Source organism: Chiroxiphia lanceolata, chromosome 14, assembly GCF_009829145.1.
Source record: "Chiroxiphia lanceolata isolate bChiLan1 chromosome 14, bChiLan1.pri, whole genome shotgun sequence".
Taxonomy (NCBI): domain Eukaryota; kingdom Metazoa; phylum Chordata; class Aves; order Passeriformes; family Pipridae; genus Chiroxiphia; species Chiroxiphia lanceolata.
Window position 1 is genome coordinate 1,928,681 of NC_045650.1, and position 140,942 is coordinate 2,069,622.

The 140,942-nt window shown below is 49.4% G+C and overlaps 4 protein-coding genes and 1 non-coding gene across 9 annotated transcripts; 3 read left to right on the forward strand and 2 right to left on the reverse strand.

Moving 5' to 3' along the window:
• Positions 1-8,194: 8,194 nt before the first annotated feature.
• Positions 8,195-47,194, reverse strand: LOC116793898 (protein fantom-like). The gene is given in 21 exon segments (XM_032702100.1): positions 8,195-9,905; positions 14,378-14,511; positions 16,883-16,967; positions 20,157-20,340; positions 23,181-23,305; positions 24,406-24,574; positions 28,583-28,666; positions 30,193-30,320; positions 31,468-31,920; positions 33,104-33,221; positions 33,865-34,044; positions 34,916-34,966; positions 35,182-35,288; positions 37,430-37,569; positions 39,380-39,453; positions 40,708-40,854; positions 42,662-42,767; positions 44,638-44,684; positions 44,686-44,782; positions 45,829-45,928; positions 46,977-47,194. Coding segments are annotated over 20 exon segments (2,631 nt in total). The 5' UTR covers positions 45,927-45,928; positions 46,977-47,194; the 3' UTR covers positions 8,195-9,801.
• A 20,169-nt stretch (positions 47,195-67,363) lies between these two features.
• Positions 67,364-67,435, reverse strand: TRNAE-UUC. The gene has a single exon. It is a non-coding gene; the product is annotated as a tRNA-Glu (tRNA).
• A 296-nt stretch (positions 67,436-67,731) lies between these two features.
• LOC116793959 (ras-related GTP-binding protein A) lies at positions 67,732-85,633 on the forward strand. The gene is made up of 10 exons (XM_032702216.1): positions 67,732-67,970; positions 68,527-68,560; positions 70,389-70,488; positions 71,579-71,645; positions 72,390-72,612; positions 74,634-74,729; positions 80,016-80,138; positions 82,504-82,595; positions 83,388-83,503; positions 85,146-85,633. The coding sequence occupies exons 2-10, from the start codon at positions 68,534-68,536 to the stop codon at positions 85,241-85,243; spliced, it is 942 nt and encodes a 313-aa protein (XP_032558107.1). The 5' UTR covers positions 67,732-67,970; positions 68,527-68,533; the 3' UTR covers positions 85,244-85,633.
• Positions 85,634-90,950: 5,317 nt separating this feature from the next.
• Positions 90,951-98,007, forward strand: KLF8 (Kruppel like factor 8). Of its 2 annotated transcripts, none has more exons than XM_032702288.1 (5): positions 90,951-90,960; positions 94,887-95,430; positions 95,996-96,122; positions 96,212-96,363; positions 97,068-98,007. In XM_032702288.1, exons 2-5 carry the CDS (start codon positions 94,905-94,907, stop codon positions 97,247-97,249), a joined length of 987 nt encoding a protein of 328 aa, XP_032558179.1. In that variant the 5' UTR covers positions 90,951-90,960; positions 94,887-94,904; the 3' UTR covers positions 97,250-98,007. The 2 variants fall into 2 exon arrangements, with proteins under 2 accessions (XP_032558179.1, XP_032558180.1); XM_032702289.1 differs by lacking the exon at positions 90,951-90,960 and adding an exon at positions 93,957-94,021 and having other exon boundaries at positions 96,230-96,363.
• Positions 98,008-125,119: 27,112 nt separating this feature from the next.
• On the forward strand, positions 125,120-138,760 carry LOC116793997 (Krueppel-like factor 5). 4 transcript variants are annotated; one of them, XM_032702284.1, is made up of 4 exons: positions 125,120-125,160; positions 128,904-129,804; positions 132,826-132,885; positions 137,882-138,760. In XM_032702284.1, the coding sequence occupies exons 1-4, from the start codon at positions 125,122-125,124 to the stop codon at positions 138,058-138,060; spliced, it is 1,179 nt and encodes a 392-aa protein (XP_032558175.1). In that variant the 5' UTR covers positions 125,120-125,121; the 3' UTR covers positions 138,061-138,760. The 4 variants fall into 4 exon arrangements, with proteins under 4 accessions (XP_032558175.1, XP_032558177.1, XP_032558178.1 ...); XM_032702286.1 differs by lacking the exon at positions 125,120-125,160 and adding an exon at positions 126,118-126,290; XM_032702287.1 differs by lacking the exon at positions 125,120-125,160 and adding an exon at positions 126,526-126,621.
• The last annotated feature ends 2,182 nt before the right edge of the window (positions 138,761-140,942 follow it).

Below are 140,942 nucleotides of genomic sequence, written 5' to 3' on the forward strand. Positions count from 1 at the left end.
TACTGCTTGCTGGATGGATACACTTAGATTTCTTGTTTCCTTTGTAGCAGGGTATAATAAAGACAGATGAATTTTAAATACTGCCACAATTTATACCAGCTGAGGCTGATGAATACTTGACTGAATGATTGCTGAATTCCTGAATTGTTGAGTAATATGTAATTTTTGGGACAATCAATGACAAATTTGTGCTACATAAAATGAGAGTGTACAAATTCCCTTGGAGATACTCAGAGATATGAACCCAGTGAATATAATTTTTTTAACCAACCATTAAGAATTTGGGAGCAACAGCCCAGGGAGCTTGTTGGGTTCTTTCCTTTGCATTATTTGACCTGTGTCTCAAGCTTTGTATCAGATCATTTTACACATCTTTCTCATGATGATCCCCCACCAGCCTTAGAGTGAAATTTGGATTTAACAAAAAGCAAACAAGATCTCTGAATGATTGTTTGTGAGTATAATCTGTGTGTCTCTACAGGGATTCTTCTGTTATCCAGATTCATGAATCCTGTGAACATAGTAAATGCATACTTTGGGTCTTAGAAATTGCTTGCATTGCAGCTGCAGTGATGGAAAAATAGCTGTGCTCTCCTCTCCCCCACATCCCTTTCAGAGACACATCCTGGAATGGTTTCCTCAAGCCCTCAGCTCTAAAGCCCTTCCATGATTTTGGGGCTGTTGGTGTGGGGGGGGGGTCAGGGCTAAGCAGAGGCCTTGTTTTGTGATGCAGATGCTCTACACTGAACTCAGGGAAGAGCCCCAGCTTGGGGGCTGTGCACACATCAGAGATGGCAGGAAAACAGACAGCAGATGAGTTTTTGGTATTGGAGGCCACAAGGTCCAAGTGCTGAGGTGCCCAGCTAATATTAGACACATTACATAGGAAAAACCTGCCTTTTCCCTTTCCCCTCTTCCCCAGCCCTGCCCTGGCCACCCACAGAGCTGCTCAGAGGCCCCTTTGCTGCCATGAGGAGGGGTAGATAACTGGACCTGCCTGAGCTGTTTGACTGGGGGAGTTGTGCTTCCAAAGCCCAGGATGGTTCCTAATCTCCACCCAGAACTGTGCAAGTGCTGGGAACAAGATAGATAAGTCACTGTGGAAGAGCTGCTGAAACAAGGGCAGCCCCCAGTGCTGTTTGTCCTGACAGAGACAGTGGTTGTAAATACGTTTTTGTTTTAACATTTTGTCTTTATAGCCACAGCACTGAGTGGCAGATGATCTATACCACAAACAGGTTTGTGAAACACATGAAAAAAGTCATATTTCAGTAGATTTTGAATCAGGAGTCTCTAATGAATGGACTTTGAAATATTTATTGCTCATTCAGATTTGTGTGAAATAGGTCCAGCTGCCACCAACTTTAAGGGAGAAATACCACAGTCAAAGGGATGGCAGCCTTGAAAATTGCCTGGAGCTTGTTCCTTGCTTAGGCCACTGAGAGCCTCAACCAAATGTACTGGCTTCTCCCTATCTCATTTCTTTGTCATGAAAAGGGAAAAAGTTTTAGTACCTCCCCCCTCCTAAACAGTCTGTCAATGCAAAGTGCTACCAAAGGCATGTGGTCATGTGCTCACTGCTGCAGCAGCATCCAGTGCATTTCCCTCTGTGCATTCCCACACAATCTTGTTTTGTCCAGCTCAGTGTGTCTGAAAATGCTCCTGTGTTTGGACTAAAAGAGTTTTGTTGCTTTGAAAAGCTCTTGGCTATTCTGACAATTTGGCTTTGTTTTGAACTTCCTTCATCAAAAACATGCTTCAGTTTATTTATAGAAACTTAGTCTCCCACAGATAACTGAAAAAATTCAGCCTAGTCTGATGTTACTGCTAATTTTTAGGAACATTTCTAATTTGATTTACTGTTGTCAGTGAAGGGCTGTATTGTTCTGCACAGAATTCTGTCTGAAACGGTCCTAAGCTTCATTTTCATGAGTGGGCTTGTGGAGAAGCCATTGCATGTTCCCAAAATGGCATTGACACGACTCACAGAAGGGACTTGCAGTGCTCCAGGTGAGCCCATGAGAGTTAGCTCAGGTGGGGCGAGCTGGCAGTGAGCATGGTGCTGTGGATAACCCTCGGAGCAAGGGGTGTCTAAAAGGCAGATTCCTCTGGGATCCAAATGGCAAATACGTGTCAGCCACGCTCATCAAGGGCCCACACAGGTCCTTGTGGACCTTGGCAGAAATTGGCTGAACAATGAGGCGGGGATTGAATTTAAAACACAGGATTTTAAACACAGGATTGTGTTCTCCAGCCCATGGGGTAGAATACTATTTTTTCTCGTGAAGTAGGGTAGTTCTTGCAGCAGTGCCTATTTTTAGGGAGTTCAGCACAAATTATTAACCAAAGGGTTTCAGGTAATTCTGGAGATGATTTCAGATGGGCTGATCCTCTGGTTTTGGCTGACCAGTTGCTAAGATACAACCTGAGAGATGCTCGCATGACAGTGAGCCACTGTGGTTTAGTCACTTAAAATGAGCTCTTGTTTATAACCCTCCCATCCAGCTTGTCTCACACCCACCTACCCCCTTCACCAGGGGACTGTGATGTGACTGGTGATGGTGCACAATAAATACCAACAGCTGGGCCTTATTGTAGCAACAGGAAAGCAGACTGGCTTCCAGGAGACAAGGTTGTTTCTCTGCCTAGTGGACAAATAATCCATGGAGACAACACAGCATTTGTTGGGAATTGGGTCACCCATGGAACTTTCTTCTTCCTATCTGCATGGCAGGACTGGTGCCCCAGGGGACACTTGGCATGGACCTCAGTATCAAAACCAACACCTGAGGACTGTAAATGTATGAAATGTGCATGTTTTGTGGTTTGGTGCTATCTGCTTCCATAGAATCACAGAATCAGCTGGGTTGGAAGTGACCTCTGAGATCATCAAGTCCAACCCTTGATCCAACCCCGCCGTGGTTCCCAGCCCATGGCACTGATGCCACATCCAGTCTGTCCTTAAACACCTCCAGGGACAGAGAATCCACCATTTCCCTGGGCAGCCCATTCCAAAGGCTGAGCACCCTCTCTGCAAAGAAATTCTTTCTAATCTCCAACCTAAACCTCCCCTGGCACAGCTGAAGACCCAGCCCTCTTGTCTTGCTGATGGTTGCCTGGGAAAAGAGACCAACCCCCCCTGGCTCCCCCCTCCTGTCAGGGAGTTGCAGAGAGTGAGGAGGTCTCCCCTGAGCCTCCTCTTCTCCAGGCTGAACAGCCCCAGCTCCCTCAGCCTCTCCTCACAGCACTTGTGCTCCAGTCCCTTCCCCAGCCTCGTTGCTCTTCTCTGGACCTGCTCCAGCCCCTCAATGTCCTTCCTGAGCTGAGGGCCCAGAGCTGGACACAGCACTCCAGGGGTGGCCTCACCAGCGCTGAGTCCAGGGGAAGAATCACTTCCCTGGACCTGTTGGCCACACTGTTCCTGCTCCAGGCCAGGATGCCATTGGCCCTCTTGGCCACCTGGGCACACTGCTGGCTCCTGTTCAGCTTCTTTTGAAACTCCAGACATCCTTTATGAGGCCGAAAATGTACTTGTTCATTTTTCATTCCCACCCCATTTTCCCGCTGCCTGGCTCCGCGCTCCGGCTGTGGACGGCCTTGCCTTCGGTGTTACTTTGTGTTGCTCCCTGGGTAGGTGCCCGAGGCAGTCTCGAGGCATTGGACACCCTGTCACCACAAAGCCCATCTCAGCCCACCCAGAGCTGGGCCTGCCTGTGTGCAAAGAGCCCTGGACTCCTGTGGGCTCCTCACGGATTTCTGCCTGCAGGAACAGCCTGTAGGGCTAAGGCTTAGAGGGGATTCCTGAAAGGTGCTTTTCACAGCACAGATGATGTGAGGAAGGTCTCAGATACAGTCACACAGTTAAAACATATCTCTTTCCTTCTGTTACAAAGGTACCACCTGAACTTGCCGGGCAGCACTTGTGACTTACAATGTTGATGGGTAATTCTTGAGCAGAACTGTCCTGAAGCTGGAGTTCACTGTTCTGCAGGATGGCATTTTGGTCTGAGCTCAGCATTTACAGGCTCAGGTATTGACTAACTCACTACCAGCAGGGACCCATTAGGCATAACTTCCAGAATCTTGAAAATATGAACAGATGTTCCTTGGATTCTTACCAAATCCTCCCCTCCAGACCGTGAAGCTGAACAAACAGTGGGTAGAGCATGGGGAATGTGAGCTGCAAAGCAGCTGAACTCTTCTTTGAACCTTCTGATGCCACATTATTTGCATGATCCACAGTTAACATATGGGCTTGTGCCTGTATCGAGGGGGATCAGTTCTTTAGTTGCTGTCAGTAAATAATAATTATGACAATTTATACCAAAAGGAAAAAAATTTGGTGATGACCACATTACACCAATTTTTATTTATTTGGATTGTTTGTTTTAATTCCATTCTTAGAGAAGAAAATATCTTTTCTTGTTCTCATTTACAAAATATGAGCTCTGCTCACCCCCACACTGTAACATTTCAGATATCAGCATTTCCATGCAGGATGGGATGAGCTCTTTCTAAACCTGTTTGGAGGAAACATGGTTGAAATCTTCACAGCAGAAGACTTAAAACCAGTACTAGATGCAATTTCGAGGAAACCCTCTGTTTGGATGTATCTGTTCTATCCAGGAGAGCACAGCACAGGAATCCTGAGCTGCTGCCAGTTGTACTAAAAGACTTGTCACAGTTTAAGCTAAAAAAAAAAAATATCTTACAAGTAGTATAAAAGCCCATGTTGTGGTACTAGAATGGCACTAAATTAAATCTTCCAAGGGTTCAGATTATGCTGCACCTGTGAGCATCAGAGCTCCTGCAACCTTCTTCAGTGTGCCCTTGCTCAAGTGATGAGGCTGAAAGAGTGAGGCTGAGTCAGTGTTGCTCAGCCCCCTTGCCTTTGGGTGGCTGGCTGTGGTTACTTGTACAACGCAGGAAAATTCATCTTGTGGTAAAGATGTGCCTATGGCCTCTGTCTGCATGGGAATTGGGTGCAGGGGCACATAATGCTTCCTGGGATGCATGTCAGCATCACAGATGTGTTTGGGAATAAGGCTTCATTTGATTTAACCTGTGGGGGGGGCATGAGAACCCATTGGTGTTTGTCACTGAAATAGTCCAGAACATCAGAGCGGGGAAAACAGCTGCACTTTGTTCTTTTGCACCATGAAACAGCCATTCAGGTATTTCTCTTTAATCCACTTCCCAGGAGTGACCCTTCTCAACAGCAGGGATCCCTCTCTTGCCATGACTTCCTAAGCACTGCTCTGGCTTCTACCCCAAAGCATTTGTGCTTTAATATCTGCCACTTACTGACACAAATCCCATGCTTTGCCCTGGCCCTGTGCAATGGTATCCCAATTTATGCTGCTGTGGTGAGGGAGCGGGAAGAGAGTTATGTCACATAACCCAATTTTGAAATCCTTTGTGATTCACGGGATGTAAAAAATGCTACTCTTGGCACTTGTGTCAGATACAGTAATAGGAAACAACATAATCAGTGAATTCTGAGTAGATGGTTCTTGAGCTTCAGTTCCAAACTTGATCCCCCACTGGCACTTTGAGACTGCTGTGGAGGAGAGTGGCCAGTGTGAAAACACGTGAAGAACAACTGCATAGTGTCTGAGTTCCCATTTCATCTCACCAGAGGCTTCTTTATACAACTTTTAGCATCTGCTGTTTTCATCCAGGAGCAGAACACGAAGTCAGCCCAGGCAGAACTTCAGTCTGAGCTGTGGCAGCAGTTGCAATACATTTATGGTAAAGTCAAGGATATTTCCATTTGATGCCTTTGTTTGTCTAACAGCAGTCACAAGGTCCCTCTCCCCCAGCCTCTGGGGTCAGTAACAGAACAAGCTCACTGGCCAGTTCCACTTAATTATTGTTCTTTTTTGGTGAAATAAAGAATAAATGTCACTGTGTGACTGTGCTTTACTAATGTGTGTGGTTATTAATAGCCAGTTTGGTGCCCCTTCCAGCCTGTGGGCCAAAAAATACATTTGCCTTTGGTCTCGAGAATCAAGTAGTCTGGGAAGCCCCTGTTCTGTGAAGAGACGGGACAAAAAGCTCATTGAACAACCCTTCCTTTTGAACAGCAGACTGATCTCTCTTTTTATTTTTAGGCTGTTAATGACAAAAGTTGCTTTATTGCTTTACTTTTCACAGATGAAGACAAGTTCTCAATTTGGACAAAGACCTCCACAGCCATAAGCTGCCCAGAGTGGTTACATTTTATTTAAGATGTTTTAAATGTCTTTTGGTTCATTATAACCTTGAATTCGCATCTGGAGAAAGAGCCACACACTCTAAGAGAAATTCTTTTAATTTAGTGAGAAAAATAAGAAAAATTATCTTTGCAAAAGGTTTTACAGGACTAAAGTACAACCAAGAGAAGCATTCACTAAAACACCTAGAACAAAGACCCATTCCACAAAACACACCCACTACAAACAATCAATATACCAGCTTTAGTGAAACAATTAATTGGTTTTAAGTTACCCCAAGAGAAGGAAAAGAGTAAAACAAAAAACAGATTGAAGGAGTAAAGAAAGAAGGAAGGAAGAGAGAGAGAGGGAGAGAAAGGAGAGAAAAAATAGTTACCAATAAGAGGAGAGGAAGAGAGAAAGCTCACGGGGAGTCTGGTGTAATTCTAGAGTTCAGTTTTCCCTCCCAGGCAGGACGTGTGCTCAGTGCCTTGCAGGCCAGAGGGGGGGTGCTGGAGCCACTCACAGGCTGCAGGGGTGTGGTGTGGGCAGGTCTGCCCAGGCTGCCAGCAGGGCTGCTCGGCCCTCAGTGAAACCCTGTGCTGTGAGTGCCACCCTGTGCTGTGCATGGGCTGTGAGTGACACAATGGGCTGTGCATGGACTGTGAGTGACACGCTGTGCTGTGAGTGACACAATGGGCTGTGCATGGCCTTCACTGCCAGCCTGTGCTGTGCATGGACTGTGAGTGCCACCCTGTGCTGTGCATGGGCTGTGAGTGCCAGCCTGTGCTGTGAGTGCCACCCTGTGCTGTGCATGGGCCCTCAGTGCCAGCCTGTGCTGTGCAGGGCACAGCTGTGCTGGCTGCAGCCCTGCAGCCCTGCCCTGTGCTCTGGGGGACCCTGTTGGCTGCAGGCTGTATGTGATATGGACCTGCAGGTTCAGACCCAGTCCTTCCACACCCACTGTCACAGTGAGTTGGTTCTGACCCAGATCAATAATCCAGTGAGGTTCAGACCCAGTATCTCACAGGGGGCTGTGAGGGATATGGAGTGTTTGAGAGCTTTGGAGGCTGTGGGGGCTGTGAGGGCTATGGGGCTGTGTCTCAGTTTAATGAGACTGAAGTGTTTTGCTCAGGAGGATGAGTTATGAGGAAGATCAAACCGCTCCCTCTAAGCAATTGTAAACCGAAATTAAGAGGCTCCAGTCGAGGAAGTGTGGAGAAAGAAAAAAATAACAGCCCTTTATTAAAGGCTATATGTGTATTGGCAGAACAACAAAAGAACACAAAACCAACTAAACAATAATCCTGTACCCAAAAACGCCTTTCCAAAAGGAAACAGTTCAGTACTTTCCACCTTTTGGTGCAATTCTACCCACGGCCAGCAGGGGTTGGGCTCCGTTGGGCTCCTGCAGTCACCGCGTGGGGACCCCGAAAATGTTTGTGAAAACAGGCTTGTGGCTTTAGGCAAAGCTGAAGTTGTTCAGTTAGTCCTTGCACACTTAACCAGCACCATAAAGATCCAAGGACCTCAGCAAAAACCTAAATTTGATGCTTAATACCTAAAGCATACATTTTGTAGAGTTTGTGAACGGCACATATTCTGTTTATTCAGGGCACTGTGTAAAGGAAATTCACAAATACCGAAGATGTTAAAATTATTAGCAACATTTCTATAGTTTAGCAGGTCTGTGTGAGATTAATAAGAAAAAAAAGTCATCCTTGTGGTTCACCCTTGACTGCTGCACAAAGGCCCTGTACCCCTGTTTTGGCAAATGAGAAAACAAGGGCAGCAGTTTACATGTCTGATTGTTGGGAAAAATGAGTCCCTATGCATGACCCACATCTGTGCTATAAATAGACCCATTTTTGTGTGTTTCACCTAGGATATAAATTATACCCCTGACATTACCAACCTATTGGCAAGTTTCCAGATGGGGCTGATTTTGGTATACTACAATGCTTATTGCAGAGGAAAGAACATTAAGGATGTTTTCAAAATGTAGGAAGATTTCCTGTAAAGATTTTCTGAAGTTCTTTTATTGAGTTTGCTGATTTTTATTTACTGTTCATGCACTGTGTGTTTGGAGTCAGATGCTGATTGGTGTCTCCTTTAATTTCTCTGGGAAAATTGCCCTATACACAAGGTAAAACATTTTCTGTTGTTCATTATAACTGAAGTCAAAGGCTATCAGCAAGTTTATGAGTCAGTAATCAGAATAACTACTGGTTGATAACAGTCTTTCAAGCAAAAGAAGGTTCACTTTGAGTTTTTTTGTAGTAGAAGGACCACATTTTCCCAACATTTTTTCAAGTTCTTGTGACTTTAATACATAAGGAAATAATTTTGCATTCAACAAGAATGACAGTTTGTCTAAACAGAAAACAGGTTGTTTTCCAAATCCACAAAAATGTTAAACAAATCATTGCTAGATCATGTGCAAGACCTGTCTTGCAGCTATTGATGCTGGACACAGAATGGGTGTGGACAGAGGTTACAGATTTATATCCCTGTTTCTCACAGCTCAGGGAAAATCTTTGAAAATCTAAAATGTGTGAAGAATTCATGAATGAAACTTATGAAGATAATTTCAGTGTAAGACTGATCTGTTTGATTTATTGGTTTGTTTCCTTAGTCTTAAAATAATTTAAGTCTAATATAAAAAAACCCCAAACAACCCAGGAATAAACCATAACAAATTGTTTAACACTGAAATATACAGAAAAATTATCTGAGCAAACCACATTGTTAACAATAACACCTGGTTTTTATCAACTGCTTCATAAAACTGGATGGTAATTTGATGGCATACTGCAAACCATGAAAATCAACACTAAAATGCTTCGTTATTTTTGGTTTTGTGCAAAATGTTAAATGGCTGAAACAAATGACAAACATGGTCATATTTATGCCATCTCCAGAATTTAAAAAAAAAATAAAATTAAATTGTTAGATGGTACATTAAGTGCCAAAGCTGCTCCACGTGCTTAGATCTAGCTCTGGCTTTGATTTGGACTGAAGTAATGTTTAGAAATGCATCTCCTTTTTCTCAGTCTGAGGACAGTCAGGCACTGGAACAGGGTGCACAGAGGAGCTGAGCAGGCTCCAGCTTTGGGGGTTTCCAGCAGCACTGGACACAGCCCTGAGCTGTGGTCTGACACAGCAGCTAATCCTGCAGAGTGCCCAGGTACTGCCAACACCAGTGACCCTGTCCCCAGGGAGTACTGGCATGGAACTACTCTGAGTAAAAATCTACAAGCATTTCTGTTTGTAGCTTCATCACTTACTTCTTTAGACAAAGTACCCTCAGCTGGTATCTGATCCTTTACAAGCAGGTCTGGTTTGAAAACAGACTGCTAGGACTGAGTTAGACCTTGATACTATCAACTGCTGAAAGCTTGATGTATGATTCAGCAAGGTCCTTAAAAATAAGAAAACAGAGTGAAGAGCATACCAAATTGTACACCTGCACATCAAGCATCCTTTTCATATAAATGATATATTAAATATACTGTAAGAATGACAAAGATCTCATCTTTGATGCCCCATCAACGTGTCTTTATACGGGGAGCAGGAACTTCTGCAGGCAAAGGTCCCTCTGCCACTCTCAGTCCCTCCTGCATTCCTCATGGACTGACCACAGGGCCTGCAGGGCCTCCACTGTCACTGTGAGCTTGCCAATCACTGCACTGGCATCCTGGGAATCGAAAACTAGAAAGGGAACATCAGAAAACATCATGAGCGACTTAATTTAAGGTTTCACTTTTGTTCTAAGAATTTTCCTTGGTGTTTGGACAGATTAAAAGGCACCTATCACATGCTAAAGAAAAAAAGAAAAGAGAAGAAAGAAATAAATAATAAAGAAACCTTCCCATTCAGCTCCTCAGCCTACTAGAAACAAAGGAGTCCAAGAACCAGAATGTACAAAAATAAAAGTATTAATGGTGGAATTAACTTTGAAATTAAAAAAAATCGGTATAATAATTGCCCATATAAAATAATGATTTTTCACAATATGTAAATACAGATGTTCCAAACTCTGTTAAAGACATTATATGCATAGTTAGGAATAGTTTTAAGTAAAAATATAACAATTAATGCATTTGCTACACTGTGTGCCTGATGGGTCCAAATCAGTTATTAGTATTTAAATAGTAAATTGGGGGTTTTTTCAGTTGTTGCAATGCAAAATTATTTAAATTCCAAGCTTCTATGTGTTGTAAAAAAGCAAAGTGCAGGCAAAGATGGTGTACTATCTTCATCTTTGTGTACATGCATTTTAAAGTAGTATTTAAAATCTGTATTTTACAGAAATTACCAACATGATTTAAAATTTGATTTTACAATATCTAAGTAAGCCCAGAGGCAGAACCCCTGCTGCTGTGATTAAAACATGATGCTCAGCCAGAGGTGAGGCTCTTCCCCAGTTGTACCCATCGCTCTGGGGCACAAGGTTTGCTGTAAATTCTCATCAGGCTGAACGAAGACAGCAGACGTGTCAGGGAACTCTCATCTTTTATTGTATTGTTGCCGTATCTGTGGCAACCAGCCCACTGTTTAGGCTCAAAAGGTGTTGGCCAACAAGCCCCTAAATTCTTACAATACACTTCCACAAGAGTGGTGGCCAACAAGTCCTTAATTTTGTACAGTGCACTTCACTGAGTTCTCCCCTCCCACAACCAACTGCTCAAAGGTGCTGGCACACAACCCACAGCACACAACCCACAGCACACAACCCACAGCACACAACCCACAGCACACAACACACAGCACACAACACACAGCACACAACACACAGCACACAACACACCCACAGCACACAACCCACAGCACACAACCCACAGCACACAACCCACAGCACACAACACACAGCACACAACACACCCACAGCACACAGCCCACAGCACACAACACACAGCACACAACCCACAGCACACAACACACCCACAGCACACAACCCACAGCACACAGCCCACAGCACACAACACACAGCACACAACACACCCACAGCACACAACACACCCACAGCACACAACACACAGCACACAACACACCCACAGCACACAACACACCCACAGCACACAACCCACAGCACACAACACACAGCACACAACCCAACCCACAGCACACAACCCACAGCACACAACCCACAGCACACAACACACAGCACACAACACACCCACAGCACACAACCCACAGCACACAACACACAGCACACAACACACAGCACACAACCCACAGCACACAACACACAGCACACAACCCACAGCACACAACACACCCACAGCACACAACCCAACCCACAGCACACAACACACCCACAGCACACAACCCAACCCACAGCACACAGCCCACAGCACACAACACACCCACAGCACACAACCCAACCCACAGCACACAACCCAACCCACAGCACACAGCCCACAGCACACAACCCACAGCACACAACACACCCACAGCACACAACCCACAGCACACAACACACCCACAGCACACAACCCAACCCACAGCACACAGCCCACAGCACCCAGCCCACAGCACACAACACACCCACAGCACACAACCCACAGCACACAACCCACAGCACACAACCCACAGCACACAACCCACAGCACACAACACACAGCACACAACACACCCACAGCACACAACCCAACCCACAGCACACAGCCCACAGCACACAACCCACAGCACACAACACACAGCACACAACCCACAGCACACAACCCAAGGTGTGCTGCCTGACAGGCCACAGCACCACTTCAGACAGGGGCTGGCTCACAAGCACACACTTCACAAGCTCCCCACTCCCCCAGCAAATGGAGCATGGGATAGAATAATGACAGCTGTTCTTTGCACAGCAAGGGGGGAGAGAAAACAAGACAGAAAAGAGAGAGGGAGAAAACAAAGAATGTCAGCAATCCTTAGATCCCACACTGGTCCTGCTGTGAGGATGGTACAGAGCAAAAGAGAAGGAGAGGAAAAAGAGAGCAAGGGGGCCCAATCCCCTTCCTTTTATAGTTAATCTGCTGCAGCCCTTTATGTACACTAGATTTTTTGTGCCATTTTGCTGCAGGTGCACAGCCCCTTTGAGCTCTCTGGGCAGTGAGCTGGGGGGACAGACCACGAGTGCCAAGGCAGAGCAGGGAACTGGCTCAGAACACGCTGCCCTGTGTCTGCAGGACCCTCTCCTTCCATCACCTTTCCTGTCTGAACAGTCAGAATGTTTGAGACAAAACGTGCTCAGGCCTCGTCCTCCACACCTAGAAAGCAGTGAGGCAGCCTAACGTGACTCTAGGGGGAACTGGAGTAAAACCAAATCATCCTGACAGCACAGCTGACTAAGGGCAAGGTTGTGTATGAACTCCATCCACTGGGACATGCAGTGATGCTGCATGGGACAGCTTCTAGGCTGCTGGGACAGAAGGAAAAACACAGGATAAACCTTCCATCACTTATGGCACTGGACAGACTGGATGCTGTTCTTGGAGATCCCAACCATTTTGTACATCCTTGGACAAATCACTCAGTGAACTTCAAGAGCAGACTTCAGGGAACAGTATTCTTTTTACTTACAAGAATAGTAGGATAACTGTAATTAATTATGTCAGAAGATATGATTAATTCTGTTTTCTCAGTTTTAGTACTGTCATATTATCTGTGAGACACACTGTTAGATGTTTTGGCTACACTTCTTCACCCATCCTCTTCCTCAGCCATTCACTTAATTGCTTCAAATCTCAGGCAGACCACTTCTACACAATCAGCAATGAAAGGACAAGATATGAAAAAGATATATGCTTGCAGTCCTCAAAAAGAATGCAGGAATGTTATCTAACTTAGGAATGACTATATCTTGTGGTAGTGTCCTATGAATGTCCCTGGGTCTACGTTTATTGTTTTTCCTTAAACCATTATCTCCCTCAGAGAACGTGTACAATATTACTCAGGAATTCTGTTTATTGTGCCCTTAAATTTAACAGAGGTCTGCGTCCAGACTTAAAACCAGATCCTTTCATAATGACTTTGTTCAAGAAAATATACTGATATATTCTTTTGCCATGATCTGACATATATTAATGTAAAATTAATTTCAATTCTCTGAAAGATCTAAATTTTTCAGAAAATATGCAATGTTATATGTTATGGATGCAATAAAACCCCCAAAAAACTGGATGGCATATGCAGGGAAGAGGAGAAGTGTGGATGGAAAACGGAGAAAAAGTATTTCTAGCTCTTATCACTTTCATAGATAAAATTCACATAAAGTAAAAATTTGTTCAAATATCTGGTGATTAGAGGAAGAAATGTTCCTCACAATATTGAAGTAGTTGGTTGTCATTACAGAGTATTGATTAGCTTTTGACAGAACAGTAACTAGTAACAAAAACCAGTCTGTTCTGTCCTAATAACTTTCTCAGATGACGATCAGGAGCTTTAAGAGTTTTGTGAAAGGTGATTTTCAAAAACTGTATTTACGTCACTCTGTAACAAATGTGGATAAAGCCTTCCCAAATCTTCGTTCGCGAAGCCCAGCCATGAAAAAAAAAATGAAAATTTACGTCACTGATCGATCTTATCAAATGGGAATTATGACAATGGGAGTTATGGCCATAAAATCCAGAACAAAAATAATCTTCCAGTGAGAGACTACAGAGCACCTCTCTGGAGGAGATGTGCTTTTGTACTTGGAGAAAAATCCCTGGTGGAGAAAAGCTTACGCTGCTCAGGGACAGCAGGAAGTGCATCAAATCTGGACACTATTTTTCCAGAGTATAGAAATTTGATTCTTCTTAGAATTTTCCTTATCATGTTCCTGGAGCTTTGATGCCTACTTTGAGTTACTTTAGCAGCGGCGTGGATGCAAATCATGCATGATAAATAACCTGCTTTTATTATAAGCAAATGAATTTAGTGGAAAAGCAGAAGGGGGTGGGGTTTTCTTTTTCATTTAGTTCCAAGGGGTTTTTTTAAGGCATATTGTGAAAGCTGTAAGGTGGAGGGTCCTGTCTTTGCAGACTTCTGCAAACAAACGTGGAAGCCATTAGTTCATATCAAAGCATTTCATACTGAAACAATGTTGAACAATTATTTACACAGTAAGTCTTGCAAGGAAAAGTAGAAATTGAGCAGACAATTTTGAGGCTACAAAAGTTAACAAAAAAGAGATCTTTCAAACTTACCATCAATCTCTTGCTCAATGATATCTCTTTGCTTCTGGAATATCTCTTTCAAACTGACATAAGCAAAACCAATATCCTCACATTCAAGGTCCTGCTCGTCTTCTGGGGGATCACTGACCACTGTAAATTTTAGGCTAAACATGAAAAAGCCCCCCCCAAAAAACAAACAAACAAAAAAGATATTTTACCTTCAAAAAAGGTTAAAAATCGAATAAAAAAACCCATAAAAAAGGCAAACCCACACTATTTTACAAGTGAATTTCCCATTGCAAGAATATTCTGAGATCATTTCTTTGAAATCTTCCCTCCTCCTTTAGGATTATTTAGCAGTACTAAAAGGACAGAGAGGTTGTAACCCCAGATCTTCAGGTTTACAGAACTGATTCATTTCCCCATCACTCCATGGTACAATCCTTATTCACATGGCTATACCAACAGCTCTACCAAATATTTGCTTTTCTTCTGTGAACTTAAAAGTACACGCGTTGCATTCAAACAGAGTTTTTCTAGGAAACACATAATTGTGTTGTACTGTGTTAGAGCTGAGGCCAAAACCACTGGGACTGACAGAGTGACAGGAATTTAGAGCTAACATTTGCTGTGTCTTGGCAAAGCTGCTCAAACTGTGAATGCTGGTGTGCTTCAAAGTCTAAAAATGTTACAATAAGCATCATTTCAAATGGGTGACGCTCGAGTTGTGCAAGATCCGAGTCAGTGGGAAAGGATATCTTATACAAAATATAACCAGATTTCCCTAAAAAGATTTTTAACACGTGTCATAAGTTTACTTGTTCCAAAAAAAACCCGCTTGAAATGTTTTTTCCCCTGCACCACTGGGAAAGTAAGTTGTTGAAGGAGGAAGAATTGCACCAAAAGGTGGAAAGTTCTGAACTGGTTCCTTTCTGAAGGGGATTTTTGGGAACAGGATTATTGTTTGGTTGTTTTTGTGTTCTTTTGTTGTCCTGCCAATACACATATAGCCTTTAATAAAGGGCTGTTTTATTTCTCCATATTTCCTGAACTGGAGCCTCTTAATTTCGGATTTACAATTGCTTAGAGGGAGGAGTTTGGTTTTCCTCATAACTCATCCTCCTTTACAAAACAGTTCAGTCTCATTGAACTGAGCCAACGGGACAACTGCACTATGCTTTGATAGCTGTGGCCTTGTTCTGGCCAGGACAGGGTTAATTCTTGCAGCAGCCTGGAGGGGCCTGGCCAGGACCTGGAGATTATTCTGTACCACCTCAGTGGGGATGAGGGAGGGTGTCCCTTCTGGGGGGCTTGTGGGGTGAGCAATAAGTGGGAATCATTGGCCTCTTGTTTTTACTCTCTGTCATCAGTGTTGTTGCTGTTACTGTTTGTGGTCTTACTGCATTTCCCAGTAAATTGTTCTTATCTCAACCTGTGATCTTTGCCTTTTTTGCCCCCAGTTCTCTCCAGCCCCCGCAGGGAAAGGGGAGTGATGGAACAGGGGGTGCTCTGGGGTGTTTCAGAGGGAACACTAAATTGCTGAATGCCATTCCTAAACCATGACAAGTAGTTTATTTTTGTGCTTGGCTCTTACTAACAAGTATTTCTTATGGAAAACATATAAGTAAATATTTGTCACTAAACCCAGAGACCTGCTGAAAATGTGTGTTTAAATAAATGGTCCAGAGGCAAAAAAGGGAAAATATCACAGCTATTTTCAACAGGTGGCTCAATTATAATTGATTTAACTTAGGATTTTGACAAAGAGCTAAGCAGAAGCAAACTTGCCAAAACTCAATAAAAAAGAAATACTTAGATGTGTAAGATAAATATTAAATAACATTTAAAAAATTGAAAATTATAATAACAACAACTGATAAAACTGGGTACTGGGAATAGATTTGTTTTGATTCAGTGTCAATGTGCAATCAAATCAATATGGGGAAATCAGCTTGGCACCTAAGACAGTGATAGAAGAGGAGATTAGTGCTGGAATAATTTTTAACTTACAACTATTACTAAAATTTTCAATAAAGCATAAATTAAAAGCAGGTATAGTAACATTTGGGACAGTAACTCATTGCCAAAGGGGAGAATCATTCATACAGACCCACCCTGTGGTTCAAATCAAACACAGGTTTTTTACATGACAAGAGCAAGCTCAACAAAAGAGATGCAAACAAGAGCACCTCTAACCTCTTATAGTTCCAATATGCCTAAAAGATGATAACACTGGATTAAATCTTTGCTGCTAAGCAGGAAGGAGGAGATTTGAACTCTGGATCCCATGGGAATACTCCAACTAGTGGACTTGTATGAACAGCACCACAACCACTTTGACTTTTGTAATTTTAAAATATATTACAAGCTTGAAGTTTAGAAAAATATTTCAGTATGATATTTGCTATGCCTTAGCTCGTCTGCTTTATTTACCAGAAACCCTGGTTAGCTATGTATTGATTTCTGGGGGTTACCTGCAGTAAGACAAGGCAAACCAGGAGCCCTGTGACAGAGATTTCCAGCACTAATCTGTACCTGTCAGCAGGTAGGTCTGGCTTCAGAAGAATCGACTTGAGATACTCTCTTTCTGCACCATTATGTGCCTTATCCACATTTATCACTGCAAAGGAAATGGAAATGAATATAATCAGTTATCAATTGGTTTTAACCTTTTAGGAGAAAGAGCAGGAAGAAAAGAACAAAGAAAAATAAACGTTTCTTTTGGGCATCTTATACCAAGAAGGTACCTTCTTTCTTGCAAATTAACTCTGTGGAATATTATAAAAATTCAGGATGCAAAAACTGAAGAAGTGCTCAAGGAATTACTTTTTTTTTGTTTAAGAAAAAAAAGCAGCTGAAAAAAATTTGCTAGGACAGAACTTGAATGAATATATATCCCCCTGAGGAACAAACATAGCTCTTTGGAACAGTTTTCATTTGCTTTTGAGGGGAGGAGGAGCTAGAAATGCATCTGTCTTTAAATTCCAACATTTTTACTATTCATTCCCTTCTTTTTACTCTGCCACTGTACTCACAACTGCTCTTTTTCACTCTCCATGTCACATTAAGGTTTCCTTTTCCTGTGCACTCACAGAAATCTTTAACATATTTCGTACTGTCTTCTACTATCCAAACCAGACTTATTTGTATAAACAGAAAGTACCAATTTACCAAGGAGCAGAGAGTATTGGAATACAGCAATATGAAGAAAAATAAGTGCTCCTGAAATCAGCACAAGAATCAAGAGGCAGCAGGGACACAGATGGACAGACAAAGAGGTTCAGAGGAGCTGCCTTATTAACAGACTCTTCCCTTTCCCATGAGCATCCAAAATGGAATTTCCCAAGTTTACTAGTTCTGCATCTAACACAGTTTTAAATGGAAATTATTTACAAACTTAAAGAGTTCAAGTTCATTTCATCTAATGGAAAAATTCAGACTAATGAGTAAAACATCCAGCAAAGAACTCCATTCAAGTCTGGGGAAAAAGATTAACTATGGTGAAAGTATATGTTTAGCTCCTGATGAATTACATGCTTTCACATGTTTAAGCAATGAATCTCGTGAAGCATTCCATATCAGTTTAGATCTTTTTAAAACAGTCAGGCAGTTCCAGATAAAGGTAATATAAAATGTTTTATTTATTAAAGGAATTAGTAATTTTTAGATAATTTATGGATTTACCCTGATTTTCTCCATACAAAGGTCTAAAAGACTATTAGTTTCCTTCTAAGCTCAAAGTAAATTTCTTTCTACCTATGCAAATCTTATTTTTATTTAAGAAAATATTCAATTAACCTCAAATATTCAGCATACTCAAATCTAATCAGACATGACTGGAAGATGCAGTAGAACTGTAGCAAACACACAGGCAGATTTCATTACCATCATCTTACTGGCTTCTCAAAGGGCAGGCTCATTAGGGTTTTTTCCCCCATATATGCCAATCTAATCTTGAGTAGAAATTATATGGCCAATTATCTAAGCAAACCTCTGCAAATAAGAGCTGCCTTAGTGTTATGCTGCAGAACACAGTCCTGGAGCAATTCACACTGAAACCCCCCTTTTTGTACTGATTCATTAGGAACTTTTTGAAGCTTAAACTTTTGAAGTTCTATATTCCATCTCAAGCAGCAAATAGAAAAATCAAAGTTCTGAAGCCAGGATTAACAGAACCAATACAATACAGCACTACTAGGCTGGAAAGCTTTATGAATTACAGTCTCTACAAAGCATGATACTATTTTCAAATATCACAGCTCAAAATGTGTTGAAGTTTCCTAATTGTCCTAAAAGTCTGCAATTTTATTTTCTATTGATCATAATTTTGCTGCATTTCATTAGTTTAATTTTGCAGAGTTGATACTTAAACAACTGATATGCTCAGACTGTAGCTAATATACACAGGAATCAGAATATTGTCTGAGAACTTTTATACCTTCTAAAAGCTTCTTATATTCCAAGCAATGAGAGTTCCTGAAGCAAGAGAAATTAAAAGCATTTAAAAGCTTTTAATGGCTTATGGTATTATTTCAATGAGGCTTTAAAAATATTACTGCAGTTATGTCTGCCTGTCTAGAACATTTGGAAGAGTTTACAGAAGCTCACCAGGTATCTTTCACCTCAGAGAAGGAGCCCTGAACTGAGGTTTTATTTAGTGTATGATGGCAGAAATCCCATTGGTTTGAGTGGCAGCAAAGCCTCAGCCAATGGAAGACTTTGCAGCACCAGTTTGTGTGATTCTGGTTTTCTCTCCTAAAGCCTTACAAAGATTCTTGTCTTTTTCAGAGTCACAGCAGCTCCCAGTTGTGTCCTGTCATCACGTGGGCAGTGCCACCAGAGCAGTGGGTGATGTGACACCTGGGAGGGAGTTCAGTCTTCAGGGTGAGCCAATAGTTTATGAGTTACTTACTAAGTTAATTCCTTGGCAGGTTACATCTGAAATCAGGTTTGTAGATGGTAGTTAAAGATCTGACTGTGACACCACTTCTGCAAAGCCACTTTTACAAAATTATTTAAAAAAAAAAAATGTTTCATTTGAATGTCTGTATTAATGGTTTGTCAAAAATAGCAAACTCATTCACCTGCTCCAGGATATTGTCACCTAAAAGTCCAAGACAACATGAAGTACTCAGACTGAATCTTAATTGAAATAGACTTTAACAGGAAAGAAAAAGTTAATGAATAATTGAAATACTAAGAAATAGCTGGGAAAATAATTAACAAGAGAATTATCAATTATTACAATAGTTCTGTGTATGCCAGTAGTGTAAATATAAAGTATTATGAAATAATTAGCAATGTATTAGTATTAAACATGGGTGAATAGTTTCCCATATTAAAAAGTTGTTATTAGTATTTGCAAGTGATGGTCAAGTCCAATTACATATTCTCTTTTCAATTGTATTTTAGTTGTATGTGGTTAGACAGAATGTTTTTCTTCTGCTGTATCATCATGTAAATAAAAAAATTAGTTCATCATGCTCTTTTAAAAAATATATATAAATTTGTTATGCATACTCTAATTTTAAAGTTTACATGCTACCAGCATATTTAAATATATTGTGATGTTACTATTTCATACACGAGCCTACTTCAATATTTCATTTTGCACTTGAAAACTGCATCTTTACCTCATTTCTTAAAAAGCACCACTAATATCTCCCAAAATATTTGGAAAACAGACAAATGCAACGGGCACATGGATCAACACCACTCTTCAGGATAGGCTGGAGGCTTCACTGCAGGCTCTTCCATGTGCCACAGCTGCAGGGAAGGAACCAGCCTGCTCAGGACACCTCCCACTCACCAGTGCTGTAGTTATAGTGGATCCTCTGCCCACCCGTGGGTTTGGGAAGTGACAGGGGGGTCTCCTCTGCAAGGAAATTGTTTAATCTGCATTCCACAAACAGCTGCTGGATCGTTTCATCCCAGGTAATCCGGGATTCACTCAGACCAAGGGAGGTGATTTTAATCCGGATTTTTTCCGCTTCCTGTTTAAAAACAAAACGCAAACATATCACAAAATTAACACCCAACAGACAGTCATACATGTAAACCATCAGCTAGTTTGTATGATTAATGCTCATTGACTGATTTTTACATATAGACAAGGAGAATCCAAAGCCCCAGGGTTTGTACTGAAGACTGTTGTTGCAAGAGGTGCTGATTTCTATTTGATGTTTAAAATATTTTTGCAATAGTCACAGTCTGCTGGAGATCAGGTTATCTTTACGTACAAACACTGTCTGAAGCAGAAATTTCAGTTGTCATCATTTTTAGCTACACAGCAAACTGACCTTGTAACTGCTTAAAACAGTTGCAGGAATACTGGGTACGAAAGGTTTCCAAATGGAAGAGAACTGTTAGTACCTCCTGCAGACTGGACTGCAGCTTAATAAAAATCCATCAAGTCACAAATTGTTAGGCATGTAAAGTAATAATGTATTTGCAGGGAACTGAATGTCAAATACTGAACTTTCCCAGTTAAATCTAACATACCTTTAAAAGTTAAAATTAACAATATGGTAATAAAAGTAATATCCCAATTGTTCTTCACCAGAGTCTTTTTTTTATTATCTTTAACTGAAGTTACATTTTTCTGTTCCTTATATGAAATTTTCATACTGTTCTGCAAAGTCTGGAGTGTTTGTGTGCAGATAACTTTTAATAAGTCTGATGTATTTAAGTGGGAATGTCAGACTCAAGAGAAAGAATCACAAACAGTGCCCTGGTTAACTCTGTAATTCAAAGAAAGAAAAGCCACTGTGGTATCCAAATTGGAATACCTAGGAGAGCACTCAAAGATGACATTCTTCAAAGAGCAAACAGAACATGCTGGAGTACAGAAATGTCAAAGAATGGTTTTTACTTCTTTCTTTTCAAGTTCATAACTTCATTAGAAATATTTCCCCTATACTGAAATATTTTGACAACTTTTGATTGTAAACTTAAATCACTTGAAGTACTAAACCATATTCAGAAGATTAGCTTTCTAGACTCTGTCAGAACTGCAAATCAATATTTTTATTTATTATGGAGATAGCTTACATTTTTCCAAGCAAATGAAACTGAAAAGCAGGTATATCCTATTGTAAAAATATCCATCATATAGAACACTTTCCATTGCTGTCAAGTTCTTTCAGTATTTGATGAAGAATTTTACCCTCTTCTTTCAAAACATTTCCTTTTATTATGTATCTTAAGCCACTTCAACTAAAACCCCAATCTGATTATTTTAATAAGGTTATTTTACTATTCAGTTGATTAATGGAAGTTTAACAAGGATGACAGAAAAAATTCCACACCCTTCTGTCTCCACTAATCCAGCTGGCAATATTACTGGGGTTAGCAGAGAATGATGAAAGAGTTAAAGGAATTCTTTTCCCAAAATCTAGTAAGTCAAATGACTGCCAAGATCATTAAAGTGATGGTCCTTGACTTGAATTATGGTTTTCATATTCAAATTTGTAAATAAAATGAAACAAACTGAGGTATTCTATGATTAACCCTACATCACAGACAAGAAGAAGCAAATGGTACAGCCAGGCACTGGAAATCTGTTAGATATCCCTTGTGATTAATATAAGAAATAACCATGAACTGTCTAATTTGCAACATGCAAAAAACCCCCACTATGATCTTAAATGGCTTAAACAGTTTGGCAGATTTACAGGATAATTAGCACAATGATTTCTAAAAATCACAAAATGTATTTACAGTATTTGATTACCAGAAGGATAATTATCTTAAAAGATAAAAGACAGTAATTTTTAATCTTTAAAAAAACCCCCAAATTCAATAACAATTTTGACATGCCATATTCTATAAGTAGCTCAAGAATTCAAATAAACCAATGCATGCTTTTAAAATCCAACTTGTATCAAACGTGTTGCCTTAGTAGTTTATAGCTTTTATTATTTTATCTACCCTTCATGAACAGGCACTTTGTTACCAGAGGAACAGACCACTGGAGAAAGGTAGAAACAGATGAACCTGAAATGAATCTACACACAAAATTTTCTCAGAAGTTCTCTTAAATAATTTTGATAACATAAAATACAGGATGACTAGAAAAGTACAAAGCAACTGTATTATAGTTTGAATTAATGCTGAGAAGTCGCAGTCATTTTAGTTCTCAAAATTACAGATGAAAATTTTTTAACGTTTTGCATATAAATAATTCAATCTTCCAAAGTACCTTCTGTATCTTAAGAACACAGAAGTGGCAGCATTTCTACACATCTGTGTAGCTGAAGATGTGTAACAGCTTTTAAGATGTACCTTCTACAGCTTAAAAAAAAGGAGCAATGTTTCTCACACGTGTTTCTTGTTGCCAGTTACTCTGTAAGATGTCACATAACCTTGAAAAGAGCACTTCAAAAAAATCAAATTACCTCTAGGATATCACACTGCAGAGCACTAAAAATGGTTAAAACTGACAGGATAGAAAATTACACCCCTGGTCCTTTAAAAGAAGGTCTACTGGTTCTAAAACTCCCTGAGAAGACCAAGCCCTCTCAAACAGCCCTCTTCTGGTAGTGGAGGGAAAAGTATTAAGAGGCATTAAAAACTGGAGTCACAATTTACTGAAGAAATGGCAATAAACACAACAATAATAGTAAAATATTGCACAAAAGAAGGAGTGGTTTAACCAACAAAGGCAAGATGTCACTATTTTGTATATTATGACTTCATGTCCTGAATTGCTGGTTTTAAGAAGAAGTCAAGAGATTGGATACTCTGCATGTACAACTTCACTGAAAACTGCTGTTAGATATAGCAAAGCTACTCTTACAGGACATTAGGCTTCAACTATTTTTCTTAGTCTTACCAAATTGCCATATATACTCTGATTCAGCTGTTTAATATTTGTGGATACTGGACTTGAAATAATACAGTCATCACTGTCAGTTTTTATTGATTCAACAGCATCATCCTCTTGTCTGTCATCTTGATCTGAAAAAAAAAAATCAATGTAGCTACAACCTTTATTTTAGACAATCTGAGACTTGCTGAGAAATCTGATAGTAATACATTTCCTTTTCTAATAAATAAAGAATAAGTGCCAGGTAAATCTTCTCTTCATTGCAGAAGATTAACACTGCAAATCAATGACCTTTAGAGTCACAGAAACTGTGGTTTTTTCCTGGTTTGCTAAAAAAAATAGTAATATTTCCCAGATGAAAGGTGGCAAAGAGAATGACATAAGTCCTGTGATGAACTGAGGATGAACAACTGTCAGCTTTATATAAGAACATGGCCTGAATTTGTGGATTTCCTCTGACTTCCTTTAAAACCATGCACATGTAAAAGAAGAATGCACCTTTTTTTTTAATAAAAAAGTAATTCTGTATGCAGATGGTTTATTTTCTAGAGCATTCAGGGTTGTTTTTTCTCTGAAGCAAATTACTTATAATAAAAGACAACACCACGTTTTTCCAGTCTTTCTAATGAATTCTTATGCAGAAGCTGAAAACAATTAAACATAAAATTTTAGCATTCTGCTTGTGCTTTTACTTTTAATTTGGTAATGTGGACTTGGTTTATTTCAATACTAAACAGTTTAAGCTCAGAGGTGGAAGAGGATTATATAATCTCTAAATAAATCTTAAATTATATAATCTTAAATAAATCTTTATAGTTTATATAATCTTTAAATAAATCTGCCTCTAACACCTTTAAGTTACAGATGTGATAAGGCAAACCACTCCTCTCACTGTCTGAAAGGATTTCTGAGACCAGCATTGGCTGTTACCTGCACACAAAAGGAGCATATTCATTAAAATAGTCTTTAGAACAGCCTATTTCTAAGGGAGAACATAAATATCCTTTAATATTTTATGAATCTAGGTAAGATACCAGATTTTTGCAATCAACTACAATACAGTTTCCAATTGGGAAGATCATCCACCACCCAGCTCCAGCTTGTAAAGCACCCCAGAATCTCAGCTTCTCATAATGAGGCAGCTCCCACTGCTACTAAGAAATGCTTCTGAAAATGGAAAGAGCCACAGATTTCTCAAATACAGCTACTTATTAACAAACATGAATTCTACCTTCTGGTTCCAGTTCTTCAATTACTTCTGTCTCATCTGCAGGAGCTGATGTTTGCTCAGGTAACTGCTGCTCAGAGAGATGTGAGAGCTCTTCTTTTCCCTGCTGAATTTCTTCAGCCACCTCCTTCCCCTGATCATCTGATGGCTGCTGAACCTCCTGCACCACACGCTGGAGAAAAAAATACACCTACAGTCTGTATAACATTCCTTGAATAGTAAAAGTTACTAAAGTTCAAAACTTGAAGAGTTGTGGCCCACATTCATTATCCACAGCCTTTAAACAACTGTATTGCTTATGCAGTGCAGGACAAAAGAAGGTGTCAGCTGCAGGAACATATAATTGATACAGCAGAAAGACAGTTCTCTAACTCTGTGTATTTGTGAAAACATAACAATTATAATCATTCTGTACCTGTCAGTGTATGTACAGCCTGTTAAGATTTCCAGATTCATTTATATTTCATCTTGTCCTACAAGTTCTACAAGACTCAGTCAAAAAACCACAAAACACACAAAGAACACCACCACCACCTTATTCAGTTAGCAATTTTATAACTTAAATTCTACAGTATTTGCTGTTCCAAAAGCAAACTAATATCACAAAAAAGAAGAATCAGCCTTGCTACACAGTACAAACATGTTATCTAAGGTAAAATAGCTTAAGTGCATAACTTATTCTGAAGCAAACTTATTCCCCTCTTTCTTTTTGAGTTCAGTTACATAAAGTATTACCTCATAAGTGGATCAGCATTACAGACAAGGCATCTTCCATGAAAATTTGCTGGACACCTCTGCATTATTTATTATCCAACCTCCCACCCTCAGAACCCATGAGAAAACTGTCAGCTATCCACAGAACATCTGGATTTTCCAAACCTTGACCTGAAGAGTTATTTCTATTCTAGCACATTTGGAGCCTCACAAAGCACAGTAATACAAACAAACACGTAAGAGCCTTATTCTGTAAATAAAGGTTATCCTTGAAGTTTTCAAGTCAGAGAAAACTGACTTTGTGTTTCTTATGTTCCTTCTAGGCACAGAGGATGTGTCATAACCACTGTGTTTTATACAGTGTTTGGCCATTCTTTTTAATTCCTTCAGTAACAGATTTGTATTTTGTCCATGAAAGCTTCAGAGAGAACACTTTTTGATTATTCTAGTTGACCACCACCCCCCAATGTGGTAAGAGGAAGACTTTTCTCAATCAAAGTCCCAGATGAGCTTTAAAGCAGAAGAGTGACAGGCAGGTAAGAGTCAGTGATTAAATGTGGTAAACTACAGTTTGCCAATCTGCCAAAACTTACTTTCACAACCAACTCGACCAATACAAATTACAATATTTAATACTTTTCTTCTCCTTGAAATGCTACATATTTTGGTGGTGCACCCCCCCCTACATCATCCTGGGGCCTGCTCTGTGATCTCAGACAGTCCTGACAAGCCTTGACTGAGCTGGCTGAGTGAAGTGTGCCTCTGAACAATCCTAAACATCCACTGCTCAGATTATGTGACCAATCCATCTGTTCTAGAACAAGCAGCAGTCACAAGTATTGAGGCCATGTTGCTGAGAACACAGCTGTGCTGGGCAGGGCACGTCTCCAGGGTGAAGGACCAACCACCCCCTCCCTAAGATCCTGCTTTATGGGGAACTTGCTGCAAGAGAGGAGCCCCGAAGAGGAGATACAAGGACTGCCTGAAACAACATCTCAGCCTTGGCCATATTGATCATCATAACTGGTCTACTCTGGCCTCCAACCAGGAGGTCTGGAGACACCCCATCTATAACACTGCTGATGCCTTTGGGAACGCAGCAGGATCACCCTTGAGGGGAAAAGACAACGCAGAAAGAATCGTGCCCTGCAGAATTTACCACCCAAGGAGTCTTTCTGCTGTGCCTTTTGCAATCAGACAGGTCTATCTCGAACTGGCCTCTTTAGCCCCCAGGGTGTTTGTAACAAACGTGGGTAGAGCCCTCCCCAAATGCTGGTTCCCGAAGCCCAAGTGGAACTGTCCCATTGCTATTGCACTTTGGGATAAAAATCCAGTAGTTACCAACTTGGGTTATGGCCAGGATGGAAACTTATTGAGACCAATGTGGATCATCTTGCAGCCCCATGAACAGTGGTCCTGAGTGAGGCCCTCTGAGCTCTCCTGGGCCACAGTGGCTGCTCCAGCACCTCTCTCCAAGTGGGGCCTCTCAGAGCTCACAAACCCTCGTGTCTGCAATACCCCAAAGGCCATTGCTGACACCACACAGCTCCACACTCCTCGAGGTGCATCCCTTGCCAGTTGGGAAACACAAAGGGATTTGATGTATTTCACTGAACCCAAGGGGAACTTTTGACAGGTAACTTTACACATACAGAAACAGGCCTGCACATAATTTTACCTCTGTGTGTGTGAACTGATTTTGGCATAGATGTTACTATCTCAAATCTACAGTTAAGTCATTGTTATAATTGTAGTGAACCCTTTGGAATTGCCTTGTAAATGTTAAAGTACTTCCATGTTATTTTCAACAACAGAGCCCCAAGTTATGAATAAAATAAGAGGAAGCCTTTAATATACAGTAGACAATTAATACACAAAAGTGGGTATAAATTTACTGGAGAAGCATTTGGACAGGAGGTTATGTCCTCCTTGGCCTCCCTGCATTAGCATTACTGGTTCTACCCCCTGCTGTAGCTTCTGTGTATGAGGCTGGACAATTCCTACAAGCAGTTTTGGTGAGTCAAATCATTCATCCCACTTTTTAGCCAGTTTCCTTTTCTGAAAACAATTATTTGCTTTGGCATGTATCACATTAATAAGAACCTTAATCAAGAATTAGATTCTTTGCTATTCAGAAAATGAACTGGAAAATGAAACAGGCTGTTCCTGTTTTAATCTGTTGAACTCCTAATTCTCTTGCATGGACACTCTCTTGCCATTTGACCACAAGATCTGGACACCTGAGAAGGCCCAGTTGTTTCATTATTTAGGTCTAACAGTACTTTTGTCTCTAGCCAGATAGTGAGACTTAGATTTTTAAAACAGCTAGGGGAGGGTGCCCACCCTGATGGAAACCAAGTAGCTGTCTCCCTTAGAAAATCCCAGTTTGTGAAAAATTGAACTTTGAAAATGACTGTTTGGACAGCTGAAGATACATTGTGTGTGTGACTACCCAGCTAACATTTCGTTTTTTCTTAACTCTCAGAAGATTTTATTCACCAACATTTGACTTTTTGGTTTTTTATAAAGTTAATAAGTGCAACAGATTGACTAAATTCTTATTTCCAGTTTATACTGTATAGCTCACAAGAAAGTTCTATTCATAGTAAACTAAACTAAACAACAGCAGAATCTGTTAATTGAAAACTGATGTTAACATTTCAAAAATAAATCAAGGCATTTACGAAAGGAAAACTTATCACAGCTAACTTTTAATTAATGCAACGCAATATTATTATTATTATGTAATATTAATACTCATAACCTTTTAAAATCACCTGTTGAAAAACTTTCCTTTACTTACTGGATTTAATTAAAAGACTAAAGACAGCCTATTCTTAGTTCTCCGCAGACAAATTATTTCAGGTCAAATGAAAATTTACACTCTGCAGCAGAGATGTTTGAGTTAGTTCCACACAGACTCTCCCAGACTCTGGAAGGATGTGCAGATGACAGTGTATCCCAAATTTAGCAGTGTCATTGTTTTCACAGCGTGTGCAATCTCAGCTGGTAAATCTCGTTTAAAGGGTGACTGAAGTGTGTCCTATTGCATCTCACTGGCACAACACTCAGGAGCTGTTTGGATCATGCTTGGTTTCTCCAGAGCCATTTCCATGCTGGTGCAAGGGCTGCACTGTACAAAGACACTTTAACAATGCAGAGAGCTGAGAAACACAGTGCAGAGGGATTTGACTGGTCCTGACAGAATTGCCCTAGGCCTGTGCACGTTGAAGCTTGTGAAGTGTGGAGCATATCAAGCAATGCTGAGGGTGTCACACAAATATCCCTGCACTGTGTCCCCCACCTACATGCAGTACTGTGCTGTCACTCATTGCCTGGGACATGCCAGGATTGTGCTGTTAAAATAATCAAGTGTTCTTGATGGTTAGTTCTACACATTGTCCAGACTGAGCCATAAGTAGCCTTTCATGCTTCAACATGTGTGACAAAAAGAATCAGAACTTACTGCTCCCTGTATTGTGCTGAGATCCAGAAAAGAGACCCTCCTGTCTGCTTGTGCTGCTCGCTGCCTCCGTCTGGGGGTTGGTTTCTGTCATAAAACAAATACATGAAGACCATTTATTGCCATAGTCTAACCATCTTATATTATAGTAAATGAGGAGGGACCCTGGTTTGTCTCAAAGCCAAGCCTAATGGCACTAAATTCAATTCTAAGCGGGCGAGATGATTTATCAGAACTCACACACGCCACACTTCTCAGGTTACATCATGGAACCCACTGAGATTTTCATATAATATAAACTTACACTATGAAATAATATAAAACATTAAAGTTACTCCAGACCTAGAGTAATTTAAAGAGCTTAGATTAAAAAAAGCCCATTAAAAACTCTAGTGTTTAATACGTTTCCACCTGGTAGCTTTTATTTCTTAATCAACTGTTATGTTTTGAAGTCCCTTCTTTTGTTGTGACTCTTATTTTAACTTGATTGTACTGTGCATTATATTACCAAAATTCTCTTCAATATCCAGTAAAAAACCCAATAAAAAACCCAAAGTGAAGTAATATCATAATACTCAAACATTTCTGAGTATTTTCTCAGAGACTTTTCTGAACAACCCAGTCTAGTGATCTGACACCTACTTGGTTTAACATTCATGAATATTGTACTAGAATAACATGTTCACAAAATCTGTCATGGCTTAAAAAAATTAAATATAATAATTTCAAATGTTCTAATGACAATTTCAGTAAAAATAAATAATTGAATTTAAGACTTTGCCTCTTCGGGAAAGGTATAATTCAACTGGTTCTTGATCTCTTTATATGAAAAACCTGTCATTCAACTGCTATTTTCCAGTTCAAGAATCTTTAACTCCATTAACTTTCAACACATCAAGACCTGAATTAAACAATGGGAACTGAAAAAGAAAAACCCTGAAGAGTTAATCTTATCAAAACCATGAGAGAATCACAGACTGGCTTGGGTTGGAAGGAAGCTTAAAGAGCTTTTAGTTCCAAGGCCCTGCCATGGGCAGGGACACCTTCCACAAGACCAAGTTGCTCTGACCCCATCCAGCCTGGCCTGGGACATTTCCAGGGATGGGGCAGCCACAGCTTCCCTGGGCAACCTGTGCCAGTCAAGGGAAGGGCTGGAGCTGTGCCAGGGCAGGCTCAGGGTGGATCTCAGGGAAAGGTCCTTCCCCAGAGGGTGGTTGGCACTGCCCAGGCTCCCCAGGGCAGTGGGCACAGCCCCAAGGCTGCCAGAGCTCCAGGAGGGTTTGGATGATGCTCTGAGGGACAGGGGGGGATTGTTGGGGTGTCTGTGCAGGGCCAGGGGTTGGGCTGGATGATCCTTGTGGGTCCCTTCCAGCTCAGCATATTTTATGGTTCTGTGACTCTCTGAAAAATTTCTTCCTAATATCTAATCTAAACCTACATTCTTTCAGTCTGAATCTATTCCCCCTTGTTCTGTCACTCCAGGCTCTTGTATAAAGTCTCTCTCCATCTTTCCTGTCAGCTCCCTTGGGGACTGGAAGGCCACAATTAGGTCACCCTGAAGCTTCTCTTCTCCATGAAGTAATTCTCTCTATGAAGTAGAGACCCAAACATACCTGGGATGGTTGTTCATGTTCCCTAAAATTGGATGTCTGCTTGTAAGGAATAATAGCTTGATCCATAGGAACTTGTAACCTGACCCAGTATTCTATGGTACCGTAATTTTGAACATGTCCTGTTTTTCCTAAGGAATAAATATGGGATTGCATTAATTTTCATTTCAAAAATAAAGCCCTTTAGTAAAAAGCTAGGAAGCCCCACAAATTAGAGATTAGCTGACTTGTGCCTGTGCATTATGACAGTGTTTGTAACAAGAGATCTGTAGCTCATGTTAGAAACAGAAACAACAACTCCTCTGGCTCCACATGTATGATCCAAAAATCAAAATATGACTTTTGCATACTGTAATCTGCAATATTTATTGTGCAAGCTGTAGAGTAAGTTCAAGTCACGTTCGTTATTTTAATCTCTTCAAAGCAAATAAAGCTTAGGACAGTTTTGTATGTCAACAGTTGGAAGTGTCCCACAAAGTGGTATGTAATTTAAATTACTGGCAAAAGTATCACTTTATAAGGGCTTATTAAACCAGATTCTTTACAAAAGTGGGCAGTTAGAGCTCACTGAATATGCTGATCTGACATTTTTAAAAGTAAAAGCAAGCAGCACAGAACATTCAATACTTCTTAAGAGTGTCTTGTCCAGGATACCTTAAAATTATTTTTAAATTATGCACACTTTTAAAATAATGCACAAAATGTAAACCAACATCCCCACAGATTATTCATATAATATATGAAATATTATTAACCATAATCTCCATATTTTGCACCTTTTTGATGCTTTACAACTATTATATGAGGACCTTTGTCCTCCCAGTTTAAATGACACCGTTTCTTCCTTTATTTACTGATAAGGAGTAAGAGAATATATTGATGACATTTGGGCCAGATGTAAGGCCCTGATATTTAATATGGGTGAAGTGGGGGTCCCTCCCAGTTTGTTTTTTTCCCCCCCTTTTACCCTAAGCCATTATGAGCAAAGTTGCACCTGTCCAAGCTTTCCCACAACAGCTGGTAGAGCCACCAGAACATGCTGCACATCCCACAGAAAGCAGCACTCTGTATAAAGCAGCCTTCTGTATAAAGCAGCCTTACTCTGTATAAAGCAGCCCTCTGTATAAAGCAGCCCTCTGTATAAAGCAGCCCTCTGTATAAACCTTGGGTTTTTTTCCTTTTGAACCAGTAATACGCAAATTCGATTTTTGGCCAAATGCACATGGCTTCCACTTACAACAGGGTATCAAATGGAACACTTTGTGACATTTGAGTTACCAACTAAATTTGCTGTGCTGTAGATCTTGCCATTGCTCTCCAGGATGTCCTGGAAGCTGAGGTGGCAGGTGGCCACTGTGTGGTACTCGACGCCGAAGGCGCGGTGCAGCTCCAGGGTGACGCTGCTCTGCTGGATGTAGTGGAAGAAGGTGTCGTCAGCCTGCACCAGGTACTGAGAAGTGAAGTCATAGGAGGGGGCACCTCCCCGGACCACTGGGCTTATCTGAAGTTCAAAGTCATAGAATGCATAAGTACAGAAAGTTGCAGGCTCCTGGTCACCAAAAGCGTGCATGGCTTCGGGAGAGAAGATCGCTTTGCTGAGATGGATTTCAAAAAGGTTCTCTCCTTTCTCTAAAGGAATAGTTTCAACAAATCCATCCATGGGATCACCTGGTGATATTTCTGGTCTGGACTTGGCTGATTTTGCATCATAGACGATATCTCTTAGCTGGGCTGCAACAGATAAAACAGAGCTATAATATGACTGTCTTTTTAAAAAATCAAATATAATTAATGACTGAGTAGAAAGGGTAAAAGCCTAACTCAATTCTATGAACAATGTTACTTTCTTAAAGGCACTGCCAAAAAGAAGAAATCACACTTTAAATCATACATCTAAATGCTCACTGAGAACACTGACAACAATCAAGAGCATTTCTCAGTGGACCTGCTTCAGTATACATAAAAATAGCTACAGTTAATAATAACTGTTAATAATAACAGTTATTATCAGGTTACAAAGGAGTTAAAAAGCAAGAATTCAGAAGTCTGATGCACTGTTCAAAATAAGTATCACTATGCAAATGTACCAGACATTTAAGATGCATGTTTTTGTAGGGAAAGAAATAATACATCTGACTTTTAACATCTGTTAAACCTTGAGTGGGTAGAACTCTCAGCAAAACCCTTTCCATGTTGCCCAGCTTCAGGTGGTCAGTGGTTAACGTGTGGCTAACAAAGGCCAGAGAGGGCTCTGAGCAGCCTGGGCCAGTGGGAGGTGTTCAAGATCAGTCCCAAACCAAGCTATCCTAAGATTCTATGAAATCAAAATATGTGCTTACAGACCCAGGACATAAACCATGATGCAGGGGGTGCAACTTGGAAGACAAAACGCAAGAATTGTTACAATTACAATTATTGTTTGTAAGATTTTCTATTTCAGGCTTCTTATGCACCTTTTACACAGTGAATTCATTAAAAAACTATTTGAAATTCATCCTGTTGAGATAATATGTCAGTATATTATACCATGACTTCAGGGTTTTTAGCAACACAAAGTGATTCTGTAATGACAGGACTGCAAAACAAAAGGCTGACCATAAACATATGATTTACTTAAAAAAATAAAGTTTGGTAATTTTATTCTTATTCAGCAATAGCTGCAGCATAATCTGCTTTGTTGGATTTTGTTTGATTGGTGACTGTCACTGAAGTCAATAAATAGTACACAGATAATTTTCCATGAAAGAACTAACCTTTCTACCCGTTTTAGGAATGGAAAAGTGTTTCAAGTGAAGAAAGATTTACAACAGTAATTTACAAGAGATAAAATATAAAAAAAAAAAATTAGAGAAGAATCATACAATCTGCTGAGCTGGAAAGGACTCATCAGGATCACTGAGTCCAATAAAGATACCTTCTAGTTTTCTGATCCGTGCAGCTCTGATATCAAGAAGGTGGGCATACTGTTCCAGTTTGAACTCAGAGTCTTTCTGTATCCTTTCCATCTTTTTAGTCATTGTTTCTACTTCAGTCTGAAAACAAAATTCATGTAAAAAGGACTTTTGAGGCTTGTCTGCACTGATATTGCAAATGCTTTTGGCAACAAATCAAAACAGAGTTAGATTTGAGGTAAAAACATGTACAGCACCCAAAAATGCAGCAGTTTTTAATACATCAATGCAGCAATCAGTTCTAATTTCAGCAAAATCTAAACACATTATTCAGAAAAACAGAGTAGCTGTTCTTTCAGGACAATGTTCCTAACAGTTTCTTTAATAATTCTGTTATTTTAAACTTAAAGTAATCGAATGAGAAGTCAAAATATGATCTGCAATAATCCAACAGAAGAGAGTGAAAGCAGAAAGGGAAGCTTATTAGATAAGCACAGTTACTGTCTTACCTGTGAAGAGCTGATAAGAACTCAGAGGTAATGCCAAGAAAGCACAGCTTGAGGGCTCTGATGAGGATGAGTTAAAAGACTACAATTATACTCATTTGGATCTCAGGTTTTTTTTAAACAATACTTTCAACACCACCAAATTTTATGTTCACCCTGTGCACAGGCTGGCTTTGTTGCTTGCTGAATTTGCAAGTCTTAATTCTTGCAGGTGTCAAAGCTACAAATGTTAAAACGCTCTTATCAGGTTATTTTCCACTGTAAGCAGAGTTTAGTACCTGGTAATCTTTGCTAATTTTGTGCTGCATAATTAACATACTCCTTGTCTTTTCGAGTTCTTGCACTGTTTCTGCATGTGTTAACTGCAGCTCCCTTATGGAGTGTTCTGAATCTTTATGGATCTCATCTTCTGGTTTTTCCACAAACAGAGGGTCCCCATTCTTCTGCTGCTTTCGATCCTGGAGCAAGTTAAAAAAAATTACCAGAACAAACTTTTGCCAAAGGTTTGGACCTATATGTGCCTGACTAAATGCAACACTGGGATATACTTGTGGTAAAACAAGAAGACAGTCAGCAGAACTTTATAAATTTTGAGCACATGATAACACAAAACTAGGAGCGAGGTAGACTAGAAGGTGTCAGGGTTGTTTTAAGCAATGTAACCTTTTCATTACCAGGCACCAGTTAAAACACATCAGCTATTCAGAAGCAATCACTCCTGTCTATCCAATGAAAATACAGACTTGTTAATATATTTGCCTTTTATATAATTAATAATCCTGCTTCAGTGAATGTATAAAACCTGAATTATTATTCTCAAGTCTATGTTACTTCTGTTATTAATGCTGGGGTTTTAATTTTCATCGAGGGTTTTTCAGTGGGTTTTTTTTCTTTCTTTTTTTCATTATGGTTATATAATCATCATTTGCATTTCTGTTGCAGAAAAAGATTATATTTACAGTAAACACTTCCTCAAGAAAATAAAATGTAAGTCACTCAGTGGAAACTTGCTGCAAATTTTCTGAGTGTTTTTGGTTTTCTGTTTCAATAAACAGAGAGAAGTTGCTAAGCATTGCTGTGTCACACATTAGAACTTCCCTGCTTATGGTCTGCTCGCAGAAATTACAGCATTAGTGAACAAAATTGTTTTTAACAAACGTTATAGGAAGAACAAAATGGCATGATATGTCATTTAACTGAGAAAAATGGTTGTGAATCTGATTTAAAATAATACAATTAATGCAAAATATATAGACTCCTAGATGGTTTGCACTGGAAGGGATCCCACAGATCATCTAGTTCCTCATATGCTTATGCTTTGTAAATTACCTTTATAAGCAAGAGAGCTTCACTGAGTTCTGCCACATCAACATCACTTTCCTGAAACTTAAGGGAAAGATGTCATCAGATGTGAATCAAAGAAATACATTCAAGTAACAAGATACATTCTCACTAGACATGACACTTAGCTTGACAGCATGAAGAAACAAACACTTCTATCTCTGCATTCTTTTCTTTTCAGGAAGTATTTGTGCTACACATAAAACATAGAGGGGTTTTTTTGTCTCATATTCTAAACGGAAATAGAGCTTCACCTTGGTCAAAAACTTTACTTGATTTTTCAGATCATCTAGTTGTTGCTTTTGTTCCAGGTAGCATGACTGAAGGTCCTTGTTGTCTTGCATCAGCTTTTCCTTTTGGTCTTAATATGGAAGAAGAAAATATGAAGCTTAATTCGACATGGTTAAAAAAATTAAACTGGCTTTTTTCATATTAATATATGCACAAAAAATTAATTTCAAAATGCAGAAACTAACGTACTTTGTATGAGGAAATCCTTGTGTCCTGGTTCTGGCCAGGACAGGGTTATTTTTGCAGAAGGCAGGAGGTGCATGGCCAGGACACTGAGGTTATTCTGTCCCATCCTGTCCCTGCTGGGGACGGAGCAAGGTGGTTTCTCCCAGGACATGGTCGGGATTGTCGGGGTCCTTTGAGGGGAGCACAGGTGGGAATCATTGACCTCTGGCACCCCCTCAGTAATACTGGTGTTGTTACTGTTTGTTTTCTTATCTCCAGTACATTGTTCTTATCTCAACCTGTGATCTTTGCCTTTTGTGCCTCCAGTTCTCCTCTCCAGGGGAGGGGAAGGGGGGAAGGGGAGCCAGCAGCACATGGCTTGGATGGGTTTGGTGGGAACACTAAATTGGGGAATACCATTCCTAAAACACCACACTTTGGTATTAACAATCACACAGACAGGAACAGAAAACTATTCCTCTTTGATACCTCTCATACAGGTAAGGATTAAAAAAAGGGAACCTACAGTGTCAAAAATCTACCCTTTTTCTATTTCTAAATTGAGAGGTGTGCCTGACTAACTACAGCTTTCTGTTTTGGGGGAGGAAGGGAAGAGGGGAACAGAGAGGATATAAAATTCTTTGTCAATCTGAATGAATTTGAATTCATCTGGAAACAGGAGGCTGAGATGCTGGTCTCAAGGGTCTTGAAATGTTTCAAAAATTGACATCAGGTTTGTTTTAATTTTCCAGTGTTCATATATTGACATCTTTCCTAAAAATGAATCACGTGTAATGCCATTGCTCTTACACTCAGCAGCCTGACACCTGTGAGGATTCTTCACAAGAGTCACTTTGAATTCAGACACACAGTCACCATAGTAAGGTTTTAATTCTGTACAGTTACTGAGGAAAATGCAATGCATTTGTGCAGTTGAGAACCAAATGTAATTAGAAACACTGAGGGCTAAACAAACCAAGAGAACAGTTAAAATAAGCCTTGTGAATGGCCAGAGAAGACAGCAACTGAGGCTTCTAGATTGTCCCAAGTAACAAACCTGGAAGATCTGTATCTGTTTGGAGATCTCCCACAGAGAGAAATGGCCCCTTATGTTGATAATGTTTCTTTTCCCTGTAATGTAAACTGAGATCTGAACTGGCACTTTTTCCAAGGATGAGACAAGATATCCCTCCTCAAGCAATTCTGTCTCACCATGGATTTTCTGATAACAGCAACAAGCTCAGTCCACTCTTTTTCTAACGTGAACTCCAGTTTTTGTACACATTTCTAATATTCATTCACACTTGCTGCTCAAAACACTAACTTCAAAATTGTGAGCAGCCTGTTGAGAATCTGGAGAGGCACCTTTTAAAAATAGACATTTGAAGAATCAACTCTAAACTAAATATTTTCAATTCCTGCCTGTGCTCTTCTTTTGTAAACCTTACATTGCTACAGTATATCACAGTGTTGAGATAAAAAAAAGAAAAGATCACAAGGTCTTACAAATATTCACCATAACTTGTCCTACAGCATGGGAAAAACACATATGAAATAATCTGTTCAGTAGGTTATAAGAAAACTGCGTTACTGTAAATGTACAAAGCTGTAAATAAAAATTAGTATATACTGAAAATATTAAAAAATTCTGAATTAATAAAATTAAAAGACAATTAAACATCACCAGGGGCCAATATAGGCTTCATGTAACTTTGTACAGTAAACAGAAGAGTGGTTTATAATTTGAGATAAGCCTCTTTTCTGTAAGAACGTAGAGGAGAGAAGAAATACTGAATAAAGAGTAATTATTAACCAAACAAATGAAGAACGAATACAGCTGAAATTATATGAGCCTCATTCAGCACATAGTATGTATTGGGTCAATTTTTGTATTTAATAAATAGTCATAACATACTCATATTGAGCAAATGTACACTTAAAAGGCAGCTTTGAAAACATCACCAACAGAAACTACACTTTTCTGGGCAGAATACCTCAACTCCAGTCTCATGTCTTGAGAAAATAATATATTTTTCAGAAACATACCTCTTTCTACTTTAATCTTGTCAAGGATTTCGTTTTTGTCTGCTAAATCAGACCTGATAGCTGTCTCTAGTTTAGCAATCTGCAGTTTCAGCTGCTGCTCCTTTGCTTTCCACTGCTGGTCGTAGGGCAGGCTGAAGACACTGATAAAACACAGGAACACGAGTCAACACTGAAATGGGAGGATGTGAAAAGGCAGGTAAAAGAAAAACAATATTGTAGATTACTGTGTTATAACAGAAACATATTTGAATTCATCTAGTTAAACATCTTCTTAAGTTATCTCACCATGATTTACAGAGAACAAAAAGACTGTAAGTTGATTTGTTAGTAAGAGTAATTTTTATCCACAATGATAGAGGAGAATAAAAATGATCATCAGAAATATTTATAACATGATCAAACTTTGGAGAAATCCACAGTTAACTTAAGTGAGAGACAACTCATCAACTACCTCTATAAAAAACCTAAATATTGTGATTATACAACTGTTATAAGTAAAAAAAATGTTTTATTTGTACTCAGTTTTTTACTGCCTAAACTTTTAATTTCATCACAGACAGTACAAGAAGTGTAACAAACATTGTAAGAATACCATAAACAAAATTTGATATCACTCACATTGTGTTTAGTCATTGATATTTTTTCACAGACACCACACTGACAAGCCAAACACTTTTAAAGGACAAATAATTTCCATACGAGAAAAGACTTCAAGCATTTTACCTGCTTTCTGAGGCAATTCTTAGCTCTAGGACATGTGTCTTATTTTCTAAACCTCTTTAAGTGTAAAAAAAAAAAAAATCACATAGTTTTACAATAAAAGAAAAGTTTATTTGAAGGTCATTTTAATATGCTTGTGGCAATGGACTAGAATGACTTCTTTTCTTTACCAATAGCAGTGAAATGGTAGCTATTGTCAAAACAAACTAACCACCTCTCAAAAATAAACATTGGAGAAGCTCTCAAGTATCAGACTTTCTGTAAGTTCACCAAGAAGTGCTGGAAGAACATACAAAAAGTTCAAACACCCCTTTGTTAAAAAAAACCAAACAAACCAAAATTAAAAAGGAACAATCCCAAAAGTCAAAACAACCCTAATGGAATATATGTCTACCTACATGTTTTCTTTCAATAATAACTCTAAAGAAAATGATGAGAAATAATAAAGAACTTCTTGCGTTTATGTTCAAAATAAAGTGAGTCTCAATTATTTTTAATTACATTTTTTCAAAGTAGTAACCTACTACAAGAGTATTAGATAAAGTTGGTCCATTTCAACAGCAGAGATGAAACACAGGCAGAGCCCCACAGAAGGTTCCAGACACACCTCCTGAGATGGGAAACTGGAGCATGAACATATTGTGATAAATAAATAATTGTAATTTGTGAAACAAATGGGTGATTACATCAAAATAGAACAAACGGATTGTAAAACTTAATTACACCCCCATAAAGAAATAAAACAGACCCTCACAAGGACAAGAGGCCTAAAACCTCCTTACTATCCTAAGAATAAAATATAGTAGAACTTTAAATCTTTAGGTGCCTGTTCATCCAAGAATACATGAATTAGGACTGGTTGTAGAGATAACCCTTTAGCTTTAGCTGTAAGAAAACCCATCTATTAAATACTTAGCAAAAACCTGTAGAATGTATTTGTATATGATATAATTAATATGCATGAAGTAGCTGAGATAAATACTAAATGTACCCTGTAGTAGGGGTGTGCAGATTTGGGAAACTGGTCCCATCTCTGTCACCCAGCTGGCTGTTTGCTTTTACCACATAATAAACTATTATTCAAAAACTTAGAGAAACTCGAGACTTTGTTTATCACAATATTTCCACGTGTGCACACTCAACATGCAGATGCACATTCCAGCACAGTGTATGAAGACCTATTCAACAGGACAGGAATCTAGTTTTTTATCTACAAAACCCATAACTTACCTATTATGCAGCTTATCATAGTTTTCCTTCAAGAGTTCATTCTCTTTTTCTAGATAATTTATTCTTTCCTGTAACTATTATGAAGAAGGATCATTTCAGCACAAAAGGGGATTACAATGAACGTGTGAAGACAAACAGTTAATAATTTGTATGCACTGTCAGGCTATTATTTGTTCTTTTTCCACAGAACCAGAATCACAGAATATTCTGAGCTGGAAGGGCCCCCAAGGACCACCAAGTCCAACTCCTGGCACTCTGTTCTAACCAACAGAGCCAACCTCAGGGCCACATCAGTCTCTCAGAAGCTTCAAAGTAACACCACATGGATTTAAATTTGGCCCAAACAGTCTTTTTCCTGTTGTTTCTGTGAAGCTGAGACTGTTGCAGTGGAACAGTATCTAAACACATTCTCTCTTACGTAAAATAATATAAAAATCTATAGCCTTACTTTTTTTAATTTCCATTTTAATAACTGACTGTTTGTATTAGCTACTGTATGACTTTTGTATAATTAATATTTTTTACTGCCATTATAGAAACAACACATCCTTGCTTTCAAAATACTCACTAAAGCAGGATATGATTTTAAAGCTCTGAGACACCTTAACCAGGGAAGACACCTTATATGCATTACAACAGTTTAAAGGTTTGGAGGAAATATCTATAAGAGAATCTTGGTAAACTTGGTTCTCGTAAAATACATTTAAAATATGTGAAATTAAATTTAAGTTGCTACAAAATGTAAGAAAAAACAAGTAAGCTTGTAGACTCTTACTCTTCATATATTGAAGAGAATGAGGAATAAACCACTTGATTTTTAGCCCTAAATCTGGGTGACTGTTAGTGATGACTCTGCTTTCTGAGAGCCTCTAGACAAAGTAATAGAGGTGACTGATTTGAACTGCTAAATCAGATGTAATACTACATTTAATTACTATTGTAATTAAATCAGGTCGAAAGAATACTAATAAAGTAGCAACACATTTTCAAGAAATCAAGTATGATTTTTTTTCAGTTAACAACACACTTGTTCAGTATCAGAATTGACACAAAATCCTATGGTTTAACCTCAAATACTGTCCAGACACTGGTGCAGTGATTATGTGGCACAGGGATCAGCTGTTGTTCACAGTTCTATAAAATGCAAGCAGCAGCCACTTTTTTCTTTTTAATGGGATAAAAGTATATATATAATGAGGTCAATCTTCTAAATGTGCTTGAATGGTCTATTCACATTTCTGAAATTAAAAAGTATCCCATCATTAACTTTTCCCTTATCTATATGTACTACCTAAAGCAGATTCAAGATCTCTTGAACACAATCTCACCTCTTCTGTCCTCCTGTTGGAAATAGTTACTGATTGCAATTCTTTTTGAAGATGGAAGCACTTTAACCTTTCCTCTTTAAGTTGGGCATTCAGTTCATCACCTTTGGCTAATAAAGCATCGTGGTTGGTCCTCAAATTCTTTAGGTTCTATGAGAAGGAAGGAATATACAGGATAAAAATAAATCACACCTAGTAGAATGTTCCCCCAGAGCATATTCCAGTGGGGGTGTCTCCTGGCAGTACTGAACACGTGTTCCAAATGTGCTCAGCAGAGACATTCCTGAAAGGAACCAAAAGCAACTTTCATTAGGCATGGCCAGGACAAGGTGCTGTTCTTGTTGCCCTCATGAACATTAAACTCTCAGTTCAGTCAAGACAAAAACAACCAAGAAATACATCTGTTAAACAATCAGAAGATTTGGCTGCAGTGGTTGCACATGCTGACCAAAGAACACTGCAGCAGCAAACAAAAACCAGTGCTGACCACAGTTCTGTTACTCACAAAGCTTGCCACAGCTCTCTTAACCCTTATATTTATATAAATCCTTGCATATATATAAATACACACACATATTTACACACAATATACACACATTTATATAAATATACACACAATATAGTACATATATAACTGTTTCATAACCCTAATGCACTCAGTTCTGTTTCCCTCCTAGCAGTACTTCAACAAAGGACTTCTAATTTCCTTTACATTTTCATTTACTTCAGTGGATTATAGTAAGGCACATTTAACCAATTTTAATGCTGATAGAGCCTCTATTTGCAGAATATTAGTTAATATTATACTGCCTACATTCCACAATCCTTTAATAAATCCTCATTCATTAAAAATTTCAATGTAAAGCACATTAAAATTATGATTTGAGACAAAACAGTCCAAAGGCTCACCTCCTGATTAATAAAATGATTGAGAACTTAAGCCAAATATATATGTGAGTACAGATTGATGATCACAGACAGAAAGAAGTTAACTTAATTTTTTCCATATATATTCCTACAAAGTAGTTACATGGAGAAGCTGAGTATGAATCCTGTACAAATTATTTATGTTCCTATGCAGCCTGAATAGACTGGAAAAGAAAAAGAAAACCATGAAAAAGCAATCACTAACTTCATCTTCAGCCTTTTATATCTCATTTCTCAGTAAGAAAAATGTCATAGAGAATAAATAATATTAGCAGTCAATCTTATTTCAGAGAGTTAATGAAGTCTATTACTCATAAATTTTTAAGTCTTTCTTCAGGGCTCCTCTTGCTCTGTTCTGTATCTGTGAACTGTATTTAAATAACTTAAAAAATGACACCCTAAAAATCATGGTTTTACACTCTTCTCATATCTCTCCATATTTCTTCCTTTCTCTCTTAAAGATAATGTTTGCCAAGGAAGACGGGAACGTTCCTGGAACAGAAAGAAGATCCCTCCCTCCAAATTATTATAAATTTGAAATTAAGAGGCGTTCAGGCAAAAAATGCAGAAAAAAGGCATAACAGTTCTTTACTAAGAATATAAAGAACAAACCAGAACAAATAACAACAGAATAACAGAACTTTCAGCCAGCCAGCCAAAGCCTGCTTTCCCGTTGGGTGCAGTTCTGGCATTGATAAAGTGAGAGGGGTCTGGTACCTCTTTTTGTAAATTGGTACATTTAAGTCAAAGCTCTCTTTTTAAATGATCAGGAATCTCTAATGGCAACCCAGGTCACTCTTCATAATCTGCTTGGGATGACTTTGCAGATAAAATCACTAAGACCTGCTAGACCCTTCTGAAAAAGAGAAATTAAGACTAAAAATCTCTACTTCATTTGCTTGAGTGCAATGTAATATGTGGTTCACTTTCATGTACTCAGTATTGTCAAGAATTGTGTATAATCTGTTTTTCCATTTAGCATGTTAATGTAACAAGAGTATAGGAATGTCACTGATCAAATTGCATTTACCTCTTGAAGCTGGAGGAATTTTCCTTCCATAGCTGACAGAGCATTGCTTTTCTCAACCAGCTGTTTACGGACCTTGATCATTTCCACATTGTCCTGAATGTTCAGCCTTCAAAATTAAAGGGAAATGCATCATGAGAACACTTATGGAAGAAGATTTCGTGTGTAATACCCAAATTAATTTCTCCTTCTATAAACCACACTACAGAATTTAGGGAAATAAACATTCTACTGCATGATGACACAGCAACTTCAGTCAATACATCTACATCTTTGCTTGTTGTAAAGAACTGTATATGACAGGAAGAGAAAACAATCCTACACATAAAGAGACTATTTGTTTTCCATTCACTTCTTTCCCACCATCCAAAGTATTTGGTGCCAGTAGAATACCATTTGGTATTCACAGTTTCCAACTATCAAACACTGTTAAGAAAATAAGCCTTAGCAATTTATACTGGAACCCTCAAGGCTGGTACTCAACAACCTGTAGGTGTGTCTTACTACATGAAAATCACTTAATATCCATGTTCTTACAATTCAAAGATTAATTTGAGAATGTACTGTTTAACAGAAAGGATGTTTAAAATAATTCAAAGTTTTAAGAAATATTTAAGTGCTTTTCCTTACTTCAAAACAGTGCAACTAAACCCCATTCTTTTCACGAGTATGGGAAGAGAAAATACTTCTCATCCACTGAAATCAAATGAGTAAGGAATGCAGGACTGTGCCACGTTTAATCCTTAATACAATTAAAGAGAACAGTCTGGAAACTGAAACAATGGGGGAAGATATGTGCACAGTTATAGATTTTTTTCAAAAGTGAAGGAGAAGAGAGAGAAGGAGGTTAAACTAAGACAGGCTTTACTGTGAAACCCATTTCACAAGCATGTCTGTTTGTTTCACTCTATGCCTTCAAAAATCTGCTAATCTACCTTTACAGTGTTGGAAATTATAGAACTTTCCTAATTGGTGGTTTTAATTAACTTTTTAATTATTTGTTTTAAATAATCATAAGCGGTTGTATTAATATAAGTGGTGTAATTTTTCACTTTAGCCAGCACGTAGCAAAGGTGGTTTTTTCCCACAGACTGCTGTTGTTAGAACAGCTTCAGAAAAATCACTGAAACTTTTAGTTTTGCTAAACCAACCCTCAGATGCTTCAATGAACAAACCCTGGGGGAGAGAAGCATTGCTGAAAATTGGCACAAAGAATGCACAACTTATAGCCCTCTAAGGACATGCTGAAGAAACAAGAAGAAAAAGAAGAAACTAACAAAGACAGTACCTGGAAAAACGCGAATAAAAGGATGACAATGTGGACTAATTAGCATGAGAAGCAAGAAACCAATAACCATTAGAAGATATAACACTAATTAGTGAAGAGAATAATATCATCTAGAACCAATGAATGTTAAATTCTTTGTTGCTAAAAATGTATAACTACTGAAGAAGTTTTGAATGTGTGTGTGCGTTTAGTTGGAGCCACCCCCTGCACTCAGCACTGTGAATAAAGCAATGCCACTTTCTAATACTAAAAAAGAGTGTTGAGAGCTCAGCAACAGCAGGGCCAATATTTTTCTACTGTTTGTAGATTCCAAATTCTTAATGAGTATTAGTGAACATTAAATTGCCCACATGAGCTTATACCTAAAATTTGATAAGAATTAATAGCGAAGGATTAAATTTATGACTTGAACTTCAACTGAATCTGTATCAGCTGGAAAGAATTCTCTAACATGGTAATTATGAACTTGTTTATTATAAAAAACATATAACTTCTTACTGTAACTATCTCCTTGCTTAGAAGTACCCATGGCTATTTGGCCACTTAGTTTCACTAAAGGGAAAAATGGATAAAGCCCATATTCCTTTGCAGTAATTTAGTAATTAGCAGTTAATTTTCACAGCTGTGTATAAAGATTATGACATAGCTCTTCTAGTGCTTCCACCATGGAACTTCCCAGTTTTCACAGTACCTTTGGCTCGCTGTGCCTTGCTCTTTCAGCCTTAGCAGAGAGTCTTCAGATCTCCTTTTCTTTCCTCCTCAGTTGACTCACGAGAATCTCTCTGGCATGTTCTAGTTCCTCGATGTGTTTCCTTTGTGAGTCAATCACAGTCTCCCTGCAAGTTCAAACATCTTACATTCCAAAGCAGGTTAAGTATTTAAGAAAAGGAAAAAACTTTAAATGAATACTCAGGAGAGCTAAAACTCAAAGTGTTCAGCCAAATTTGTATTTCTTAATCACACGCATCACAACAGAGGCTTGAGAGTTTAATTACTGTGAAAACACAACACAAACTCTCAAATAAATGTTTGTGTGGACTGAACAATGTTTAGCAGAACCCTGGCTGAAAACCTGGTGTCTTACTCTATATTAGAATTATCCTCCTTCTAATCTATCAGTACCAAGTGTTTTCTGAAAAGCAAACCACCAGGACTAGCTATCAAAAGATTAACCAGATCTTCCATGGATGGAGCAGTTAAAGTAATTTTTAAGCTTTTATTCTGAGATAGGTAAATTTACACCCAAAAAAAAATAAAATCAAAAGATGTGGGATTTATGCAGTAAATGCAATTAAAAAAATAATTTATGAAAACATTTCTGAGCAATGATTTCCTATGATCCCAGAAAATCTTTGTGTTTACACAAACTCTGAGCAAAATATATGACTGCATATTAATTCATATATTTCTATACTTAGTTTGCCCATTTATTGAAAATATAGCATTTACAGATGATGTCCTTAATCCAATTTAGCTAAATCATTATGAAAATAAAGAAACATGCTAAAATAGCTTTTGGAAAACCAGATTTCAAAACCTATACTTTAGAGAAGAAAAATGTTCTAATCAGACCCCAGTATCTTTAAATTAGATGTTAACTACCTTTTCTCCAGCCCATATAACACCTCTCTACTCATGTAAACTCCGTATCAGGGATGTTATAAGGGTTTATTTTCAGTTAAAAGGTGCAGTTGGATTACAAACCAGTCCTCCGTGTTCCTCATCAGAAAACATTTCTGCATTGTTCTTATTATCGATCCAAACCACTTCAGTTTATTTTCTGAAGTGAAACTTCTCAAAAGATGTATTTTTTTTCCTCTTCAAGAAAACCGTAAGCTTTAAGAATAATAGTGACCAAAAATAAGTAATATGAAAATCATACAAATTTCTTATTTCAGCCCTTGAATCCTCAAGCAGACTCTGTCCATATTTTGGGAGCACCAGGTCAGATGATCTCACTTCTAAATTCTGAAGTCTCATTCCTGGAAAGCGAAGAAAAGATAAATTTTTGTCCACGTTGCATGAAAAAGCATTTAACAACCAGCCAACCTCTACACAGTACAAACACTTGCAACTTCTATTTTAGATGCCATAGAAAGTATTTTTACATCAAATTCACCATGGAAAGAAACACAGAGTATCTACAACACAGCTGCTGTAAAATTTGAACTATGGGGATACAGCACAGTGGTTAAGTGCTAAAAACATGTCCTGAGAGGTCTTTTTAGAAAGATTTTACTTTCAAATTCAGAAAGCAGAGATAGTGTCTTCCCAGAAGAACAATATCAATATTATTAAACAGGAACATGGAATTGTAATTGTTTTTTGTCAGCATTTTCTTTGCAAAATCACAAGAGTCATTCACCCAGACAGGCAACCAAAGGGCCATTTTTAGTAGCAGTGCAAATAATTTTCTTGTGTTCTTTAGAAGAATCCTAAGCCCCTAGTGAAGAAGAAAGTCAGAAACTAACTAAGGAAGAATTGCAAAAGCAATGGTTTCTCCAAATTTTTCTACTTCTCTTTTTCCAACAAGAGAAATAAAGTTTTGAGGTGGGACCAAAGTATGCATTACATTTCAAACACAGCATTAAGGCCATCCTCAGTCCCCAAAATGGAGTCATTTAGATTCAAGGTACAATGAGACCATCAGTTCCCCAAACACCTGAAAAAAATTACTTATTTTGCATTTGTGTTACTTGATCTAATTTGTCTCTAAGTATTATTTTAAGGTACTGGTAATTGTGATATACAATATATGTATATATTGTATATATGTATATATGTATATATTGTATATATGCCTAGACTACATATATTTTTATTTACTTTGTTCAAATCAAGGTATTTCTTGCACTCAATAAAGAAAGTATATTTTTAGGTACTGGTAATTGTGATATACATATATATGTGGCCTGTATATATGCCTAGACTACATATATTTTTATTTACTTTTGTTCAAATCAAGGTATTTCTTGCACTCAATAAAGAAAGTGATGAGAAACCAGAGAGTATTTACGTGAAAATATATACCTGACTAGGACTTTTGGATGAGCTTTCCATGGTATTTTTAAATCAGCCAAACACAAAGCAGCTACAGCAAGACATATTTATTTCTTTGTGGAGTTTTCCTGTCTCCTCACACCTCACAGAGCTAACTTCCTGAATTTTTCCAGGCGTTTTTTTATTTTTGGATAACTGCTCTGCGGATTTCCTGATCTGCACTGAAGATGCTTTGAGATCCAGACTCACAGAGCAATCTGTGAGCTCCCCTGCTTTTGAGGAAGGTGGCTGGTACCTTTCTTGGTGGTGCTCGGTTGCCCGAAGCCTCGCTGACTTTTCTGAGCCCGGTGTTCACCACGCGACTGAACGTGGCTGTAGGGACAGGGCCTGTGGCCCTGGGCTGCAGCTGCTGTTTGGTCGAATGAGTTTGTTGCGCAGGTTCTCGTTTTGCTTCTCGAGCTCACGAACTCTTTCTTGCAAATGCTCCATCATCTCCTCCAGCTCCAGAGCCTGGCCCAGCCTCCTGGCCACCACCTGCCTGCTCGGCTTTCCTTTTATCGTTAACGAGCCGCATTAACTTGGTGGTCATTCTGGGGGAAAACCATCCAAAAAACAGGAAAAGGAATGTGAAAACTCAGCACAAAAAGTATTCTGTTGAAAGAAACGTGATCACTGTGAAGACTTCACCACAGAACTGGGTAATAAAGCCAGGGTTTTGATAGAACTATTACTGCCTGTGAAGAGCTCTTGGAAGGGAACTGAAAGCACTGTGCAGCAATGTGCTGTGCAGCTGTACTGGGTCTGGCTGAGCTGCAGTTCATTTCCCCAGAGCAGCCTCAGTGCTGTGCTTTGCACTGGGAGCTAGAAAGGTGTTGGTAACACCCCAGTGTTTTGGCTCCTACTGAGCAGGGCTGGCACAGCACCAGCACTGTCACATTCCTCCCCCACCAATCAAGGGCAAGATTCTGGAAGGGGACACGACCAGGACCAGCTGACCCAAACTGACTGTCCTAGTTAGACAGCTGAGACCAGTTCATCACTGGAGGGGTGTAGCCCAAAACTGTGTATTCCATAGTCTTCCATGCCATTTCCCAGAAACTGTTGTCAATAGACTCTTTGCACCCTCTGCCCAGAGCAGCCTGACTCCTCAGGCTACAAAGTAGGTGTTAAGAGGCCTGGGAGATAGGAGGGTGCCTCCCTGTTCCTCACACCCTTTGTGAAACTCCTCACCCTGAGGGAAGTACTGAGCATTCCTGCCTGAACTGGAGGATAGATAATCTTGGAGTCTTGGAACTTTTTTTGACCACTCGTGGGGATCCAGAGGAAGACTACAGACCACCACTCTCAACCAGACTGAGACCACCACTCTCAACCAGACTGCAGATCACCACTCTCAACCAGACTGCAACCACCACTCTTGACCAGACTGCAACAGCACCCTCATCAACAGGTTTTCCCCCTCTCTCTTTACTTTGGATTCAGGGGGCCAAACAAACACCACTCTGTTCATGCCCCAGGGTGCTGGGTTATACATTGGGTTTTGTAGGTTAAAACCAATTGTTCGTCTGTATAATCATATTAATTGTATTATTTTATTAAATTGTTATTCTGACTTGTAACCTCTCTTTTGGGTTGAGTTCATTTTCCCCTGCTGGTTTACCTTTAAACCAGCACACTGACCAAAGGGATATTCCAGACCCTGTAACATCAGCTCAGATACAAAAGCTAGGAAAGGAGGAGAATTGGGCATTTGTTTGTTTTTACAGTGTCTGCCCTCTGGAGCACCCTCTCTGCGTGCTGAATTCCTTCCCGGGAAGTGGCCCGGACATCGCTGCTGGTGGGAAGGGGAGAAGGAACCTTGTGATTTTCCTCTTTGCTTGTGGGTGCACAAACTTTGGCTTTGGCTTTAGTAAAGTGCCTCATCTCAACCCACAAGTAGTTTTCCATCTCTCCCCTGTCTGGCTGGGAAGGGCAGTGACAGAGTGGCTTGGTGGGCACCTGGTGTCAGGCAAAGGTCAACCCACTACAACTGACAAATTACAGTTTCCTAAGGCTTCTGATTTAAGGTAGTGAAGGAAGGAAGCACATTTGCTCCACAGGCTGCTTAATTTTAACACATGATCTTCTATTAGAACCTCTGCATGCTGTTAAGTAAAGTTACAGACTTCGGATGTGATGGGGCAAACTACAAAAGCTACAATTCCACAAACATTCAACTATTGAGAGAATGATAATAATATGCAACATTCCATGATATATAATTTCCAGTATTTTAGGATTTAATTTTATATTTCATTTCTAAAGTGGCTAAAATACATAAGTGGAGATATTTAAGGTACTCTGTAAAAAGAGACTTAATAGTTGCCATTACCATACTCAATTTTATTCTGGGTAAATATGACCAATGTGCTTCAGAGGAAGGACAGTGAGCTGAAGAATATAATTAGATACAGACGGTATGGTTTCCCATCTATCTTTAAAAGGACAAAGAGAAAGGTGGCTTTGATGAGACAGACAAGTTCAAGACTTTACAAACATGGCCACATATCATCCAGACCTGTATCTAGTTTACAGGGAATCTATTTTTTAAAGCCCAGAAAGAAAACTGAAAATAAGGACACAATTTGTCTAAAGGGGCTTGTTAGATTTTTGGATACTTGTGGACAGAAGCTTCTACTTGAAAGAACAAATTAAACCAAACACATCTGTAATAGGATGTCAGAGAATGTTACTTGCCTGTAAGCAGGTTTTTTGTTTATTTGGTTTTTTTTTCAGTGTAATTCTACCAGAAATTCATTCCAAACTTCTAGTTACAAGGGTTTTGGCATGAGGGATGCTAAGGAAGAAATTTAGCTTTAGATTTAGCTTTAGATTTTTCTCTGGGAATCTAGACAAACACTTTATATTTTTATTTTCTGTGCCTTGCTATACCAATTGGACATTATGTGTAATTTTACCTAAGTGGATGATGACTGCATCCACCTAAGTGGATATGGAGTGGTATGTCCCATGCTGCTGTGCACAGAAACAGAGGAACAGCCATTTGTAAGGAAACAATTAATTTGCTCTATCATCTTATATCTGACACAGTCTAACAGAAAAGATGGAAATTATGTCATGCTGGTCTACTGGATCCTGGCTCACTGAACACTGAGCCACAAGGGAAGAGTATTCTGACTTTCACAAAGTATGAACAGTCTCATGTACAGAGGCAGTATTTTCAGCTGCCCTTTGATGAATTTGTTGGCTCCTGGGTGAGAAGCCTGATCACATGCAGCAAGACTTGATTAGCAATTAGCACAATGGGAACACACAGGAAAAGTGGTTTGGGAGTAATCAGCCCTCCTGCAACACAGTAATAACACAAACAGTTCTGCAGAGTCCAGATCAGCTTGATTAACACACAAATCTTAGCACACTAAGTTCAATAATCAGCCTAAAGTTGCTTGTATATGTTTGGGCACACTGGGTACTGTGCTCCCCATGCTACCTGGGACTTTTTGATTGGAGTTATCTATTATGCTGAATAAAAGGAGAGCTGATTATAAAAATATTTTGGTGCTAATTCAATGATAAAAGGCTAGAGTGCTAGTCAGCTTCTTCAAAAAGAGACAGGGACAAAAAAAGGGGCAGAATCTCTCTGTATGGGGTCATTTTGATTCTAGAATAAAACTTCCTGATAAATCATTAGGCTTCTATAGCCTCTTCTTCAATTCCCAGAACACCTGTTATATTTGTACTTTGCCAGCACAGCTGGGAACCCAAAGTGCCAACTCCAAAGCAGTAGGTAGCAGTGTACCTCTGTACATGGAGATCTAACAGGGTCCACTGCAAAAGCATCTCACATACTCAGAGACAACCAGAAACCTACACAGAATGGAGTCCAAGGCCTGATTTTTACCACGGCATCAGAAAGTGCGCTGAGAGAAACCAGCGTGACTTTCAATACGTGGTAATGTTCTGAGGGGCAAAAAAAGCTTAAAATAAAATGCTAAACCCCATACCTTTTAATTTTCTCCTCCTGCTTGTTTGCATGCTGCTTGAGCAGGAGGTGGTCGTCGCTTATCCGAAGAAATCTGTCCTCCAGCTCCTCTCGGCTGATCCGTGACACGGCTGGTCGAGCTTTCACATTCTGTGCAGTTGGTGGCTCTGCCCAAACCAAGGCAACTTTAAATTACCCTCAACACATTCAACAGCACGTAATTCAAAGCCTACATCACTCTGAAATACTGGAAAAAAAATTCATGAAAGTTTTCAAGTCATTTGATATTTTACACTTCCGTCGGTCTGATAATTTTTCAGATTTATTTTCCTTCCTCTTAAAGACTAAAAAAAAAAAAAGGAGTTCAAATGATGCAGCAAGCTAAACAAAAAACCCCCCAAAAACCCAAGCCAAAAAATTATAAAAAATTATCTACTAGACCATGCAAAGGTAACAATTTAGCAAGCAACCAAGTACGATCAAACGTACCACTGAAAAAATAAAATTAGCATTACAAGGAAGATGCTTTCAAATCTGTTTCAAAGTCAACATAGTCTCTTGAAGCTTGAAAGGGTTAACTCATAATTCTGAAAATAAGACCCATAGTTCTATTCTAACAGCAGCTGAGTAACATATAAGAATTGCGTGGTACTTTTGGTTCCAATTATTTTAAATGGATCTGGCCTTGACCTTAATTCAGCAAAGAAGTTCCCTTTCCTTTTGGAAGGATGAATGTTACAGCCCAACGAGTCTTCCAGGTTTTAGCATCTCACAGCAGCTCCTCTCTTATAACAACCAACTTAAACATAGAATAGGTCACGGCACCTTTCAGAGTTTAACTGAGATTTGAATGGTATTTGAACTTAATTTGCAAGTGGGAACATCAAAAAACATCCTTAGAAAGAACTGACGCCGCTGATCCAAGTCTGTAACTGCACAAGCAGCACCTGGTACAAACCTTGGAGTCCTTCAGTTCCAGCTGGAGTTTGACCTGCATCTCTCAGAGCTGGGTCCCCCCCAGTTTCATCAGCTGACACAGCATTGGCTTATCCACCAGGAACAGACCTCAAAGGAAATGATTCCCCAGCTGCAAGTGAAATGTGAGACCACAATGAACTACAGTACATCACGTTAAACAAGGACAAAAGTCATGACAGATTCACTGAAATAACAAACTCATACAGGGCTATAAATGCTCCTGTCTCTATTGGATTGCTCAGAGGACACCTGAACTTTTAAGTTTCATGTTATGCTAACTTTAGTCCATGTACAAAACACAGCTTTTTTGTTACACAATAGCTCCAATTGTAAATGTAGAATTATAATTGTTGTCTTCAGAAATCTTTGGGCTAAGGGCCATATTCCAAACAGATGGGGAGGGGAAACCTGTGGAGATTTCTTTTGTTTTTTTTGTTTGGGGTTTGGAGGGTTTTTTTTAACTATTTATTCATTTTAAGACAGGTCAAAGCTTAAGGCATCAACTAGTAGGTGACTAATGCCATCTTCCACATTTTCAGTGAGACTCTGAAACCAAGGTACTGGGGGTTATGGAGTCATTTCCATGCCTGCCATTCTCTTAATCTTCTCACAATCATTGGCATAAGAGAAATTACTTTTTAAGATAGAGACACTCCTATGAATGATTCTCATGAATACCAAGACATTTCTTTCTTGAGGCAGCAGAAAGTTTAGTTACATGACAAAGTGAGATTAGGAAAGTATTAATGTGAGAAAGTACTGCATTTGTTTCAGAGTAATATATGAAGATACTTGTTAACCACTGCTGTTTCTTTTATTGGTCTTCCAGTGCAGAAAATTAGTGCTGGCCAGAGATTCAAGTAATGCTGAAACAGCAAGAAAAGGAGAAGCATAAAGTCCTTTGCACGGCCTTTTCCTCCCACTATTGTTACACTCTTGAGGTGACACAAATCCTTGGTGAATTGAAAAATATCTAGGAATGTATTGGGAAATGAACAGTGAGTTACTAAAGACCTGCACCAGTGGACAGAAGCTACACAGACATTCCATGAAATACCTGTTAATTTTATCATAATCAAAACTGCTGCTAGGGCAATGCATTCCTTCTACTAGTAAACTTCTTCTATCATAAAACAGGTGTCCTTATGGCTTTGTCCAAAAGGAACAAAAAGGTTATTAAAGGAAGTTTAGTTTCCAACAAGTCAGTCTTGCTTTCATTTCTTTTCACTAAAATTTAGTATTATTTCCAGCTTTGACTGTTTATAAAAACCTGAACCCATTTTTCTTTACTGTGGAACAAATGCTCCCTTATGTTATATGTCACTGTACCAACATCTTTACAGCAACTGACATTAAAGAGAAAGCAAAACCTTTACCTCTAGATAATCAACCCAAATTTGGTTCGTGATGGTAGCAAGGAGAAGATGTTACAATTATGTCTTTCCAGAATGTAGATGCCTTTGTCTTTTGATTCACAAATCAAAAAAGACAAAGGTTTTTGGCAAATTTCAGAGATGTCAGAGCTAAACAAATAGTTTATCAGTAAGACTCCACAATGTTTGGTGGTCTATCAAAACCAAGCTTCAAAAACACCACCACATAACAGGCATAGGCAAACACTATTTCAAACACTATTTCACTATGTCCTACTTGCTTAAGAAACTTTGCTATGGCTGTTCTCTTCAGTATCAAAGAAAATCCATTCATTTAAAACAAAGCCAAACCAACATATGCTTGCACCTCAAATAAGAGAAAGCATAATAGAGCAAGAGAGGTAAATTTGTATTTATATCTTGCCATATCCACGTCATGCTGAACCTTAAAAACTTAAATCAGGTTTTATTTCCAAGAAAGATTACTCTACAGTCACTTCAGCACTTGTTAATCAAGAATTAAGAGAAAAGAACTTCACATGTGAAGAGAGGAAAAAAATCCATATCTCTAGGATTAACCTAGTATAAGTAAGAATTTTACATGTAGTTACTAAAGTTAAAGAAACCTAACTTTCTTATATACTGTACTACTTTAAAAACTGGTTCTATCACCACCAGTATCTGACAAAAAAGTGCACATGACTTTGCAGTGTTAGACAAGGCCAGACATAATGAGAAGGACACTTAAGCTAGAGTATCAAAGCTCATGCTTTAGGTCCAAATTCCTGTATAACTCCCAGAAGTGAACTGTTGTCCCAGCATCATTCAAAGTAGCAAAACTGAGGATTTTAAATTATCAAAGTTCTCAGCCAGTGGGGCTAGACGGGGTTTCTAATGAAATCTTAAAAACTGTGACATTTAATTGTTCAATATGGATTTAGAATTTCCTGAGTCTCGGACACAAGCCAAGATGATGCTTTTCTCACAAATCCTGTCCCACTTCTCTGATAGAAGGAAGAAGAAAAAAAGAAAAGGTAAAAAAAAAAAAAAAAAAAGAGGAGAAACCACTTGTCTACCTTGGCCTATCACGAAGTATTTCCAGCCTACATTCTCTCTCTATTGACTCCTTCAAAGATAAACATTTACTCTATTTGGCTTGTCATCTAAAATAATCTCATTTATTACTTGGAAGGAGTATTCACACATATAAACTTTCACATATCATCTTTCAAACATTATCTGCTGCAGTGTTGTGACTTTGGGAAGTGGAAAGGAAAAAAAGAGAGAAGATACTAGGAACAAGATCACAATATTCTGCTGTAGACTGAGGGGAGAAACACCTCTCAGACCTGTAAGTCCTACTACAACACCGAAAAATCAAAACGACCTTGTCTTGCCCTTTAATATATTTTTACAAGTGCCTTCCAAACTTTCTTCAGCTCTGCCAGTTCTGACAAAGCCTTACACGACTGGAAGGAGCAGGGAGGGAAGGCAGCGTTCGCCTCACGAGGAGTGGTCCCAGTCTGGGCAGGGTCTGAGCATTGGTTTTAGGCTGGATCTGAGCACTGGTCCCAGTCTGGGCAGGGTCTGAGCGTTGGTTTTAGGCTGGATCTGAGCACTGGTCCCAGTCTGGGCAGGGTCTGAGCACTGGTTTTAGGCTGGATCTGAGCACAGGTCCCAGTCTGAGCAGGGTCTGAGCACTGGTCCCACTCTGGGCAGGCTCTGAGCACTGGTTTTGAGGCTGGGTCTGAGCACTAGTCCCAGTTTGGGCAGGGTCTGAGCACTGGTCCCAGTCTGGGCAGGGACCTCCTCGGGCACAGGAACGCAACTCCCGCCCGAGCCCAGCGGCCTTTCTACGTACAAAGCTGCAACCAAGGCAGCCTCTCAGGCTATTTTGATTAAAGCCGTGAGGGCACTCGGTCTTTTCACCGGGGTGCGAGCGAGGAGCCCCCACGGGTCTGACACCACCTCTCGGGGAGCCCGGCCGGGCACAGCCCAGCGCGGGGCACGGCGCCACATCGCCCTCAGCAGCCCCGGCCCGCAGGAGGAGCAGCCCCGGCCCGCAGGAGGAGCAGCTCCCCCGCACTCACCGGCCCGGCGCGTCCTCGGTGCTCCCTCGGCAACTGCCGGCAGGACCAGCGGCAGCCGCGGTTCGGGCCGAGCGCCCGCTGCCCCCCCGGGAGCCGCGTTCGGGTTCGGGCTCAGGCCCGGTCCCCGCCTCACGCTCGGTTGGGGCCGGGCCCGAGCGCCGCCGCCTCACGCTCGGGACCTCGCGCTCTCCCCTGCTGGGCGGGGACCGAGGATGGAAGATCCCGCTGCAAAACGTCGGACAAACGTGTAAAAATTTTCTAAAACGTAAAAATAGCGAAAAGTTTCGGTAGCCGCCGTGCTGGCGCTGTGGATTTGCCACCCAACCCCCCCCCCCTTTCCTTCTGCTGTAGAGCTGTAAATAAATAAAATGCCTCGGCTCCGTGGGTGGATCGGACTCTTGCACGCCGGGTGAAAGAACCTGTTTCCCCTCTCCCTTTAAAGACGAAAACTAATAGTTTTTAACAGTAGCTAGTGACAAACGTTTGTGCCATCTGGGCAAGACATTTAAATTTAGAAGAGTCTCTAGTGTAATATATATATATATATATATATATATATATATATATATATATATATATATATAAAGTGTGATAAACTGAGAAAATGATTCGGGCTAATTAAAAGAAAATCGTGTAAGGTCAATATGACCTGGAGAGAGAAAAGAAAACAATCGTAAACTTAATTGGGCCCCTGTAAAGAGATAAAACAAGTTACCTCCCTTTTACCTTGTGTAAGATTTATTGTGAAGGATTTTTGTTAGTTAGCTAGATAATAGCACCTTTCTTAAGAATTTATAACTTTATATAGATACAAGCAAACATCTGCTGAATGTCTGACTTGACAATAGATTATAGATACTTACAGATATATTTTTGTCTAAGAAAAAGCATCTGTTGAATGTCTGACTTAATAATGTGTAATGCTTATGTATAATGAATATTCATGAATTAGTTGGAAATAAATGTAGAACAACTGTCTTCTTTGGGTGTGACAGGCGTTGGGAGTTGTTGAAACCCCTCCCTGATCACCCAGCGCTGAATTTGCTTTTATCATGTAATAAATTCTAATTGGAAATCAAGCGACTCTGGGTTTCTATTTATCACATAAAGTAAGTGTACATTTGCATTCCTAGTGAGATGCTGCACTATGCAACTGTGTAACTTTTATTTCAAATTAAAAGTACCCTACACCAAGTTTAGGACATTTTCCATCTCTTACGTGACCCGAGTTTCATAATGCTTTCATAATGTGTTTAGATGCGATGCTGTCACATACTTGCACTGAAGATGTTAATAAAGAGGTTTGTGAAAGCAAACGGCATTGCTAAAGGTTTGCTGTTAGAGGTGCCTTTGAAGAGCTTGTTTCTACCACATTGCACAATGTTTGGACTGCAGCTCCTGATGGCTGTTGTGCCTCTGCTGGTTTCTGTTAGAAAACAGCAGCCCAGAGAAGCAGTAAGCAACTCCTTTGAAGGCATAATGCTGATTTTAGTGATGATCATGAAAGAACGGCCAATTCCATTGTAAACTGAGATAAAGCTTTCTAAGATTGCAATCAGATGCACCTGAACAGAGAACTTATGGGTTTGGTATTGCTATTAATTTACTATTCAACATTAAAAAGTTGTTTCACTGTAGGGCAGGGAAAAGATTGATCCAAGTTTGCAACTGAAGATTTTAATTTACTACTTGCTGGCAGTAGTAAAATTCTTCTCTTTAACAATGACCTGGTCATTTTGTAATTGGTCTTGTTTTGCTATAGTTGTGTACCATTAAATGCTGTCTAGCAGAATCCCAGTGATTGGCTTTTGCTTTGTATTTATGGTAAGCTGGTCTCACCCTCTCAAATATTCATGAGAAGGTGGATGTGAAAATTCATTCTTGGGAATGGAGCCCTGGGCTTGTGCTTGTGGGAACACACTTGTCCAGGGCACTGGATCTGGTTCAAACTCCAGTTACCCTCCTGTCCAGGGATGCAGGGTCTGAGGGACTGGATTTCCCTGGAGGTTTGCAGTGACACTTTGGGTGGCTTCTTTCATTTCAATCCTTGCTGGAACGAGCAAGAGCCCAAAACACTGCAGGGTCACCAAAGTGTGTCAGGACAAGGAAATGCAAAAGCCAAGGAGCTTCTCCTCCTTGAGTTCCCTTGGAGCCCCTTTTGGCTCCAAATTCCTGGGCACAGATAAGGAGAGGAGTGACCACAGCCCTGTGTCCCTGCAGAATCCATCTCCTGTAGAGTCCCTTTCCTTCAGAGGAATTTGAGAAGGACACAGGGAAACGCTGGTAGCAAACCCCCTGAATCCATCCTTTTATTTCACTCAGGTTTGTTAAGACATAAATGCCCTGAATGTGATTTTTCTAAGAAATATCTTGACTTATGCAACTAATCCAATTTGTATTTTGGTTGGGCTTTTTTGTTTTTTTTGGTGTTTTGTTTGGTTTTGTTTCAGGGTGGTTTTTGTTTGTTGTTTGGGGGGGGGGGGTGTTTGGTTGTGGGTTTTCTGAGTGGTTTTGTTTTGGGATTGGAAACACAAAAGGGGCTTTTTAGCTTGGCCAAAGCTGTGCTCATACACTGATAAAGAAATGCTGGAAACCTGCTCCAGGTGATGTGTGCTGACTTACCACAGGCATCAGGGAATATTTACAGGAACTTTGTCTATATTTGTGGCAGATTTTCCCAGGATTCACCGTGGTACAGCACCAGCACTTAGATCAGTCAGAACTTGCATTTTCAGCCAGTAAAATTTTATAGGTTGATCTGAGAGTCTTTGTTCCTGAGCAAAGAGGGGGGGAACTTGGGCTCTTGATAATCAATCTGTATTTTTTAGAAATAAAAGGGAATCACATGAGGAGATTTGACCCAGCTAAAGCCAGCAAGCCCTGGCTGAGGGGTTGGCTCAGGGACACTCGAGGTGTCATTAAGCACCCTGAGTTCTGAACACTCAATCACACCCAGATCCCCCTTTCTTTCCTGTTAGGATTATTGGAAGCAATAGTAGGATTGACCCAGGACATAAATAAGTCCAGCAGGTGATGGCACAGTGAGGAGTGACGAGATTCCCTGTCCAATAATCAAAGTTTGAACACTGAATTTGCTGCTTCCAAAAAGTTTTGATTTGTGCATTACTGCAAGTGGTGAGCTAAGATTTCCCTGGAAAAAGGGAAAGAGGAAAGGGAAAGGAGAAAGGGAAAAGATGAAAGGAAAAAGAGAAAAGGGAAAGGAGGAAAGGGAAAAGAGGAAAGGGGGACAAGGGAAAGGAGAAAAAGGGAAAAGAGGAAAGGGAAGAAACAGAGAAAGATAACAAGAGTATAGGAAAGAAAGAGAAAGAAATGAGAAAGATGGAAAGAAAAACAGAAAGAGAAAGAAAAATGAGAAAGATGGAAAGAAACAGAAAGAGAAAGAAAATGAGAAAGATGGAAAGAAAACAGAAAGAGAAAGAAAATGAGAAAGATGAAAGAAAAACAGAAAGAGAAAGAAATGAGAAAGATGGAAAGAAAAAGAAAGAAAGAGAAAGAAAAAGGAAAAAGAGAAAAATTAAAAAGATAAAAGAAGAAGAAAGGAAAATTAAAAAGAGAAAGAGAAAAAGAAATGGGAAAAATTGATGCTTAAATGTTATAGTATCTCATTTAAATTAAATTAAAATTTATGTTTGCTTTAGAGATGTAACCAATGATAACAAAGGGTGCAATGTGAGCAAGGCTCAGTATTTCTCGGTGCTACCTAATGAACTTGGTAAAGTAATGGAGCCAAAATGCGTTTAAGGGACCCTTGATATCAGCAGAAAACTCCTCTAGAAGGAGGTGCCCAGCCTGAGAAAAAAACCTCCTGATAAATCAGCCATTCCAGCCCCGGAATGTTGGGAGCTGTGCCTGGCTCAGCTCTGCTCTCCCCTGTTCTCTGCTCTGATCACAGGGTGAAAAGGGACTATGTTTGTAAGTTCAGAAGAAGACACCTGGAGCACCTCCCTCTCCTGCTGTTCCAACAGCTTCTGCTCCAGGATTAATAACATTGGCCTGGAAGTAATTCCAGGGGTTTCCTTGGAGGTTCTGGGATTATGTGTGCTCTCGGGACTAAGGACAGTCACAGCTGCCTTGTTATGGGGCTGTTGAGCTTTGGGTTCTGCTCTCAGGAGTTACTACTCATCCAGCCAGGGGGAGCAGGGATTTGGGATTACAGGAACACCAGGAGCGTCCCCAGAATGGTTTGGGTTGGAAGGGACCTTAAAGCTCATCCAGTTCCACCCCCTGCCATGGGCAGGGACACCTTCCACTAGCCCAGGTTGCTCCAGCCTGGCCTTGGGCACTGGCAGGGCTGTGGTAGCACAGAGTAACCCGGTGTCTGCAGCACTCATGGGACAAACCCAGCCCTGCAACACCTGAGGAGTCCCTGAAAACCCCTTGTTTTTTTACTTAAAACTACTAAATGCCTCTTTTGCTGTGGTGCTGTGCCACCCCTGAGTCCAGCTGTGCAGAGCAGGCATTCAACTCCAAAGCTTGTTACTCCTGTGGAGCTGCTGCCTGTGCTTGTCCCTGACTTGGAAAAACCCTTCCTAGACCAACCAAGGACTCCAAGGACTGATCCCTGCTGCTTTTTCCCCAAGACAGTAACTGGAATTGTGCATTTTTGCCATTTACTCCTCAGCAGTACAGAACTGTCCTGTCATGCCCTTGCTGTGTGAGTGGGTTCCACACAGCACTGCACTGCTGCGACTGAGGGACCTCTGGCTGCCACTCAGGGTAATTCCCTGCTCTTTCCAGCCGAGGATTCATGGATGGATGGGATGATGAATGGATGCAGGTGCTGAAAAGTCACCCTGGGGGGTACAATGTGCTCCAGCACAGTGGGCTGTGCAGAGTGTTTGTACATATAAAGGATTTGCCTGAGCTTTCCTACATCTGAAAATATATTCTATTTTATAGGTGCAGCAACTTATTTCTCTCGTGTTTAACTTTCTATTCTACTTTTCTATTTCTAATTTTCTGCAGGGGCTCTGGTGATCTGTAACCTCTGGAGCTACTCAGAGGAAGGACAATCTCTGATGATTGCCCTGTTTGGAAGTGGAGGCAGCTCTGTTGATTCAGGTCTGGCTGCTTCTCCCTTGCTTTGTTCACAGCTTGCTGTTGACTTCAGCCACAGGGGTTCACCTTCAAAGGTGTGTTACACCCACAGTCCTTCCATCTCCCACTACCTGGGAGAGGGACAGCCCTTCACCTCCCTCTGTTTCCACCCTGTTGCTCTTTGATTCCTCTCTCAGATTCCTCTTTTGGGCCCTGCCTCAAACAAAGCAACCAAAATGAACCTGGTTGTGCCACATCTCTCTGTTGCTGAAGCCTCCTGTCCTTCCTTCTCAGGGCTCTTTATTTGTGAGGGGTTGTTTCACTTTTGGGGTTGTTTTTTTTCACTTTACCTGTGCTCCAGACCCCTCTACTTTCCTCTGCTTTTACATCAGCTTGGTAATTAAATGTGCTAATTAAAGCACCAGTTCTCCTCTGGGCTGGACTTACACCTTTCCCTGTCCCCGAGGCAGGATTGTTTCTCCTCATCATCCTCTTTGGCTTTTCTGATGCTTTTCCTTTTTTCAAGCTATTCTTTGGCCTGAAATATTGCCTTTGTGCCCCATTTCAGCACTGCACAGGGTGGACCTGCTGGAAAAGCTGCAGCCACAGTTTTGGAGAAGTTCCCTCTTGGCTGGGGTCCAGGAAGGAGTGGGAATGGTGCCACATCCAGTGGTGTCCCCTCAGGGATCAGTGCTGGGCCCAGTCCTGGTCCATCTCTTTATTGCTGATCTGGGTGAGGGGGATGAGTGCACCCTTGGTAAATTCATGGATCACACCAAGTTGGGTGGGATGTGGCTGTGCTGGAGGGCAGGAAGGCTCTGCAGAGGGATCTGGACAGGCTGGATCCGGGATGAGACCAACAGTGTGAGGGACAACAAGGGCAAGTGCCAAGTCCTGCACTTGGGTCACCACAACCCCATGGAGCTCCAGGCTGGGGAAAGAGGGGCTGGAAAGCTGGGAAAGGCCTTGAGGGTGCTGGTGACAGCGGCTGGGCGTGAGCCTGGGTGTGCCCAGGGGGGCAAGAGGCACCTGGGCTGTACCAGCCCTGGTGTGGCAGCAGGACCAGGGCAGTGCCCATCCTGGTGCTGTCACTGCTGAGGCACCTCCAGCCCTGGGGGCAGCTCTGGGCCCCTCAGACAAGAGACACTGAGGGGCTGGAGCGTGTCCAGGGAAGGGAATGGAGCTGGGGAAGGGGCTGGAGCAGCAGGAGTGGCTGAGGGAGCTGGGGGGGCTCAGCCTGGAGAAAAGGAGGCTCAGGGGGGACCTTCTGGCTCTGCAACTCCCTGACAGGAGGGGGGAGCTGGGAGGGAATTTGGGCTCTGCTCCCAGGGAACAAGGGACAGGATGAGTAGGTGATCCTGGAGGGCTTTTCCCCCTCAGTGACTGTGGGGTCTGTGGGGCCCGGGGGGTCTCTGCGACACTCAGGGGTCTCTGTGTCATTCGGGGGACTCTCTGTGACACCTGAGGGGGTCTCTGTGGGGTTCGGGGGTCTCTGTTGGGCCTGAGGTTCTCTGTCACACTCGAGGGGTCTCTGTGTCGCTCAGGGGTTTCTGTGTCACTGGGGGTCTCTGTGTCGCTCAGGGGGTCTCTGTGTCGCTCAGGGGGGTCTCTGTGTCACTGGGGTCTCTGTGTCACTGGGGGTCTCTGTGTCGCTCAGGGGGTCTCTGTGTCACTGGGGGTCTCTGTGTCGCTCAGGGGGTCTCTGTGTTGCTCAGGGGTCTCTGTGTCGCTCAGAGGGTCTCTGTGTCACTGGGGGTCTCTCTCCGTATCACTGGGGGGTCCCATGGCCCCTGTCCCACGCCCCGCGGGCCGCCAGGGGGCGCTAGAACGCGCGCGCCTCGCGCACGCGCACTGCGCGCTCTCCCGTCCGCGGGCCCGCCTGCACCGCCCCCGGGCCCGGCGGGGCCTCAGACTCGGAGGGAAGGGCGGGGTCGGAGACCGCCCTGCCCACCGGGATCACCGGAAACACCAGGGGTACTGGGAACACCGGGAACACCGGGAGCGGCGGGGCCGACCCTCAACAACCCGGAAGCACCGCCACTTCAGTACGCAGGCGCGAGCGCAGGGAGCGTCCAATCAGTGTGCGGCGCGCTGGTGACGTCACAGGGGGCCGCGAGGGGCCTTCGGAAGTGAATTTTTGGGAAATTTTGTCCCTTGGAAAAAGGAGACAAAAAACGACCCAGAGGGATTTGTCTACGGAGTTTGAGCCGTGGGGGTGGCCAAGGGGTGGCTTTGGTGGCCTTTAGGAGGGTCTCGAGCACTGCGTTAAATCTCCGCGGAGGGGAATCCCGTGGGAGGCGCCGGAGCTGAGCTGGGGCCGGGGGGCCGTTTTCCAGAGGGATCTGAGTGAGGGACGTGGGAGGGGCCTCAGCTCAGGCGTTTCGAACTCGTTTGTGTCGTGGAGCTGGAGAAGGGCAGTGGGGAACCCCCTCCCAAATCACCTTCAAAAGGCAGGAGCTGGAGGTGGGAAAACGAGCAGGGGCTGCTCCAGAATTCATGTATCCATGGGGGATGAGCTTCCCCAAATCCCCGCTGGAGCTCTGGGCTTGACCTCACGTGTGCTGTCAGACCCCTCACACTCCCCAGGATAGAATGCTCCATAACTCCAGTCCTTGCCTCAGAGCTGGAGTGGGAATGTTGTGTTGATTCCCAGCTGGATGAACATCTGGAAGTCAAACCAGTCACATCCCAGTTACCATCCATACCCCTCCAAGCTCATCAGCAACTCCACCCTTGCCCTGTATCATCCCGACAGGTTTTGGAAACGATTCTCTGCTTTTCAAAGCAGGAGGTAGAAAGGAATGCTGCAGCAAACAAAGGGTGATCACAGCTGGGGGCAGCAAAGGCTTTCCAGGACTAGAACTGGAATATCCATTTGGAGAATCCACCTGACAGGGCTCTCTCCTGTCCCAACACCTCTGAGTTTCCCTCTTTTTTCCCTGCTGGATCATTTTGGGTGATTACAGACAAGAAGAAACTGTGGCTGCCCCATCCCTGGAAGTGTCCAAGGCCAGGTTGGACAGGGATAGTGGAAGGTGTCCTCGCCATGGCAGGGGGTGGAATGAGATGATCCTTAGGGTCCCTTCCAACCCAAACCATTCCATGATTCTGTGATTAATGATTCTGTGCTAATTCCCCACAGGCAGCACTGGCACAAAGAGCTCGCCACCTCACCTGCTCTGGAGGATTTTACAACCCACACGTTTGTCCTCTTCAAGTGCTTTCACACAATGCCCTTGTTTCCTGTTCTTAAACAACAGTTATTGCTGCCCTTCAGTCAGGTTTAGGGGCAGGAGGAGAAGGGAGGGGGGTTGTTACCTCATTTTGTGTCTCTCTTTTCCATAAAAGCAGCTAAAGCAGATTAAAATGTTCTGTGTGTTCAGAAAATCTGCAGCCCCACAGTCAGACCCTGGGAACAAAGTGTCTTGGCCCTTTTTGGAGCCCTTGGTACAGGTTTATCAGAGCACAGTGAACTTCTTTTTTACACATTTTACACAAAATGTTTTGTCTTGAAGTTTTGGCAGCTTTTTGGGGTGTGTGTGTGTGTTTTTTTTTTCTTCTGAGTGTGAGGAAAGTGGGAGCTGCTCACAGTGACAATCCTGTGGGGTCACTGATTCATCTCAGGCTGCAGTAATGAAGCCAATTAAACACCACCTGGGTGATGAGGCTATTTTAGTCCAGAAAAAACCTGGATATTTTTGGAACTGAGGCTTTCAGGCTTGTTTCCTGTACTGCTGCAAAAGATGATCAGTGCTGGTGCCTTCATGTCTCTGTGCAAACCCCCCTCACTGCTAAACACAAAATCCAGGGCAGCCTGGCAAGGAAATAGTGTAGCTACACATTTTCTAGCTATTTATTGTCTGTCACAATCCTAAAAGCAAGAGTTGAAGGTGCAGAGAAGTTCAGTGGTTGAAGTTTGTCTCGTGGAGTGTGTTGTTTTCCTGTACAGTCCCTGAGCTGCAGTTTTTTGGAGCCTTTGGGATTGTTCCAGTGAAAGTTTGGCCAATAAAGCTTCAAACATCAACAATTTAAACGTGCAAGTACCAGAATCTGTGCAGGATGCCCTTGATGAACAAGCTCAGGGCAGGTGTTGGCAGCAAGTGAATGTTGTCATTGTGCAGATAAATTATAAACTTAGTGTCAGAATTGAAGATGAGCTTCTCTCCTACAAAAATATCAGAGAATTAAAGGGATTTTATCAGAATGTTCTGACTTTGTACAATCTCTTTGAAAATGTGCTTTAAAGGACACATTTAAAGGGAGAGGTACAGAAGGAAGGGGGTGGGGAGAGGAAAAAACCATTTAATTCTGCTCCCCCTTCGCAGCTAATCACACTTTTAATTTTTTTTCTGCTTAATTGGAACCTCTAAGGGTTCAGATGGAGGAATGAAGAGGTGAAATGCCTCTAACAAGGGGTGTTGTCCTGATGTTGAAATGCAAATATAAATACTTGTTAAAAGCAAATGTAAAAAGGAACAAGGGGGATGTTTTCCTCACATCTTGCCCAGTCTTCAAAGAGAGACCTAAAACCAATTTTGGCTGTGTTGGCTCTTAAAAGCTTTAAGTAATGGGGGGAAAAGTACTTAAAAAAGCCTAAAAGCATGAAATTCTCTGGGCAATCACTGCCATTCCCACCCATTTCCTTGGGGATTCTCTGGACACAGCCCTGGACACCTGCTCTTGTGAGCAGGGGGTTGGACTGGACACCTCCAAGTCCCTCCCAACCCCAGCAGTTCTGTGGAAGCACATGGAATGTGGGTGTTGTGTGTGTCCTAAAACTCCTTTTCAGCTGACCCTCTTGGGACACATTTTCCTCTGCTGTGTGGATATTTTTTATCCAGCATCCAAGAAACCTCCGTGGCTGAAATTCCTTGCATGGATGTACAAACCCTCCTTGCTCCAAAGGGAATGTTTTCTGCCTCGTTCACTGATTTGGAAGCAATGAGCTTCCCTTCCCAATTGGGAATCTGGTAATTCCCTCAGAGCCCATCCAGCTGGAACTGGCTGCTCTATCCCTAAGGATACCTGTCAGTCAGCTCTGTCCTTCATCTCTTCACCTTATGCATTTTGGAGCTGCACATTCCTCTCTCCAGCCCTCTGGAATGGTTTCCTTCACTCATGGATCTGCTCCCAGAACAACTCCATGAACTCCCGAGGCTGTGGATGTCACAAGGAGGCATCAGAGCAGGCAATAGCCAGAGTGTCCCAGATCTGTGGGAGCAGGAGGAGGAGGAAAGGCCTCCTGGGAGACCCTGCACTGAATATTTCTGATACTCTCTGTGTCCTGGTGGGCCGAAATAATTCCTTTCTCTTAAGATGCAGGTTGAGGTTTTAGCAGAAATAGTCTTCATTCTGGGGTTCAAAGGAACAAAATGTCCTTAGTGGTGCCTGAAGTCTTTAGTTCTTTATAATTTAGACATCTGGCCTCTGATTTTAGTGCTGTTTAAAGCTTCTTATTGAAGTTGGAACTCCATCAGGTATTTATAGCCCTGGGTGGGTCTTGGAAATCATTTAAGTAACCTCAAAAAACACTGGCAGGAGTTTTTCCTCAAGAGGGGACGCAGAGACTCTGTTTCCATGGGATTCCTGGCTGGAAGAGGCTGAGAGAAGCTGAGGGGTCTCCTGCCAAGCCCCACCATCCACCCAGGACAAGCCCAGCTTCCCTGGAACCCACAGCCCCCCGAGGAACACGTTGTCCTGTCTGTGGACCCCCTAAAACCTGCCTTGGGGCCCCCTGGCAGAGAGCAGAGCTGGGCAGGAGAGGCAGCTCTGAGGGGCCATGTCCCAAAATCTTGCCGGGCAGGGGTTGCCTCAGAGCCAAAATGTGCCAGGTGCTCTGGAAGGGGGAATCCTTGAGGTGCCAGGCGCTGAAAGGGGGTGCAGAAGGTGCTAAGGCTCTGAGGGGGGATAAATGAGGTGAGGAGGTTCTTGGGGGGGATAAATGAGGTGCCAGAGCTCTGAAACGGGGGTACATGAGGTGACCAGGCTCTAACAGGGACACAGGAGGTATCAGGGCAGTAAGGGAAGAATAAGGGAGGTGCCAAGGCTCTGAGAGGGGACACATGGGGTGCCAAGGCTCCGAGAGGGGACACATGGGGTGACAAGGCTCTGAGAGGGGACACACAAGGTGACAAGGCTCTGACTTTGTGGCAGCACCACCTCGGTGTCTCCTGAAGCCCCACTGACCTCTGGATCTCTGGCACCCAGGAGGCCACAGCAGCTGGTGGGGATGTCCCCTCTGAGTCCCCCAGCTTTCAGGGAGCTCCCAGGAAGACCCCAACTTCTCCCCATGGATGGGGGGCTGCCCTGCCCTCTCTGTGGGAACCCAGGTGGGCTTTGGTGGAGGAGCCTGGTGGGATCTGCTGCCACCCATGTTCCTTCTGCCAGAGCATGGACACCTCTTGACAAAGGCATTGGACACACCTGGCTTTGCTCCAAGGTTTTCTTTCAGCAATGAGACCCCCCAATTTATATATATATATATGTATATGTAATATATACATATATGTATATGTAATATATATATTATATATATTATTGTAATATAATAGAATAAATATGTATAATACATATATATTTCTATAGATGTATATCTCCAGCAGATTTCTGCTGCTGGAGTTGCAGTACAATGGTATCTGCCTTGGGTTAAAACACTCTGTGGGACACAAGCGGGAATTTTCTTGCTTGCCTTAGCTAAAAGGGCAATTAACGGTATGTTAATTAGCGAGGGACTGTGCGGTCCAATGCACTCGAAGGTTTTAAACAGGTGGGCAGCAGCGTTTGCAGCAGCAAAGCGCTTCCTACGGCTTCAGGCGTCGAGAAATTTTGCCGCAGAGGTGCGAAAATGAAGCCCGAAAGAGTTTTGCGAGAGAAACCTGAGGAAAGCGGAGAGGCGCGGGCGACAGTTCCCCGTTTCCCGGCAGGAAAAGGTGAAGCTTCCCATACCGGGAGTCGAACCCGGGCCGCCTGGGTGAAAACCAGGAATCCTAACCGCTAGACCATATGGGAGGCGCTGAAAGGCCCTTTTCCCGCGCGTCCTAAAGTGCCGCTGCCTGTCCCCGCTGCCGCGCCGAGCGATGCTGCTCCGGCGGGCCCCGCTCCGCCGCCCCGCGCGTGCCCTCGGGACCACCGGGAATGGCCGGGAATCACCAGGACACCCTCGCCACACGCCCCCCGCTCTTTGCCAGCAAAGGGCTGCCCTCACTTAAGATGGCGGCCGGGGCTTCGTGACGGGAGGGTGGGGGCGCGCGCGCGGCGGGCGGGGCGCGCGCGCGCGCTCACGTGACCGGCGGCGGCCGCCCCAGAGCGCTGAGTCCCGTGAGCGGCGGTGGGGGGGGAACCGGGACACACCGGGACACTCCGGGACACACCGGGACACACCGCCCGGATAAACTGGGACACACCCCGGCCGGACCCCCGCGCCACCGCCGCCCGACTCACCGGCGGCCACACCGGCACCGCCCCCGGCCGGCCCCGACCCGCCGCAGGCACCGGGGGCCGCCCCGGCACAGCCCCCCCCCCGAGCCGCCCAGCGCCGCCGCAGGTACCGGCGGGCACGGCCCGGCCCCGGCGGCCAGGCCGCTGCGGGACCCCGCGGGGACGGGGGCGAGGGCCTCGGGAGGGGTTGGGGATGGGGATGGAGGGGGAAGGGGGAACCGGGGAAAGGGGCATCCCGGGGGAAGGGGCTCTGGGGCCATCCCAGGGGAATGGGCTGTGGAACATCCTGGGGAAGGGGCTCTGGGGCCATCCCAGGGGAAGGGGCTTTGGAACGTCCCGAGGGAAGGGGCATCCCCGGGGAAGGGGCTGCGGAACATCCTAGGGAGGGAGCTGTGGGCCATCCCGGGGGAAGGGGCTGCGGAACATCCCTAGGGCAGGGACATCCCGGCTCATCCCGGGGAAGAGGCTGCGGGGGGTCCCGGCCCCTCCCGCCCGGGCCGTGGGATTCCGGCAGTGCCGGAGGTTTCCCAGCAGCGGGAGTTCCCCATGGCAGGGGTGGGAGGGCTGTGCCAGCGCTTCCCCCGCGCTGCGGGGGGTGGGATCGGGATGGGCGAGCGGTGATCCAAGGAAAGCAGCGATCCAAGGTGGGCTTCTCTCGGCAGGTGTGTGATGCCCAGCACAGCCATGAAGAAGAAGGTAAGGACTGGGAGGGGGATCCTGTGCTGTTGGGTTTTCCTTCCCCATCCCCATTTGGGAATGTCGTTGTTTGTTGTGTCCGTCCCTCTGGGGCTCAGGTGCCTTGGAAGGCTCTTGGAATCAGCGGCTGCATCAAGAGCCAGACATTAAAATTGGGTCTGTTCCTGGCTGATTGCAGGGCCATCCACCAGAACTGTGGGCAACTGTTTCTGGGATGTGTTGCAAAACCCTCTGCAAACCCCCGTGCTCAGCGTGGGGGAAGAGGATCTGCTCCAAACCACTTCCTTGTCCCTTCCGAGGGGAGAGCCTTCCAAGGTGTCCCAGGAGCTCAGTGTGGAGCCCATAATTCACTCAGGGCTCCTGGGAGGATGGAATTTAACCCTTGGGGAAGGAGAAGTTCCTCTGGGAATTGAAGGGGTGGGTGTATTCCAGCAGAAGCACATCCAAAGCTGTTAAAGGGGCTGTGTAGGGAATATGTGGCTGGTTTTCCATGGTGTGCTAGGATTGGGTTTCCTGCCTGCTGGTTGATCCCTTTGCAAGGCCTCTGCAGCCCAAAACTTGGGATTTGGGGTTCCCTGTGATCTGGATGATTTCCTGGCTGTGGCGTTTGTGCTGGTGCTGTGAAATAAGAGCTGTGCTGTGCTGTGTTCCCTGGGATGAGCTCAGGGGACAGCACAGCCTTCTGGGCTGGCCTGAACAGCCTCCCTCACTCAGGAACAGGCCTCATTCCCAAAACCTGGAGGCCTGTGCTCAGGTTCCTCTGGCCAGGGCTCTCTCAGCTCTGAGGAGCTGCAGGAATGACTGGAGTGAGCAGAGAGGTGGGATTCTGCTGAGGTTTTCCCGTGAAATTGTGGCAGTTCCTGCTGTACTGTCACAGAGAGAGGGTGGGAGTGGAGCAAGTGCCCTCCTGGCCAGTGTCCTGCACTCCTTAAATTGCCCCTGCTCTCCTTAAACCTCTCCTTGACGAGAGACTTCCAGAGCTGTTGCCAAAGGCTGGACTCGGTTCTGTGACTGGAACTTGTTTAACAGCTGGGTTTTGTGTTGGCTGCCATGGTTGCTTTGGGTTTCTTTTTTATTTTTAGATCACGATGTCAAGTCTTGCCTTGTGGAACTGTCTCTTGTGGGACTGTCTCCCCTCATCCCCACTCCCCAAGCCCCAGCATCCCCTACATTTTGGTACCTCTCCTTTGGCCTGATGTCCTGCATACAAGACTCTGAAGTCAAGTGTCACCCATACACTGGTGCACTTGACCTGGGCTGTCCCACCTGCTTTTAACTTCTTTTTTCTGGTCTTCTAACCCCTGAAACTTGAATTGTCACTTCTGTTGGGGAAGAGAAAACAAGTCACATTACGAGAAGGAGAACAACAGGATCAGATGATCTTTAATGTCTCTTCCAACCCAAACCATCCTGTGATTAGGAAAGGGGGGGAGGGATTGTTTCCAGTCTGGTCTTAACAGCTTGAGACAAAGCTGTTCCTCTGTCCTGGCAAAGTCCTTTGCTGCCATGAAGGCCATCAGGGCTCTTCCTGTGGTGAGAGGCTGGGAAAGGGGGAGGCAGCTCCTGCTCTTCCCAAGTGCTGTGTTGGGAGAAGGTGTTCAGTCTGACCACAGTCCAGTGCCCATGGATAGCAAGGAGTTAAGGATGTCCATGTCCTGCTTCCCAGGCCTGGTGCTCCTCTTTGCCTCTCTCTCCTGTGCAGTCCCAGCTGAAACATGTCTGTGCTGTGTTTCTGTGGCTTTGGCAGTGAGATGGCAACCAGAGGGGGCTGTGAAGGCCTTAGTGCTGTTTCATACCTAATTCTTCCTGGTTTTTTTCTCCTTCCCAGGTGCTGCTGATGGGTAAAAGTGGGTCTGGGAAAACCAGCATGAGATCTATTATCTTTGCCAACTACATCGCCCGGGACACGCGGCGCCTGGGGGCCACCAGTAAGGCTGCTCTTGTCTGCACTCCCAGCTCTCAGGGCTCAAACCCCCCTCATTAACGGGGTGGGACCATTCCCTGCAGCAATTCCTGCCTCTCCTCTGGATTAGGTGTGTCCCTGCTGGTCCTCCCAGCTGCCACACCTCACAGGGAGCTGCCTCCGAGGCCAGCCAGGGACAGGCAGGAAGCTGGAGAGGGAAGGGGGAGGCAGCACTGGCTTCAGTTTTGCTGCTTTATTGACTGGGTCCAGTTTTGCTGCTTTATTGTTTGACCTTCATCCTGAACTTTTTTTATTTTGGGATAAGGAAGCAGCTTGTGCTGCAGCTACACCTGTTAGTGGAGGAGTGTCAGAGCCTCCTCGTGCTCCTCTGTGTTGGTGGAGCACTCCTGTTGTATGCAGCTGATCTCCAGCACAGGGATCCTGCAATCCACCCGTGGTTTTGGCAGGATTAAACACTGGGCTTAATTAGTGCCTTGTGCCTTTTCTTTTTGCCCTTCCAAAGCAGCCATTGATGGGAAAAAGCAAGAAGTGATTCCTCTGAAAGAGGAGGGTGAATTGTCCGTATCTAACACTCCTCATGGGGAAGGATTTAATGTGAGGGCTTAATGTCAGGGATTGCTGTAAATTTGGCCTGTTCCTGAAGTTTCCATTCTCTGTGTTATTGGTTTATTTTGTCAAGGCTGGATTCAGGCCTTGCAGGGTTTGATGCAACTAAAATCATTCCTAAAATATCCCAGGGATCAGGGAGCGTGTGGTTGAAGGGGGGGGCACCTGCTGCACTTCTCAGGAGAGCAGTGTCCTGGGCAGGGAGGCTGGAATTCCTGTGGGAAATGTCCAGCGGTGGTGTTTAGGTGGGATTTTACCAACTGGGGGCTGTGTTGGGAGAAATGGCCCATCCTTGGAAATGTCCAAGGCCAGGCTGGACTGGGCTTAGAGCAACCTGGTGTCCCTGCCCATGGCAGGGGGTGGGATGAGATGGGCTTTAATGTCCCTTCCAACCCAAACCATTCCATGATTCTCTGGTGATTTTTGGAGGAGGCAGCTCTGATCCAGGTGTGTGGTACAGTCAGTAAACTCCTGTTGTCTCTCTGCAGTTGATGTGGAGCATTCCCATGTCAGATTCCTGGGAAACCTGGTGTTAAACCTGTGGGACTGTGGAGGGTAGGTACTGTTTATTCCTTTCCTTTTGAGTCTTTTGGGGGTGGATGTGGGGAATCAGGTGAGGATGGAACAGAGCAGATTCTGCTCCAAGGGAGGAGTGTGGTGCTTGTGTGCCAAGAGAATCCTCCATCTAGGCTTTCTCCTGAGGTGCTGGGAGGTGCTACTGCTCTTGGAATTGCCCACCACCAGCTTGTTCCAAGTGGGATGTGTGCAGAGAGGTGGTGCTGAAGGTTGCCAGTGATCCTGTGGCTCCTGGAAGCAGCTTTTTGAGGAACGCTGTCCCTCTGACAGAGCCTCAGCTGAGCTTTGCTCAGCTTCCTCAGCTCCATGGCCTCATGCATCATCTAAACCACATTCAGCCAAAGCCAGGGGAGACTGAAATCCTGGGATAACAGGCTAAACTGCTACTTTGGCCATATTTTAGCTGCTTCTGCTGCTTTGGGTGTTTTATAAGCAGCTCTTTAGAAGCCAGCGTGGATCCAGAAGCAGGACACAGAGCACAAGGGAAGCTTCAGCTTAAGGTGAAACTGGTGGGCTGATGCTCTTCAGGAGCTTCCAGCTTTGCTTGGGAATGCTCAGGGAGCCTTGTCGTGGGGAATAGAGCTCTAACACGGGCTCCTGTGGTGGGATCTGCAGCTCCAAATTAAAGCCCTGATATTTTACACTTAGCACCTTCTTGACCTTTCCAGGCAAGTCCTGGTTGCTCTAACAGGAGTCTCCTTGCTTTCCTGCTCTGCTCCTCAGGCAGGACACCTTCATGGAGAACTACTTCACCAGCCAGAGGGACAACATCTTCCGCAATGTGGAGGTTCTCATCTACGTGTTCGACGTGGAGAGCCGGGAGCTGGAGAAGGACATGCACTACTACCAGTCCTGCCTGGAGGCCATTCTGCAGAACTCCCCTGATGCCAAGATCTTCTGCCTGGTGCACAAGATGGACTTGGTGCAGGAGGACCAGCGGGATTTGGTGAGAAGCCGGGAGTTGCCATGGAAATGCTTCCCCACGGAGCATCTCCTGCCTGTGCGGGTGCAGGGCGGTGTCACACATCAAACACAGCCCTGCCAGGGCTGTTCCTCGAAGGGTTTCTCAGATGTTCAGGCTTGGCACAGCCCTCTAAGCTTTTTCTGCCTTTTTTGAAGTGTGTCATCCTGTAATGTCCTGGAGAACAGAAGCAGTGATTTTTAGTGACAACCACTCACAGCCTTTCCCTTTATAGTGCTGATTCCAGAGCTTCCAGCACACCTTGGCTCCAGAAGGGAGGTGGAACTGAAGGAAATCCAGCTCCTTAAACTCCCTGCCCGCCATTTGGATGGTGGTGGTGACAGTGAGAGTTGTCTTCAGCTCAGCTGCTGCTTTCAGTCCAGCACAGGCTCTGTTCTAAAGCATCACCAAAAAATAAGAGGTGGAACTTTCCCACTTAACCAGGAGGTGGTTTCGGTTGGTTGATCCTGCTCTGCCTGCCCAGAGATCCTCTGAAGCACCTAAGCACCTAAACAAAGGCTGAGGATCAACCTTTCAGAGATGTTGGGTGACTTCTGTTCTGTTTGGAGCTTTTGAAAGGTCACAGGGAAGTGGGAAGATGTTGAATTCCTACAAACCTTCCTTTTTGTGCTTGGACAGCTCCTCATAGCCCAAGGGAGTTGAGCTGTGTGGGTCTGAGCACATCCCCAGCTGCTTGGCCACTCCCTGCATTGCAGGGAGTTTGGAGACCACTTCAGGCTGCTGGATTTTGTCAGAAATAAGAGATTTTATTAAACTTTTTACCAGTTCCCACTGAGTTTTGCCTGGGCATCTGCAGAGGGAACGTGCAGGTCCTGTGGCTGAAACCAGAGCTGACCTCCCTGCACAGACACACCTTTCCACGTGGGCTTTGGATCCCTTGTCCTATCTGAGAGCAGAGATCTTCTTCTTCCAGTTCTAGTTCTGCCCTCCAGCTCAGGGCAGAAACAGCTCAGAGCTCTTTCAGAGGGCTCAAGGTGCTTTTCCTCATTTCCCTCCAGGTGGAAGGAAGAGTCTAAAATCTTCTTTGCTGCAGTCCTGTCCAGATTTGTGGAGGGACTAGTGCACAAATACTGGTTTAACCAGTGGTACAGACTCAGGAGAGGCCCTGAAGGGAGGGGTGGGCAGAAGAGGGGGCTTACCACCCATCAAGAACTGTTTTAGGGTATCTGCTGCTCAGTAGCCCATGCAAATACTGGGCTAAATCACTGCTTTTGTAGGTCTTAGTGAAGCCTGTGCTGTCCAGGACCCACATGGTGTTGGCCCAGCATTTCATGGGGCTTGGTTCATGCTCTGTCATGTTCCCACAAGACTCAAGTGAGGGTGGTGGTTGTGTGTTCCCCTTGCTGGCTGTCCTGCTGCTGTTCCAGCAGTTCCAGAGGAGCCTAGCTGGGCTTTGCTGTTCCTCTGCTGCCCTTTTTTGGTGCCCATAACTTCTGAGGGCAGAGTGTGGTGTGGGCAGGGAAGTCTGTGTGAGCTCATTCTGAGGGCCCTCAGCTGCTTCCCTCCCATCCTGCTCTCAGTGATGGAGCTTTTTGCCAGGGGTTTGTCACAGTTTAGGTCCTCAGGGACACTCCAGCCTGTCTGCCTTCACTCCCATTTCCCAACACCTGCAGTTATTTCAGCTTTGGGTCCCAGGGAAGTTTTGGATTCCCCATCCCTGGAAGTGCCCAAGGCCAGGTTGGAGCAACCTGGGCTAGTGGGAGGTGTCCCTGCCCATGGCAGGGGGTGGGATGAGATGATCTTTAAGGTCCCTTCCAGCCCAAACCAGTCTGGGATTCTCTAGCAAGACATCCATGGTCTGTGTGGCCCTGCTGCTCACTGGGAGTACTGGGAGCTGGTTTCTCCCAGCCTGTCCTGGACAACTGCTCTGCTCTTGTCCCTTCTCTAGAGATCCATTTGGAACTCATCCTGTAATTCCATACAGCAACCACAGCACAGGCAGAACTGCTTTCACTCAACTGCTGCTCTGTCTTTTCATCTCCCAGATTTTTAAGGAGCGTGAAGAGGACTTGAAACGCCTCTCCCGGCCCTTGGAATGTGTTTGTTTTAGAACTTCCATCTGGGATGAAACCCTTTACAAGGTTTGTACAGCTCCCTCTTCCCACTTGGAGACAGGAGCATGAGAAGAGGGAGAGGTGTTGTGGCAGAGACTGGCTCTGGTCAGTTCTGGAACAGCTCCTTCTGGAGGGTGTAAACGGTGTCAGGGCATCCTGGGCTTAATTAATTAATTAAAAGAAGTCAGGTACTTGGCAAACAGGCATCCCAAATATCCAGCTGGCTCCTGGGGAAGGGTCTGGTCAGGCAGTGCCACACACCTGGGTCAACAGAGGGGCAGAGAGGGGGAGCTGAGCTGGGAGGATCCCAGTCTGGAAGAGCACAGATCGATCACAGCATCCCCAGCCCCTCCTGGGCTTGTTCCTGGCTCCTTGGGATAGAGTGGAGCTCTCTGGATCAGAGATGGGCTGCCAAGTGTCCATCTGCGATCTGACCTTCCTCCAGATTGAAATATCTCTGGAAACCTGAGCAGATTTACCTGGGAGGAAGAGACAGAAGCATTGCCAACTTCAAATGAGGATGGTTTAAGCCTGTTTAGTGGCATTATGGTTTCTCTGAGTGATGTGGAGAAGAACTTGACCTGGTGAAGAGTCTCCTCAGGTTTGGGCTTCCTCTGGTGGTGTCCACTGTAGGTACCTGAGGTGAGAGAAGCTTCTCAGTGTTGCCCAGGCTGTCAATACCCAGAACTGCAAATAATCCCTTTCTGAGTGTGCTGGTTTAAAGGTAAACCAGCAGGGGAAATGAACTCAACTCAAAAGAGAGAATAACAATTTAATAAAATAATACAATAAGTACGATTATACAGACAAACAATTGGTTTTAACCCAAAAAACCCAAATGTATAACCCAGCACCCTGGGGCATGAACAGAGTGGTGTTCTTTGGCCCCCCTGAGTCCAAAGTAAAGGGAGAGGGGAAAAACTTGTTGGTGAGAGTGCTGTTGCAGTCTGGTCAAGAGTGGTGGTTGCAGTCCAGTCAAGAGTGGTGGTCTCAGTCTGGTTGAGAGTGGTGATCTGCAGTCTTCCTCTGGATCCCATGAATGGTTGAAAATGTTCCAAGACTCCAAGATTATATATTCTCCAGTTCAGGCAGGAATGCTCAGCACCTCCCTCAGGGTGAGGAGTTTCACAAAGGGTGTGAGGAACAGGGAGGCACCCTCCTATCTCACAGGCCTCTTAACACCTACTTTGTAGCCTGAGGAGTCAGGCTGCTCTGGGCAGAGGATGCAAATAGTCTGTTGAGAACAGTTTCTGGGAAATGGCATGGAAGACTGTGGAATACACAGTTTTGGGTTACACCCACCCAGTGATGAACTGGGCCCAGCTGTTCTAACTAGGACATTATCCACCCCTTATTCTGTGCCATCCATGTCATGCCCAAATTAACCCCCTTTAAAAACTATATCCCTTTAAAACTATATATATCTCTCTCTCTATATATATACAATGAAACATTACAGACCATTCTGACTCAAAATTAGGTCCCCTTGTGGTACACAACATGTCTCCCCATCTTTTTGCATTACCCACCAGGTGGAACCATGTCCTTGAGCAAAAACAATCCCTCAGATGGGTTTGCCTTTGCTTGAGGTGGGACTAATCCAAACAGTCTTCCCTAACATTCCTCTCATATGCACCACGGGGACTTTATCTCCACCTACAGTGTGCGAAGGTTCTGACTGGGCAGGGTCAGCTCAGTTGATGGAGCCTCGGGTGTTGACCAACCAGGTGGCCTTTGCTAAATGCAGCTCCCAGTGTTTGAGAGTCTCCCCACCCAGTGCCTTCAGGGTGGTTTTCAGCAGTCCATTGCACCGCTCAACTTTTCCAGCCGCTGGTGCATGGTAGGGGATATGATACACCCACTCAATGCCGTGCTCTCTGGCCCAGGTGTCTACGAGGCCGTTCTTGAAATGGGTCCCATTATCAGACTCAATTCTCTCCGGGGTGCCATGTCGCCACAGGACTTGTTTTTCAAGGCCCAGGATGGTATTCCAGGCAGTGGCATGAGGCACAGGGTATGTCTCCAGCCATCCAGTACTTCCTTCTACCATGGTCAGTACATAGTGCTTGCCCTGGCGGGTTTTGGGGAGCGTGATGTAGTCAACTTGCCAGGCTTCCCCATACCTGTACTTTGACCACCGTCCACCACACCATAGAGGCTTCACCCTCTTGGCCTGCTTGATGGCAGCACATGTCTCACAGTCATGGATGACCTGTGAGACAATGTCCTTGGTTAAGTCCACCCCTCGGTCACGAGCCCATCTGTATGTTGCATCTCTCCCCTGGTGACCGGAGGCATCATGGGCCCATCGAGCCAGAAATAATTCTCCTTTGTGCTGCCAATCCAGATCTACCTGAGAGACTTTAATCCTGGCAGCTCGGTCCGCCTGCTCGTTGTTACGATGCTCCTCAGTAGCCCGTTTCTTGCCTACATGAGCGTCTACGTGACCGACCTTCACACTCAGCTTCTCTACCCGGCCAGCGATGTCCTGCCACATCTCTGCCGCCCAGATGGGTTTCCCTTGGCGCTGCCAGTTGGCCTTTTTCCATCGTTCCAGCCATCCCCACAGAGCATTGGCCACCATCCATGAGTCAGTGTAGAGATAGAGTCTTGGCCACTTCTCTCGTTCAGCCATATCCAAAGCCAACTGAACGGCTTTAAGCTCTGCAAACTGACTTGACCCACCTTGTCCTTCAGTCGCTTCTGCAACTTGCCGTGTGGGACTCCATACGGCTGCCTTCCATTTTCGGTTTGTCCCTACCATGCGACAGGAGCCATCCGTGAAGAGCGCATATCGCCTTTCATCTGCTGGTAGCTTATCATATGGTGGGGCCTCCTCAGCCCGTGTCACCTGTTCCTCTTCTTCTTCAGAGGATAGTCCGAAACTCTCACCTTCGGGCCAATTGGTGATAATTTCCAGAATCCCAGGGCGATTAGGATTCCCTATCCGGGTTCGCTGCGTGATCAGAGCGATCCACTTACTCCATGTGGCATCGGTGGCGTGATGTGTAGAAGGAACTCTTCCCTTGAACATCCAGCCCAGCACTGGTAGTCGGGGTGCCAGGAGGAGCTGCACTTCGGTGCCGATCACTTCTGAGGCAGCTCGAACTCCTTCATAAGCAGCCAGGATCTCTTTCTCAGTTGGTGTATAGCTGGCTTCAGATCCTTTGTATCCTCGACTCCAGAATCCCAGCAGTCGTCCGCGGGTCTCCCCAGGCACCTTCTGCCAGAGGCTCCAGGAAGGGCCATTCTTCCCGGCTGCAGTGTAGAGCATGTTCTTCACATCCTGTCCTGTCCTTACTGGCCCAAGGGCTACCGCATGGGCAATCTCCTGTTTAATTTGTTCAAAGGCTTGTTGTTGTTCAGGGCCCCACTGGAAATCATTTTTCTTCCGTGTCACAAGGTAGAGAGGGCTTACAATCTGGCTGTACTCGGGGATATGCATCCTCCAAAAGCCCACAGTGCCTAGGAAAGCCTGTGTTTCCTTCTTGCTGGTTGGTGGGGACATGGCTGCTATTTTGTTAATCACCTCCGTTGGAATTAGGCGGTGTCCATCTTGCCACTTCACTCCTAGGAACTGAATTTCCTGAGCAGGTCCCTTGACCTTACTCTGTTTAATGGCAAAACCAGCTCTTAGGAGAATCTGGATTATCTTCTCTCCTTTCTCGAAGACTTCGCCCGCTGTGTTCCCCCATACAATGATGTCGTCAATGTACTGTAGATGTTCTGGAGCCTCGCCCTTTTCCAGTGCAGTCTGGATCAGTCCATGGCAAATGCTGGGACTGTGTTTCCACCCCTGAGGCAGTCGATTCCAGGTGAACTGCACACCTCTCCAAGTGAAAGCAAATTGTGGCCTGCACTCTGCTGCCAAAGGAATGGAGAAAAAGGCATTGGCAATGTCAATGGTGGCACCACTTGGCTGCCTTGGACTCCAGCTCGTACTGGAGCTCCAGCATGTCCGGCACAGCAGCACTCAGGGGTGGTGTGACTTCATTGAGTCCACGGTAACCCACTGTCAGCCTCCACTCTCCGCTGGACTTACGCACTGGCCATATAGGGCTATTAAAGGGTGAGCGAGTCTTGCTGACCACCCCCTGGCTCTCCAGGTCACGGATCATCTTATGTATAGGGGTCACAGAGTCTCGGTCGGTGCGGTATTGCCGACGGTGCACTGTTGCTGTGGCTATCGGTACCAATTGTTCTTCAACCTTCAGCAGTCCCACAGCAGAGGGGTCCTCTGAGAGACCAGGCAAGGTGTTCAACTGTCTAATTTCCTCTGTCTCCACAGTAGCTATGCCAAAAGCCCAACGAAGTAATCTATGCCAAGGATGCACGGGGCCTCTGGGCCAGTCACGATGGGGTGTCTGTGCCATTCCTTCCCAGTCAGGCTCACTGCAGCTTCCAGTACAGTCAGCTGTTGGGATCCCCCTGTTACCCCAGAAATGGAGATGGATTCTGCCCCTACGTACCTTGATGGCATTAAAGTGCATTGTGCGCCGGTGTCCACTAAGGCCTTATATCTTTGTGGCTCTGGTGTGCCAGGCCACCGAATCCACACTGTCCAACAGACTCGATTGTCCCTCTCCTCTACCTGGCTAGAGGCAGGGCACCCCTAATCCCGGTCATGGTACTCGTTGTGCTCTTCTTGTGAGTATGACCTGGAGGTCCCTTCAAGAGGATCAGACGTGTCATCATTCCTGTACCGTCTGGAGTCTTGCCCACGAGAGACTGGAGCAACATTTACCCTTGAAGAGTTCCTTGTGGCACTTGTTCCTCTTTTCAGTTCACGTACCCAGGCTGCTAAGGAAGAGGTGGGTTTCCCATCCCACTTCCTCATATCTTCTCCGTGCTCACGGAGGTAAAACCATAGATTGCCACGTGGAGTGTGCTCTCTCTCCTTAGCTGGGGGACGCTGGCTCCTAATAGCAGAGACTCTTGTTTGTCCTGGCGCGATATGGAAGATCCCTTCCTTAATTTCTTCTCTTAGCTTCTGGTGTCCCTCTTCAATCTTCTCTTCCAGGCTTCGGACATGTTCGGCCAGTTTGGTTTCCACACATGAGACGTGGGCTCGCAGTGGAGCAGTGACAGTGTCTTCATAAATCCTGAGTTTGCTGACCAATGCACCCACCTTGTCCTCTCCCTCCGTCCATTGCAGCGTTGCTAAGTAGCGGGAATACATTTCTGGCCCGAGTCGTGCAAACTTTAACCACATCTGGGATGTGCACTGTACAGCATCTGGGCTTTTAGGGAATCTGAGCACATTGGGAACCAAAGAAGTGCTGGTGACCCCTCATGTTGTGTCTGTGTTGCCAGGCCTGGTCCAGCATCGTGTACCAGCTGATCCCCAACGTGCAGCAGCTGGAGATGAACCTGAGGAACTTTGCTCAGATCATCGAGGCAGATGAAGTGCTGCTGTTTGAGAGAGCCACCTTCCTGGTGAGTTCCAGGGCCTAAAGGGGCTCCAGGAGAGCTGGAAAGGGACTTGGGACAAGAGCCTGGAGGAACAGAACAAGGGGGAATGGCTTCCCACTGCCAGGGGCAGGGTTAGATGGGATATTGGGAAGGATTTGTTGGCTGTGAGGGTGGGGAGGCCCTGGCACAAGTTGCCCAGAGAAGCTGTGGCTGCCCCATCCCTGGAAGTGTCCAAGGCCAGGTTGGAGCAACTTGGGATACTGGAAGGTGTCCCTGCCCATGGCAGGGAGTGGAATGAGGTGGCCTTTAAGGTCCCTTCCCACCCAAACCATTTAGGATTCCATGGAAGTGCTGTTGGGAGGTGCCAGCCCCACACACAGGATGCTTTGATCCAGCCCTTGGGATACAGGAAGTAGCTGATATGACTCTGTGTCTCATGGGACCTTCCCAAAATTCCCCCTTCCAGCAGCTGAGCTGAGGGTTTGTTGGTGTTTCCCTCTTCCAGGCTGTGAAAGTGTGGGACTTCTTTGAGAATTCCTTTCTGCACAGGGCAGGAACCTCATTTAGCTTGAAAAAGAAACCTTTTCATTTCCTCCTGCTGTGACATTTAAACTGGACTTGATTTCTTTTGGGGTTTGATGCTCTGCAAACCCAGAATATGGATAAAGGATCATGAACCATTGGGTTGCAATGGTTTTCCAGGTTATTGTGCTCCCAATCTCTGTCTCTGCCAGGTGAAAGGTGCTGCTTGAAACCATCACTGCTGCTTGTCCATCCACACTCTTGGATTATGCATTTGGCTCCTCAGTCTTTACCCCAAAACTCTTGCTGAGCTGAAGGAAAGAGTTTGAAGTTTTTTGAGTGCTTTCCTTGATGGGGATTTGGAAATGATGGAGGGAATGTGGGAAAGGAGCCATGACTCTTCCCCCTTCTTAAACTATCAGAAGCAAACACCTGCCATGTCTGGCAAGTTCTGCTTTTTGACCTCTTCTAGATAATAAATAGTTCCACCTTGGGGGTGTGTAACAGTGAAGGACATTTTTAACTGAAAATGAATAATCTTTGCTACAAAACTTCTTATTTTCAGTGTGATGGTGATTTTTATAAGACTCATCTCCCTTTTTTCATGTATTTATGAAATATATGAATAATAATATATATTCATATATAATAATATATTCCATGTATTTATGGAATACATTAAAAAGCCCCCAGGACTTTTTTCTCCTGAAGTGAAATCTTAACTCTGAAAGTCTTACTGTGGAATCTTACTCTGGAAACCTGATTCTGAAATTGTGTTCAAATCATAGTTTAAAAAAAAAAACCCTCATCTGGGATGTTTAGGAAGGAACTTCACACTGGGAATGCAACCCTTGAATCTGGCTAAACCTGTCCTTGTGTGAATAATTGGGCAGGTTTAAAGAGTGATTGTTTTAAGGTGCTTAAGGGAAAAAAAGAGGAAAAAACCCCAAACTTAAAAAACCCATTAATTCTCACAAGTCACAAATGTGACTCCAGAGTTTCACATCCTTGTGCAAGGGCACTGCCAGTAACAGTTGATTTTGTGATTCTGAAGAATCTTGTGGCTTTGGGTTTTTTAAATATTCCTCTTTGCTTTGCTGTGGGAATGGAGATGGTGCAGCTCTTTGTGCCCTTCCCTCGTGCAGTAAATGCAGTTCTTGGCCTGTTCTTCATGTGGCTGAGGAGGGAAGGGGTTGGGGAGAAAGGTTTGGAGAGAGATCCCACTGCAAGGATTCCTAAAAGGCTTTAGATCCCTGAGTGTTTGAATCCAATCCTGCAACTGCTGCTGGATTTGCGTGGGAGGAAGAGGAGGGAAGTGTGCTCTGGATGAGGCAGCTCAGTGCTGGTCTGACTGGACTGATGGATAGAGAACTCCTGAGGAATCCAGCTGCCTTTGTGCTGCTTTTCTCCAGGAGGAACAGCTTGGTCTGGCTCCAGGAGCTCTGTTTGTGCATCCTGCCTGTGCTCAGGTTCGGCCCTTGAGAATCCACAGCACCTTAGACTGAGAAGGGAAGAGCCATCCCAGCACTTGGCAGGTGTCCTTTCCCTTCCTGAAGTTGCATTTTTTTCCTCTCCTTGCTCATTCTTTTACTTTGAATCAAGATCTAAATTGCTGCTAAGTTGCAGCATCCAGACCTCAGGTGGACAACTGCATATTTCCAGGCTTTGTGTGTGTGAAAGGCTCCCTGGTGATTGTGTTACTGACTCCTGTTCCTCCGGGAAAGCACCACGAGAGTTCTTGCAAATAGTTCCCAAGGTTCTATCAGCCAAAGGCAAAGGGAATCCTGGTCACCACCCATTCCCAGAATTGCTGTTGACAGTGAGGAACCTGTGCTGGACTCACTGACTGACTCTGCCCCCTCTCCAGGTCATTTCTCACTATCAGTGCAAAGAGCAGAGGGACGTCCACAGGTTTGAGAAAATCAGCAACATCATCAAACAATTCAAGCTGAGCTGCAGGTGAGCTGATGTGATCAGGAGGTGGGGAGAAACCTCAGCAGGGATTTTGGCTTTGTGGGGCTCTCCAGTGAATCCCAGTTCTGTGGGATTGTACTGGGCTTAAGCACAGCTCACTTAAGTTGTTGCTTTTATAACTTTCTCCTTTGCTGATGGTTGAAGAGGTTTGTTTGTTCTGAAACAGCTGTTTTCTCCTGGGCAAAGGAGGAAAAGGTTCCAGGATAAATCAATGACAGTGCTTGGAATGTCAGGTGGAAAGCTCTGCTCCAGTCCTGGGCTGGCTGGGGAGGAAGAGGCTTCCAGGCACTATTTATCCATATATTTTGAATGGAAAAGTGGAAAGCTTTGGGGCAGCTTGGCTCTGAACAGCCTCCAGGCTCTGCAGTCTGGTTATACCTGGAAGTGTGTGGAGCCTGGGTGGATGGAGAAGTGGCTCCATAGTTTACAGGTGTTTCAGATGTCTCCAGATGTTCCAGTTTTATCCTTATTTCTGCTGAGTCCTCCAGAGTGTCCAGGCTCAGTCAGGGGGTTGTGTGTCTGGAGTTTCCTTCACTGTTCAATGCACAAATCACTTTATACTGTTCTCATTTAGCCCAGAACCAAAGAGTTTTGTCCTTAAAAACCAACCCTGCTGTGGTCACACCTGATTTTCCCTGCCAAGTGGGAATTCAAACTCTGCTTTGTTCCCAACAGCTCAAATAAGGGATTTTGGCCATGTGGGCACAAAAGCTGCTTGAGCAGTGGTACGGGAATAATTAATTTACTTTTTTTCCCCCTTTATTTCTACTTTTTCAGTAAGCTGGCAGCCTCTTTCCAGAGCATGGAGGTCAGGAACTCTAACTTTGCTGCTTTCATTGACATCTTTACATCCAACACATACGTGATGGTGGTTATGTCAGACCCTTCCATACGTAAGTCGAAGCCAAGATAAGCCTGTTTAGGACAGAAAAAAAATCCAACCGGCCAAAATGAGTACAGTTTCAACTGTGAAAATGAGATTTAATTACAAAACTGAAGAGAAGGAGAGGGAGAGGAATTGAGTGGGGTGGGGAGGGTGGGTGAGCAGTGACTCTGCAGAGGTGGGATGTGCTGGGACAGCTGAGCTCTTGCTGTCACAGGGAGGATCTGTGGCTGTGAGAGGAACCACCAGAACAGATGTGACCTGGTTTAGCAGGTCATGTCTAATAACCTATTTTGGGCTGTTCTGGGCTGGCAGCCCCGGTGAGTTTTGGAGAGGAAGCAGGGATGGATCATGTTGGAGTGTTGCTCTTGGTGGACAGGACTCTAATTATAGCAGCATCTATTTATCCTAAAGGAGAAGCTGCAGCAGTGCCAGCCCAGGCCCCCTGGGACCAGTTAACTGTTTACACAGCTCCACTTGGAGCTCCTGGTGGGATCTGAGGTGCTCCAGAGACACTGTCCAGGACACCTCGTGCCTCACACTGTGCTTGCCCTTGCATTTGTTACTGAAATAGGGAAAACTGTGTGACTGAGGCACAGCTGGGGCAGGGCTGTGCTGGGGAGCAGCAGATGGGCAGCTCTAGCTCTCCCTGTGACTGGAGTTCACTGGGCTCTTCCTTGTGGTGTTCTTGAATCAGCAAACAGCCCAGACTCTCTCACATTAAATTGTGCCCAGACCCTCCCACATTATATTTTGCCCAGACCCTCCCACACTGAACTCTGCCCAGACCCTCCCACATCAAACTGTGCCCAGGCCCTCCCACATTAAATTGTGCCCAGACCATCCCACGCTGAATTCTGCCCAGACCGTCTGACATGAAATTTTGCCCAGACCCTCCCACATTAAATTTTGCCCAAACCATCCCACATCAAATTCTGCTTAGACCATCCCAACTGAATTTTGCCCAAATTCTCCCCCATTAAATTGTGCCCAGATCCTCCCACACTGAGTTTTGCCCAGACCATCCCACATTAAATTGTGCCCAGGCCCTCCCACACTGAATTCTACCCAGACCTTCCCACATCAAATTGTGCCCAGACCTTCCTACATTAAATTTTGCTCAGACCCTCCCACATCAAACTGTGCCCAGACCATCCCACATTAAATTGTGCCTGGATCATCCCACATTAAACTTTACCCAGAGCATCCCACATTAAATTCTGCCCAGACCATCTCACATGAAATTTTGCCCAGACCCTCCCCCATTAAATTTTGCCCAAACCATCCGACATCAAATTCTGCCTTGACCATCCCAACTGAATTTTGCCCAGGCCCTCCCACATTAAATTGCACCCAGACCATCCCACAATGAATTTTGCCCAGACCTTCCTGCATTAAATTGTGCCCAGACCCTCCCACATTAAACTGTGCCCAGACCCTCCCACATTAAATTGTGCCCAGACCATTCCACATCAAATTCTGCCAAAACCCTCCCACATCAAATTTCCCCCGGAGCCTCCCACACTGAATTTTGCCCATCCTGGGAGCAGCAGGATGAAACAGGACCTTGCAGACAGGGCTGTTGCCCTCAGGACGTGGCCACTGCCCCCTTTTAACTCCTTTTTATCTCCCCTGTCCCTTTTCCGTCGCAGCTTCCGCGGCCACGCTGATCAACATCCGCAACGCCAGGAAACACTTTGAGAAGCTGGAGAGGGTGGATGGCCCAAAGCACAGCCTGCTCATGCGCTGATCCCAGGCTTTGGGGGCAGGAAGCATGGATTTGGGACTACTTTTTAGGAGAATCTAACACTGTCGATGTCTTTGTTGGGCTTTATGAGTGTGCTGCTTTGTTTTCTCTCCTTTTCACGTCGGACACTAGAGGCTCAGAGGATGTCTGGATACACTGCGGACCTTCAGAGACTTCCCTGGCACCCCGTGGGCTTGGGAAGGAGGCAGGACAGGTGATATGCCCGTGGGCTGGTGCTCTCAGGTGGATGTTTTGCTGCCAGAAGGACATTTTAAGTCCCAGGAATATGGGATATTTAGTGGTTTCTTGGTTGGTTGCTTGAATAGGTTTCTGAATTTCTCCTTGTCTTCGATCATGAAATTAAATTTTTGCTACCAGGGATTTCAGATCCTACAGCTTTGGAAAGTGGGTTTGCTTTCTTCCAAAACCTGAGGCAGCTTTGGGAAGCAGATGTGTGGGAGCTGCATTTCACCTTTCATGTTTTTGGGGGATTTGACTGGAAGCCATTCCGGAGTTTCATTGGGAATTGCTGGCGTGGTAGGTGGGAGCTGATGCTTGGCAGCATCTCCCTCCTTTTTTTTTTCTCTTGCTGCATCAGATTACTGTATAAAAAGGGTGTGGTGACTCCAAGCCTGGCTTTGCCCCCATATCCCTGCCCACACACCCACTGGGAGGGGAGACATCCGACAGGGCAAGTCTGTTGGGTGAGGATGAGGAGTCAAAGGGCACCTTGGGCTGGAGAATGGAGGGGGCTCCACACAAACCCTCCCATCCACTCTCCATCCTCAGGGAGTTAACACCCGTGTCTCACACCGCCCACCCTGCAGCTGCTCAGGCTGGGGGAGCTTTCAATGGGAATCATCCCCGTGGGAGAGGAGCTGTGAACAGTCCAGGAGCTTCTGGAGAACTGTGAATGGGCTGGAGATGGAGGGGTTGTGCTTGACTGTGGAATACCTGGAGTGGGAACAGCAGGTCTGGGTGGAACAAACTCCAGCTGGGACCGGGCCAGGTCCTGCAGGGAATGTCATGGATTCCCACCCCCCAACCCTGCCCTCGGTGCTGCCGAGCGGAGCAAGAGGAGGAGTCGCTGCTGATCCATGTGTTGGAGCCTTGGGAATCCAGCTCCAAGAGATAACCAGGAAGGGCTCTGCTTGCAGCTCCAGGACAGCACAAGATGGGTCACAGCCACAATTCCAGGAAGACTGAGGCTCCTGCTGGGAGCACCTTATCCCAACACGTTATCCCTGATCCTGCCGGAGCTGGGGGAAGGACAGTGGGAATGCTGCGTCATTTCCATGGAGATGAGGAGTTGTTGGGCTTCCTTAGGGGATAAACTTCAGCACATGGAAGTGGGATAAGGTTAAGGGGTGGAAATGGGGGTGAGGGAGGAGTGTTCTGGGAGCTGCTCAGGAGCCAAACCCCGTGTGCCGGGTCTGGCCTGGCTGGAGCCCGTCGGGGCCAGTGATCCAGTGTTGGGGCTAAAGATCTGCTGTTCTCTGGCTGCAAATCTCTCTTCCTAAAATGCATGGATTTTGGGAATCAACCTTGTGCTTTTGCTCTGGCAGAGGTGCTGCTGGTGCTGTTCTGTGAAACCTCCTGTGACAAAACACAGGTGGCTTTATAGCAAGATGCTCCAGCAGCACCGTGTTGGCTTGTTTGTCTGACCCCAGATCTGAGCAGGGAGGTTTGGGGGATCAGGCTCAGCACCCTCATCCCACTTCTGGAAAACTTCCTCCTTTCTCTGGCGGGTCTTCACAGCAAAAACCAGTTGGTGCTGCTACAGATGTTGCTCACACACACATCCTGTCCCAAAGAGCCAAACCTCGATGAGATGGCAGCGATCCGTCCTTTTCCATCAGTGCTTGACCTTGGAACTGGGAGAAACTTGATGCCACCTGTCACCGAGATCCTGAGTGAATCCCGCCCTTGGCCCTGTTCCTTTCCTCCTAGAGCTGCTGTGGGGCCCAGGGTGGGTTCCCTGGGGCTGGGCAGCTTGGGGTCCCTGTGTTTGTCTTGGGTGTTGCTCCCAAATTTTCTGACTGTTCCCTTCCTGCGTTGGACTGTGGATGGTCCAAGTCGGGTCAGCTTTAGGGTGAGCAGTGATGAGCTGTGTTAGGGTCAACTTGGCTTCTGGGGCTCTCCCTGAGGGTACCCCTGCTGCTTTTCCCTCCTTAGCAGCACCTGGTTGTCCCCAGGAGAACTGACTGGGTGGGATGGACGTAGGTCTGTGGTGCTCACCAGCTGCCAGGCACTGGGATCCAGCTGGGATCCAGCTCCTCCAGCACATCCAGTGGGGAGCATGGATTCTGCAAATCCCTGGCAGTAGCCTTCCTCTGCTCAACTGTGGCTTGTAGGCACCTCGTGAGGTGCATCCACACCATCCCCAGGGGTCTGGAGTTCAGAAGATCCAAGATCTCCAAGTCCAAGTTCTTGTGGGACCTTCTGTCAGATGAGGGTCTTTCCCACGTGTGAGCTGGGGATGATTTTGGGTGGTTATGATCATATGGTGCTGGATCTCACCCAGCTGCAGCCTGGCCCCATCTCCTTGGCCACTGTCCTGCTCTAGGCAGGTCCAGGTGGAAGCTGAGGCCTTGCTGAGATGAGCATCTCCAAGGATGGATTTCTGTTGTGTCCTCACCCTCAGCATTTTAAAATCAAGAATAGAAATCCACATATTGGAGCTTCCCATGGTGCCTCTTGTCCTGCCACCACCATCTCCACGAGGAGAGCCACCTGGCCCTTTCCCAAGGTGCCCCAGCACCTCCTGGATGTGCTCCAGTGCCTCCATCCCTGATTTTGATGTGCTGGGAGCCCCAAACTGGGCAAAGGCTGGTCTCGAAGTGCTGTAACGAGAGAAACAGTCTCTTCTTCCCTCACCAGTGGTCATGGGGATTCCTGATGTTCATCCCAACCCTTTGAGCCACAAGAGTTCCTTTAGTTTTCCACCTTATTATCCATTTTTCTGGAAGCTGTGGGTGTTGGGGTTGCTCCAGAGTTCCGCACGTCAAGACCAAGGTGGGGTGTGTTTAGCTGGGCTGGAAGGGGTTGGGACCTGCCCTTGGAGGGATGAGCTGAGCCCACCTGAAGTGTTTGGTCAAACCAGGGCTCCAGGAGGCCAGTGCTGGGATGGAGGGACCTGCTCCCTCAGCAGAGCAGTGAGAAGGGACCATCTCCTATTGGAGCTGAAGTGGTTGTGGAAGGAAACATCTTGGTGCAGTTGGACGTGGAGATGTGGCGGATCAGGCTCAGCAGGGAGGGGAGAGGCAGGATGGTGCATGGCCAAGGGTTTTGTGGAGTCAAGGATCACACCTGTGGTTAACCTGGAGACCACTGCCCTGGGTTCCATGGCTGCATGGAGGAGGGATCTGGGATATTCCACATCCAGCTCCTCACCTGAGGTGGCGGGAGAACAGCAAAACACCCATTTCTGGGGTGCTTTTGTTGTTTGGCTGCTCCCAGGGTGGGCAGGAACAACCCCCACTCTGCTGGAGCCCAGCACATGCTGCTGCTGCCCGAAGGGCTCGAGGGCTGCTGGGGGCTGCGACCTTCTCGCTCTTTTGCTTGTCCTTCTTTGTGACCCCCCCTCTCCTTCCATGGCCCTTCCCTGTCCCTCACCTTCTGCGCAGCCCCAGTGGTGTTGTCCATCCCCTGGACCTGGGATCAGCTGCTGCTGCTTGGATCCAACAGGCTGGAGGTGATGGACCTTCCCCTTGGGAAGTGACAAAGCCCAGGGGACCCCACAGAGCCCCTTCCTGGGGGGGCTGTCCCCATCCTTCCCTCCTCTGCCTCCTCTGTGTCCCCCCAGATGTAGGGTCTCCCCAAGCCCTTCCTGCCCAGTTCCTGCTGGGGCAGAGCTGCTGGAGGAGGCACCAGTGCCATGGGCATGGGACCCCCTGGAGCTGCAGGGCCCCCCCAGCACCAGCACAACCCGGGGTGTGCCCCCTCCTGTCCAAATTCATCCTCAGGGATGCCCTTCCAGGGAGAGCAGGAGGGGGGGATGTGCCCTGGGTCCCCCAGCTGCCACAGGGACCTCGGGGGAACCCCATGACCCATTCCCCCCTTTCTCCTGTGTTTTTTGGGAGCTCACCTGGCACTGCAGGGCCTGCAGCTGCTCCTTCAGCTCAGTGCTGTCGGGGTGGGGGTCCTAAGGGTGGAGGTCCCTCCAGGGCCCACTCCCACCATACAACTCCCTCCCCAAAAAGCTTTTGTGGTCCCAAAAAAACTTTTCTGGCCCCAAAAGCTTCCCGGGGGAGGCTGTTCAAGGGGGACTCTTCCTCATGGAGGTGACCCCTTCCCTCACATTTCTAGGGAGTGGGATTACATTTTTTTTCCCAAACAGGGTCATTTTGGTCACGGGGGTCCCTCCTCCCCCCCAGTTGAGCTCTGTGGTGGTTGGAGGAGCTGCAGCTTCTCGGCCAAGGTCACTCGTGCTGGCCTTGAGTCACCCCTGGGGAGGACATCGTGGGTGGAGGGCACCTGGCCATGTGTGAAACACCCCTGGGGATGACCTGGGTTGGGGCAGGAGACACATTTTTTGGGGTCAGGGGGTGATTAACCCGGCCCGGGGATGCCCCAGCCAGCAGCTGAGCCCTGGCAAACTCAGTGCAGGGGGAGGACAGTGGGGTCACCCTGAGAATGGGGGCACCCTGAGAGTGGGGGCACCCTGAGAGTGGGGTCACTGTGGGACTGGGGTCACCCTGAAACTGGGGACCCCTTGAGATTGGGGTCACCCAGAGACTGGGGACACCCCGAGAGTGGGGTCACCCCGAGGTTGGGGACACTGCACTGGGAGCTGCCAGGTCCCCACGGAACAAGGGACTGGAAAATCGTGGGGGCCCGGGGAGCATGGGGTGGGTGGGGGGTGAATTCCCAGGTGGCAGCTGTGCCCCGGGGCTCCCCAGGACCCCAAGGAAGGGGCCGGGGGACCCCCAGCCCCTCCTGTGGCTGCAGCCCCTCGGGGAGGCTCCCCCAGCTCTGCCACAGCCCCGACAAACCCGGGGGACCCCCACTGTCCCCAGAGCCACACGGGTGCCCCCCAGCTGGGGTGCCAAGGGGGTACCCAAATATCTGGGGGTGGGGGGTTACCTGTAGGGTGAGGCAGAGATTGGGCAGGGAGGGGTGCGGGCAGTGCCCCCCCCCCCCACTTTAGGAATGACACACCCCCCCAGGGGGCCACATCATGCCCTGTCCCCACCCCGGGCCCCCAGGGGTGCTTAGCCCAAGGATTTGGGGGTGTCCCAAGCCCCTCTGGGGTGGGGGTGCAGTGGGATGCTCCCACCTCTCAGTCACGGGGTGGGGGGGACACACGACCCCCAAAAGGGTGGGTCTCTGCTCCCCCCATCGCTGACACGAGTTCACCAGGTCTCAGCAGCACCCCACCCCCCCACCCCCCGATTTTGGGGGCGCCCTCCTTGGGGGGTGGGGGTGCCCTTCGGGGGGGGGGGAACAAGTTGGGGTTCACCCCCCATCCCCAAAACCCCCGTCCGTTACCATGGCAACGCCGGATGCGGGGGGAGCCGCCCATTGGCTGCCGATGATGTCACCTCCAGGGCGGGGCACCCCCCACCCCAAAAAAAAAAGGCGAGGGTGGGGGAGGGGAGCTCCGCCCCACGCGGCCCCTCCCCGCCCGTGGGGGCCCCACCCCGCCCCACCCGGCACCGCCCCGGGGGCAGCGGCGGCGGCGCCGGCCGGGGATGCGCTCGGAGGAGGCGGCGGGGACGGTGAGGGGGCACCGGGGGGGGGGGGCGGGCTCCGGGGGGGTCACGCGTGGGGTCTTTTGGGGTGGGTTTTGGGGGGGGAGGGGCGTGTGGGGTGTGAACGCGGGGATGGTGGGGAGGGGGCGGTGGTGGGTGGGGGAGGGTCCGGCTCCCCCCCGTCTCTCCCCCTCGTCCCCCTTTCCCTGCCCCCCCCCGCGGAGGTCGCGCGTGGGGTGTCCCCCCCCACGCGCCGCGCGCGCTTCCGCGGAGGGCGCCCCCCCGCGGCCGGGAGGTCCCCGCGGGCGGCCCCGCCCGGCCCTCCCCCTCCCACGCCCTTTGCTCTTAAAGGGACACCCCCCCTTTTTTCGCCTTGACCCCCTCCCCTCCCCCCGTCCCCCGTATCCCCCCTCCCTGTATTCCCGCTCTTTGTATTCCCTCCTCTCCCCCCGCGCCGTGTCCCGAGCGGAGGGTGGAGCGCGGAGGAAATTCCACCGGGGGGTGTGGCGGTGGCGGCGGCGGGGCGTGACCCCCCCACGCCCACGGGTGGGGGACCCCGGGGGGTGGGGACACGCAGGGGACAAAGCGGGGGAGGGGGGTGGAAGGCGTTTTCCCACAGCCCCCCCCACCCGCCAAGGTCACCCCAAATCCTTCTTTAAGCTGTTTAGGGCGAAAGGGGGGGGACTAATTAGTGCGGAGGGGGGAGAACAGCACCCCCCGACGTGTGGGGTGGAGGGAGGGGTCCCACAGTTCCCCCTCGCCACGCTTGGGTGGGTCAGGGGTGTGCCCAGGCTGAGGACGGAGGAATTCAGTTCACTGATGAAGGGGGGGGGCAGCAAGACTGGAATTTGGGGGGGCAACGAGCCCCTGCCCCATCTCACCCCCCCCAACCCCGCGGGGGTTTGGGGTGCAAGAGACCCCCCCAAAATGGGGCTGGGGAGGGTCTCCCCGGAGGGGAAGGGTCGCCCCTTTGTGCTCCCCCCCCAAATGAATCTGTTTGTGGGGACTCCTCGCGCGTGAGGGGTTGGTTTGGGGGCCTTGGGGGGGCTCCGAGAGTGTGTTGGGGGTACCCAGATGCGGGGGGACAGTTGTGTGTCTGTCTGGGGGTGTCCTCTGGTGTGTTTTTTGGGGAGGGAGGTGTCTGACTGGGGAGGTGTTTTGGGGGTCTTGGAGGGCACTGGCCAAGTGTGGGGGTCTTGGGGGATACTGGCTGTGAGTCGAGGTGTTTGGGAGCGATATCTGCTTGTGGGGGGTGTTTTGGGGGTCCTGGTGATCTGTGATTCTTCAGGTGGGTGTTTTGGGGGTCCTTTGTTTTTCGGGGGTGTCTTGGGGGCCCCTGGCTGAGAGAGGAAGTGTTTTTGGGGGGAGGGGGTGTTTTGGGGCTCCATGGCTCTGTCTGGGAGTGTCTGGGGGGGTCCTTGGCTGAGTGTGTGTGTTGGGGAGTCCCCAGGTGAATATGGGGGTACTGGGGGGTTCCCTGGCTTTGTTGGGAGGGGGGTTCCTGGTGGTTTGGGGGTCCCCAGATGAATATGTGGGTACTGGGGGGGGGTGTCTGTGGCTCTCCTTGGAGGCCCTCTGGCTCTGCTTAGGGGGGTCCCTGTGTGTCTGTGGCTGTTTGGGGGGGGATTCCTCGTGGTTTGGGGGTCCCCTGGTGAATAGGTGGGTACTGAGGAGGGGTCTCTGGCTTTCTTTGGGGAGGTCCCTGGCTGTGTGTGGCTGTGTCTGGGGGGGTCCCCCGTGGTTTGAGGGTCCCCAGATCAATATGTGGGGGTCTCTGGCTTTCTTTTGGGGGTATGTGGTGGTTTCGGGGGGTCCTCAGGTGAATATGTGGGTACTGGGGGTCGGCCCCTGGCTCTGTCCAGGGGGGTCCTTGGCTTTATCTGGGGGGGTCCCTGGCTGTGTCTGGGGGAGGAGGGGGTCCCTCGTGGTTTGGGGGTCCCCAGGTAAATATGTGGGTACTGGGAGGGGGTCCCTGACTTTGTCGGAGGGGGGGGGTCCTGGTGGTTTGGGGGTCCCCAGGTGAATATGTGGGGGTCTCTGGCTCTGCTTGGGGTGTCCCTGGCTGAGTGTTGTGTGTCTAGGGGTGGGGACCCTCATGGTTTGGGGGTCCTCAGGTGAATATGTGGGTACTGGGGGTGGGTCCCTGGCTGTGTTCAGGGGAGTCTCTGGCTCTGTCTGGGGGGGGCTCCCTGGCTGTGTCTGGGGGAGGAGGGGGTCCCTCGTGGTTTGGGGTTCCTTAGGTGAATATGTGGGTACTGGGGATGGGTCCCTGGCTGTGTCTGGGGGAGGAGGGGGTCCCTTGTGGTTTGGGGGTCCCCAGTTGAACATGTAGGTACTGGGAGGGGGTCCCTGACTGTGTCTGGGGTGGGGTCCTGGTGGTTTGGGGGTCCCCAGGTGAACATGTGGGTACAAGAGGGGGTCTCTGGCTTTGTTTGGGGAGGTCCTTCTTGGTTTGGTGGTCCCCAGCTGAATATGTGGGTCCTTGGGGGGGGGGGGGGTGTCCCTGGCTTTGTTTGGGGGGAGGTTCCTGATGGTTTGGGGGTCCCCAGGTGAATATGTGGGGGTCTCTGGCTCTGCTTGGTGGGGTTCCCTGGCTGTGTGTGTGGAGGTGCTTTGAGGGGGGGGGTGTCCCTCCGAGGCGTGACCGTGGGTGTGCGTGTTTCGGGGGTCGGTATCTGATCGGGGGGGGGTGCGTACCGGTGTTGGGGGGTGCGTACCGGTTCGGGGGGTGTGTGTACCGGTGTTGGCGTATGTGTACCGGTTCGGGGGGTGTGTGTACCGGTTCGGGGTGTGCGTACCGGTGTTGGGGGGTGTGTACCGGTGTTGGGGGCTGTGTACCGGTGTTGGGGTATGTGTACCGGTTCGGGGGGGGTGTGTACCGGTTCGGGGGGTGTGTGTACCGGTTCGGGGTGTGCGTACCGGTGTTGGGGGGTGTGTACCGGTTCGGGGGGGGTGTGTTCTATCCCCCCCCCGCCCCGTGCGGGGCCGGGCCGAGTGCGCGGGGCGCGGCGCTGGGTGTGGCGGGGCGGGGCCGCGCGGGGCCGGTGCGTGGGGGCTCCGCGGGCGGGGACGGGCCCTGCGGGGGCAGGTACGTGCCGGGGGAGGGGGTCCCGGGTCAGTGTAAGGGGGTCCCGGGGTCGGTGCAGAGGGTCTGGAGGTCACTGCAGGGGGGGTGACGAGGCGCAGCTTTGCGGAGGGGGGTCCCCCGTGACCGCCGCGTGCCGGGCACCCCCGCGCGTGTCTCGGGGGGGGGTGTTTGGGGGTCCCTGTTGCTCCACGCTGTTGTGTCGCGGAGCGGCAGCCCTGAGGTGACGGCGGGGTGTGCGGGGGGGGGGGGGGTGGTCCCCGCTGCCTCGCTGGCCCCTTTAAGAAAGCTCCACCCGCGCGGCCGAGCCCGGGTGGAGCCGCGGGGCCCTTCGCACCTCGCCCCTCACGGCGGAGGAGGGAAGCGGGGGGGGGGTGTTGGGGGTGAGATGGCGTTGCGGGGAGGTTGCGGGTGGGTCACTGAGCTCCGCGGCCACGCGTGGGGAAGGGGGGTTAGGAGGGGGTGTGGAAGGGGGTCAGCGAGGGAGTGACCCCATGGGTGGGGTGCGGGGAGGAGGGGTCGGGGGGGGAGGGCGCGGCCCCTTTAAGGCGCGCGCGGGGCGGGGTCTGGGCCGGCACAAAGGCGCGCGCGGGCGGGGCGGGGCCGTGAGGGGCCGGGCGGGACCTGCCATGACCCGCCGTGAGGGGCCGGGCGGGGCCGTGAGGGGCGGGCGGGACCCACCGGGAGGGGCAGTCACGGCCCCTCCCGGCGGGTCCCGCCCGCCCCTCACGGCCCCGCCCGGCCCCGGCGCCGCCTGAGGCGCCGAGTCCTTCCCCCTCTCTCGCCCTGTTGGTTGGTGCCTCAGTTTCCCCTCAGCGCTCACGGGTCTCTCTCCTTCTCTCTCTCTCTTTCTCTCTCTCTCTCGCAGGGGAAGGCCACGCCCGCCATGAGCTCGTCGGCGCTGCTGGCCGAGGGCCCCCTCGACCCGCCGGTGCTGCTGGCGGACATCAAGACGGAGCCCCCCGAGGAGCTGCTGGCCAGCGACTGCAGCCAGCCCCAGGCTGAGCCCGTGGATCTGTCGCTCAACAAGTCTAAGGTGGCTCCCGCCTCGGCGCCGCCACCGCCGCCTCCCCCCTCCTCGGTGCAGTCCTCGCCCATGTTGGTGGCCCCGCCGCTGCCCGCGCCCGCCACCGTGTCCATCCCGCCCTCGGGCCTCAGCTCCACCTCGGCCATCCCGGCCGTGCTGTCGCCCGGCTCCATCCTGGCGTCCACGCAGGGCAGCGGCGGGCAGCAGATCCTGCACGTCATTCACACCATCCCCTCCGTCAACCTGCCCAGCAAGATGGGCAACCTGCAGACCATCCCCGTGGTCGTGCAGTCGCTGCCCGTCGTCTATACCACCGTGCCCACCGACGGCGTCACCGCCATCACCGTGCCCCTCATCGGGGGCGACGGCAAGAACGCGGGGTCCGGTAAGGGCAGCCCTGAAGTTTGGGGGGGTGGGAGGGAGGGGCGTCTGTCCCGCCTCACTCTCTAAGGGGATCAGGTTTTTCCACTGTGGGGTGTTCCCCCCCACACACACGCACAGTGTGCCACCTTCGCCCTCAGCCCCCAGCCTGTGCCCCTCAGGGGACACGGCAGGGCGGGGACACGCGGGGCATGGCACTGCCTGTCCTCCACCCATGCTGCTGCTGGCAGTCTGCCTGCCCTTCCCACTGGCTGCCCGCTGCCAGCAGCTCTGGTTTCAGTTCGCCTGCTTCCTGTGCCCCCTGCAATCCCCTTTCCCAGGACGTTCCCTGGATGTGCCCTCCTCTGGGCAGGAGCAGGCAGCCAAAAGGGTGCCCCCCAAGTTGTTCCCCGCCTCGGGAGTTTCTCCATCTGCCCAACTGGATTTGATTCCGTGGGGGGACAGAGAGTGTTCGATGCCCTCTGGGAGCAGGGGGATGGTGGTTTTGATGCTGTAGGGGTGGGTGATTTTGGGAGTGTCCCTTTTCTGTGCTCACCTGCCTCACCCCTTCCCTCTTTCTGTGCCAACAGCTTTCCTATCCCGGACCCCACCTGTGAAAATGGACCCGGGCTCCGTGTTCCCCATGGACATGAACAGTGACAGTGAGGACAGCGCCTCGGAGAGCGGCCCAGCCCCGTTCCAGGACCTCCAAAGAGAGTGAGTCTCACCCCGTCTGTGCCTCCCCTCCCTGTTTGTGCCCCCTGGGTGCCCCACAGAGCCCAGGGGTGCCAGGGTTGTGCCTCCAGCCCTCCCTCCTCCCGCAGGCCAGCAGTGAGGGGGCCCAGGGCCGACTCCCCCGACCTGAAGAAGCGGCGCATCCACCAGTGCGACTTTGAGGGCTGCAACAAGGTCTACACCAAGAGCTCCCACCTCAAAGCCCACCGGAGGATACACACAGGTGGGAGCAGGAGCAGTGTCCCCAGGACCCCCATTGGCTGGGGGCACCCAGGGATGGGCTGGGAGGGTGATAGTGGGTCATCCCTGGGCTGACCTTTTGAGGGTGCTGGCACTCCATACCAGAGCTAGGGGACACTTTGGGGGCTTGGGGAGGCCTTTTAGGGGGTGCAGGGCCCTTTGAAAAAAACAGAGAGGGGCCCTTGGAGAGGCCCTTTGGGGGCTCAGGGTGCTGGCACCCTGTGTCAGGGCTGGAAGCTTTCCTCTGGGGTCGTAGGGGGCTCTTGGGAGGTGCTCTCTGTAGGCACAGGGTGCTCTGTGGGGGTGCTGTTCCCCTCTGTCAGGGTTCAGGGTGGCCCCCTTAGGTACCTTTGGGGCACTTGGGCCCTGTGTTGGTACCCAAGGCCATGTGTGGTCCATCCCTGGGCTCAGGGGTGGCCCTTTAGGGGTTCTGGCACCCTCTGCCAAAGACTGGGGAGTCCTTTTGGGGGCTCAGGGTGCTGGTACCCTGTGTCAGGGTACCTTTGGATCTCTTGTGCTCTGTGCTGGCCCTTTTGTGGTGCCGGCACCCCGGGCCACGCGTGGTCCATCCCTGGGCTCAGCGGCGACTCTTTGGAGGCGCCAAGGAACTGCCCTTCCCTGGGAATAGCCGGGGGCACATGGGGGTCGCTGTGGCAGCGCTGACCCTTCTGTGCCTCCCCCCCACAGGTGAGAAGCCCTACAAGTGCACGTGGGAAGGCTGCACCTGGAAGTTCGCCCGCTCGGACGAGCTGACGCGGCACTTCCGCAAGCACACGGGCATCAAACCCTTCCGCTGCTCGGACTGCGACCGCAGCTTCTCCCGCTCCGACCACCTGGCCCTGCACCGCCGGCGGCACGTCATGATGTGAGCTCGGGGTGCCAGGGGGCCCCCGTGCCCCTCCGTGTGCAGGGACTGTGGGAGCGGAGAGGCCGAGCTAACTGTGAGCAGCCTGTGCCCGCTGCGGGAGCCCCGCTGGCACAGCGTGGGAAACTGGATTCTGGACTGCTCCTCCTTCTCTCTTGTCCCCAACTCTTCTGTTTCCTGGGATTCTCCTCCCCGCTCGGCACGGCTGGAGGCTCCTCCTTGACTCCTCACCCGGGATTCATCCAGCAGCTGCCTCCTGACCTGCGTCTCTTCAGCCTGTTCCACCTGGTGTGCTCACTGTCCCCTGCCCCCTCCCAGTGCCTGTGGGCAAATCTGGGAGCCATGGCAAGGTTAGGGAGGCAACGAGGCCCTTGTGCAGGAGCTGTTGGCCTCTTCCCCCTCCCTCCCAGACACTGTCCCAGTGGGAGAAGGGACCCTGGAGTGTCACCTCTGTGTGTCCCTCAGTGCGTGCTGGGCTTTGTGGGAAGTGCCGGGGTCACGTCGAGGGCCAAGAGGAAAAGAGGAAGCGAGAACAGGGGGAAACACAACCCCACAGTGACCCACAAACAAGGCCACCACCACCACAAAAAGGGAAACTCTGTGGAACGTGAAACTTTGATTTTATGGAATTTTAAGAGGGGGTGGGACAGGGTGGGGGGAATGAGAGCCACCAGCTCTCGGGTTTTTTGGAAGCCTCTGGGCCACGTGAAGCATTTCTAAGTTAAACCAGCGGCTGTGGCCACACACTTTGCTTTTTAATAATTGTTCTTGTGCGGAGTGTTTCTTCTTCCTCCTTCCCCCTCAGCCAGCCTCCCCCTGGTTTCTGGGAGGGTGGCAGGATTTGGGGTTGAAGCTGTTGAGTGGTGGGAAGGGTGATGGATGGGGGGGCCATGACACCCTAATCCTCAGGCTGTCCCTGCAGGGGCTGGTTTGAGGGATGAGCTTCCCAAAGCATCTCTTGGAGCTGATGCCTTGGCCTTGGCTGCTTGGGGAGGGGGCAGCTGGTGTGGGGAGGGTCTGGGGGGACAGTTCAGAGACCTGTGGCCCCTAAAAACAACTGATGGCAGCTTGGGATACTGCTTTTCCTCTCCACTTCAGGGTGTTAATGGGCAGAGCTTTGTGGTTCCTGACCCCCCTGAGGCTGGGCACAGCTAGAGGGTGACTCAGGGTGGGCACAGGTGATTCAGGTGAAGTGCCAGGTCCTGCACTTGGGCACAACAGCCCCCCACAAGCTGCAGGCCTGGGGCAGAGGGGCTGGCAAGCTGCCAGATGGGGAAGAATGTTTCAAATACATTAATGGCAGTGTAGAAATGACATCATCCTGTTCCAGGATGAGGGTGGTCACCTCACCGGCAGGGACAGGGACAAGCAGAGGGGTTTAACCCTTTCTTTGTCTCCATCTTCAACATGGATGATGGACCAAGGGGGGCCTCAGTGCCCTGAGCTGCAGGACCGTGACTGCAAAATGACCAGCTCCAAGTGGAGCCTGAAATCATGTGGGATCTGGTGCTCCAGCTGGATCCCTGCAAATCTATGGAGCCTGATGGGATTCATCCCAGAATCCTTCAGGAGCTGCTGATGTCATCACAAAACTTCTCTCCATGATTTTTGAGTGGTCTTGGGAATCCAGGGCATTCTCAGCTGACTGGAATCTGAAGAATGTTGTCCCCATTTTCAATAAGGGCAAGAAGGAGGATCCTGGAAACTCCAGGCCTGTCAGTCTCACTTCAGTGCCCGGGATAATCATGGAAAAGATTTTTCTGGGAAGTACTGAAAAACACCTGGAGGACAACTGGTTGCAGCCAGGGGAAAAATCTGCTTATCCAACCTGATTTCCTTCTGGGACAGGGTAACGTGGCTGATCTGGGAAAGCCAGGAGATGGAATCTTTTGGGACTTCAGCAAAGCTTTCCATAGTGTCTCTCCCAGGATCCTGCTGGACAAACTCAGCCCACAGCTGGATAACTGTGTTACAGGATGGGTGAGCAGCTGAGCACAAAGGGTGACAGTGACTGGGGTGACAGCGGGTGACACTGGTCACCAGTGGGGTTCCACAGGGTTCCCTCCTCGGCCCTGTGCTCTTCAGCATCTTCCTTAACCTGACCTGACCTCACCACAGAACTCAAAGGGATGCTCAGTAACTTTGCCAACACCACCAAACTGGGAGGAGCTGTTGAGTCTCTGGAAGGGAGGGAGGCCCTGCAGGGAGACCTCGACAGATCAGAAATGAGCAACCACCAACCCTGTGGAGTTTGCCAAGGGCAAGGGCCAGATTCTGCCCCTGGGATGGGGCAACCCCAGATATATGGACAGACTGGGGAATGTTTGTTCAGACTGGAGGAAACTGAGGGAAGACCTCACTGGGATCTTCAACATCATCATGAGGGGCAGCAAAGGGGCAGCTCCAACCTCTGCTCTGGGACCAGGGACAGACCTGAGGATTGGCTGGAGCTGTGCCAGGGCAGGGTCAGGTTGGATCTCAGGGAAAGGTCCTTCCCCCAGAGGGTGGTTGGCACTGCCCAGGCTCCCCAGGGCAGTGGGCACAGCCCCAAGGCTGCCAGAGCTCCAGGAGGGTTTGGACAACGCTCTGAGGGACAGGGGGGATTGTTGGGGTGTCTGTGCAGGGCCAGGAGCTGGACTCAGTGATTCTTGCGGGTCCTTTCCAACTCAGGATATTCCATGGTTCTATGAAAGGACCTGGAAGAGCCAGTGTGTGTGCCCAGGTGGCCAAGGAGCCAAGGGCACCTGGGCTGTGCCAGCCCTGGTGTGGCAGCAGGACCAGGGCAGTGCCCATCCCAGTGCTGTCACTGCTGAGGCACCTCCAGCCCTGGGGGCAGCTCTGGGCCCCTCAGACAAGAGACACTGAGGGGCTGGAGCGTGTCCAGGGAAGGAAACGGAGCTGGGAAGGGGCTGGAGCAGCTAAGGGAGCTGGGGGGGCTCAGCCTGGAGAAAAGGAGGCTCAGGGGGGATCTTCTGGCTCTGCAACCCCCTGACAGGAGGGGGGAGCCGGGGGGGGGTCAGGCTCTGCTCCCAGGGAACAAGGGACAGGAGGAGAGGGAACAGCCTCCAGCTATGCCAGGGGAGGGTCAGGGTGGATATTAAGGAAAAATTCTTCATGGAAAGGGCTGTGCAGCCCTGGCAGAGCTGCTCAGGGCAGGGGTGGAGTCCCCTCTCCTGGAAGGATTTCAGTGCCATGTGGATGTGGCACTTGGGGACATGGGCTAGTGGTGGCCTTGGCAGTGCTGGGGGATGGTTGGACTCGATGGTCTCAGAGGGCTTTTTCAACCCAAAGGATTCTGTGACTCCTGCGAGGTCTCAGTCTGTGTGTCCCCACCCCTCTGCTGTTCCCTCTCCAAAGCCGAGCTCTCCAACTGATGCGGCTCCTCCCGGGGCTGCTCCCCTGTCCTGCCTTCCCCCAGAGAAGGGAGAACCCGGGGGGTCTCTGAGCCCCTCGGGGGCTGGGGCTGCTCCGTTCCCGGGGGCTTTGGGGCAGCCCCGGCCCCCCCAGGCGGGGACCCATCGCCCCCCCTGCTCTGCTGCGAGCCCTGGGGCGGGGGCGGGTCTGTTTGCTCTGTTGTTGTTCGACCCGACGGGCACTTGGAGCCTCCAGAGCTGTGAGATTTATACAAACCCGTTTTTTCGGCACAGGAAGGAGTCGGGTTTGCTCCGTGTGTGCCGTGCTCTGGGGCAGGGAGGGGGCCTGGCAGCAGTGGGAGCTCCCCTGCTCCCTCTGTACCAGGAGAAGGGGCCAGGTTGGGCACGAGGATGGAACTGAGACTCTGTGATCCCCATCCATGAGGTGATTTGGGAACTGCAGAGCCAGGGAGTGGTCAGGTCCTTCCTCTGGCAGCAGAGTGCAGGCCACCGTTTGCCTCCCCCTGGAGGGATGTCCAGTACACCTGTGGTGGTTTAGGAATGGTATCCCCCCATTTAGTGTTCCCACTGAAACAGCCCAGAGCACTCGGGGGGGGGATGGGGAGGAGAAGTGGAGGCATAAGAAAGTAAAGATCAGGGGTTGAGATAAGAACAATTAACCAGAAACAGCAGTGAAATAAGAAAACTAACAGTACCAACACCAGCAACAGTGTATAAAGCAGGGAATGATTCCCAGGTGATCCCTCACCACGTGGAACCACCTGACCCCACATCTTGGAAAGCTGGGGAGAACCCCTCAGACTCCATCCCCCTGCACGTGGCTGAGGTGGGATCAATAACCCAGGATCCTACTCCTCCTGGAGCTGCACAAGTTAACCCTGTCCTGGCCAGAACCAGCATATTGCCCACCCCTGTGGTGGGTTGGACCCTCCTGGATGCCCCGTGCCCACCAAAGCTGCCCATCACTGCCCTCCACAGCTGGGCAGAGAAAGAAAATACAGCCTAAAGTTCAGGAGCTGAGGTAAGGACAGGGAGAGGCCACTCACTGATCACTGTCATGGCCAAAACAGACCCAAATTGGGGATATTAACTGAATTCATTACTAACAAAATTAGAGGAGGAGAATGAGAAGTAAAATAAAGCTTAAAAACCCCTTCCCCCCACCCCTCACTCCTTCCCAGGCTCTGCCTCCTCCCTCCAGTGGTGCAGGGAGATGGGAATGGGAGGCACGGTCAGGTCATCCCACATTCCTGGTGCTGCTCAGGGAGAGGGGTCCTTCCCCAGCTCCAGAGTGGGGTCCCTCCCACGGGAGACAGTTCTCCATGAACTTCTCCAGTGTGAGTCCTTCCCACAGGCTACAGATCTTCAGGAACTGTTCCAGCATGGGCCTTTCCTAAATGTAGATCCCAGTGTTTGAAGGTCCCACACCCATTGCTCTCAGTGTGGTCTTTAACAGTCCATTATTCCATTCACCTTTCCCAGAGGCTGGTGCCTGACAGGGAATATGATCCCCCTGCCCCATCCCGAGCTCTGGCCCAGGGCTCCATGAGGCTGGTTTTGAAAGGACTCCCATTGTCCCACTCAGTTCTCTTTGGGGGCCATGTCACCCCAGGACTTGATGTCCCTGCCCAGGATGGTGTTCCATGGGCACAGTGCCTGGCACTGGCTGCTTGTGGAGGTGCCAAGTGAGCTCCTCGGAACGGGCCAACTCCCAGGTGCAGCCTCCCCGGGGGCACTTGTAGGGCTTCTCACCCGTGTGGGGGGAGCAGAGAGGGGTCAGCACTGCCACACGCGCCTCCCGGCAATTCCCAGGGAAGGGCAATCCCTCGGTAATTCCCAGAGCAGGGCAATCCCTCGGCACCTCCTCCCAGCCCTCACCCAGCACGGCCGCGGGTGCCACCGGGTGCCCGAGCGCTGCCGTCGGGTCCCAACAGCAGCACAGCCCGGCCCGGATTTTGGGGGCACTGCCCTGCCCCAGGACCCCCCCCGGCACAGCCGGGGGTCCCAGCCCCGCACCCGGGGGCACCGGGAGCCCCCATAACTGGGGGGAGAGGGGGCGGGAGGGTCCCCGGGACATGGCTTTGTGTACCAGCACCCCCAAAAGGGCCAGCACAGAGCCCAAGAAGTGCCCCAAAGGTACCTGAAGGGGCCGCCCTGAACCCTGACGGAGGATGGCAGCACCTCCAAAGGGCTCCCCGTGCACCCAAAGGGCACCTCCCAAGAGCCCCCCATGTCCCCAGAAGAAACTCCCCAGCCCTGGCACAGGGTGCCAGCACTCTGAGCCCCCAGAGGGACTCCCCAGTCTCTGGCAGAGGGTGCCAGCGCCCCAAAGACACCCCTAACCCCATAAAGGACCCCTTTCTGGTTGTTTTCAGAAAGCGCATGCACCCCCAAAAAGCCTCCCCGAGCCCCCAGAGTGCCCAGCTGGGGCTCCCCCCTCCTCACCAGCCCCAGCGCCCGGGGGGTCCCTCTGGGGCTGTGCCGTGGGGGGTCCTGGGGCAGGGCAGTGCCCCCAAAATCCGGGCCGGGCTGTGTTGCTGTTGGGACCCGACGGCAGCGCTCGGGCACCCGGTGGCGCCCGCGGCCCGTGCTGGGCGAGGGCTGGGAGGAGGTGCCGAGGGATCGCCCTGCTCTGGGAATTACCGAGGGATTGCTCTTCCCTGGGAATTGCCGGGAGGCGCGTGTGGCAGCGCTGACCCCTCTCTGCTCCCCCCACACGGGTGAGAAGCCCCACAAGTGCCCCTGGGGAGGCTGCACCTGGGAGTTGGCCCGTTCCGAGGAGCTCCCCCGACTCCCGCAGCCACACGGGCATCAAGCCCTTCCTCACCCTGGGAGCCGTGGCAAGGACAGGGGCAGGGGGGCGATGGGCTCTTCCCTCTCCATCGCCACCCATTGTCCCAGCAGGAGATGTCAGATGTCTCAGAATCCCAGAACCACTGAGATTGGAAAAGACGTCTGAGACCATGGAGTCCAACCTGTACCCGACCCCCACCTTGTCCCCCAGCCCAGAGCACTGAGGGCCACGTCCAGGCCTTCCTTGGACACCTCCACCACCTCCCTGGGCAGCCCCTTCCAACATCTAATTACCCTTTCTGGGAAGGTTTTCCCTGATATCCAATCTCCAACTCCCCTGGAGCAACCTGTTTCATCTTGTCACTTGTTACCACTCACATGTTACCGACCCCCCCCCCGGCTCGCCCCTCCTGTCAGGGAGCTGCAGAGCCAGAAGGTCCCCCCTGAGCCTCCTTTTCTCCAGGCTGAGCCCCCCCAGCTCCCTCAGCCGCTCCTGCTGCTCCAGCCCCTTCCCAGCTCTGTTCCCTTCCCTGGACCCATCCCATGAAGCAATTTATTCACGGCACAGTGACACAGAAACAACCCTCATAGGACCCACAACGAAGGAATCCCTGTCCTTTTTCCCCCTCCCAGTCCAAGCGGTTTTCCTCTGGATTCCTTGGCTCCTGCTCTGTCTCCCAGTGTCTGTCCACCGATTTTCGGGCCCTTCGTTAACCAAAACATCCCCACCCCTCTGCTGTTCCCTCTCCAAAGCCGAGCTCTCCAACTGATGCGGCTCCTCCCGGGGCTGCTCCCGTGTCCTGCCTTCCCCCAGAGAAGGGAGAACCCGGGGGGTCTCTGAGCCCCTCGGGGGCTGGGGCTGCTCCGTTCCCGGGGGCTTTGGGGCAGCCCCGGGCCCCCCAGGCGGGGACCCATCGCCCCCCCTGCTCTGCTGCGAGCCCTGGGGCGGGGGCGGGTCTGTTTGCTCTGTTGTTGTTCGACCCGACGGGCACTTGGAGCCTCCAGAGCTGTGAGATTTATACAAACCCGATTTTTCGACACTGGAAAGAGTGGGGTTTGCTCCGTGTGTGCCGTGCTCTGGGGCAGGGAGAGGGGCCGAGCTGGGCACAGCGTTTGGGTTTAATCTTCTCCCTTTTCCCAGCAACTGGGAAAGAGATTTCAGTGCTGGGGAAAAATGTGGCTTTTCCTTCCTTTTGAACAACTCCCGCAGCAGGAAACAGCAGCACCTCGACCTGCCTCTGGCTTCAGCAGTGACCCCCCGAGGCGAACCCCTCACCCACCCCCGCGGCATCCCCGGACCCCCAGGTGGAGCAGGGGCCGACAAACCCCTCTGAAGTGGCAGTGAAGGGGTTGGCGGTGCCCCACCACTCCCCCTCCCCGACATCCTTCCCTGTTGCCGTGGCTTTATTTTATTTATTTATTTATTTATCCTGCTTTATTTTAATTTGATTTTTAATTTAATTTAATTTAATTTTTAATTTAATTTTATTTTTTATTTAATTTTTATTTTTTATTTCTGCTTTATTTTGGAATTTATTTTTATTTTTATATTACCTTATTTTTATTTTATTTTTAATTTATTTTATTTATGTTACATATTATTTTTAATTTTTGTTTTAAGTTTATTTTTATTTTTGAAAAAAATTTTTTTTATTTTATTTTTACTTTGGGGTTTTATTTTTTTACGTTGATTCAGTGGATTAAAAAAAAAACTTTTTAAACGCAAAAAAAAAAAAAAAAGGAATCTTCAACAGGAAAAAAAAAGACTTTTTAAAGAAGCTCGGCCAAATATCCCCTGAATGGCTGGGAGCAGGTGATGGTTTTCCAGGGAGACACGTGTCCATCGTGGAAGCCCCAGGGGCAGCCGAGCTCTTCCCTGCGCTGCTCCAGTTTGCCGGTGGAGGAGCCAGAGCAACTGCAACGAAAGAGAGGAAGTTTTCCAAGGAAAACCCAAGGTGTTGTGTGAGATTTTGGCCCTCGTGGCCCAAACCCTGAGGTGTTTGTGCCCAAACCCTGAGCCAGCCCCCGGGGGGCGGAGCTGAGACCTGGCAGGGGAGAAACTCGCTGCACCGATGGTGGGACAGCTCTGGTGTCCCCATGTCACTCCTCCCAGCTGCCAACCACGGCTTTGTCTTTTCCCCTAGAGGGAATCGTGTCTCAGATGCCAGTGCTGGCTGAGCTCACTCCAGTGGGAATGTGCTTTCAGGGAAAAGTGCCTTTTTCCCTGGATTTCCCCCCTGCGTCCTGCCTTGCCTCTCCTGCGTGTGGGCATTTGGCTGGAGGGTGCCAGGTTGTCATTCCAGAGTGGAGGCAAACATTCCAGCCCCGCAGCAAACCCCCCTCCTGTGTGCAGGGTGCCTCATGGGATGATGCCCTCACCTCACGGGGTGAGCTGGGGAAGGCCTCAGACCACCCCACCCCCCCTTTGTGGGACCCCCTGTGCTCTGTCCACTCCAGTGTCACCTCCTTCATCCTTTCTCCTGCCTCTGGGACACCTTTCCTGGTGCTGGAGCTCAGCATCTCCTGCTCCCTTGGCAGGGTGGGGGGTGGTGGGGTGCAGCCCCCAGGTCTTGGGGGAAGGCACAGAGGTGTGGGGGTCACACAGGGTCCTGTGTCACACACACGTGACAAAGGGACATCGGTCTCCTCTCAGTTGGCATCACCCTGTGGTCGGAGAAGATGCCAAGCTCCTGCTGCACAGGCAGCTGGTGCCAGCCCTTCCCCACCTGCTGGAATCATCATCCCAGGACGTCCAGGCTCTGCTCTCCCGGCTGAGGCCCTGAGGGCACTAGTTGGCCATAATTGCTGTGAGCAGCCCCACCCAAGACCCCAACCCACAGCCGTGGGCCCATTTAAGCTTGGTGTGAGACCCTCAGCTCCCCTTTTTGCTGTGCTGGAGCTGTTTTGGCACCTCCACAGCCATGGACCCTCCTGGCTCTCCGCCTTGGACCTGTCTCACCCCTGGGATCCTGTTGGTTCCTGGAGCCCAGAGCAAGGAGAACTCCCCAGGGTGGTCTGTGCCACCCCCTTTCTTGGGGCAGGTGGTCCCTGAGCTTCAGCAAAGCCCCTCAGTGGCTGCAGAGCTGCCAGACCCTGTGGAATGAGGTGGACATCCAGCTCCACGTTCTCTGTGGGGGTTCTCCAGTGGCTGGGTGGGGTTGTGCTGCTGCCACAGCCTGTGGAATGAGGTGGTTATCCAGCTCCACATCCTCGGGGGGGGGTGTGGGGGGTGTTCTCCAGTGGCTGGGTGGGGTTGTGCTCATGGCTTGGCTCTTCCCTTGGTGGGTGCTGGAGGGTCTCCCTGTGTGGTGGGAGCAGATGGTGTTCCCAGCATGGTCCAACTGGGTACAGGCAGCAACGGCTCAAACTGGGTTGGACTGGGGGGAACTGGGCTTTGCTGGAACTCTTGGGGTTGGCTTTGTTTTGGGGCACTGCCCTCCCCCGTGGGCTCGGGAGGGGCAGGGGGTTAAATCACTCCGTGCAGTGGGTGTCCCTGGGCTGGGATCAGGGTGTGGAGCCAGGTGTGGACCCTGTTGCAGAGGCCCCAGGTCTGTCCCTGCAGCCCAGATGGGAACATGGGGAACCCCTCTGCTTGGTTTCCAGGCTTGACAAAGGCCCGAGCCTGGGTTTTTGGGGATTGAAAAGACAGATACCATCCCCTTCCTCCCACTTGCCATTTGTCCTGGAAATTTACCTCAGCCTCGGGCCCTTCTGCTTCCTCCCCACCCTCCTTCTCTCCCAGGAACGCCTGGAACAGCCGCTCGATTTCCCTGCCGGGGGCTGTGATACCTCCCAGAGCTCCAGCACCACCCGACTGGGGGCACTGGGGACCTCCCCAGCTCCGCAGGGCTCTTTCCCCATCCCCTCCCTGCCGCTTTCCTGGCCGGGATAAGAATTTAGCAATCTCAAAATCGCTCCCCACTGCAGATGAGCTGTGACTGAGGAGGGTCTGCAGCCTGGCTGAGGGGTCCTGGTGTCTGGTGGCACCCTTGGGGTGCACAGGGGGTGGCAATGCCTTTGTCCCAAGGGTGCCACACTCATCCCTCTCTTCGCTCCGGGGTCACCCGAGGTCCCTCCAGACGGTTCCCGTCCCTTTCCCGGTGGGTGCAGGGCCTCTCCCGGCACTGCTCAGACTGGTTTAGCAAGTGGATGATGGGGCGGCCGCTTCTCCTTTGAAGGGCTCCCGGGAAGGGATTTGATGGCTGGAAAACCTCCCGAGGAGGAGAAAGGAAGAGACAAAAATAGGTGGTTTTGGGTTTCGCTGGGGGAGTGGGGCAGGCGCGGGGTGGCTCCGGCAGCTTCGCCGACCTTTGTCTGCTGGTCCTGGGGAAAGGCAAGGGGGGGTTTGTCCCCCTTCCCTGGCCAGCCTGTGACTCCCAGAGGAATCCCGAGCAGCACCCAGGCTGAACCAGGAGCGCCTGGCCCCAGGGAGGCAGAGAGGATTTGGGATGTCCATCATGGCACAGCAAGAGGTCAGTGCTGCAGCCGCCGCTTTTGGGGTGAGTAGTGGGTTTGGGGGAGCAGCAGGGGGAGGAACAGCTGCTGCAGGAGGAGAGCAGGGCTTGGGACCCCCAGCCAGGGTCTGGCCCCTTCCCCTGTCCCCACCTGCTGGGTGGGATGTGCTCTGGGACCCCGGCAGGGATGGGACCGGGCTGTGCCGCTGGGCTGTCACCCGTTGGGGTGGCTCTTGGGACCCAGCCCAGTGCTGGGGTCTGAGGATGGGTGGAAGCCCCTGGGGCTCACCCAGGCTGGGGGTGCCTCTGGGATAATCTGGGAGGCAGGAGCTGAGGTTCACTTCCCAGCCTGATCCAGACTGGCTCAAAATTCGGTGCCTTTCTTGCCTTTTAGCTCAAGTCTCTGTAACTCAGGGCTTCACCTCCTGCTGCTCCCTCTGCTTGAAGGTGAGAGGAGGACCCGGGTGTCCTTCCTCGCCATTCCCATGAACCCCGAGTGCTCGAGGACTGGGGATCAGGGGCTGGCTCCCCACTTTTCCCACCAGCACCCCCTCCCCTCCTTGGTATTGCAAAGAGCCTTCAGCCCCAGCCCTTGGGTTGAGACCCCCTCGGGTGGGTTGAGCCACCGTGGACCCTCCATCACCCCCTTCCCAGGCTCTCCCTTCCCCAAACCCCCTTCGGCATCTCGGCTTTTCCCCACAGGAGGGAATTCTGCATGGAGTGATGGAGGGAGAGAGAGGAATGTTGGGAGGGAGGTGGGTGGTGTGGTGGGGTCAGGGAGAGCTGCCCTTATCGCTGTACCAGACGTGCTGTCCCCGCCGGCACGTGGGGCCACGAAGGGACCCTGTGCCAGCGGGGTGTGCCCGGGGGGGGGCCCCCAGGGGGCTGGGGGCAAAGTCCCAGGTGGGAGGATGTACTCAAGGCCAGCAGCAGATAAGGGCCCTGCCGTGGCTTCGGCCCATCCCTACCAGGGGGAGCTGCTCTGCCTCAGGAAATCCCATCTGGGCTGATCCCCTGCAGGGCAGGCACAGCCTGGAGTGGACCCTGCTCCGGGAATGGGGGGCACCCGGCCCCGGGGCTGCAAGGCCACGGTTTGGTGATGGGGTGGAGAGAGAAGGAACTCTTTTGGTTTATATAATTTATCACAGAATCCCAGAATGGTTTGGCTTGGAAGGATCTTAAAGATTATCTAGTCCAAAGCCCCTGCCATGGGCAGGGACACCTTCCTGCAGATCTGGTTTCTGCTTGGACACTTCCAGGGATGGGGCAGCCACGGCTTCTCTGGGCAGCCTGTGCCAGGGCCTCCCCCCCCTCATTGTAAAAACCTTTCCATGTGTGGTCCTGCAAGGCTTGGTGGGGACACCCCCATCTTCCCGGTGTTCCCTGGGAGCTCTGGTGTGTGCTCCAGCAGCAGCACAGCTTCCCTGGAAAACAAAGCCTGGCAGGGCTCCTGGCAAGGCCTGAGCTTTTCCTGTGTTTGCTTTTCCAAGGGCCCAACATGCTGAGCCCCTGCCAGCTGATGCTTATTGGAGCCTGGTGTGGGAATGGCAGCTGTGAGACCCCAAACCTCTGCTGTGGCTCCTGGAATCATCTGAGTGATCACAGGCCTTGTGTGGCCCCTGTGAAGTCCCCAGAGTGGCAGGAATCCCCTCCCTCTCCTATTTCTGTGGTCCTCGAGTCCCCTGAAGGTGGTGGGTTGTCCCCAAGGGGGGTGACAGCAACATCCCCCTACAAGGGCACAGCCTGTGTGGGAATCCTGCCTGGGAGACACAGGGAAGTGGGCAAGGGAGGTTCTGGGGCTGATTTGGGGTGGGTGAACACAGAGAGGAGGCAGAGACCAGGCTCTTAGTGAGCCTGGCACAGTGCAGCTCCTTGGGAAGGGGCTGGGGACACTTGGGGCTGGATGTGTCCAGAGGAGAATGGTTTTGGGGTTTTTTTCTTTGCCAGAAAGGTGATTTTTATTCCCCTGTATCTCTGGATTTTTACACTCCTTCCTTTCAAAAAGTGAAACCCAAACACAGTTACTTGTGTTGTTTGTTGCTATGCCTTTCCAGCTTGATATTAGTTGGGTTTTTTTTTGTTTTTTTTTTTTTTTTTTGCTTTCCCTGAGGTTTGTCCCTTTTGTTTTTGATCCTTCCCTTTTTCTCCCCGGGAATGAGAAAAGTGCAAGCAGGAACCCCCTCTCTAAAAAACCAGTTTTCATGCCAAATTTGACCGTTTGTCAGAAAACTGGTGTTTTCTTATTAAAAAACCAGATGTGGCTGTAAAAAAACTCACATGACCCCCTGGTTTCAGTGCAGGGGACTTGGTGTGGGGAATGGTGTCCCAGCTGGGGGTGGTCACCCCTTGGGGTGGGGACTGAGTCCCTCCATCCCGGAGGAGCCGATCGGTGGTGCCGGAGCTGCCCGGCTGCTGTGGTGGAACGTGGCTGATGAGGAGGCTCCTGGCCAGGTGTCCTGGCCACCCACTTGGGACTGGGGAGTGAATCCAGGAGTGTTGGAACTTCCCGAGTGCTGTGTTGGAGTGTGGCTGCTGGAGAACCTCCTGGCCACCCTCTTGGGGTTAGGGACTAAGTCCTGGAGTGCTGGAGCTTCCCAAGCACCGTGTCAGTGCAGCTGATGTTGAAGTTCCTGGTCACCCATGTGGGACTGGGAACTGAGCCTGGGGTGGCAGAGCTCTGTGAGGACTGTGTTGGAGTGTGGCTGATGTTGAAGCTCCTGGCCACCCCCTCGGAGCTGGGGACTAAGTCCAGAGGTGCTGGAGCTTCCCGAGCACCGTGTTTGGGTGTGGCTGTTAGAGAACCTCCTGCCTGGGGTTGGGAACTGAGTCCTGGGGTGCTGGAGCTTCCCAAGCACCGTGTCAGAGCGTGGTTGATGTTGAAGCTCCTGGCCACTTGCTCAGGTTTGGGGCTTGAGTCTGGGAGTGCGGGATCTTCCTGAGCACTGTGTCAGAGTGTGGCTGTTGGAGAACCTCCTGGCCACCTGCCTGTGCTTGGGGACTGAACCCAGAGGTGCTGGAGCTTCTCAAGCACTATGTCAGAGTGTGACTGACACCGAAGCTCCTGGCCACCTGCTTGGGGTTGGGAACTGAGTCTGGGGGTGCTGGACCTTCCTGAACACTGTGTCAGAGCGTGGCTGCTGCTAAAGCTCCCAGACACCCACTCGAGTCCAGGGCTGCTGGAGCTTCCTGAGCACAGTGTTGGAGTGTGGCTGATGTTGAAGCTCCTGTCACCCACTTGGGGTTGGGGCCTGAGTGTGGGGGGTGCTGGATCTTCCCGAGCACCGTGTCAGAGCTGGAGATCCTCCTGGCCACCTGCCTGGGGTTGGGGATTGAGTCCTGGGCTGCTGGAGCTTCCCGAGCACCGTGGCAGAGTATGGCTGACACCAAAGCTCCCGGCCACCCGCTTGGGGTTGGGAACTGAATCCTGAGGTGCCGGATCTTCCCAACTGCCGTGTAGGAGCGTGGCTCTTGGAGGCCCTCCTGGCCACCTGCCTGGGGCTGGGGGCTGGCTCCCGTGGTGCCAGGTGATCCCAAGCCCCGTGTGGGAGCGTGTCTGCCTGTGAAGCTCCCACTCAGCCTTTTATGCGCCGCTGTCCCGGTGGAGCCTCTGGTGGGGCCATCACCGGGAGCCTGATTGGCTCCGGCGGCCTCTCCGCCGCTTCCAGGTTGGCGTTGGTGTTCCTCCTGTTCCTCCTCCCCAGCCCAGGTAGAGCCTTCCCTGACCCGCCACCTCCCACGGTTACACCTCGCTCCGGCTCGCCTCTACCTCCAGCTTTTTTTTCCCCTTTCCCCTCCCCTTCCTTGCCTTTTTTTTTTTTTCGTTTTCCACCTTTTTTTTTTCCCCCCCTTTTTTTTTTTTTATTTTAAATCTTGTTTGGCACCCAGCCTGCTCTGCCCCCGGGGTGTGTGAGGAATGAGCAGCGGGCTGGTGCTGCGCACCCCGCTGCCCGAGGACCCCGCGGTGTTCGCGCCGCTCAAACCCGTCACCATGTCGGGGGAGCCCGGCGAGGACACCCCCGTCTTCGAGGACATCAAACCCCCCTCCCGGCCCCTGGAGAACCCGCCCGACCTGGCCCAGGTAAGGCTCAGGTTTTGCCTGCTCCTCCCAAAAACTCCAGCCTGGGTTTGGGTTTAATTCTGCCTCGTTTTCCTGCTCTTTGCCGAAGCCCCTCCGTGGCTTTGTCCGCTCCCGCTTCCCCCTCGGCCGGGTTTTCTCCTGGGCGTGTTGGGTTTCGTTTGTGTGGTTTTGTGTTTTGGTTGTTCTGTTTTTTGGTGGTTGTTTTTTTTTTTTTTGTCTCCTGCCTTCCTTCACAACACCCTGTTTGGGAGGAGAACCTGGGGTTTGTAGAGCTTTTGATCCCTGGAAGCAGCAGGCGAGGGGGCTCCAGGGGTTCCGTGCCGCCGTTGGATTGCTGGGAAGGACGTGGGCCATGGGATCGCCGCGTCTGTGGCGTTTCCAGGGGGAAAATGGGACCTCTTTTTCCATTTTATTTTATTAGATGTATTTTTCCACCGCCCTGGTGGGGAAGGAATGCTCCTTGAAATTCCCTGGGCAGCCTCCCTCCGTGTGCAGGAGGTAAAGACCCAGAGAAGTGGCTTTGGGATGTTCCTGCGTGTCCACCCCTGTCCTGGGTGGTGGCAGAAGCCCCGTCCGAGCCCTGCTGCCCACCCAGCCAAGGGGACAAGGCTCCCCGGTGGCGTTTCGGGTGCCAGACCCCTTGTCCCACCACCAAGAGCCTCCAGCTGCTCTTCCTGGTGGGAAGGGGGGTGAGCCAGGCCTGACCCCACCCTGCTGCCGAGGCTTTTCCCCGGAGTTTGGGGCGCGGGGTAATGATTAACCCCAGCGCCATTTTGATCCGGAGGGAGGGAGGCTCCGGCTCCACGGGGACCTCCCTCACCCCGCCTCTGTTCCTTTGGGGACCCCCAGGAGGGTGTCCCTGTGGTGGGTGGCTCTGGTTTGGCACAGGGGTTGGGGTTCTGTAGCCACTTCCCCTTTCCCAGTGGCACTTTGGGGCTCTGTCCCTCCGACGGAGGTGTTGGGATTAAGGCCGTGTTTCCGTATTTCTGTGGAACTCCCTGGTGATCCAGCATCCCTGTCAGTGGTGGCCATGGATGTGGGGGTGAAACGAGGGGAGAGGGCCATGCAACCCCTCCCCCTGTGGTGCTCCAGGTTTGGGCCCTCTCCCATAATCCCGTGGCTGTGGAGCCTTTGCCCCTCCGTGCCGGCTTTGGGGTGATTCCCTGGAATAGGGACCAGGTGGTGGCTCTGGGAAAGGTGCTGGTGATCTCCAGGGCCTGTCCTGGTGGGAGAAGGGTGTCAGCTCCATCCAGACCTCCCCCAAAACGCTCGGGGAGAGTGTGAGGTTTGCTTTCCCTGCCTTTGTGGTGGGATGAGGGGTGGGATGAGGCAGCGGGGCCAGGACTGGTCCCACACATCAGCCCTGGGGTGGGTGGGCAGCGGCAGCTCTGGCACTGCCCAGCCCTGTGCCCCCTCCTGCCCTCCTCCTGAGGGACCTGGGGATGCAGGTTGGAAACACCTTCGCCCCCCAACCCCATCCTTGCTACCCTTCACAGGGAAGGGGGGGTTTCTCCCCCAGCTTTGGGGCAGGGCCACCTCACTGCCACTTTGCTCCGGGGTGGTGGCAGCCGAGGGTGCACCTCGGGGGTGTCACCCCTTTGCCATGGGCCACCCTGCGTTCCTTTTGGGGTCCCTGGGAGGGTGGCTAGGAAGCTGCTGGGCTGGAGCTGAGCACCAGCTCAGCCCCGTTCCCTGGATCAGCCCCGTTCCTTGGATCAGCCCCGTTCCCTGGATCAGCCCCGTTCCCTGGATCAGCCCCGTTCCCTGGATCAGCCCCATTCCCTGGATCACCCCCACTCCCTGGATCAGCCCCGTTCCCTGGATCAGCCCCATTCCCTGGATCAGCCCCGTTCCCTGGATCACCCCCACTCCCTGGATCAGCCCCGTTCCTTCGATCAGCCCCGTTCCTTGGATCAGCCCCGGTCTCTGGATCACCCCCACTCCCTGGATCAGCCCCGTTCCCTGGATCACCCCCCGGGCCTCCAGGAGCAGCATCGGGACAGGGTGCAGCGTTCTGGGTGGGAACCCCCCGGGGCTGGACCCCACATGTCCCGGGGAGGAGTTTTCCGTGCCCTGGCCCCTTTCTCTTAAGCGATGCCAGAGGCTGTGGCGCGGCGGGAGCTGCCGGGGCTGGAGGGTGGAAAGGCTGGAATCCCTTTGCTCCGGGAGGATGTTTATCGGGGCACTTTGACAGGGCTGTGACCTGTCAGAGCTCGGGCTGTCGCCCACGGGGCATCTCCCGCTGCTCCTGAGCTCAGGCAAAGGCAGGAGCGAACCATCTCCGTGGTTTCAGGGTCGTGTGTGTCCCCTCCCACTGCCCCAAATCCCTTTTCAAACAGGAGGGGAAGGTGGGAGCTGTTTGCTGACAAAAATTTGGTTCAGTCTGAGCCAGGTGGGAGTAGATTCTTTGTAGGGTTTCCGAGCAGGTTTTTCCCTTTCCTTGGTCTTTCCAGCCAAGTTACAAAACAGAGAGAAAAGAGAGAAAAGCATTTTTCCCTCCTGATTTGAGTCAGGTTGGCCAGAAATGGCATTTTCCCCTTTAAATCTTTTCCCCAGAGAGAAGGTAAAAAATAATAATAAATGAAAGGAAGTGGTGGTGACTAGAGGGTGGCTTTCCCTTGGACCAGGGGGGGGCTTCCCTGCTCCTTGGTGGTCCAGCACCTGGCACAGCCCAGTTGGAACCAGGGTGATGGGTCCTGCTGGTACAGATGTGGTTTGTGTCAGGGCCAGGAAGGAGTCCTGCCCTCAAAAATAAAGAACCTTTATTTATTAGGAGAGATGTAGAAGTCACAGCACCTCTGTCAAGGAGTGATTCATTTCCAGGAGCTGCAGGCAGTTGATAAATTTGGCTTTTCTGCAGGAAAAGAGGACATGGTGGCTTTGGAGTTCTGCTGTGGAGCTGGAATGAGATGCTGACAGCTTGTGTCTGGGAATAGAATCATGGAATCACAGGATGGTTTGAGTGGGAAGGGACCTTAAAATTCATCCCATTCCACCCCCTGCCATGGGCAGGGACACCTCCCACTCTCCCAGGTTGCTCCAAGCCCTGTCCAACCTGACCTTGGACACTTCCAGGGATGGGGCAGCCACAGCTTCTCTGGGCAACCTGGGCCAGGGCCTCCCCACCCTCACAGGGAAGAGGTAGCCAAGCCTGGGCATCTTTCTGCAGTTTAATGTCACTCCTTGGGTACTCAGAGAGGGCTGGAAATATTGTGTCCTCTCCCAGGGTCCTGGTTGTGCCCAGCATGCTCAGGAGAAGGTCCTGGCTGTGGCTGCTGGATGTGTCCCCAGGCGTGGGGACAACCCAGCCACGAGCTCTGCAGGGCAGTGCCCATTTCCAAGGCTGTGCCTGTGTTTGGGGACAGTCCCTGAGCTCCTGGTGTTGCAATCAGAGGTGTCCCTGCCAGCTGGTGACCGTGTGAGGGGACTGTGCAGGTTTGCACCAGCACATGTCACCCGAGCCACCACCCACAGCCCTGAGAGAGCTGGTGGCTCCTCAGCCCTCCCCCATCCTCCCTCTGTGCCGAGCTGAGCTCAGGATCCCACATTTCCAGGCATGGAAGTGGAGCAGGCTGGTGTGACCTGCCCAGGACTCCGTGTCCAGTCCCTTCTTCCTCTTCCTGAGCTGCTCCACCCAGAACGTGCTTCCCTGGGCAGTGGTACCTCATTCCCCCTCAGGTGGCTGGGATGTTCTGCCCTTTGGGATCCTCCTGGCTTTGTAGAAGGGGTCAGAAATGTCCACTGAATCCAGGGAAGTGTACAAAATTCATTTCCCGAGGGTGCTGGCAGCCCGTGCAGCTCCAGGGTGGGCAGGAAGGTGGGGATAGAGACAGCAAGTTAAATCTGGGCAAGGAGGAGTGGGATCCCCTGACCCCTCCCGGTGGGAGCTGCCTGCTGAGCCCTGCATGGTCTCTGGCTGGAGGGATCCCTCCCTTCCCGCTGTTTTGCTTTGGGATCAGCTGATCCTGATGCTCTCAGGCCCAGCCCGTGGATTTGCAAGTCTGCTGGGCTTTGTGCCTGCAGGGCCATGGGGGACTAGGCCAGATCCCCAGGAAGGATCCAATTATCCCTCCAGTTTGGCAGGAAGACCTTCAGGGAGAGCCCCCGACCCACCCATGTGTCGGGGGGTGGTCTCACTGTGGTGGGAGCACATCCAGAGTCAGCAGGACCTTGCTGTGGCTCAGCAGGCTTTGGATAAAAATGGTGTTACCACTGAGCCAAAACCTGGGAAATTTGGGGCGTTTCACTCACAATATTTGTTCTTTGATGGTTTTGAGCCCCCCACCCCAGACCCAGGAGTTCCCCAGGTGTGGGTGGGGGACCTCCGAGGAGGATGGAACAGCTCCGAACTTTGAGCTCTGGAGCTCCGTGGCTTTGTCTGGGTGGGACAAAGGCTGATTGTTCTGCCCGGGGGAAGTTTGGCTCGGGAGGTGGGGAGAGAGGGAAAGGGACAGCGCTGGGAAAGACAAGGATTTACAGGTGTGCTGGCCTTGTGCTCCTCACTCTTCCCCACGTGCCCGCCCAGGGGTTGGGGATTCGCTGCAAAAGCGTCTGGTGGGGTCGGTATTTCATTTTTTTTTTTTTAACATTAAAAAAACCAAATGGAAACCTGGGAAGGGAGGGAATGAGCAGGAGACTCCGACTCCATAACGAAGGCAACGGATTTCCCTTTATCGCCCTTCCTGAACAGTGTGTGGGAAGCAAACACCGTCACCTGAACTTACTCACCGGGGTTTAGGGTAACGCATTTCTGGCCGGTGCATCATCAACTGTGAGTTTTCCCTTCTCAAACCTGTTTGGGCACCTTCCCCGCGCTATTTTCTCCTCCTTCCCTGCTCCAGTGAGTTCTTTTATCTAACCCATCCACTGCAAATAATCGCACTTAGCGTCTCGTTAGCTGAGCCCCTTGATTGCAGTATTTGCTTTTCTTGTGCTCCATTGGAGAATTACCTGAGTCACAGGGTCCGGCCGGGCTTTGGGGATTGGAGAGCTCCTGTTTACCATTCAGATGTTCTCAGAACTTGAGCTTGCATGAAAACTCTCCAAAAAACCCCCATGGGCTGTTTACCACATCAAAGAGGTTCAGCCCCTTTCAAGCTCAGCTTGAAACTCAAACAAAGAATCTTTCATTAAGTTCAGAAATGCTGGGAGAATTCATGCAAAATTGTTATTTTTTTATTTGTGGTTGGTTTTTTTTTTTAATGTGATGGGGGGACCTTCAAGTTTCCACCAAGACCAGGATTTGCAAGTATTAAAATGCATTTCCTGACCTTCCTCTTTGTAGTATTTCCAGTAGAAGCGGGAGATGGGAATGACAAGGAATCGGTCCCAGTGTAGCTGGTCTGAAAAGGCAGGTTTTTCCAAAGCCATGGTACTTATCACCTTGCAGGAGGAAAGAATATTTTCCCTCTGTTATCATACACGAATGTCATGAATCTGAACCCCTCCTGGAGAGGACAGAGGATGTGGATCCTCCCCAGCCCATCCAGCCCAACGTTTAATGCTGCCTGTACAACCCCATCGCTGTGCTGCTCCTCAGGGACAGTCAAGGGTGCCCAGGGGTGGCTGGATATACCCAAATTAAAATCCTTCTCCCAGTGAACACGTTTGAGAGTGGAAATGACCCAAGTTTGTTCATTTGAGTGGGAAAGTTCAAATTCCCCTTCCCAACTGATCATCCAGAACATTTCATAACATTTTGTTCTGAGTGACTTTGAATATCTGGTGTTTCTGTGTCGTGGGAGAGCTCAAAACTATTAATTTGGCTGTTTGTCATCCCCTCTGGGACCTGAGGAGTGTCACAGCCCTCCTGTTTCCCGGGGGCTGGCAAACCCTGGGCTCCCAAATGCTCTGTCTGAAGCTTCTGCAGGGCTTGGAGCCTTCCCACAGGAACTGTTGATTGCCTCAATCAGTGTCCCTTAATTAACAGCGATTAGAATTCATTTATACGGAGGGAAAATGTGGAGAGAGAGGCTTTAAGCTGAAGGGACTGGATCTGGAATCTTTCTGCTCTCAGGCCAATACCAGGGCCCTCCTGGCAGCACAGAAGTCCCTGCTCATGGCAGAGGGTTGGAACGAGATGATCTGTAAGGTCCAACCAAAGCATTCCATGGTTCTAGGGTGGCACAGGGGGCTGCAGTGGATGGGGCTGCTCCCAAATCCCCTCCATCCCTGTTCTGGCAGGGTCTCCTTGGCCCTGAGCTGGACAAACCTCGGAGAAGGGCTGGCCCAAAGACCTGCTCGTTCCAACACGATGTTCCCACCCGCCTCGGGGTTGGTTTGCTTTGTTTTGCTGAGTGGTTTGGGGAGGAAGTGCAGGGCCAGGGGGGGATTTGCTGTCTGCACGTGAAACCTGGCCTGGCACGGGGTGCCTGCTGCATTTCCCTGAGAAAAACAGGCTCTCTGGCTGATTTTGGATGTGCTCAATGCCAGGAGGGCTCCACAAGCCCCAGCAAGCAGTGGGTGACTCACCCTGCCTTTGTCAGCCCTGGGAATGTGCTGCCTTGGATCAGGGATGAGGTGATGAGTGGGAGCTTTGCCGTGGCTTGGGTGGGGTGGGCTGAATCCCACCATAAGGCAACTGGGGAAGCTCCCTGTGAGCTCTCCCACATCATGCTCTGCTCAGGACTTGCAGGGATGTGTAACCAGGGGGAGCTGGAAGGTTCAAGGACAAGTCCAGTGTCCTGTGGCCAGGAAACGGCTGGAAACGGGGGGATAAATTTGTCCAGGTCATCCTGGTGATGACATCCAAGTGCCCCCATCTTCCCAGAGTCAGGGAGAAGGTGTGCTGGGGTGGGGGCTGGATCCAGAAGGAGAAATGGTGGCACCTGCTCCTGGCTGGTGTCCAAATTCAGCATTGATTTATGCACATGTAAGCTCAGAAACACTTGAGTTTACATGGCATGTTTTGGCTGGGGCTGAAGTAGCTCCAAACTTCCTGACCTTCCAGGAGTGGAAACAGCATTAAATCATTTCATCTTTCCCAAAAAACCATCCAAATGGCTGTAGCAGCTCACACCAAGAGTCAGCCCAGCTCAGCCTCCAGCACTGGGGGCCTCCTTGGCCTGATGGAAAACCTCCAGCTGGCTTAGATGGGTTTGGCAGCTCAGAAATCACAGGATCAGAATCTCCTGAAGGCTGTGTGTGAAGGTACAGCTCCCTTGATTCCCCTTGGCCTCCCCTGCCACACCTTGAGCACAGCCCTCGTGCCAGGGAGGGGACACACTGTCCCTGTGTCCCACCTGCCTTTGGGCTCCATTTGGTGCTGAGGTGGCACTTTGGAGTTCTGTAAAAGGGGAAACCAGTGTGGAGCTGCTCTAATGCCAACCTGGACCCCTCACCTAGACCTGCTCCATAAGGTGCTGCTCCATAAGGTCTGGAGAAGCTGTGGCTGGGCCAGAACTGGCTCCAGGCTCAGTTTGGTTATTTTTCAGTCCATTTATGGCTTTATTTCTGGAAAGGTTTCTCCTTGCTCTCTTCGAACCTGGCTGTTCCAAACTGCTCCTCTTCCAGGCACTTGACCTTGGCTGAGGGTGTTTTTCCTGGTTTCCTTGGCCTTTGGGATCCCTGGCTGCGGTGGAATGATTCCCCTGATAACTAACCCAGGGAGATTGCCTCTGAGGGAGCCTTTATCTGCTGTTGGAGGGAAGGAATAGCAAACAGAGTCAGCAAGTCTGCTGGGAATGGTGCTGCCAGAGGCCAGGCAGCCTCCCAGCTGCCCACATCTGCCTGGATGGTGACTCTTGGCCTCAGGCAAATTCCTGGTTCCTCAGAGGTGATAATCACCTTGGGTAGTTCAAACACAAACGAAAGAGCACTAGAATAACCCTGTGGAGCTGCGTGGCTCTACTCCTGAGCCATCCATGAGGTAAAAACCTGGAGAGAGGGGAATCTTCGTCCTCCTCCAGCAGCTGCTCTCGTAGGTGGGAAGGTGGTGGGGTGGATCACCTGTGGGAGGCTTCTCCATGGGCTCCAGGGAGAGCTTGCACAGAGATTTCCATGTCAATCCCCACTTTCCAGGGGCCAAACCAGGTGAATTTTGCCCACTGTGTGTGACAGAGACACCCCCAACACCTCTGGGGGCTATGTGACCCCCTCTGTGTGTAGGGGATGAATTCTGCTCCCCAGCCCCCCTCCCTCCCAAAGGATTTTGGTTGTCCCCATCTCCCCCTGCTCCTGGTGGGATTTTACAGCATCTTTACAACAAGCTCAGTGGGATGATGGTTTGGGACCCCCCGGTCTGGGCAGCGTGGGGGGCTCACTCTGCTTATCCATGGCCTGGCAGGGAATTGCTGCAGGAAACAGAGAAACGGTTGGACTGGGAGATCTGATGGTTGGACTCTGTGACCTTATAGAGGTCTTTTCCAACCCAAAGAATTCTGTGATTCTTTGAGGGCAGCACCAAATCCTGGAGTTTCTTCAAAGCCTTGTGAGACAGAGTGAGCAGAGGAGCCCATCTGGGGCCTTCCCCAGCCCAGCCACCTCCCCCAGGTTCTGAGCGTGGCTCAGCTCTGTTGTTTCCAGCAGCCAAACGGTGGGTGCTTGAAAGGAAGAGTCCCCCGGGGCTTTCTTTGCTAATCCCGTTTTACAGAGAGTTCCAGAAGACTTGAGGAACAAACAGAAAAAAGAACGTCGATCGAGGTCGGTATCAAACCCAAATGATCAGAGAAACAAATATTTACACAGGTCAATATTTAACTAGGAGACAATAAATGCTGATATTGAACCAAATCTGTATATAAATACAGTCTATTTATAATGTGAGCCTGTAAAGGGGCACTGCCAGGTACTTGCCAGGGGGGTTGATTGATGATTATCCTGCCCATTGTTTGCTGATTCCCTTGGAGGCTGGAGTTTCATGCAGGTGCACGTATGAGAAAGGCTGTGCTGGGTAATCCCAGGGCTGGCACAACGGGCACAACTGTCTGTGCCTGGGCCCGAGGAGGGGCCCCCTTTGCCTCTGGATGGAGAATCCTGCCATTCCCCCATCCCTTGAACCCCCATGTCATGGAATCCTGGAATGGGTTGGGTTGGAAGGGACCTTAAAGCCCATCCAGTCCCACCCCCTGCCATGGGCAGGGACACCTTCCACTGTCCCAGGTTGCTCCAACCTGGCCTTGGGCACTTCCAGGGATGGGGCAGCCACAGCTTCTCTGGGAAATCCATTCCAGCACCTCCCCACCCTCACAGGGAAGAATTCAACCTAAATATGCAACCTAAACCTGTCCTACTCCAATTTAAAGCCATTCCCCCTTGTCCTGTCCCTCCATCCCTTGTCCCCAGTCCCTCTCCAGCTCTCCTGGAGCCCCTTTAGGCCCTGCAAGGGGCTCTCAGCTCTCCCTGGAGCCTTCTCTTCTCCAGGTGAACCTCCCCAGCTCTCCCAGCCTGGCTCCAGAGCAGAGGGGCTCCAGCCCTTGGAGCATCTCTGTGGCCTCCTCTGGATTTGCTCCAGTAGCTCCACATCCTTCTGTTGTTCCCCAGAGCTGGACACAGGGTTGTGCCATTGGCTGCCCTGCAGGGACATTTTGCTGGCACCTCTGTCCCCAAAGCTCTTTGCACCAGTGACCAGCACAGCACCACTACTGGGGGGTGACTGGGAACCCAGCTGGGAAGGGGTCTCCTATCTGGAAAATGGGATGGGGGCTTTGGCCAGGCAGGAATGAGCACTGGGCTGGAGGCTGAGAGTCCCCCCTGAGGCCTCTCCCCCCCAGCCCCTCCCTGTGGCAGCTTTACAAGCTCGTTGCCTGTTTAGCAAACATTGATTTCTCGCCTTGTTCTCTGCTGTGCTGACAACGCCTGATGTTCCTCTGACGGTTTGTTATTTATCAACTGCAGATTAGAAAGCGTTTAATCACGGGACAGACAGTCCCCCCTCGCAGCCCCCGCTGTGCTAACCATGCTCCTGGTTAATCCCCACCGTTGGCTTCAGTGGGGTTTTATCTCAGTCCTCCCCAGAAATGTTTGTCTTGGACTCTGCTTGTATTGATCCATGTCCTGATAACACCTCACCTGGCTTTGACAACACCTGAAGGAGGGAGAGAGGGCTCCAGGGCTTGCAGGTCTCCAAGTTCCTGCAGGATTTATGGAAACTGGCAGAGAGGGAAGGTTTGTGTCCACACCCGTGAGCCACGGGAGAATCCACTCTGGGGAGCTGGGGTGTCATTGCATCTTCAGTGAGTGACTGGCCTGCAGGGCTGGGGTGTTCCACACCACACAGCCCTCCCAGAGCTGCTCCCAAGGTTATCTTGCCCTCCTGGGAATTTTGGTGGCCAGGTTGGGACGTGCCAGTGCTGAGTGTGACACGGTCCCGCTGCTCCAGTCACACAAACTGGTGTCCAGTGGCCTTACTGGGGTGGACAAAGTGCTTGTTTGTGTTTCCTTCTCGGTTTTATTTCGGTTTTCTTTTCTCTGGCAAGTTGAAGAGATGCTCCTTTGGGGTCAGAAACAGAGACTCTGATGTTTGAGGGGAAAATACGCCCAGAGTTCAGTGCTTTGACTGTGTGAAAGACTGTTCCTGTTGGCTTTGCCTTCCTGGCCACACCAAGGGTGACTTAAAATGAAAGACAGTAGGGTTAGATGGGATATTGGGAAGGAATTTTTGGCTGTGAAGGTGGTGAGGCCCTGGCACAGGTTGCCCAGAGAAGCTGTGGCTGCCCCATCCCTGGAAGTGTCCAAGGCCTGACTGAAGCAACCTGGGACAGTGGAAGGTGTCCCTGCTATAGGAAGGTGATCCCACTAAAGACTTGGTGGTTCTTCATCTGGAAGGCCCTGAGGGCTTTCCCCATCGAGTCATGGTGGGCATCTTGTGCCCTGCTGATGAACTGAGTGCCCTGGGGGTGTGATAAGTTTAGTCCTTCATAAAAAAAGTAAGGAAATGTTCATTCCCTGCCCGTGGCTGGAGGATAGGGAGGAAGGGATGGGCTGATCAGTCCAGGTCATTCCTGTTTCGTGTGAGCCCCCCAAAGAGGCTGGAGCTGCCGGGATGCAGGGATGCAGCCAGGACCTGCTCGGGATGGAAAAGGGGGCTGCAGAGCCCATGTCCATGGATCTAGGTGAGGATGCAGACCCCAGTGTCCATGGATCTGGGTGAGGATGCAGAGCCCAGTGTCCATGGATCTGGGTGAGGATGCAGACCCCAGTGTCCATGGATCTGGGTGAGCATGCAGAGCCCCAGTGTCCATGGATCTGGGTGAGGATGCAGAGCCCCTGTGTCCATGGATCTGGGTGAGGATGCAGACCCCAGTGTCCATGGATCTGGGTGAGGATGCAGACCCCAGTGTCCATGGATCTGGGTGAGGATGCAGAGCCCCAGTGTCCATGGATCTGGGTGAGGATGCAGAGCCCCTGTGTCCATGGATCTGGGTGAGGATGCAGAGCCCCAGTGTCCATGGATCTGGGTGAGGATGCAGAGCCCCTGTGTCCATGGGGCTCCCTGCCCCTTTGCCCTCAGTCCTTCCTCTGTGTCTGCACTCTCCAAGGCCAGGCTGCACTGCAGACAACTGCCAGAGCAGAGGGTTTGGTGGTCTCCTGGTGAGGTTGACCCCAGCAGGAGGATCCAGCTGCTGCAGGCTCAGGATTCCCTGTGAAGGAGCTTGGCTGAAGGATGCAGGTGCTTCTGAAGCTGGTTCTTCCAGCTGATGGGGGTGATGGGACACAGCTTTCAAGCCCAAACCTCAGGAGAGTTCATGTTTAAGCATCTCCTCGTGCTTCCATGGGCACATGGAGCCCAGCAGCTCTCCAGGGGTGGCAGTTCTCAGCATTCCCAGCCTGGCATCTCTCCTCTCAATGCCACGGGGCTCTGGGGTCTGTTGTGGCTTTGCAAGGAACATCCTCCATTTGGATGCAGCTCCCAGAACGTGGACATCTCAAAAAAAAGTCCACTGCGTTGGTTTTGCTGGTTTTCTGTGGGACAGAGGGAAGGCTGTGCTGGTTTTGAGCCCTTGCTGGTCTCATGACCAGCCTGATGATGTGTGAGTGGCCCCAAACCGGGAGGGGAGAGGAGCTTTACCACCTGCTGGACTGGAGGAATGGGAGTGCAGATGGAACCAAGGGGTTGTGGAGAAGATGGACACACTGGAAGTGAGCAGGAGAAGGACGTGGAGGGAGAATGGGCCACAGGCAGAACCCTCAGAAGGCTGATAAATACTGGTTTGGGATTTGGATAAAATTCTTTCCCCCCTACTTGGTGCCAGAGGACTGTGGCCTGTTTGGAGCACTGACCTTGGGGAAAGGATCTGGGTCTGGGGGAGGGATTTGGGAAGAGTCCTTGGTCCTCTGTGAAAATATGGGTAGAACTGAGGCAGGAGAGGAGAGGCTGTGTATGCACAACGTTTTCTGTTGGCATACAGAGAATGCTAAAGCAGATGTAAATCCTGGCAAAGTCTTTCCACCTTGGAAAGAAGCACAGGAACAGGCCAGCTGAGGGCAAATGGCAGAGAAGGTCCCTGGGGAGGTGGGATTCCCTCAAGTCCTCTGGGTGTGGGAGCCTGGCAGTGGTGTGATGTGAGAACATCAGCTTGCAGGGGCTGGGTTGAGTTCATGGAGCTGTCCCACTGCTGCTATCCCAGCACCTCGTGGTGGGTGCCCACCCTGGGGGCTGTTGGGGTTCATCACAACCCCTGCTCTGCACCAAAAAAACCCTCCTGCATGGCTTGGGAAGTGAGTGTTGGGGCTCAGCCCTTGCTGTCTGCTCCAGGGGCTTCCAGCCCATTCCCAGCACACAGCAGGAACATTCCTGCCTGCCCAGCAGGGAACTGGGAGGACAGACTGGTTTCACTGGGCTGGATGTCTCCGAAGGTCTTTGCTCTGTGTGCCTCAAAGTCTCCTCTGCAGAGCTCTGTGCCTCTCAGCTGGCTTTGCTTTCCCTGTGAGAAGCCAAAGAGGCTTCACTGTTCCTCCTTGGGCAAGTCCCAACCCACGGTGGGCAACCATCAACCTGTGGTGGGCAACCATCAACCTGTGGTGGGCAATCATCAGCTGCTTGCATGGGGTGTGGAGTGGGAGGAGACGGCGGGCACAGGGCGGGCATGCTGTGGGGGGCTGTGGGGGGCTGTGGGGGGCTGTGGGGGGCTGTGGGGGCTGTGGGGGGCAATACCCTCCATGGCCAGAGGTGTATGGGGGGGCCTGCAGGGGTGGACACCCCACTAACCCCGTGCTGTGTGTCCCACAGCTGCACCCCATGAGGATGGACCAGCGGATGCCACCCCTCATTCTGGAGGTGAGTCACCTCCCTCATTCCTCCCCCTGCACCCTCCTGCTCCCCTTGGTGAGGGACCACTGACGTCCCCTGGAGCTGGGACATTCCCCCACCCACCCAGATCCACTGTGAGGACAAGGTGGCACCTCCACTCCCTCCTTCTGCCCCCACCAGCAGGCAGGGCACGGCCCTCCCACTCTGCCAGTCCCCAGGCACCTCTGTGTCCTTCATGGCTCCAGTTAATCCCTGAACTGGATCCCAGGGGCTGTGACAGGAGCCCTGAGTGACAGCCTGAGGCACCTGAATTCAGGGGGATCCCACACAGGCATGTCTGCACTGGGTCACCCCTGCTGTGCCCACCCTGGGCCGAGGACTTCATGGATTCATGGAATTGTTTAATTTGGAGAAGCTCTCCAAGACCATCGGGTCCAGCAGTGCCAAGGCCACCAGTGACCCATGTCCCCAGATGCCACATCCACAGGGCTGTTAAATCCCTCCAGGGATGGATGAGGACTCCACCCTTCCCCTGGGCAGCTGTGCCAGGGCTGGACAGCCCTTTCCATGAAGGAATTTTTCCCTAATATCCAATCTAAGCCCACCCTGGTGCAACTCAAGGCCGCTCCCTCTCCTCCTGTCCCTTGTTCCCTGGGAGCAGAGGCTGACCCCCCCCCAGCTCCCTCCTCCTGTCAGGGGGTTGCAGAGCCAGAAGGTCCCCCCTGAGCCTCCTTTTCTCCAGGCTGAGCCCCCCCAGCTCCCTCAGCCGCCCTGGTTTTGGATGGAGCTCTGCTTGGGAAGTGCTTTGGGGTCTGAAGTGCCCCCCCCTTGCTGAGCAGTGCCAGGGGGTCTGTGGTTACCACGTGTTTCTGGGCCACAAACAAGAAGTGCCCGTTTCTCCCTGTTGGAAGGATGCTGGAACTCTGGGGCTCCTGGGGACATAGTGGAGCATTCCACGGGACAATTCCATTGTTGTCCAGGTCCTGCACACACACACACACACACAGCAGGGGGGCTGCAGCCACAGGCAGTCCCCACTGGTGTCCTCCCATGTGGTGACACCCCACTGCTGCCCCTCAACACCCTCCTGGAAGCCTGAAGGAAAGAAAGGGAATTGGGTTTTAGTGGAAAATCAGAGAGAAGACTGTGCTCTGCAGGTAGGGGGGTTGTGGGAGAAAGGGATGTTGGGTAACACCGAAGGGGGGGGCAGGCAGAGGGCAGGGGGTCTCCAGCTGAGGATGCACCTCTGGCATCTGAAATTAGGGCCCTCCATGGAACCAGTTAGTTTGAGAAGGACCTCTAAGATCCACACCTTTCCACCTTTATCCACCTGCTTGGTCACCTGCCCCACTGGAGGAGTGGGGAGGAGACCTTCCCTTGGGAACTGGAGGTGAGAAAGTGAAATGCCAGAGATAAGAGAAGTGTGGAAGTAAAAGGCATCCAGCACCTTCCCTGCTGGAGTGGCCAGCGGGGCCCTTCACTGCTCAGGTATGTGCGGCATCCGGAGCCACTGCGACTGCCTGGAGCTGACTCCCGAGGGAACCCGTGCCAGTCTGGGTGCCAGGAGCACCCAGGGCTCAGCTCCAAAGCTTTGGAGTGGTTCTCCCTAGGGCAGGAACCCAGGCTGGACACTGGGAGGAAATCAGGGCTTTGGAGCCCTCTGGGAGGATGGAGGTGAAGGGTCTTGGAGTCCCTTCCCTGCCTCCCGCTGATGCCTTTGGGAAAAAAGGGAGGGCAGGGGCTGATCTCTGGTGACAGGACCCAAGGGAAAGGCTGGAGTTGTGTCAGGGCAGGGTCAGGTTGGGTCTCAGGAAAAGGTTCTTCCCCAGAGGGTGGTTGGCACTGCCCAGGCTCCCCAGGGCAGTGGGCACAGCCCCAAGGCTGCCAGAGCTCCAGGAGGGTTTGGATGATCCTCTGAGGGACAGGGGGGATTGTTGGGGTGTCTGTGCAGGGCCAGGGGTTGGGCTGGATGATCGTGGTGGATCCCTTGCATCTCAGGATATTCCATGAGTCTGTGAGTGGCTTTAGGTTCCTCCTGAGTGAGAGTTCCCTCTCTGGAGCACGTGAGGGGGTTGTTTGAGCTTCCTTTAACAAGGGACTTTTCAGGGCCTGATGAGGATGGACATGTCATGGTTGGACTTGATGATCTTAGAGGTCTTTTCCCACCATAAGGATTCCATGATTCCATAGGATTCCCAGTGCAGTGGGCACACACCCCAGTCCCAGTCTGGTGTACTCTTTTCTGGGGCAGTGTAGCCCTTCCCAGCCTGGCTTCCCTGAGCTCCTGTCCCTGGAGAAGAGGCTGTATTTGTGGAGAGGAGGCTGTATTTGTGGAGAGGAGGCTGTATTTGTGGAGAGGAGGCTGTATTAGTGGAGCAGAGGCTGTATTTGTGGAGAAGAGGCTGTATTAGTGGAGCAGAGGCTGTATTTGTGGAGCAGAGGCTGTATTAGTGGAGCAGAAGCTGTATTTGTGCCTGTCCCTGTGCCTGGGGAGGTGCCAGCTCAGCCAAGCACTGCCAGTTGTGCTCCCGGAGGGGCAAAGGCCCTTGGAATGAGCTGGATCCCGGGTGATACGTTTTGCTGGAAAGGACAAGGAAGTCTCTTGGCCTCCCTCCAGCTTTGTTATGAGCAGTGGAGTTGCAGCAGGGCTGACTTTGGCCCCTGGCACTCTGGTGACATAGTTCAGGGCTGTACAACCCTGGGCAGGGCGTGGGCTGAGATCAGCTCGTGCTCCTGGAGTGCACTGAGGGCTCTGCCAGGGAAACCTGGCGGCTCTGCCAGCTCCTCTACATATGAATGAGTCTCTGAGGGCTTTGCAAGGAGCTTGACACATGGATAACCACATAATTAAAGGCTGGAGCTTTGCAGAAGAGCATTAGAGCTGGTATCTGTAACCACAAAGAGCAGAACTTGAGTCATCCAACGCCAGGGGATGAATTTCCTAGAGGATTGCTCCATCAGGTTGCTGAGTTATTGGGCCTGGATCCAGTGGGATGCCACAGCAGACAGGAACCAGGAGGGGAAGGAACCTGCTTGTCTGAGCCAGAAGCCCTGTTAGCTTGGAGGACCCAGGCTTGTAAAAACAGCTCTGTAAAACCAGGACTAAGCCAAAGGTGAAGTGAGGGCTGAGTCACTCTGCCAAGGTGAGGCAGTAGGAGTGTGCCTGGAGGTTTCCATCTTAGGCTCAGAGTGCACTGAACAACAACACTTAGATTTCTAGGCCCAAATTATTCTCAATTAATTAAAGACATTGTCCTAGAATTTCTTAGGTAATTAAAGACACTGTCCCAGAATAAAACCCATCTCAGGCTGCTGAGTTTGAAGGAGACCAGAGCCAGCATGTCCAAGGTGCACTGCAAATCCAACATGCCCAAGGTGTGAGAGCATGGCTGGAGCAGAGCTTCTGCTCTCCTCCCATTCCTAGCGTCAATCTCTCCTTTGTGTGCCCAAGGCTTTGTGCCCAAAGCTTGTCTCCCCTTTATCAGGCTGTATTCCTCCCCTAACTGCATCCTCTGTGTTACCAGTGGAGATATGGAGGAGGGAAGTGGGGCAGAGGACAGTGATTCACTGCTGAGGCGTCTGGCTGAGTAAGAGATTGAGCTAAATCAGCTCAGCCTGTGGCTCCTGGGCCATTCCTGCCGCTCTCCCCCTTTCCTGCTGGCTCAAATCCCTGTTGGGCATTGCCCCCACAACCAGAGGGGACCTCTTCCCAAGCTCCTCTTCCCAAGTTCCCCTTCCTGAGTTCTCCTGTCCATGTTTTTTCGCCCCAGGCACGCTCTGAGATGGACAAATACCTTTCCAGCGAGGTGCCCCCCATCCCGATGCTCCCGGACAAGAAGTACCGTCGGGAGAGCGCCTCGGTGGTGGACGAGTTCTTCTCCACGGAGAAGCCCAGCTCCACCCCCTACAGCGTCAACATCAACGTCATCCTGCCGGACACGACCCACCTGCGCACGGGGCTCTACCGGCCCCCCAAACCCATGGCACCCTTCCCACAGATCAAAACCGAGCCCGGCACCGCCTTCGCCCAGCCCTGCTCGTCGGCGCCCGGCCCCACGCAGACCCTGCCCGACTTCACCAGCGTGTTCAGCATGCCCCAGTCGGTGGCGGTCAACAACATCTTCATCAAGCAGGAGATGCCCTCGGAGGTCCCCTTGTCTGCCCCCCCCCAGCCCTCCCAGCTCTACCAGCTGCCCCTGGGCGGCGGCGCCGACGTCCCCGCCCTGACGTCCTCGGGCAGCACCACTACAGCCGTCAGCTGCCTCGGCGGGGTCACCATGGCCACGGGCAGCACCATGGCCAGCGTGGGCCACAGGCCCGTCCCGCCGGCAGGGCCGCTGAAGCAGTACCCACATGTGTCCCAGGGACAGGGCAGCTTCAACATCTCTGGGCAGTTCTACCCTGCCCCGGGGGTCACCCTGCCCCCCTCACCCCCCAACTCGCAGCCGGGCAGCCCAGAGAACCAGCCCGAGCTCATCAACACCATCTCCCCCCCGCCGTCCTACGAGGCCACTTTTGGACTGAAGCTGGTCCAGTCATCCCAGGTGCCCCCGGTCCCCAATGGCGCTGGGACCCTCTCCCAGGGGCACATTGTCATGCAGCCCCCCAAGTACAACCGACGCAACAACCCTGAGCTGGAGAAGAGGAGGATCCACCACTGTGACTACCCAGGTGTGTGCAGGGCTTGGCTGCGGGGGGGGTCTCTTGGCACCCTGAGGATGGCTGGGGACTGCCTTGGGCCTCTTTTTTAATCTCAAATCCTCTTATCTGCGTGATGGAGGGAGCTGTGGAGTCCAGTGGAGAGCCCTGGGGAAGTGTGAGGGAATAGAAAAGGTTGATCCCACCTGCACTATCTGGTGCCTGTTGTCTCCCTTTCCCTCTCCCCTTCCTGCTCTGGCAAAAGCAAGCCTGGCTCTGAGGGGCAGAGAGCTCCTGCAGAACACAGGGATGCTCCTGGAAAGCTGCTCCTCAGCTGCCTGTTTTGCTCTGGTCTTGAATAACCCCACGTGGAGTCACCTCTGCAGGTGAAAGCACACTGCCTTTCTCACTGACTCTTCCTTTCCTGCTCTCTCACAGAGGGTGGAAAACCAGGAAGTAATTTCCACAAGCAGCCTTGATGGTGTCTCTCTGTAGCCCCAATTCTTCCAAACAGGCAATGAAGTTGAGGGTCTTCATGTCATGTCCTTCCATGGCTTCGTGTCCTGAATCATGGTGGTGTGGAAGGGCATTTCAGTGGAATCATGGAATGGTTTGGATTGGAAGGACCTTAAAGGTCACTCAGTTCCACCCCTGCCATGGGCAGGGACACTTTCACTATCCCAGGTTGCTCCAACCTGGCCTTGGACACTTCCAGGGATGGGGCACCCACAGCTTCTCTGGGCAACCTGTGCCAGGGCCTCCCCACCCTCATTGTATGAAACTTGTCCAGCCCAGAGCTGAAGCTGATCCCTGTGCCTTCCCACTCCATGAGGTGTCCATCTAATGATGGACATCTGTGGTGCCTTGCCAAGTTCCCTGGACCCACAGCTGCAAACTCACATTCACTCATTCCTTCCTTCATTCCCCATCCCTGGAAGTATTCAAGGCCAGGCTGGAGCAACCAGGTGTCCCTGCCTATGGCAGGGGGTGGAAGGTCCCTCATACCACAAAGAATTCTGGGATTCCATGACACACAGGAGGGAAGCAAATCCCAAGTGAGAGATCCCAGCTGAGAGCAGAGTGAGGGCTTGAAAATCTCCACTCCCAGGGCAGGGACACACACCTCCCACTTCCTGGGCTGATCTCCAGCTGCTGACCAGTAGTGGATTAGCAAACAGTTTTCCCAAGGGGGTGTTTGAACCGAGGAGAGTCATTTCCTACCTGCCTCCTGGGAGATTTATGTGCTCTCTCCGTGGCGTAGGAGCGTCTGGAGCAGGGCAGCCCAGAGGCTTTGCCTAGTCTGGGTCCTGTCTCCAGGATCTTACCCCTTCCCACCCTCTGACAACCTGCAGATCAGGGATTTTCTGAGCCAGCAGCTGCCCCCATGTTCTTGGGGTTGACAGCATGTGCTGCTTTTTACCTTCCATCTGAAGGGTGTAAGTGGAGCACTGCTCTGGGACAGACTCCTTGCTCTTGTCTTGCTGCTCTGAGGAAGAGTCTCATCCTGTAAGATGAAGTACCAAGGCAAAACTCACCTGTTTTCAGCAGGATTTTGGTCTGTGGTGCAAAAAAACCCTCAGCAACCTGTGCTGAACAAACACTGGGTGTCTGAGGGGTGTGTACGTGCAGAGACAGAGCTGGGCTCTGGCTCAGCCTTCACTCTGAGGTTCAGCTGGAGGTGAGACCAGTCAGGACTTCTGGCAGGAGCAGCAGCTCTCACTGCCATGGGCTGTGTGAGGCAGGGAAGGGACACAGGGAGAATTCACACCTGGAACTGTAGGAATGGGGGAGATGTATTTGCAAAGCCCCATCCAGGACCTTCTAGGCCCTAAAGGGGCCCCAAGAGACTTGGAGAGGGATTTGGACAAAGGCCTGGAGGGACACGACAGGGGGAATGGCTTCAAACTGCCAGAGTTAGATGGGATGTTGGGGAGGAATTCTGGGCTGGGAGGGTGGGGAGGCCCTGGCACAGGTTGCCCAGAGAAGCTGTGGCTGCCCCATCCATAGAAATGTCCAAGGCCAGGTTGGAACAATCTGGGCTAGTGGAAGGTGTCCCTGCCCATGGCAGGGGATGGCACTGGATGGGCTTTAAGGTCCCTTCCAATCCAAACCAGTCTGTGATTCCATGATTTCTCTTCCAAGTGTGAGGCTTCAGAGCACCAGCAGCAGAACTGAAGTGGGTCACCCACCCTTGTCCCCCCCAGCCAGGAGGGATAAGGTCTCCCACCACCTGAGCAGGATGGGACCAAGGGCTGATCTGGGGCAAGAGGCTTCTTTAGGCTGGGTGGAAACGCTGGAATGGAAAATGGGACCTTATGCAGGCCATAAAAATTCAAATTCATATTTCAGTCTGCCTGTCAAAATACAAAGCAGCAGGGACAGGAAGGCAGCAGGAGGGGCTCTCCTGAGCTCTCTCTGACTGAAAAGAGGAACTGAGGACTCGTATTGACACACCTGCTGTTGAAACTTCTGCCCAGATCACAGTGTTTCGGTCAGACCCTTTCTTTGATTAAACCTGTTCTTGCTGAGCTTCTGCAAACATCTCCCACTGGCTTTATTCTGGATCCTGGAAGGCAAGTAGTGGCTCCACACTATACCTGGTGTTTCCTGCTGCCTGGGACATTTTTACCACGTCTGCTGGGGCTGGGACTGTTACAAAATACACCTTCCCTCCAGCCTTGCAAAGTGATATCAGTTATGTCTGGAATCCAGAGAGACAAAGAGCAGCACAAAGCCAGCAGCTAATGGGAGTGAATTGAGTGTTTTTATCCTGCCTGGAAGATCTGGTGGAGGAAGGGGAGGTTTTAATGTTTGTGCCTGATTCTTCCCCCCCTAATCCCCAGCACAATGGCCAGGGGTGTCAGGATTGTGTCCAAAGATGATGTAAAGGCCTGTCTGTCTGGGAGAACAAATGTTCTTCAGTTCCTGCTGAATCCAAGTAGTACAGCCAGGCTTATTTGCATTACCCAGCTCTGTCCTCAAACATCAGAGACTGTTTGAGCAAGGGGCCCTTTCTCACGAGGAAATTGTGGGGTTTTTTTCCTGTTCTTGCAGGTTGCTCCAAAGTTTATACCAAGAGCTCCCACCTGAAGGCACATCAGAGGACTCACACAGGTAAGAGCAGCACAGTACCAGGAAATGCTGCCTGTGCTCCTTCCCTGACATGTTAATGGTGCTGAGAATGTCACTGAGCTGATTCATCTGGTCAGGATAAGGAGCACAGGCAGGTCTGCTGCTGTTAATGCTGAGAAAACTCCAGGGGTTGTGCTGGTTTATAGTGGATTTTATAGGACACACACTGCTGTGGGTGCTTGCTTGCCTTCTGCTGGGATGGTCTGGAATTTAGGAGAACTCTGGGAGGCTCTCGAGCCAATGGTTTGGAAGAGATGCCTCCTAAACCCCCCAAAAAGAGGGCAGGGTTAGATGGGATGTTGGGAAGAGGGTGGGGAGGCCCTGGCACAGGTTTCCCTGAGAAGCTGTGGCTGCCCCATCCCTGGAAGTGCCCAAGGCCAGGTTGGACAGGGCTTAGAGCAGCCTGGACTAGTGGAAGGTGTCCCTGCCCATGGCAGGGGGTGGGAATGGATGAGCTTTAAGGTCCCTTCCAACCCAACCCTGTCTGGGATTCTGGGATCCTCTGTCACTCTGAGCTCTTCCTTTGAGATCTCCCAGATCCTCCCCAGATCTGATCCTGCTTCTCCCACAGAAGGATTGTGTGAAGACCTGTGTTGCCTGCACAGGACTTCTGAGGAGACAAGGGCTGTCTCTTTTTTGTCAGCACCCCTGTGACTCCCAAGGAAGGGAGGGGACCCCTCGTATCTCCCTGTTTACACTGACCACTCGTGTCCCCTCAGCAGCTGCCAGTGGTGCATCACTCCCCACCCACCTCCAGAAGGGCTCCACATCCATGCACAGAAGGGCTGTGCCCTCCTTCCCAGGGCAGGGGTGCCCTTGCTGGTGCAAACAGAGTGCCCAGCCCAGAGCAACTCCCACCACAGCCAGCTCCCCTCGGTGCCACTTGTGCATTCAAGCCCAGGTCCCCTCATTAAGGCATTTATTATACCTGAAACTTTATCAGATCCCCTGGTAGTCCAGGAACCATCAGTGCCCTCATAAATCTCTTTTATAGAAGGGCTGATCTTTACTGAAAGCAATTAAGCTGGCCCAGAGTTCACTTTTCTTTTTTTATGAACAACGACCAAACCCCATCTCGTGGCTGGGAATCGCTTCCTGCTCTTGGCTCCCTTCCCTTCTCCCCTTATCAGCCCCTTGAACACTCCAGCAAAGAATTTTTCTTTGTGTGTGTGAGGTACAATATTTTTTTGGCAGGATCTTGGTAGGAGTGGGCTGGAGACCAGCACAGAAAGGAACAGGAAGGATGTTGTCCCTGCTCCCAAAGCTGTGTGGTGACAGGCCTTTGTCACAGGGCTCTGCTTTAAAATGAAAACTCTCTTTCCCCCTTCACTTCAGAGCTCCATGACCCACCTGAGTCAGGCAGTATAAAGAGGTGTCCAGGAAAACCTGGGTGGCTTTTAAATCCAATCAAACGTGGTGGTTTTTCCAGGTTTCCCAGTAACTGGGCTGGAAAGCCTCATGTGTTTGCGTCCTTCCACTTCACTTACTCGAAGAGGGAAGGTCATAGAGGTGAGGGAGGGTGTGACCTGAGTAGTTAAGAGAACTTTTGGTGGTGTGGAGTGAGTAAAAAGAAGGGAATCCAATCCAGAGCCAGACACAGGCAGGCTCAGGGTTTCTGCATCCAATATTTTAAGCCTCATGTTTTGCTTTTGAGGCTTTCACCTCACTGGAGCTGCAATGGCAGAACCCATCCCAACTCCTGCCCGATGCCACCTCAGCTCCATCACCTGAAGGGTTAATCATGTCCTTCCTCCCCATTCCCTGCCTGGACTGAGAAGTACCTGATCTCTGAGATCTTTCCTTGTGGTTTTGCTGTGGGCTGGGCTGTGTCCCTCTCCTGGAGACACCATTCATTTCCTGGGAGCCATTGTGAGATTAAATATCTAACCCGTGGCTGCTCCCCTGCCTCCCCCTGGGGCCGGGAATGCCCGTTCGGGCCCTTTGTTTGAGCCTGCCCTGCCGTGCTGTCCTGGGAGATGGAGCCAGCTCCTGGGACAATGGTTTCCATCCTGGAGATCAACCTGGTATTGTTTACAACCGAAGGGCCTCGGTGTGGCTGACCCAGCCAGGTGACCTGGTGGGGACAATGTCTGGGCTGCACTGGGTGGGCGAATCCCGCCTTTGTCTTGGCATGCTGAGGCACCCCCAGATCCCATAAAACACCTGACCAACTGCTGGTAAACCCTCTGCAGAACCTGTATTTCCCTGAGCCATAAAAAATACACCTCCCTCCTCCCCGTGGTGCAGCCTCCAGGGGTTTTTTGAGGAGCAGGATGTGGTCCTGGCGACCTGTCTCCTCCAGGTTTCACCGCTGCAGGCAAGGCCCTGGAGATCTTGCTGTGGCCCAGTGTTTTCACTTTCCTGCCCAAACGTGGCTTCCCCTCCCCTGGAAGTTCTCAAGGCCAGCTTGGAATGAGCCTGGAGCAATGTGGCCTAGTGGAAGGTGCCCCTGACCCTTTATTACCCCTGGAAGTGCTCAAGGCCAGCTTGGAATGAGCCTGGTCTAGTGGAAGGTACCCCTGACCCTTCTTCACCCCTGGAAGTGTTCAAGACTGGCTTGGAAGGTGCCCGTGCCCCTTCCCCAGCCCTGGAAGTGCTCAAGACCGGTTTGGAATGCGCCTGGTCTAGTGGAAGGTGTCCCTGCCGCTTCCCCAGCCCTGCAAGTGCTCAAGGCCAGCCTGGTCTAATGGAAGGTGCCCCTGACCCTTCTTCACCCCTAGAAGTGCTCAAGGCCAGCTTGGAAGGCGCCTGGAGCACTGTGGTCTAGTGGAAGGTGCTCCTGCCCCTTCCCCAGCCCTGGAAGTGCTCCAAGCCAGTTTGGAAGGTGCCCTGTCTATTGGAAGGTGCTCCTGCCTCTTTCCCAGCCCTGGAAGTGCTCAAGGCCAGCTTGGAAGGAGCCTGGAGCACTGTGGTCTAGTGGAAGGTGTCCCTGCCCCTTGCCCAGCCCTGGTAGTGCTCCAGGCCGGTTTGGAATGAGCCTGGTCTAGTGGAAGGTGCTCCTGCCTCTTCCCCAGCCCTGGAAGTGCCCAGGGCCAGTTTGGAAGGAGCCTGGTCTAGTCGAAGGTGCTCCTGCCCCTTGTCCAGCCCTGGAAGTGCTCAAAGCCGGTTTGGAAGGCGCCTCATCCAGCGGAAGGTGCCCCTGCCCGCGGGACACGACACGAGCTTTGAGGTGCCTTCTGACCCGATCCACAGCACGATCCCCTGGCTGTGCCAGGCCCAGGGGCTGCGGGGAAGGCAGAGCCGCTCCGTGGGGAGCGTGTGAGAGCGGGGCACACATGCCTGTGCACGCCGGGCGCGGGCGTACGTGCGCTGGGCCGCGACGCCGCGCGCGGCAATTGGCCGCTGCGACGGTAAATATTTGAGGTCGGGAAAGTCAGCACATTCCCTGAACTCTGCCTGCTTGTTCAGGCTGTTAAGAGCGAGGACTAATATTTGAGAGCGCCACACCCTTGCGTGGAGAGGGCTGCAGCCAGGGTTCAAGCTCCACAACCCGGGCACGCAGGCGGTTGGAAGCGGCCACGGGCTTTTCCAGCCCAGTTCCCAGCTGGCCGGGGAGTTGCGTGATTTAATGAGTTTCAGTTGGGGAAAATAGGTGTGTGAGGGAGGGAGGGGGAGGGAGGAGGGCAGAGGCATTACATCACCCCAAGGAAAACACAATGTGTTGTGTACAGAGCTGCTCCTGGGTGAACTTCGAGGCAGAGAGACACTGAGGGGCTGGAGCATGTCCAGGGAAGGGAATGGAGCACAAGGAGAACTTCTGAGGGAGCTGCGGGGGGGGGGCCTCAGCCTGGAGAAAATATTCTCCAACATCAAACTCCATTTATCTTGACCCACAAAGGGTTTTTTTCTAGCTTATTTTCTCCCTCCCCCTGCTGCTGCTGAGCAGTGGAGCAGCTTGGTGGGCACCTGGTGGCCAGCCAAGGTCACCCCACACACCTCATGTCACCTGTAACGGGCGTTTGGGAGAGGAAGACGGAGTGTTCCCGGGGGAAAAGGAAAAATTTGAATTCCTCACCCATTTTGGTGCCAGCAAACATTGGCAGTGGATGGGACACTCTTCTGATCTCTGTTTTGGTGAGACAGGAGCCCTCAGGTTGCCAGAAGCAGCTGGGTAACATTCTCAGATCATGGAACCAAGGAGTGGTGTGGGTTGGAGGGGTCTTTGGAGATCAGCTAGGGCTTTAGGGACACCTTCCACTAGGCCAGCTTGCTCCAAGGCCTGTCTTTGAACAATTCCAGGCATGGGACAGCCACCATCCCTGGGTGGTGGTCTCAAAAAAAGGTCAGTGCTGTAATCCCTGTCTTCCTTCTCATGCTCCCCACCACCTGTATGGGCAGCAACACCTTCCTTAGGAATTCCTGACTTTCATTTGAAAAAAAAAAAATCCCAACAAACTCAAAAGTTTTTTTTAAGCCAGAAACGCTCCAAAATCCAACAGGAAAATCCCCCCCTGTATGAGCAGCAACACCTTCCTTAGGAACCCTTGACTTTCATTTGAAAAAAACCCCAACAAACTCAAAAGTTTGGGGTTTTTTTAAACCAGAAATGCTCCAAAATCCAACAGGAAAATCCCCCCCACCTGTATGAGCAGCACCACCTTCCTTAGGAACCCTTGACTTTTCATTTGAAAAAAAACCCCAAACCAACAACAAACTCAAAAGTTTGGGTTTTTTTTAAGCCAGAAACGCTCCAAAATGCAATAGGAACACGGGCAGCCCTAGAAAACAAGCCTAGAAAGCAAAGTGGGACATGAAAACAAGCCTGGAAAGCAAAGTGGGAGCAGGGTGAAGAGGGGCAAGAGAGGGGCAAGATGTGGCTGCTGCAGCTCAGCAGTCCACAATGCCCGTGGTGACTCCAGGCGAGCCCTGGCAGTGCCAGGGTGCCCTCGTTGGTTCTCCTGAGGAAGTTGGGCGTCTCCCAGGGGACGGGGTGGGTTTCTGGGAGGCTGTGCCCGTGACCTATGGCTGTCCCCCGCAGGTGAGAAGCCCTACAAGTGCACCTGGGAGGGCTGTGACTGGCGCTTCGCCCGCTCCGACGAGCTCACCCGGCACTATCGGAAGCACACGGGGGCCAAGCCCTTCAAGTGCCTCGCCTGCGGCCGCTGCTTCTCCCGCTCCGACCACCTGGCCCTGCACATGAAGAGGCACCAGAACTAGGAGTTGCCTCCTTCCCACACTTCTCCAAGAGCAGCTGGAACTCTTTCCTCCTCCGAGGGGCCTCCCCTCGTGCTGTACATAGGAACAAACCCACGCTGTGATCAACTGGCAGGGCAGGGATGGCGGGTGAACCCCCTGCCAGGCCTGTCCCCGACTCCTTCTGGTTTTAAAAGAAATTAAAACCCCAACCGACTCGTTTACAATGAGTTCTAATTACAGACTGATCTCCTGACGAGGCTCCCGGTGCCACTGGGCTGACGGACCTTGGATTCCAAAGGGCTTTCTTCAGACAAACCTGCTATTTATTTGTCACTCAGGAGCAACTGTCCTTCGTGCCTCGAGTTCTTTGGGATGGTTTTTTTACCCCTTCCAGGGTGGTGCCTTTGGTGAGGCCCAGGAGGGATGTGATGGGTCAGCAGCTTGGACCCTCTTGGACTGCCCCATGGCATGGCCATGGATGTGACACCTTCTCCCATGGCATGGCCATGGATGTGACACCTCGCCCCATGGTGTGACCATGGATGTGGCACCTTGTCCCATGAAGTGACCGTGGATGGGACACCTTGTCCCATGGTGTGACCCCTTGTCTCATGGTGTGACCATGGATGTGGCACCTTGTGTCATGGTGTGACCATGGATGTGGCACCTTGTCCCATGAAGTGTCCGTGGATGGGACAACTTGCCCCTTGGCATGGCCATGGATGTGACACCTCGCCCCATGGTGTGACCATGAAGGTGGCACCTCTGCCATGCGAGAACAGGAGCACGTGCCCAGGGTTGTTTGGGTTGACAATCCCAGTCTCTGTGGGGGCATAAGAGGAGAAGACCTATGACATACTCACCTGACGTGCCTTCAAGCAAGGGACAGCACAAAAGCAGGTGACAGAAGCCCCACCTGTGTCCTGTTGAGCTCAGCTGTGGTTTCCTGGCAGCAGCTCAGCTCAGCAAACACCTGCCCTGCTTGGCGAGGTTTTTTGGTTGTGTCCTTAGCATTTCTGCTTCCAAGATGAATTTTGACTTCAGGTGTCTCTGGGAGGACCGGCATGGGTTTGAAGCCACCCAAAAAGCCACTGATGAAGGTCTGGTTTCCCAGAAGACACTGGTGGTGCCTTTCTCCAGAAAACGCACACAAGGACTCTGTGGTCGCCGATCACACCAGGCCTGTGCAGTTGCCATTTCATCACCTTCAGATGAGGGAAAAAAAATAGAAAAAAAGCATCTTTGAAACAAATTCCAATAAATCCTCCTGTTCAGATTGTAATCACATTTACCTACCTCACAGGTTCATGACCTCGGGCTCCGTGAGCACCTTCCCCCCTTGCTGTGGGGTGCCACGACACATGGGGCACATCACCCGCTCTCCAAAGCCTACCAGGGGTTAAATTTGGGCAGGACAAGAGCCAGGCCCTGCCAGTTCCAACAGCAGCTGTGTGGGTCATAAATAAATCAAGAACAAATAATGGGCCTGGTGTGTCCAACTGAATATTGATTTTCCTCACACCCTCCTCCCCTTTTATTTCTCCTCGAACAAATTTAGGTGCCCCGTGGCCTGATGTGTGTCTGCAGCGTGGGATGAGAGGCCACGCTGAACTGGGGCATCTTTGAGTGGTGGGAATGTGGAGGCCACTCCTCTCTGCTGGCTGCACGGGAACCACAGCCCATCCTTGGGGTCCCGCTCGTGCTTTTCCTTGGATAAATAAAGCTGAGGGGCACCTGTGGCAGGAGAGGAGGGCAGGGAGGATCTGGGGGGTCCGTGGTGTGGTGTAGGCTTTGGGGTGGGTGATGTGCCCATGGCTGATGGCCCAGCGCTGCCATGAGCCCTTGGGGTGGCCCTTTGGCTCTCAGGCAGGGTGGGAATGTCAGGCCACGGAAATGCTGGAGGTGGCTCAGGTGGCTTTTCCAAAGGTGCATGGGAAGGGCTTTCCAGCCCTCAGCACCAGGGCTGGAGGGTCTGACATCAGCAACCTCTTGACACCGAGCTCAAGTGAAGGTCAGAGGGCCTGGCTCACACCCAGCTGACCACGTGGATGGACCTCCAAGTGCTTTTTCCAATCCTTTTTCCAACTCTTCCATTGCTTGTCATGGCAGCTCCATGAGATTGGTTGGCTGTGGGGCCAAGGGGCTTGTTGGCCACGTCCTTTGTTGGCTGTGGGCTCTGGCTCCTCTCTGGGGCACAGGGCAGGACCTTGCCAATGCCAACCCCGTGACCTGGGCTCCTTCTTGTGACCTGAGCTCACCTGGGAGGTTGGACCTGCGGTGCCACCCCCTCCCAGCTAAGGTAGAACCACAGGGGACAGTTTTGCCTCTTGCCTTGTGCCTGGGAGGTGGATCTGGAGAGGCCCAGGGAAGGTCTCTGATGATGGAAAAGCCTCTTGGAGAGCAGTGGTGGAGCAGCCCGGACAAGCTCATCCCAAAGGAATTTCAGCACAGTGTGGAGATGCCTCAGCCAGTCCCCCACCCGTGTCTCCAGGAGGCTCAGGGTGTCTCCAGGAGGCTCAGGATGTCTCCAGGAGGCTCAGGGTGTCTCCAGGAAGCTCAGGCTGGCTCAGTGGGGCTGGTGGGGACCCCACATGGCCATGCTGGGACCTGCTGAGCTCCACCCCCTCCACTGGCACAGCTCAGCCCCTCCATGGATGAGCCCTGGCATGGGGAACCTGTGTCCTCACGTCCCCCAGGAGCTCCCATGGCTGCAATCCCAACCTCCACGCTCCAAGATGGCTTTTTGGTGCACCTTTTGTGGTTGAACCTCCTCAAGACCTGAGCTAAAACACAAGGCACGGGGTCCCCCCGCTGTCGGGGGGTCACCCCCACCCCTGGCCCTCTCAGAGGGGTCCCTTTGCCCCCCTCTGCTTTTTGGAGAAGGAAAGCTCTGCTGTGATTCT

Excerpts from the sequence above, each read along its gene's own strand:
- LOC116793959 (XM_032702216.1), top strand. The coding sequence starts at position 68,534 with ATGCCCAGCACAGCCATGAAGAAGAAG. Across the intron at positions 71,646-72,389 it reads AACCTGTGGGACTGTGGAGG|GCAGGACACCTTCATGGAGA; the intron begins GTAGGTACTGTT and ends TCTGCTCCTCAG. Across the intron at positions 72,613-74,633 it reads AGGAGGACCAGCGGGATTTG|ATTTTTAAGGAGCGTGAAGA; the intron begins GTGAGAAGCCGG and ends TTCATCTCCCAG.
- KLF8 (XM_032702288.1), top strand. The coding sequence starts at position 94,905 with ATGAGCTCGTCGGCGCTGCTGGCCGAGGGCCCCCTCGACCCGCCGGTG. Across the intron at positions 96,123-96,211 it reads TTCCAGGACCTCCAAAGAGA|CCCTCCCTCCTCCCGCAGGC; the intron begins GTGAGTCTCACC and ends TTGTGCCTCCAG. Across the intron at positions 96,364-97,067 it reads CCACCGGAGGATACACACAG|GTGAGAAGCCCTACAAGTGC; the intron begins GTGGGAGCAGGA and ends TCCCCCCCACAG.
- LOC116793997 (XM_032702284.1), top strand. The coding sequence starts at position 125,122 with ATGAGGATGGACCAGCGGATGCCACCCCTCATTCTGGAG. Across the intron at positions 125,161-128,903 it reads TGCCACCCCTCATTCTGGAG|GCACGCTCTGAGATGGACAA; the intron begins GTGAGTCACCTC and ends TTTTCGCCCCAG. Across the intron at positions 129,805-132,825 it reads CCACCACTGTGACTACCCAG|GTTGCTCCAAAGTTTATACC; the intron begins GTGTGTGCAGGG and ends CTGTTCTTGCAG.